Source organism: Maylandia zebra, linkage group LG7 (genome assembly GCF_041146795.1).
Source record: "Maylandia zebra isolate NMK-2024a linkage group LG7, Mzebra_GT3a, whole genome shotgun sequence".
Lineage (NCBI taxonomy): Eukaryota > Metazoa > Chordata > Actinopteri > Cichliformes > Cichlidae > Maylandia > Maylandia zebra.
In genome coordinates this window covers 59,635,770-59,779,948 of record NC_135173.1, presented here as the reverse complement: position 1 = coordinate 59,779,948, position 144,179 = coordinate 59,635,770, and the positions used below count along the sequence as shown (strand labels likewise).

At 39.7% G+C, this 144,179-nt stretch overlaps 4 protein-coding genes and 1 long non-coding RNA gene across 8 annotated transcripts in view; 1 reads left to right on the top strand and 4 right to left on the bottom strand.

Moving 5' to 3' along the window:
* Window positions 1-25,248, bottom strand: part of LOC101484179 (neuritin) — a 116,944-nt gene extending 91,696 nt beyond the window's left edge. The window contains exon 1 of the long non-coding RNA XR_001342056.3: window positions 24,760-25,248. This is a non-coding gene — a long non-coding RNA (neuritin). The remainder of the gene's footprint in view (window positions 1-24,759) is intronic.
* An 814-nt stretch (window positions 25,249-26,062) lies between these two features.
* On the bottom strand, window positions 26,063-55,919 carry edc4 (enhancer of mRNA decapping 4). The gene is made up of 30 exons (XM_004564606.6): window positions 55,678-55,919; window positions 53,984-54,143; window positions 53,759-53,870; window positions 53,183-53,282; window positions 51,688-51,874; window positions 51,321-51,468; window positions 50,907-51,011; window positions 50,630-50,742; window positions 50,429-50,512; window positions 50,203-50,298; window positions 49,432-49,531; window positions 48,945-49,125; window positions 48,730-48,796; window positions 47,907-47,998; window positions 47,476-47,660; window positions 46,279-46,358; window positions 45,771-45,900; window positions 45,383-45,678; window positions 44,236-44,466; window positions 43,900-44,001; window positions 43,288-43,431; window positions 42,104-42,140; window positions 41,734-41,881; window positions 41,327-41,482; window positions 39,825-39,940; window positions 39,531-39,696; window positions 38,056-38,242; window positions 37,146-37,365; window positions 36,094-36,257; window positions 26,063-28,462 (listed from the first exon to the last, which is right to left on the bottom strand). The coding sequence occupies exons 1-30, from the start codon at window positions 55,763-55,765 to the stop codon at window positions 28,279-28,281; spliced, it is 4,179 nt and encodes a 1,392-aa protein (XP_004564663.1). The 5' UTR covers window positions 55,766-55,919; the 3' UTR covers window positions 26,063-28,278.
* Window positions 55,920-56,726: 807 nt separating this feature from the next.
* nutf2 (nuclear transport factor 2) lies at window positions 56,727-64,798 on the bottom strand. 3 transcript variants are annotated; one of them, XM_004564607.3, is made up of 5 exons: window positions 64,712-64,798; window positions 63,473-63,594; window positions 61,414-61,485; window positions 61,004-61,102; window positions 56,727-57,591 (listed from the first exon to the last, which is right to left on the bottom strand). In XM_004564607.3, exons 2-5 carry the CDS (start codon window positions 63,569-63,571, stop codon window positions 57,478-57,480), a joined length of 384 nt encoding a protein of 127 aa, XP_004564664.1. In that variant the 5' UTR covers window positions 63,572-63,594; window positions 64,712-64,798; the 3' UTR covers window positions 56,727-57,477. The 3 variants fall into 3 exon arrangements, with proteins under 3 accessions (XP_004564664.1, XP_004564665.1, XP_076742929.1); XM_004564608.5 differs by lacking the exon at window positions 64,712-64,798 and adding an exon at window positions 64,490-64,584; XM_076886814.1 differs by lacking the exon at window positions 56,727-57,591 and adding an exon at window positions 60,200-60,697.
* Window positions 64,799-72,570: 7,772 nt separating this feature from the next.
* tsnaxip1 (translin-associated factor X interacting protein 1) lies at window positions 72,571-77,344 on the bottom strand. Of its 2 annotated transcripts, none has more exons than XM_014410957.3 (10): window positions 76,962-77,344; window positions 76,722-76,830; window positions 76,399-76,536; window positions 76,206-76,299; window positions 75,108-75,304; window positions 74,660-74,801; window positions 73,683-73,846; window positions 73,483-73,596; window positions 73,095-73,204; window positions 72,571-72,782 (listed from the first exon to the last, which is right to left on the bottom strand). In XM_014410957.3, exons 1-10 carry the CDS (start codon window positions 77,015-77,017, stop codon window positions 72,683-72,685), a joined length of 1,224 nt encoding a protein of 407 aa, XP_014266443.2. In that variant the 5' UTR covers window positions 77,018-77,344; the 3' UTR covers window positions 72,571-72,682. The 2 variants fall into 2 exon arrangements, with proteins under 2 accessions (XP_014266443.2, XP_023009770.1); XM_023154002.2 differs by having other exon boundaries at window positions 76,722-76,803; window positions 76,962-77,194.
* A 282-nt stretch (window positions 77,345-77,626) lies between these two features.
* Window positions 77,627-121,109, top strand: ranbp10 (RAN binding protein 10). Its single transcript, XM_004564610.5, has 15 exons — window positions 77,627-78,012; window positions 87,841-87,952; window positions 94,761-94,813; window positions 107,282-107,449; window positions 107,573-107,595; window positions 109,808-109,992; window positions 110,895-111,007; window positions 111,191-111,299; window positions 111,438-111,586; window positions 111,675-111,885; window positions 113,149-113,288; window positions 113,443-113,591; window positions 114,749-114,860; window positions 116,700-116,841; window positions 117,165-121,109. Exons 1-14 carry the CDS (start codon window positions 77,814-77,816, stop codon window positions 116,828-116,830), a joined length of 1,854 nt encoding a protein of 617 aa, XP_004564667.1. The 5' UTR covers window positions 77,627-77,813; the 3' UTR covers window positions 116,831-116,841; window positions 117,165-121,109.
* The last annotated feature ends 23,070 nt before the right edge of the window (window positions 121,110-144,179 follow it).

Below are 144,179 nucleotides of genomic sequence, written 5' to 3'. Positions count from 1 at the left end.
CACAATCAGACCTTATCGCAGTTTAAATTCTCTCCTAACTGCAACTTTGTTCATAATTGTAATTCACTATCAGTTATGTCCACCAATATCAAATGCTTGAACCACAACATCAGGGGAGTGAAGGGATGCAATTGTCCTGAACTATTCGGTACATCACATTCAGTTCGGTGAGACTTTTGTTCAGTGCAGACTGTGATTTAAACTATTACTGTCAAATTTTATTTTTCTACAGTCCGAGGTTAGGTGTCACTCGTACTATGGACAAAAGTTTGTCTATTCCTGCAGGTCTGTGAAGCACTTTAGCAGCTCTTAACTAATTAAGATTGAACAACCCACAAAATTTGCAGGAACAGAGAGCAATTTGGGGGTAATAAGCCGTGATGTACAACAAACAAACACTGCTTCATTAATTTAAACTATTTATCAAGTGACAAATTAACGTTTATACTAGGTGCATTTACGGTCAGTCAACAGCCTGATGTTTTACTAACCAATACAGATACAAAAGGAAGTTTTACTGGAGTTTGGCTTCATCAGGTAGCCAAAAACATGATTCAGTCAAAGCTAAGGTTGCTGTGACTGGCTAATGAGTGTCCCATTAACCTTGACTGATTAATAGGGATCTATTTTACTATACAAGGTGAAAATTAAAAGGTAAAATTATTTGTTTTTTTTTAATGAATCTTAGATGTTAATTACTAATCTAATAACTGGGCATACCTACATCCCAATGTTGCAATTTATATTTTACTTTTTGTGCAGGAGAGTTGCACTTTGAGTTGTTTCCCTCTTAAGCCTCATCTTTCTAAACAGAATAAGCTAAATAGTGCACAGAGCTCCATGTTGCCTTGTTCGCCTTTATCATAGCTAATAAACCCAAACAGTTCATTTCTAACCAGTTTTACGGAGTTCACTTTTAATAAGGACAGCTGTCATTTTTAACATCTGACTGAGCTCAGCAGTTGGCTATCGTGGCTCAGTCAGCATCATGTCATCATATCAGTTTAACAGAAAGAGGAGTTTCTGTATTTTTCTTATACTAATGAAAACCATCAGGATTTCCAAATATATCAGTATATAAGCCTATTGTGAAACTGCTTAAGTGGACTCTACAGCTAACCTCTCCATTTACCAGCTATACATGGATAATGTCTTACATTACTATCCATGTAGTTGAATTACGGTCCAAAGTTATGCTTAATGGAGTGGCCACTTTGTCTTGCTGAGAGCTCTTCTATCCTAAAAAGAAACTCAAGTGCTTATTTTATCTGAATATTCATCTTAATTAAATTAGAATTTCATTTTAAAATTACACTGAATTACAGACGCACCTTGCTAACAAAACAAAGTGCATTTATGTTTGCTAATAACCTCCAAGCTCAACTCATTTTTCTCAATGATGATGTATCCTAATTTAACAGATTATAGCTCACGCCACAGCGACAATGTGGTACAGCGTGCCACAAGTTATCCACTTTTCCCTTCAGGCCAAGCACTTAACCCTGCAACCTCCCTTTAGGGGAACAGAGCTGTTCAATGCAATGGCAGCTACAGATGGGTCAATGGAGTGACTGCAGTTTGCTATGGAAATGAACTGACCTACAAGAATGTGAATGCCCCGTTATAGACACACAGACAACTGATGTTCATGGACCTGCAGCAGAGGCCACTGGCCACCAGTTGGTGCATTATTCAGCTTAAAAGCTTGTTAAAGAGAGCTCACAACGGTGCTGTGATGAAACATTGATGAGTAAAAAACAGTTTAGTTTGCTGGTGTTATGTAAAGTGATAAAGCAGCGGTCGGGTGATGGCATGTAAAGACAGGGAGAGGAAGGGAAGAGAGTTAAGATGGCATTACTGGATAGACTCAGGACAAACACACCAACACGGAGCAGAAGAAATACGTGTGAAAGTGGGGGAAAAAACAGCAGAAAAGGACGGAGATGATGAGAAAACCAGAGAATGAAAGAGCTGGAGGAGCAGAAGCAAAGCTAGTACACATAAAGAGAGCAAGAGAGAGAGACCTCTGATGAATTAACGAAGTTTTCCCTGAGGCGGATGCCAACATCTCCATATGAGACCCAAGATACAACCTCTTCAGACCAAACACAACTCAGCAGAACGCAGGGTATGACAGTAGAGACCAGACCAGCATGCTAAAATATACCACAATGGGCTGGCAAAGTAGTTCATCAAGAAGTACTCTCTTCAGCAAAATGCTCCTCAATGATTAAAACTACAAACCACTCTCTTAGAGCACCTTTGATTTCTATTTTGACAACAATGCCAAGCTAAATACAAAATATTAGAGGCTCTGGAGAGACTTCCTGAGCAGGAGAGGTTGTGTTTTTCTCATTGCTCTGACCTAAAGTGATAAGATCTGGCCACATTTGGGGCTTTTGTCTTAAGCTCAAAAGTTTGTGTGGAAAAAGAAAACCTGCTGCATAGATATAACTAAAATCTTGTTGTCCAAGCTTAGCTTTAGATAAAGAAAGTCGTTATGTAGTAATTGAAACAGTAAACAGAAAAGGAGATAAAACAACTGAAAGAAGCAGACGGAGACTTTAAAAACAGGATACCACGACAAACTGGTGGTATTTCTTTACCTGGGAAAAAGTTTGTATGCCCATTGTCAGCTTCTTACTTTTATTCATGGAGTTTTCTAGAGTAGCTTCATATGAGTCACAATTCTTATTTATCTTAAATGAGGCCTTGATGTAGCTCCTCAGTTCATCTACTGTTTGAAATAAGTCATTTTAGCTGTATTGCCCTTCTTTTAAAACAACTTTCTTCTGATTGGCTGTCCCTCATAGAGCAGGTGGGTGGTCCTTTTATGTTTATTTTTTAAATAGACTGACATCACATAGAGGCAAGAGTAGAAAAAATAGACACAGACTACAGTCGCATACTTTAAATACTTTGGCCATGATAAAAAAAAAAATATATAAATATATATAAATATACACCCAGCATGCCCCTGCGGGCGGTTTATCCTTCAAGCTCGGGTCCTCTACCAGAGTCCTGGGAGCTTGAGGGTCTTGCGCAGTATCTTAGCTGTTCCCAGAACTGCGCTCTTCTGGACAGAGATCTTCGATGTTATTCCCGGGATCTGCTGGAGCCACTCGCCTAGCTTGGGAGTCACCGCACCTAGTGCTCCGATTACCACTGGGACCACTGTTACCTTCACCCTCCACATCCTCTCGAGCTCTTCTCTGAGCCCTTGGTATTTCTCCAGCTTCTCATGTTCCTTCTTCCTGATATTGCTGTCATTCGGAACCGCTACATCGATCACTACGGCCGTCTTCTTCTGTTTGTCTACCACCACTATGTCCGGTTGGTTAGCCACTGCCATTTTGTCAGTCTGTATCTGGAAGTCCCACAGGATCGATCTATCTATCTATCTATATAAAACACCCAGCACGCCCCTGCGGGCGGTTTATCCTTCAAGCTCGGGTCCTCTACCAGAGGCCTGGGAGCTTGAGGGTCCTGCGCAGTATCTTAGCTGTTCCCAGGACTGCGCTCTTCTGGACAGAGATCTCCGATGTTATTCCCGGGATCTGCTGGAGCCACTCACCTAGCTTGGGAGTCACCGCACCTAGTGCTCTGATTACCACGGGGACCACCATTACCTTCACCCTCCACATCCTCTCGAGCTCTTCTCTGAGCCCTTGGTATTTCTCCAGCTTCTCGTGTTCCTTCTACCTGATATTGCTGTCATTCGGAACCGCTATATGTATGTATGTATGTATGTATGTATGTATGTATGTATGTATGTATATATATATATATATATATATATATATTAGGGGTGCAACGATACACAAAATTCACGGTTCGGTTCGGTTCGATACTTTGGTGTCACGGTTCGATATTTTTTCGATACAAAAAAATGTTCATGCATTTTTAATTTGTCATTTATTAAAATTATAAATATATATTTTAACTCAAAAGTACAGTTTTTAAATTTAACCCTAACCCTTGTGCGTGTTTTTTATTTTGACAGCGAATGCGCACCTGCGGACCACTTATGTGCAGCCCTGGTTATTTAGCTCGTCATATTGCAGCCACAGAAATTATTTTGTCCATGAAACCATAAAGCTGCACTTTCTTTTTGCCTTATAGTCTGATTTGTCATAACTTCTCCGTTTTGTGGTAAGCTTTTCTTTGGCTGTCACTTCTTCACCCTGACCTGTCTTATTTGGCTCAGCAGAACTGAAATGCTTTTACACACTCACTCACATAAGCTCAGCGATTCTCTGCGCGATCAACCTCTCACATGTTTAAGCTTGCTGCGGGAGATTTCACTTGTCATGTTTGCATAGTAAGCTAACGATTAATAAGACGATGTCAGAGGAATTGGTGCACAAATTATCATCACTCACAGATCAGTGCTGTCGCTCTCTATACACAGTTCGCACGATTGCAAAGTGAAAGCAAAAAAACGAGCGCAAATTCAAACGCGATTTCAATATGTCACATATTGACAGTGGCTCACCGATGCCAATGACATAATTACCCAGCTACATTTCTGAAAGAATGCAAAAGCATTGACATATATTTTTCCTACAATAGCCCGACGGGCAGGGCAGAGATAGATTTTGGTAGCCCGACTGAAAAAATCGCTAGCTCCGGGACGTCGGGCTAGCGATATTGCGAGCCCTGTATCTGATTGAGGAATCACTCATCTTTGGAAAAGAGAGTTTATTACAGAGAAATGGCTCTTTCCAAAATAAAAGCTATACTATCCGCTTCTTCTGGGCTATATTCTCAGCAGCATAAGGAGAATCATGTGCTAACAGCTGTCTAAATGACTCGGCTAAAGTTAGTAGCATGCTTGTTGTTTTTGTCTTTGCACTAGGATGATGTCGGCGTAAATGTGCAGTCATATTCGTTGTGTTCCCACTAGTGCTTTCAGGTTAATCTCGTTGAAATGACCTTAACGCCACAACACGGCAAATCTCCGTTAACGAGCTACCGCCGATCGCTCTGTGCATGGGGCTAGACGGCCAACACGTTAACGAGCTAACTGCGCTAACACACTAGTTCACACCAATGTAATTGAGCATTGCATGGCACATCCAACATACTGTTTTACTTTAGTCCATGACTCGCTTACCTTCAGGGTCATACGTCACATGAAAACCAAAATAATTCCAAACGCCAGATCTGAATGAGGGTGGGGGAGGTGCCCTGTGCTCTTCCTTCTGACTATGCTGTCTGTGTTGAGCGCTCAGTGGATCTGCGCTGGACAGTGCAGCCTAGGCGGAGTAGTCGAACACAGATTCACTGAGCGCTCAACACAGACAGCATCGTCAGAAGGAAAATTGATAAAATAAATTACAAATGTTGTATTGTTCGATACATATGCGTACCGAACCGAAAGCACTGTATCGAACGGTTCAATATCGATACGAATATCGTTGCACCCCTAATATATATATATATATATATATATATATATATATACACACATACATACATACATACATACATATATATAGCACAAAAAGGAATGTTAGTTATCTTAGTTATCTTAAACAATTTCTGAAATTCATGCTGAAATGAAGTGACGCAAAACTCTGTCAGAAACCAATTCGTAAATTGGTGCAACGCATAATGAGAAATTCTCACGATCACTGTTATTATTGGTCAAATTGCTTGCATTCCTTCTCTCCTCCATCCTCCACTTCCTCCCTCTCCATCTTTGCAAAGTCAGAGGAAACAAATCGTGCAGTATCATTGATCCGGCAGCTTACACATGCACACATATGCAAAGGAAAACGCAGCCACCCTCTCGCACACACACACACACACACACACACACACACACACACACACACACACACACACACACACACACACACACACACATCTCTGCACCTTGTGAAGAAGACAAAGTGGGAGGTATATTGTGGTGGACGGAACCACTGACCCTCTTGTTGAGTTAATGAGCTTTTATTGACTCCAGCACCTGGAGCTGCTGCTGTAACTTATCACTGTTAGCGCCCCGCTCCCCAGATGCACAGCACACAGGGGAGCGTGCATACACAAAAGCAAGCAAACACACATACGATCTGTTTGCGGAAAGATCCACTGAGCCACAGAAACACACACTCACACACACACACTGTCAGCTTGCAGCCTGTACTCTTGCAGAGTCTCCTGGGATTCAGAAGTAGACAAACTCACAAACAGGTTTTCATGGTTTGTGCCTTAAATGGGTGACGTGGTCAGACATGACATGTGTAATTGCACCTGCCCACCGCCTTGAGTTGGTTCCCCTCCCAGTCCATAACCATTACAGCTGCTGTCAAACCCATAAGACAATAGTGAGCATGATACACTGCAGTCACTCAACCTAAATGCAGAAACACCCTTTAGAAAACGGCAACTATAAAATTATGCGGTGCAGTTTTGGATGTTCTGGTGAAAGAATTTGACTTCCCGCTACCTAATCCTACTTTTAAGACAACCTCAATCACTGTACTATACTCAATTAAACTATCAAACCAAGAGAAAGAAAGAAATTTTAAGACTGTTTCATGAGATTGCATAACCAGAACTCTGCACAACCCACTCGTGCACTTAAATTGTTAAGAGACAATAGATAAAATTCAAAATTTAGATGACCTAGATTAAAAGACTTGATAATGCTGTCAAGCTGTGTCACAAATGTGAAGGAGTTGGTGAAAAAGTAATCTTTTACTTTGAGTTAATGCATGAATTTTCATGCCTTTTTTGTTTGTTTGTTTGTTTTGTTTCCTGGCAGTCACTGTAATTTTTTAAACTAATGCATTTCAACAGTTTTTATGTTTAGGCCGTAGCTTAAACTTTGTCCAGAGTCTATAGAAGGGTTACCAATTACCCTGCAGCCAAATAGATAGGCTTGGAAGTTAACATATAATAAAAATGAAACAAATTGTTGGACAGATGAGAAATCATGCGATTTATCATTCTTAACTTGTTAGATGTGTAGATACTCACCACACATGGTTTTAGAGAAAATCTCTGGGAACTTGAACATCGATAATCCTAAAAATAAAGCATCCAATCTTCATATGGTTCATACGTATCAACCCTTTCTTCTAACACTCTTTTTTAGTTTCTCTGTGTATCTCTGATCTGCTCTCTCTATTTTGATGTTTTTTTAGCATTCTTTTTTTTTTCAGCGTTTTTTCCCCATTATTACCTGTTGCTGTTCATCATTGTTTTGGTTTTGTCTTATCAACATGGCGGTGACTACCCAAAATATATTGCAGTTCCCGAGCTCTACTTTTGAGTGTTGATTTCGTTACTGTTCCAGTCTTGCAGATGTTTCCCCATCTTTGCCTCCCTCTGCCGTAACTATATGTCCCACTGTCTGTTGTCAAGTTTGTTCAGGGTTAATCTTGTCTCAGTGTGAATTATTTGTCTTTTTACATATTTAAAATAGTTACAAATTTAATTAAAACTATTTTGAATATTTTTCCCATGTCCTGTTTTTATTTTTGTGTCCTGTCTTTGTCAGATTACTTTTGCTTGTGCCTCTTTCCTGTTCTTCTTACCTGTTTCTCAGTATTTGCTCCTCATTTTTTTCCGAATCGTAATTCTTTGTTCATCAGCTAAATAAAAGCTCATTTTCTGCTTAGTTCACCTTCCTCTGTGTCCTGCACTTGGGCCCTGTCAACACCAGCCAACCCCGACAATATGGCTTTAAAATTTAATGTCCAAGTTGAAATGCTGATTATGATGTTTTCAGTAGCAGGTAAGGACGAACACAGTCATAACTGCCATAATGCACCATCGACTGAATTATTAATCTTTCAGTCTCTATTTTACATTTGTCAAATTAAATGGACATTTAAACTTTATTTGCTTTTTATTTAAGTTTAAATGATCCGTTCTACTAAGAGTCAGTTGACATCTTCAGCTGACACATATAAATCCCTAATTTCAGTCTTCCTGTCCCTGTTGTTGTGTTTATGTTTACAATTACCGAATGCACGAGTAAATTGCACAACTCTAAATAGTTTTGTTTCGATTCTGTTAGTGCGTCTGTGATTCTAATGTGACAACCTGGAATTGTACTGATAAATATGTTAGCATTCATTTACATGTATATGTAGTTGTGTGCATGTGTAAATATTAGCCATGTAACAGTCCCCAAACCATTTAAAAATGGTTGCCACTTATTTTAAAACAGGTAAAAACAGTGGCCATAATTCTTACTGTAAAAGCAGTGAGGAAAGTTAAATAACACAAATATCAGTAACTCTGATCTGTTTACTTTTAAAGATGACCTATTATGGTAATTCCCACCTTCATGCTTTTATTCATAGGCTCTAGCAGTGTAGCTTTGCATGATTCAAAGGTCAAAATAATCATTGTTATCTCATACTGGGCCTTGCTGGAGTTCATGAAATAAGCTGTTATAGCTCCTTTCCGCTCCCTTTAAGCAACCTTTCTTCTGATTGGCTACCTACAAAGGATTTCAAATGGGTGGGGCTTCTATGCTCCAAGTAAGAGTTCTGTGCCTGAGACGACCAACTTAGGGATATCCCCTCTCACTGACATCATGCAGGGTCAAGAGTTTAAAAAAGCATTTAGACTGAAGTTTAAGCTTTCAGACGGATTACTTTAACACAAGCTGGGATTTTTGTTTAAAATTTTAGTGGTCGTCATTTGATACACAATTCAAGAGTCGCTCAGCAAAAGCTAAACTGATATAGTTCCTGGTTATAGCCATTAATGGATGAGCAGCTAAAATCTGTAGGTTGATTACATTAAATGGTGTTTAAATGATCTTTTCTAAGGTTTCAAAGCTACACCTACTAGTTCTTGAAGTTGTTCTGCAGGTACATTCACATCAACTTGGGATCACAGCTTTATGCTAGTGATGATGCATAACATCCTTTCATTGCTGGAATAAAGCAGTTATTGACTAAGCAATGACTTATAAAAAGGTCAATGAAAAAGACGACGACTATCATCTAGATTCAAGACGCTTTTGTTTTTAAAACTTTATGGTATGGCACCCACAAACCTACCAGAGCCCGTCAGCCTCCTCCTATCTACTCCCAGGCCATTAAGATCCTCTGATAAGTTCCCTCAGGGTCCTCCGCTCAATCTTTCACTTATCAGTTCTTCTCCTTTTCTCTGTGTTTTTAAATGGAAAAGCAACTTTTTCATCTGCTTTTTAGTGATGATTTTATAGTTAAACTACTTGTGAATTCTCTCACTTCTACAGGCTATTTTGTTCTTTTGCTCTTACTATTATTGTATGCATTGTGTGGTATTCGCTTTTGACCTTGTTCTACCCACGTGGCATGTAAAACCTGGACTTTAGCTCGGCCTGCTTTGACTGTATGTACATGCAGCCAGCCTGAGTGTTTCACAAGTTTTTATGAGGTGAATGAGTCTCTGTTTATATAAAAACCAAGTACATTGTTCCTCTGATTTTCCTTTTTTCAGTAAATTTATGTCAGCTTCACACCCAATGTCTGACACTGTTCATTGTTAACATTATGTCAGCAACAATTAAATATTAGTATAATACAGGAATGTACAGACATACAAGCAACAATTAGTAATTACGTTTGTTGTTTTCTCCTGCTGTATAAGAATGCAGACATTCCTAAAAGGACTTATAAGAGGGTTTGACTTTAATAGACTGAAACATCAGGGGGTAAGTAGGCTGGTGGTGGCACAAACACACCAAACTTCCCATCAGGAGATCAGAGTCTCTTCTGGGGACTTGATAAAAATTTAATTAATGTTTTTTTTGCCTTTTACTTGTAGTTTGGTTAAGTTTAGGCAGAAAAAAATCCCTGGTGGGGTCCAAATATTAAACATTTATTAGAAATCCCCATTTTCCTGGTTATCAGTGTGCAGCGTTAAACCCAGTCAAAATGTTATGACACCAGTTCATATTTCATATGTATCTTATTACACAGCCATGTGATGTCCAGCTTTAAAATCTAAGTATGAGCTATAGTAGCTTGTACAAATGATCTGTTGACGTTTTTTTCCCCAGGGAGGACAGCCTCCATGCTGTTCGATTCCAGCCAGGCACCCACACCCACGCTTCCTGCCTTAGCCACATGTTGTAACCACCTTTATCGTGTCCAAAATGTTGTGTGTGAACGATCAGCATTCAGGAAAAAGTGAACATTAAGCGAGAGCTGAAATCTTTTGGAAGAAGTTCAGATGTGCAGAGGATACTGTACTGCTTCTGAGGACAAGAAGTTGAAAAGGTGAAGAGAAAATACTACATACAAAAGACCACTACATAAACTGTGCCAGACTAAAGCATATTTCAAAGACTGTTTTGAATGAAATATAAAAGAAAATGGTTGAGAACCAAAGCATCATAGGTTTAGGTTATGTTAGGGTAACAAGTTATTAAATACCCAACACTGAGACAGCTATATATTTCTAAATGTCTGTGTAGGATGATTCACTTGTCGACAAGCAGACAGACAGATGTATTTTCCTCAACCTTCAAAACTTTGATTTTCTTTTGTTTGAAATTCTGATCGGCTTGCTTTTCGCTTCCCTTCGCCTGTGTCAGGTTCATCTTGACTGGTTTCTAAAGGAGTCTGCGGTCAATTCTTTTCTTTCTCTATCTCAAAGCCTCAAAGCCCTTGGCCCCGCAAACACACACCTGAGCTCTGTCCACTTCACCTCCGTCCCACAGACACGCAGGCGTTCATGACCTCCCACATCATGAAGACCCTGGAAAGGCTCATCCTGGACCAGCTGCGACCCATAGTAAGACCACACCTGGATCCCCTTCAGTTCGCTTATCAGCCTCGTCTCGGAACTGAGGACGCCATCATCTACCTGCTCAATCGTGTCTACACCCATCTGGACCAGCCGGCGAGCACTGTGAGGGTCATGTTTTTTGACTTTTCCAGTGCTTTCAACACCATCAGGCCGACCCTCCTGGGTGATAAGTTAGCAGCGATGCAGGTGGATGCTTCTCTGGTGTCCTGGATTGTTGATTACCTGACAGGAAGACCACAATATGTACGTCTCCCACAGTGTGTGTCTGACAAGGTGATTAGCAACACAGGGGCACCACAGGGGACTGTCCTCTCCCCCTTCCTCTTCACCCTCTACACCACAGACTTCAGCCACTGCACAGAGACCTGCCATCTTCAGAAGTTTTCTGATGACTCTGCGGTGGTTGGATGCATCAGCAGGGATGATGAGACAGAGTACCGGGCTGTGGTCGACTCCTTTGTCACGTGGTGTGAGCAGAATCATCTGCAGCTCAACGTGGCAAAGACCAAGGAACTGATCGTGGACTTCAGGAAGACCAGGAAACACTTGACCCCTGTTTCAATCCAGGGGGACAGTGTTGACATTGTGGAGGACTATAAATACCTTGGAGTACACATTGACAATAAACTGGACTGGGCTAAAAACACCACAGCACTTTACAGGAAGGGCCAGAGTCGTCTCTATTTTTTGAGGCGACTGAGGTCCTTCAACATCTGCCAGAAAATGCTGAGGATTTTCTATGAGTCTGTGGTGGCCAGTGCGATCCTCTATGCTGTTGCATGCTGGGGGAGCAGGCTGAGGGTCGCAGATGCCAACAGACTTAATAAACTAATCCGTAAGGCCAGCAATGTTGTGGGGATGGAGCTGGACTCCCTCAAGGTGGTGTCGGAGAGGCGGATGCTGTCCAAGATAAAGACAATGTTGGATAACACCTCCCACCCACTCCATGACATGTTGGTCAGTCACAGGAGCTCGTTCAGTGAGAGACTGAGATTACCGAAAAGCACCACTGAACGACACAGGAAATCATTCCTGCCTGTGGCCATCTCCCTGTACAACGCATCCACTTAACACACTGTTTGCTGCTACAGCTACACATGTTTCTTTTCCAAATATTTATTTATAAGTGACTTATGTATGTATGTATGTATGTATGTATGTATATATATGTATATATTGTACTATTCTTAGTTAGCGTATTGTCTGTCTTGTCTTAATGTTGGTTTAAAATGGAGCACTGTAACAAAAAATAATTTCCCCCAGGGATCAATAAAGTATTCTGATTCTGATTCTGATTCTGATTCTCTTATCTGCAGCACCATGCAGACACTCAAAACACGGCAAGCTTCAAACTAACAAAACTGTTCAGAAACCTGCAAAAGACTTGCTGAATGTAAATCAGAAATATTCACTTTAGATATTAATTTGACTTAATACATGTAAATTATTACATGTAAATAATCCTAATTGGGATTTTGTATAACAGAATGCATCCTACAAAAGGTCACTAATGAGCAAAGTACTGAGCATAGGATTTCGGACCGCTGCTGCAGAGGTCTGTCACAGAAGCTTTTTACATCAGCAGCTGACTGCAGTATTGCTGTGTAATGTCCTCCCCATCAGGGATTAGATGAGAACATTATCAATCTAAAGATGCTACATAATCTGGCCATTTATTACACTAACAGGCTTTATCACATTTTCAGCCCATTCAGGGGGATGCCTGATTACATTTTGACTAATGACAATATCATCAGTCACTTCGCGCCTCCTTGTCTCTGTTTACACTGCTAATGTGCCCATGTCAAAGAAGTCTTCCTTTGAACCTGTGGGAAAAAGATTTTCTCTGTACACATTTTCTCCTTCCATTTCTGTCTTTCTGTTTCTCCCTGTGCTGGCTTTTAGTCAAAGTTTCCAGAGTTGGAGAGCTTTTGCAGGACCTCTTTTGTTGGCTTCAGATCATATTAAATTGAATTGTCCGGAGGCTGCGGTCAGTGATCCATGATGGTTCGCCTTTTTCTGACAGGCTTGATAAATACAGGTCCTGATCTCTCTGTGCCTCTCAATTCCTCTATCCTCCTCCTTCTCTCTCTACTTGTCCTCTGCCTCTCACCTCCATAATACTTCTCTTACTTTACTCTTGTATTGTGTTTCTGTAAACTGCATTGCAATTTTTACCTCTGCTTCTTTCTCAGTGAGAGCCAAGTCTCTCTGCACCTCTTCCCAGAGGACTTGTGTATTTGAGTGTGTGTAGACGTGTTTTGCTATCTTTGTGAGGACCACCATAAGTTTTTTGACATTGCCAGAGAGGACGTTTCGGCTGGTTCTAACTTTCTCACATAACGTCAAGGGGCTATTCGAAGCCTCGATTTTAGGGTTAAGTATATAATAATGGTTTATGCAAGGGTTGGTGTAACTCACTTGTGTGTAAGCATTGTGGGACTCCCCTGTTGTGTGTTAGCATGTTAGTTTTGACAGCAGATTTTGATTTTGATGAACTTTTAGTCATAATTTAGGGATCCAAATTTGTTTAGGTTTAGTCGATTAAATATCATCAGATTATCATAGAGTGAGTCTAAAGTTGAGTCATTCGGTAAAAATATTAAGTGTAAAAGTTTCCCATGTTTTTGAGTGCGAGTTGCTCCACATGCTTTATAAACTCAAGTGTGAAATGCGTCCATATGTCCACTCGTCTCATTCATACCAAGTGTTGACATTTGGTCACGTTTTCAGGATAAGCAAGGCAAGGCAAGGCAAGTTTATTTGTATAGCACAATTCAACAACAAGGTGATTCAAAGTGCTTTACAGAGACATTAGAAACAAGAACAAATAAAAAGCATGATTTAAAATTGATTAAAACAAGCAAATAAACTAACTAACTAATTAACTAACAAACAAACAAACAAAACAGTATATAAAATCAAAACAGATAAAATCAGAACAGTAGATAAAATCAGTAGTTAAATGTAAGTTTTGAAATTTAAGCTTAAAAGTGTGGATTTGGTGCTTTATTCAAATGCAGCTGAGAATAGGTGAGTCTTCAACCTGGATTTAAATAAACTGAGTGTTTCAGCTGATCTGAGGCTTTCTGGGAGTTTGTTCCAGATATAAGGAGCATAAAAGCTGAATGCAGCTTCTCCGTGTCTGGTTCTGACTCTAGGAACTGATAAAAGACCAGATCCAGATGACCTGAGGGATCTGGAAGGTTCATCCTGGGTCAGGAGGTCATTGATGTATTTTGGTCCTAAACCATTCAGAGCTTTATAGACCAGCATCAGAACTTTAAAGTCTATCCTCTGACGGACAGGCAGCCAGTGTAAAGACCTCAGAGCTGGACTGATGTGGTCCACTTTTTTGGTCTTAGTGAGGACTCGAGCAGCAGAGTTCTGAATGAGCTGTAGTTGTCTGACTGATTTTTTAGGTAGACCTGTAAAGATGCTGTTACAGTAATCAAGCCTACTAAAGATGAATGCATGGACTAGTTTTTCCAGGTCCTGTTGAGACATCAGATCTTTTATCCTTGAAATATTCTTGAGGTGATAGTAAGCTGACTTTGTTATCGTCTTAATGTGTTTTTCTAAGTTTAGGTCTGCATCCATCACTACACCCAAATTTCTCGCCTGGTTTGTGGTTTTTAGATGTATAGATTGAAGTTTTCTGGTGACCTGTAATCGTTTTTCTTTGGCGCCAAAGACTATTACCTCAGTTTTGTTTTTGTTTAGCTGGAGAAAATTGTGGCACAATTTCCTCAATGCATTTACCAAGAGCCTGTACAGGGCCTCGGTCTCCTGGTGACATTGTGATATATATTTGTGTGTCATCTGCCTAGCTGTGATAGTTTATTTTGTTGTTGTTTATAATCTGTGCCAGTGGGAGCATGTAGATGTTAAACAGAAGGGGTCCCAAGATGGAACCTTGGGGAACTCCACATGTGATACTTGTCTGCTCAGATGTGAAGTTACCTATTGATACAAAGTATTTCCTGTTTTCTAAGTATGTTTTGAACCAGTTTAGTACAGTTCCTGAAAGACCTGTCCAGTTCTCCAGTCGTTTGAGTAATATGTTGTGGTCAACTGTATCAAATGCTGCACTGAGATTAGGGCTGAACGATTATGGAAAATAATCTAATTGCGATTTTTTTGCCCCAATATTGCGATTGCGATGCGATATGCGATTATTTTTTAAGGTCTTTGTCTTCTGTATTATTAAACAAAGACAAGCAATACATCATATAGTATGGCCAATACTATATTACATTAATTTTAAACTGTTCTTTCCTGGAAGACAGACCTCTGTTATGATGACATGAGGTGATGCATGAATTGATGACTGACATTTTTATTTAACTTCTTCAATCACAACAGTATATTTGAACATACACAATAGTTTATTTTTAGCTTACAAACATCTGAGCATAAAGTGCTGACAAGGAACCCTGGTGTAAACATTAAAATGAAAGTCAGTACAATGTGCAGATTGCAGAAATATACATAAAAAAAAATCAGTGGCTTTACCACACTCAGTTTTTCGACATCTGTGAACTACTAGACAGTCATTCAATTAAAAAATAATATTAAATAAATAAAACTAATAAATAAAAAATACACACATCTTACTGATCTCTGCAGTCAGTAACATTACACATAAAGTGCAAACATAATAGCAATTGTATAAACACACACACAAACACGCCTTTAAAGTTTAAAGGCGTGAAATTGGACGGTCTAGCCTTCTGATTAGCGTCACCGCTGTCTCGGTGGAGTTTAATAAACTCGGCCGTCTGCTTCTTGCTATCTAAAATATAACCAGACACTGGCGTAAATTCTCGACTGTCTCATACTTCTGTTTAATAAGTTTTCTGTTTGACGTTTAGTCAGCTGTGTGAAAACCAAGGAGGAACCCACCCGGGGGATTAATAAAGTTTTATTTTATCTAATCTAATAACTTTAATCTCAGCCAAACCGATTTACTCACGAACAAACAAAACACTGAAAAAAGCCCAACAATAACATTTTTAGGTTGTCTAAGTGACTTATATATTACGTTTAACCCGAGCAGCGAAACTCCGCGGTGATCTGAAAATGATGTGCCGGGAGTTGTGCCGTTCTCGGCCGCATCAGTAACCCTCGAGCTCCCGGCTAGCTGTCGAGCTGGTGGGTAGCAGACGCCTCTGAAAACGTCGAAGCACTTTTGCAAATATGGGATATCTTGATAAACCGAGCAGATATTTGATGTTTACACAACTACTTTCTCGCCTGAAAATATGTTAAAAGTTTATTTTGTGACCCAGAAAGATTAGTATGAGTAATTTTAAAACTTAGTAGCGGCCGCCATTGCTGGAAACTGGAGTTTGGCTGGGCCGCGCTATGAATTCTGGGATATGGTAGTAATTTGGACAGCCTTCGGCGCGTCGCTGTGACGTAATCGGTCTACAAATGCGGCCTCAGGAGGATGCAGCCCATGAATTGTATAATATAATCGCAGTATAATCGCAGCCTTTGCGGTTAGAAAATTGCACTTGATCATGTCGCGATATTATCGCAAATGCGATATATCGTTCAGCCCTAACTGAGATCCAGTAAAACTAGGACTGACATTTTTCCGCTGTCTGTATTCAGACATATGTCATTAAACACTTTGGTCAGAGCGGTTTCAGTGCTGTGGTTCTGTCTAAAACCTGACTGGAAGGCATCGTAGCAGTTATTCTGTGTTAAGAAGTAATTGAGCTGTTGAGAAACTGCTTTTTCAATGATCTTACTTAAAAATGGGAGATTTGAGATCGGCCTGTAGTTGTTCATTTGTGTCTTGTCAAGATTGTCCTTTTTCAGTATAGGTTTGATTACAGCAGTTTTTAGTGATTCTGGAAACACACCTGATAATAAAGAAAAGTTGATGATCTGTAACAGGTCTGACTCTAAAGTCTTTGAGACCTTTTTGAAAAAACTTGTTGGCAGGACATCTAAACAGCAGGAGGAGGAGTTCAGTTGACCTAAGATGTCCTCCAGGTCTTTGCTGTTAATCGGTTGAAACTGTTTCATGGTGTTTAAACAGTTTTTTGGTGGACACAGTACATATCCTGGATCTGCTGTTGATGTACCAATTGCTTGTCTAATTTTGTCTGTGAAGAATTTGGCAAAGTCATTGCAGGCCATGGTTGAATGAAGTTCAGCTGCCACTGGCACAGGAGGGTTTGTTAGCCTGTCAACTGTAGAAAATAAGACCCGAGCATTATGGCTGTTTTTAGTGATGATGTCAGAGAAGTAGGACCTCCTTGCATTCCTCAGTTGTAAATTATAATTGTGAAGTTTCTCTTTATAAATGTCATAATGAACCTGGAGGTTTGTTTTTCTCCATCTGCGCTCAGCTTTCCTACACTGTCTTTTTTCATTTTTCACCAGTGTGGAGTTTCTCCATGGAGACTTTTTCCTTCCAGAGATAACCTTCACCTTAATGGGAGCAATAGTGTCCATTACATTTAACATGTTAGCATTGAAGCTATTGACGAGCTCATTGAGTACAGGAACAAGCAAGGAGTACAGGAACGAATTATACCATTTGCAAAGAAAATGTAAAAAATTAAATGTCTAACTTTACTGCACAAAGAGATTACGTCTGATTGGATCTCGTCTGTCCAGAATATTGTCAGCTAGTTTTTTTCCGTTGATGAAAACATCATAGATTTTGTCATCATGTATTAGTTTTTATTCAATTTTCATCACAAAAAAAACTTTTTTTTAATCAATCATTAAAATTGAAGGGTGTGTGTGTGTGTGTGTGTGTGTGTGTGTGTGTGTGTGTGTGTGTGTGTGTGTGTGTGTGTGTGTGGATGCACACTACAGGATAAAAAAAGAAGCTCCACTGACCTTGGACACCCATTGTTCTCCTCTTTCTCTCTGTGTGGGTACCTGTGTGACTCGTGTGAGAGCGTTAATTTGTTAACACAGTCACACTTTGGGGATCAGCTTGCCTTTTGGAACAAAAAGTCCTTATAAGACAAAGTTTAAGCTCAAGCAGAATCATCAAGGCTGTACAAAATGCCTTTATGTTCAATATTATCTCCTCCAGTTGAAGCCAAGATGAGTCGCACATCAAATCTGATTGGAGGACATAGCTTTTGTTGACAACATGATTGGTATGTTAGTGGTAGGAATGATAGTTTGTGCACACTATTACATACAGAGTGCATTAAAAGTGGAAACCATTAAAAAAATAAAAAAGTATTTACTTAAAAAACACAAAAAATGGAAATCGCACTCCCTAATATAATGAGCCCAACAACAAGCCATAGATAAAATGAACTCAAAATTATTAAGTCTCTATAAGACCTATTGGCTGATTACTTACAGAATTTTTATAAAACAACCACAAGCATAAGGATTAGAAAAGTGGCATTACAATGGGAAAAATACAATAATATACAATAAGAAATATGAATGAATATAAATTTCATGAGAAAACTTGATTTTGGAGTTAGCACTCATGGCTCATTATTGCAGTTTGGTACTTGCTTCAGTCTCATGTGGTAACAGCCACTTAAAAGCTGAAATTTCTGTGTGTGGTGGTTATGGGTAAGGTCTCCATGAAACAAATATAAGGCTAACAAAAGCTCAAACATATGCTATCAGATTAAAAACTTCAGTTTTAGCTGCCACATATCAGCACGCATGCGTTGCACACTTGGACAAATGACACTTCCAGGCGTGCATGAGTTCAGAATCGTTCTCTTTACTTGCTCATTTGAAACTGCAAATACAAAACACAAGCACTTCAGTTCAACGTAGCTGCACTCTGCAGGCTATCTGTGCAGTAGAACACACAGGACCCCAAAGCTGCCTGATTCAGTGCCTGCATGAGCACCACCCGTGGGAATCATCATTCATCAGAATATCCTAGCTGGATTGCCAGTGAGCACAGTATGTGTCAGAAATAGTAATAAAGAACTGAATTCATAACGTAACAATGATAAGAACGCATGAAATTATGGAGGGGGGGGGGGGGCAATATCTATTACAATACTTCCATCTGCGTCCACCCATTACATGAGTCCCACACATGACCACAGTCAGAGTGGGGGATGAATTTCAATTGAGTGATTACAATAAGGAATAGTTACTCCTTTGTAGTTTGGATGTGTGTGTGAGTGAGTGTGCTTGAGCACGATGCAATACAGCTCTTACAAACCGTATGTATGTGTGTGACCATGAATATTCATGCTCAGGCATATTTGGGGATAAGGAGAAAGGAGTCATGCTTGGCTGGTACTTCATTACTTGGATTTGTTAGAGAAACTCACACAAATGCACAAAGCTTGTTTAAATGGTCTTAATCCAATTCTTGTAGGGAGTACACACAAACTTTCACTTTTTGGCTACACAAACACCCTCACACCTACACCAACAACCCACCTGGTGAAGATCACAAAGGACACAAATGCTTGCGTGCTTGTGTGTGCGTGTCTTTTTGTGTTCCGCGTGTTTGCTATAGACTTTGGACAGATTAAGTGCTTGTGAATTATTTAGTTGCGTTACTTGTGATTTACAGTATGGTGGCAGTGGCGGAGGGAAGGGAGGGTGGGTGTATGGACCAAACCTGCGTCAGTGTCATAATAATCAGCTTTGGAGGTGCGTGAATGTTTGAGAGAGCCTAACCCAGGTGGCAGATTCACCTCACCTGGCCGGATTAATTTTTAAGCTTGTTTTCCTTCTCTTGCTGTTTCTCTCTCTCTGATTGGTCATTTTCTTTTTTGGTTACATAACATAAACTTACTTCTTAGTTAGAGCTTTTGTGTGTTCAAGCTCCAATTTGGGATGACGTAGATAGGAACTGGTAAATGAACTGGTTCCGGGTCACACCCATTCATACAAGCACTTTTGTCCATGCTTACTAACATTTTCACACATTCACACTGCATTCTTGCGACTAGTTGCGTAGTGCCGAACAAGACTGTCTGAGTTCTTTGTGTTCACACACTTATTCAGTTCCCATTTAATAAATCAACATTAGTTTTGTAGCAACAACTTTCCAGTGTTCTTCTATAAGGATGTAAGGATATATACACAACACACACTGATAAAGTGATTCTGCCTGTTCAGTGCTGTGAAGATTTTGGGTTACAGCTTTCTCCAGAGGTGCTTAAACAACATGAGTGAGTTACTAAAGTCATTTGTCACAAGAAACCTGGCAAAGGAAAAAGTGAATAGAAACATCTCTTGAGAAAAATAACAGTTAAAACATTTTTTAAATTGTGGTTTGAAGGTTAAAACTTGATATTAGTTAAAGTTAGTATTATGTTTTAGTTAAAATAGTTAAACTTGCGGGTAACAATCAAGGAAATGTCCATGAATGTCCTCACAAAGACAGCCAAACAAGCATGCCCAGGTGAGCTGGTAGCAGTCAGTGTAGGGGGAAGGTTAGAAACAAATGACATCAGATTTAACACTGCATTTACTCATCAGTAGTCAATGTGGGAAGTGAGAGGTGGATGGAATGGATGGTTTTGGATGTAGAGTAAGACCAAAAAATGGACTGACATACATATTTCTCAAATTATGAGAAAGAAGATACAAGAGGACAAGCTAGCCACACATCCCTGAATATGTCCATTCCAGAGGCCTCAATGTAAGTAAATGAAAGCAATAGTTTCTGTGATGTTTCTTTGCTTTTGATCTTATGAGACCAAATCAAACAGTGGGGTACATGATGTATATTTTAAAACTTCTGAAAAAAAATTCTAGAAATGGCTTTGCTTTGATTTGAAAAATGTGACGCAGGATTCTTGGGATCAGATTTATCAATATTGGTGAATCCCTAATGCGAAAGGACAGAGAGAGGATGGAGGAATGGTTGGGGTGGGGGGAGGGTGATTAAAGAAGCAGGAAGGGTAGACACGAGAGATAGAGCAAGCCTGAAATTTAAAAAAAAAAAAAAAAAGAAGAAGAAGAGATTGGGGGGACAGCATAGAGATCAAAATGACTGCGAAGACATGCAAGGCGGAAACGGAGAAGTGAGGTTTGCTAGAAGTAAGGAGTGAATGAAGAGAAGGATGAAGGAAATGGGGCTATGAAGGAAGGAAGGACGAATGGCAGGCACCGGCAATTTTTCAAGATACTTTTAAATGTATTTTAATGAGGAATATTCCACTTCATGTGTCAGTACTGCAGTGACAAAAAACAGAAAATGCTCGAGTCGACCCACCAAGAGGGAACTTGGAGAGTGAGGGAGCGAGTTAAGAAGTGTTTCCAGAGGAGAACAATTAAAAGCCAAATATAATCTCCCTCTTGCCTATGGACAGCTTTTAATGTGAATATTGGAGCGCTGATGACGCAGAGAGGAGCTCTGCACCCAGGGGAAACCTCTCCCCCTCTCTGGTCCTGACTTTTGAAGCTTTCTGAGTGCAGACAAACAGAAGACACTGTGTGCATTCTAACAATGCTGTTTATCGTATTAAAGCTGACTCCTTCTACTTGTTTTGAGATGAGGTTTTACCTGTTCACGCTCTTACCAAAACTTCTCGTTGGCACTTTCAATCACAACAGTAAATTGTAGGTGTGCTAAAGACACGCTAACTGGCACATTAAATAAACTGTAAGAAAAATTAGGGAGCAGGTTTTGTGTGTGTTCTGAAATAAAAGGAAAGGTAAGCCTTTTTTCAGACTTGAAGCTGAGTAAATGTACACCTGTATTTCATTGCAACACATCTTGAAGGACCAGGATACTTACGAAGAAGAATACTTGACCCTGTAAAGCCAGAACTATTAAATATTTGCTAGAAAGTTTATTTCTTTTTAAACTGGAGTGCTTATTGACAATTTTTGAAAGAAGAAATAAAATATTAAGTATAATTTTTGCTACATCTGACATTTTTGTGGTGTATGTACTGTATATGAAAGATGTACATAGTCACTGTGAAGTCCAGTTTAGCATTTCACATGTGTCCTGCAAGGTCACTGGCCATTCTGTAGCAACCTGTCTATCAGAAGTTGGGGCCCACTCTAACTAATAATACCACTTTATCCTCCTTTTTTATTCTTTTGGTGACTATAATTTACAATATGAACATCATATTATAGTAAATAAAACATGAAACCAGTAACTGACTCATCAGGAATGTGTTTGTTGACGTCATAGAACAAAATGAGCTGTCATTTCCTGATAAACTGTACAGACTTCTTTTTGCTCCTAGAGAGGTTGCCCCCTGCTGGGCATTAAACAGAATGCATTGTCTACAGACATCTTCAATATACAGTCTATGAAAGTCCATTTGCATTAGGAGTTGTAACAGTGTTTAGTTGATTTGTACATGTCACAGTAGCATGAGCATGAACATTGCGTTCATGCTCATGCTACTGTGACTCAGTGTTTCCTAGCAGAAAAACTGAAGTGTAATGAAATGATCGTTGTTATACGTCCATATCTTTAAAAACGTGGCTTCATACTCACATTTTTTCTTCTCTTATGTATTACAATGATCTAAATCAGGTATTACATCACTGCACTTTTTTCTGACTGGCATTATAGCATCTTATCAGCACCTTGTTATGAGCCAGTACCCTGGTTAGGCTGTCTCTACAGTTGTAAAGATGTTTTGCTGTTTCCTGTAGCTACAAAGCAACTAAATATCTTGTTGCCTACATATGGCTGAATGTAATTAAGAAAAACAGTAATTTTTGCCTCTTGTCGAGCTGTTTGGGCACACTTGTTGCAATATTATGGAGCTGCTATGCACTTTATTTGTCATTAAAGCAGATGGGACGGAACTAAACACTGTTTTTCCATTTCTTAGTGAGATCATGATTTGAGTGAGGATACTCTAAACTGAAAACACATGGACACAAGCAGTGACCAAGGCTTAAAAAAATAATTCAGCACACATTTTGGCATGTGATTGCAGTAGTTAATGCAGATAATAAAAGCTTTTGTACAACTTCAGGTATTTGTTTCAGAAACTTCTGTACTATTTTGTATCCACAGCTTTCAGATATTTCAGTTATCATCACATAGCTTCTAGATACACGTCAGAATCTCTTGATCCAGACATAGAAAAGTGCCAGTGCTTGAAGTACACTGCAATCCAGTGTTGCTGCCAGTCAAAGCCTTTTTGTGTCTACATTTGGCTATCAAAGCTTGCCGTATTTCGTGTGAAAAATATTAGTATAAATGTTGTGAAACTCTCCCGGCAGAGGCTTCCTGGAGACACTGAGAAGACTTTCTACACCGGTGGATGACACAGCACCGTGGGCTGTGTAAAGGTGCACAACAAACTAAAAATACCATGCAGGTTAGATAAAACCCTGTAGATTGTTAGGTTGCTACAATATGTGTAATGTTCATGCAAAAACATATTTCAAAAATAGTTTGCAACATAATTGGTTGCATGTGTAAGACAGTGTGAGTCAAAGGTGCCGGGCCTGGAAGCTCTGCTCATAGATAATGCAATTGCAAGTATAAAAAAAAAATCCTACCATATAAATATATAATGAGCTGATTCTGTCCCCTTGTAGTAACATGAATGAGCTGTGACACACACTGAGTGACTGCGGAGGCAGTTTGACAGACAGCAGCAGCAGCAACATAGAAGTAATTCCTGGTCAGGTAAGCTAGTATGCAGGGCTGAATGGAGTCTCCAGAGACTCCACTGAGCAGAGTAAGGGGACAGATGGGATTCATTTATCATTTATCCCCATCGGTGGGACTTTTTTTGTCCCTTTTACCCCACTGTGTTACACTCCCACGGGAACCTCATCCCATCCGCCTCCTGGTCTTTATTTTTCTCTGACATCAGCAGCAGCGTGAGATGATCAAGGCTGATAAAGATGATGACGATGATCATAAGTTTGCAAAAAGAGAAGGTGTGTGCACATCGAGAGCTATATTTAGATCAACAGTGTCTGAATTATAGCTCCTAAAAACGTTTTATTGTTGGACTGAAAAGAGGAAGCGGACTGACTCAGTTCTGTGGTCCACACAACAAAACACATATACAGAACGTGTATTCAGAATAGGTGAATGAAATTTTGCTCTCACAACAAAAATCTAACTATTAATTATTTTTCTGAAAGAGGAAAAAGAGAAGCAGCATTTATATTTAGTCCAAGCCAGACATTTATAAAAGAGCTTTAAAAATCGCTGATGAAGCTGACCTTCTGTAGTCCATTAAAACATTTTAGAGCTTTAATTCAAAGACATCACTTTTGCCCCCCTTTAAAGGGATAATCCACCTATTTTCCCAATCAGGGTTTGAAAACAGCTGTAATATGTCTTTTTACAAACTGTGGATTGTAATTTATTAAATATACATGACAAGTAATGCTGAATAAAAGATAGCATATGTTGCATCAAGGACAATTCTGTTTTACCAATCTTTGCAATTTCCTTAACAAATTCTAGTATAGCCGCTTTGAATTAATATTTTCCCAATTAATGTACTTAAAAGTCTTTGCACATGTCTCACTTTACAACATGGGAACTATTATTTATCTTAAATATCTACCGTTGCATTACTTTACAAGTAACCCGATTGAGCTAAGGGGACTAAATGGGTGGAAAGAAATGGAGAGATGCACCCAGACCTCACTCATTGCACGATGTGAGTTTGCGTAACGAACCCTTATCCAGCTGTGGGAAAAATACTCTCACTAAGCAGCACTAATTCAAGCTTTCGGCTGCGAGCTCTCTCTGAGCAGATCGCTCCCGCAGCTGCAGCACATGCTCTGCTGGATGCTCGAGATGAGCGAGTTAAGGCTACGGGACCCCCTCATTTAAGATCAGACACGAGGCATACAGAGAACTCTAACAGCTTAACATCTACATACATCCACATCACCTAAGATCATTAATCTAAAGCTCTAAAAAGTCAGGACGTGTGCCGTCCTGTTACGCACAGAGTCTCGAATCCCCTCTCGAATTACTCAAAATTCTCCCAAATGCAATGCTCAAGTTTTTACACTGTTCGCGCACACAAGTTGCGACATAGTCACTTAAATTTCAGTACTCACTCAGAAGCAGAGCAACAGGCAAGAAGAGCAAGCACGCAGAGTTCATCAGAGATGTCATGCTGACCCCACAGTTCGTCCTCCGACCTCACAAGTTTCAAGTTTGCACCGGAAATTCCAAAGTTTTCCTTTGTTTTATCTTTTAGTTTTTCAAAGAAAAGAAGAGTCCCGATGTCGCTCCCCCGCTGCCGGTCAAAGTGTTCTCCTCCCGTCCTCGTTGCAGCTCTGTACTCCAGCGAGCATCCACGGCGCGCTCATCCGCTGCGCTGAAGGGGAGGGCGCGTCCGTGTAAAAGAGGGGGAGGAGGAGGAAGGTCTACAGCAGAGTCCCCGATGAGGTGCAAGGATGCTCTGAATTATCAGCACAAGGCGTTTAAAATGACCAAGGAACCACTACCAACTTCTTTCTATACACTTTACTTCAGTGGTTTCCAACATAGGGGGCTGGAGCTCTCTAGGAGGCCAGGAGACAAATGTGAAGGGCCAAGATTAGTGAAGGAGGGAAAGAAAGTTTAAATTCCTGGTTTGGTGTGTTTCTTTAGACAGATTATCTGCTTAAAAGTTCTTTAAATTGAAAGAAAAAAGAAGTGTCACTGCAATATTAAAGCCAGTGATCAGTAATCTGAAAAACGTCCCAGCAATCGATGTGATATATTATTATTATTAGACAGCTGTAGGTTGGTTCCCAGCCAAAGGGGGGTTGTATCCTCAGAAGCTGAGGAACTGTGAGATGATTAATGATTTCCAACTCTTTACTTTGTAAAGTAATGCACAATTTTGTCTTCATGAGGCTCGTGATTTAACAGAACAATCTAGTAAGGGAAGGATGTTTGTTCTAGTGCAGAGGTGGGCAACTCCAGGCCTCGAGGGCCGGTGTCCTGCAGGTTTTAGATCTCACCCTGGGTCAACACACCTAAATCAAATGATTAGTTCATTGCCAGGCCTCTGGAGAACTACTGAATCAGCTGTGTTGGATCAAGGACACATCTAAAACCTGCAGGACACCGTCCCTCGAGGCCTGGAGTTGCCCACCCCTGTTCTAGCGGTACAGCAAAAACTCATGGAAAACGGTCACATGTTTTTGTACAGGTTTATGAGCCAAAACCCATGAAGTCTTTTATCCCAGGTTCTTTTTTTTTTTTCCTACTAAACTTTCACATTAAAGTGACAAAAAACTGAAACATTCTCATTTAAAATCCCTCAACAGTAATTTAATGGTTGCTGCTAACTTTTGTTGGAGGTCCATCACTATATATCTGCTATAGGAAGTAGCCTGACCTTCCCACAGACACACCAAGACACCTGAATTTGAACACGTTTTGTTTTTTTTATTCCAAAATGTTTGGGGTAAAACAAACCGTAAAAGATACAACATAATTAACCAAGCAGAGGGAAATGAACACAATGGAAAGAGAAAAAAAAAATCCACATTAACTTCTGTTCTGTTTCTCATGCAGAGCTCCCAGTGAACTGCTAAGTAGTCAAAATTCTTTCTTCTTCAAACACTGAAATGAGAGTTCAAATGTCCGTACTGATCACCTGCCTCCGGACAAATGTTTGCAAAGAAAACATACAGCTTCTCCTCCGCTGTGGTGCCTGAGCCTTCCCACATATTTCAGTGACATAAATGATTGTAAAACTTAGATGGATCAGGGGTGTGTGTGTGTGTGTGTGTGTGTGTGTGCGCGCACGCGCAAGTTATCATCCAAAACAGGTAAATTACAGTAAGGCACTTTGCTAGTCAAACCCAACAGATTCTGAACAAACACTTGAAATGAACTGAACTTTTATTTTACAATCAGCAATTCAGTGCAGCCACCCAGTCATGAAACAATGAGGTGTGTGAATGGGATCTACACAAAATATTATACACTTTGAACTCAGTGTAAATGTGAACAAATGGTGCGCTTACAATCTAAAGGCGGGCTTTTCATTGATACTGAAAGAGCAGGAATGACTTCTGGATTCAAAGCCTAAATTTCAAGCAGGATGGATGTCCAAGTGCTGCCTCCTAGAGCCTAAGAGAAGTCACTGCACATTGAGTTTACAAGCAATATTTGCAATTGCCAGGTAAAACAACAGGATCTGTAACATTTAATGTTTACCAAGGTTCCTTTTTTTTCCAATTATTAAGCTACTTTGACAAGTTTTAACGCAAGTATACCGGTACATGGCTTACAAATACTAAATGTTTATATAAAAAAGGGAAGAAAAAAACATGGGGAGAAGTCTGTGGACAGAGCTGTACATGTGGACGGCTGCCGGCTTCAATATTGAGCTCCAAACATTTCAGGTTTTGAAGGGGAATTCTTTACAGCCTGGAAGACCTCTGCAAACATTTCTTACACTCAATGTATCCTTCAGAAAATCCTCTTTAGAGTGATTTCTAAAACCAAAGCAGATGAAAAAGTCATGAGTAAATTGCATTATTGTCTATCAAAAAGGTTTATAGTGTTGATTCTCTTCAAAGATCTAGTCTGGCAAGGGCCAAACAAATAGGAGACCTATTTCTTAATAGGTTGGAGACCTATTAAGAAACAGCTCATAGGAAATATGCCACCAACGAAGAAAAAGAAAATTGGCTTTGGGTGGTACATATTCTTTTGGTTGCCAGGATTAGCTTCAAAAAGAAAAAAAAGAAAAGAAAGAAAAAGCAAAGAAAAACTGAACTAAGGGAGGATAATCCTACGACTACCAAATTCCAGGCTTTAGCAGAAGGATGCTGGTCTGTGTGGAAGAAAGTAACAATGTGTACAAGCCTGCTGTTTGCTCTTAAGGCCAAAATAGAAGGCGACATTTTGAGGCAAAGCATGTTTTCTTTCTGTTGCTCAGAAGTAGCCCCCTGCATCAAAACTTGTTCAGCATCCCAAAACATGCCTGGCAGGTAGCTTAGAGGAAACAGCACAACAAAAGGAACAGCCCCGTCTGGCCTCACATGGACCACTCGGCTGGACATTCTTCAAGTCTTATGCACGTCTGGATGATGTAAAATCAAACTGTGTCAGGTTGTTTGTATGTTTTTTTCTCATTCTTGTTTTTTCAGTTGTTGTTGTTAAGGGGGATGAAAGAATCTCAGCGCTCTCTTGCTGTCATGGCTGAGACAGTCTTGATGGAAGAGACGACCACCAGGTCTCTTGGGTCAATAAAGCAGCTGTAACAAAGGTCTGGATGTAGCTACAGTGAACTTAAGAGTCTCTGAACATAAATCAACAGTAAGCTTTCACCCCAGACCATTATTGTCTTGAAGAAAACAACAAAAAGAAAAAAGAACCAAAAAACTGAGAAACTAAAAACTGTCCATTTCTTGACTTGACACTTCACTGGTGCAGAAAAGGGGGAAGGAGGAGAAATGAAACAAGGAGAGACGCATCCTGATCAGGATCCAAGAAACTGGAGAAGCTGTCCTTGGTACTTTCTCCTCTGAAACACTACCAGGGGGGGGAAACAACAACAAAAAAACGGTGGACATATGATCGGTATCAAGAGGAAAACCACTCTTTGGCAGCAGCCTTTAAACCGACAACTAGTGGTTGACGAGTCCCTGTAGCATCATCATCAGGCGCCGCGCCCTCTTGCTGAGCGGGCTGTGGGGGTCCTGCTGCAGGAAGGCAAAGAGCTTTGGTCTGACCTGGGCCAGCACGGACGACATGTGGTCTCTGGTCAGGGGGTCGCTGTGGTCCAGATTCATTACCGCATCCTCCAGGTAGCTAAAATGGAGGGAAAGAGAAAGAGGTCAGATAACAATGAACACCTACAGAGGCAATGGCAGGCTCAAGGAAAAGAAAGCGTTTGTGGTCATTTGGTGGAAAAAAAATTGGAAAATTTAAAGGTTTGCATATACAACCTGAAACTTCATTCCATCAGCAGTAAGTTATTAACATATAAAAGCACCAGAAGGACAATTTGCACAAATGACAATTTTGGGGCTTTTGAGTAGGGATGCCAAAATCATTTAACATTGAGGGCCACATACAGCCAACCTTGATGTTAAGTGGGCCAGACCAGTGAAAATGCATTTTCTGACAATGTAAAACATGTTTAACTGCACATTTAATCCCTGAGATAGCTTAATATAAGACAAAGTAGTACAATTTAAATGGCACATCTGAGTATTTTTCTACATGATTAATGTGTAAAATTACAGAGGGTTCTGGTAGCTCACAACCCAGATTGTCCCATATTTATAAAACAGTTTTTGTTGATTATTGTTGTTTTTAAAACTGAAATTTCTATAGTAGACACTAAAGTAATGACAGTAAAACTTTTCTGTCATTTAATTGTCATCTATTACTTATTTATTTTGGTGTAGTATGCATGGCCGTGAGAGAGGTCTTTAGTAGCACGAAAAGCTACAAAACGTGTAAAAACAAAAAAAATACTATTAAAAGTAAAAACAAATGTATGCCCTCTTCCACATTTTGTAAAGCTGTCCAGTGGGCCAGATTGGAGTCTTTAATGGGCCAATTCTGGCCCCCGGGCCTTATGTCTGACACCCCTGCTTCAGAAGGAGAGCAAGCCGAGTTCTCATTTTGCTTTCAAAGTTTGAATGTCAAGCCTGTGAACATTGTGCTTTCATCAAACTGCCCAGCAGAAATCAGCATCACCTGCCTCCTGTCCTCTCGCTCGGGATGCACTACACTTAACTCCTGAATTAATTGTAAGAGTCAGACATCTGGTGGTGAGAGTGTCCAGCTGTACAGTGGAAATGACCATTCATCACAGTGTCCGGAGTGCTACCTGATCCCAGTCTAACATTAGAGCTGTTCCCATGTTGCCAGTTGGTCTCCTGCCAGAGCCCCACAACACACACTGCAGGTCTATCAAATCCCCCTCAGCACTGCCAGCACACTGTTTAAAGGGGCTTTTAATGTCACTGCACATATCAGCACAGATACCATATGTCTCTCTGAAAGTTAATGTCTTGCCGAAGTTAATTTGGCTGTAACTGCATTTTGTCAAACACCTCAAAACCACATATTTAATTGTTTTTCCACGCTGCCTCAATTGTTCTCGTATTCATTTGTGCAACAGTGTGTACTTCACAGCTAGCTAATGATGCAGCTAAGAGCACAGATTTTGTGCATAATGACACCCTCTGTAGTCCCAACAATCCTAGCTGTGCTTTGGGAATCTTTTATGAGCTTCTTCTGAAATACTTCTAATCACAAGTCCTGAAAACGAAGCCTGAAGACAGCTCTGTGGTATCTTTACCCGGATGTGAACTACAATTTACTCCACATATACTGTGTACTTAACAGTCTGATTTATTTTTGCTCATGAGTGAAAGCTTTCCTTCATAATTAAAGTTAGCCAGCAGTTAACACCAGAAACAATGGTGTTAACTGCTTATAATCTATTTTTTTTTTAAATTTAAAATAAAACTCAGAGCTATGATTTTCTCAGTCTTAATAAGGTTTCTATAGTGCACTCTTCTCTGCTGATGGCACACAAAGGTCCACATTAGCAGCTGTAGTGTAAACTGAGAAACAAACAGATGATGTGGACACAGCACGATGCTGTAAAGGGACTCAGAGACAAAGAGGTTTTCAGGGAGAAATGGGTATGAGAGGACAAGCTCTTCTCAGAAGAGAGGGGCACAGTGAGAGTGCTTTCTGATGTCGGGCTATCCATGAATATTCTAAATGATAAAAATCACAAAGGGAACAAAAAATCAGCTATTTGACTGTAAAAACTATAATTCAGTTGCGAGGAGGGGAAAAAAGCAGCACTACTGGGTCCTGTCTTGCTCTGAGCTGCACCAAAAGCTGAGTTTCTACCAAAAAAAAAAAAAAGTTGCCAGGGGCATTGAAAGAGGATAATCCACCTCTGATACTTTATGCTGTGTGGCACAGTGGGGAAAGCTGCGTCTCTCTCACTGCTTCAGACAAGATACAATACCACGTGTACAGGGAGAGAGCTGAAGGATTTATCCTACTAAATTTGCAGAATATACAGATATCAGGTGAAAAAGTGCAAGTAAAGTCTGTTAAGTCTTAATAGAATATAATAGAATATAATATATATTCTATTCTTAACCTAATTGATTCACTAACTTTGTGATGTGCAATTATCCAAACCTTTGCCTATAGAAGCAGTTGCAGAATGAGCTTTTTGGTCATATCTGCCTTTCATCTTCTTATATGACAAACTGAAACAAGAAAAATCAAAAAGAGGACCAAAAAAAAAACAAAACAAAAAGTACAAAACTGAACTACATGGGGGGGGGGGGGGGGGGGGGAAGATACAAGGACGCAGCAAGAACAGAACAATAGAGTGCATCCAAAAACTGCGATGCTATTCATGGGATCATCGGCGTTCCCAGGATAGCCATGCAGCAGGGCTACAGACGGAGCCGGGTGATGGGGTCAGCACTTTAGCACCGTTTAGCACGTGGGAGATGGGGAGTAATGAACATACAAAACAGATTAGATGGGCAGCAAAAGTTTAGACAAAGACAAGCTTTATTACTGACTGAGGGGAGCATAAGAGCCGGCGTGTGTGGGAGAGAAGACATCGCATGCAATTCAAAAGTTATAATTAAGACGTTATGTGATGACATAAACCTGCACAGTTCACGGGTTTTTGATTAAAATCTATGACGTTTTCCAAAATTACAAGTTATGCCTGCTGTATCACAGGACAGGTCTTACATCAAACTACAATGGTGTGAGACAATAATGAAATTATGATATCCTGCAATGAAGAGTAAGAGTGCTCAAACTGTGCATTGTCTTTAAAGTGGAGACAGTGCATGGATTTTTAGTATTCAAACATCACAGGATTTTTTATTCACTTTTATTTAGTGAATGTCTCCTTTTAGTTAAACTTCATGCTACTTAATGGTTATTCAGAATTTAGACTTAGCATTCCAAAACTGGAGCTACCTCCACACAGCAAGGCCAAGTAATGTTTGGGAGTTATGATAAAAATGTGCATTTAATGTAGTGTGCATATCCCATGCTATTAAAAATGTGTCTGTTGTTATTGAGGTTTATATCAATAAGTAAGCTGGATAAATTTTATAACTGATAACTTAAAAAGAAGGGGTAGGATTAAATAAGTGTTTCCTTGTTCTCACTCCTTTTGGATACGTAAACTAAATCAGATTCAGTGGAGCACTGTAGTGTATTTTGCTTTATTTTTATATGCTTTACTATTTTTTCCTAAATGACTATGTATATTATGTACTTGATCAAAATAAATAGGAAAAACAAAGATTTTTTAAAGTTTTTCAGCACTACAGATGTTGGAAAAATGCAAGAATAATAAAGCTATATTTAAAGTGGTCAAAGGAGCTTGCAAAGAAAAGCGTCTGGACTTCTTTAAATTACTTGAAGACGTTTCACCTCTCATCCGAGAAGCTTCTTCAGTTCTAAGGTCAAATGGTGGAGAGTCCCAGATATAAACCTAGTGGGAGTAACCCCCCACAGAGGGACAAAAGGACCCTCTAATCGCCTGAGCCAAGGTGTGAAACTGGGTGTGGGTCCCAATCAGCCAGAGTTTCGGGTGAGTTCATTGTGAAACCTGGCCCCACCTTATCATGCGAATTCCTGAGATCAGATGGCCCAGGATGTGAGTGGGCGTTAAGGCGTCTGGGGAGGCATCTCAAAACTGGATTATAGATGGCAGAGAGTTGGTGTCGTAAACCACCGCCTCTGTTCAAAGATGGTCGCTCACAGTGGACATAGATGGCTTCTTTCACTCCTCTTTCAAACCATCTGTCCCTCTCTGTCCAAAATGTGAACATTGGCATCCTTGAAAGAGTGTCCTTTATCCTTAAGATGCAGATGGACTGCTGTGTTGTGCCATGCGCTTGTGAAGTGGCTGTTTGGTCTCTCCAATGTAGAGGTCTGGGCATTCCTTGATGTACTGTATCGCATACACCACATTGTTAAGTCTGTGTTTTGGCGTTTTGTCTTTCGGGTGAACCAATTTTTGTCTGAGCGTGTTGCTGGGTCTGAAATACACTGGGATGTCATGCTTGGAGAAAACTCCTGAGTTTTTCTGATACACCGGCTACATAGGGGATGACAATGTTGTTGCGTCTGTCCTTCTTATCCTCCCTCGCTGGTGTCTGGTCTTCTTTTCTGTGCCTCTTTGCTGACTTTAAGAACGCCCATTTAGGATAGCCGCACGTTTTGAGTGCTTCCTTTACATGTGTGTGTTCCTTCTTTTTTCCTTCAGGCTTAGAGAGAACATGTTCTGCCCGGTGGTGTAGGGTCCTGATTACCCCAAGTTTGTGTTCCAGAGGGTGATGGGAGTCAAAGAGGAGGTACTGGTCCGTGTGTGTGAGCTTCCGGTAAACTTCAATGTTGATCGACTACAAGAAGACAGCTCCTTGGAGGACAGGACCAACTTCACACCCAATCAGATTTGCACACTGTTAGACCTCTGCCTCACCACTACATATTTCAAATACAACGAGGGTTTCTACAGACAAAAACATGGCTGTGCCATGGGCTCCCCCGTGTCACCTATTGTAGCCAACCTTTACATGGAGGAAGTGGAAAGAAAGGCTCTTGGCTTTTTCAAAGGAAGAGTACCCAGCCACTGGTACAGATATGTAGACGACACCTGGGTCAAAATCAAAACACAAGAAGTGGAATCCTTCACTGCGCACATTAACGCTGTGGATAAAAACATCAAGTTCACCAGGGAAGACACAAAGGACAACTGTTTGCCTTTCCTGGACTGCGCCATGCACATTGAAGAGAATGGCAACCTCAACATCGAAGTTTACCGGAAGCTCACACACACGGCCCAGTACCTCCTCTTTGACTCCCACCACCCTCTGGAACACAAACTTGGAGTAATTAGGACCCTACACCACCGGGCAGAACATGTTCCCTCTAAGCCTGAAGGGAAAAAGAAGGAACACACACATGTAAAGGAAGCACTTAAAACGTGCGGCTATCCTAAATGGGCGTTCTTAAAGTCAGCAAAGAGGCACAGAAAAGAAGACCAGACACCAGCGAGGGAGGATAAGAAGGACAGACGCAACAACATTGTCATCCCCTATGTAGCCGGTGTATCAGAAAAACTCAGGAGAGTTTTCTCCAAGCATGACATCCCGGTGCATTTCAGACCAAGCAACACGCTCAGACAAAAACTGGTTCACCCGAAAGACAAAACGCCAAAACACAGACTTAACAATGTGGTGTATGCGGTACAGTGCAGCAAGGAATGCCCAGACCTCTACATTGGAGAGACCAAACAGCCACTTCACAAGCGCATGGCACAACACAGCAGTCCATCTGCATCTTAAGGATAAAGGACACTCTTTCGAGGATGCCAATGTTCACATTTTGGACAGAGAGGACAGATGGTTTGAAAGAGGAGTGAAAGAAGCCATCTATGTCCACTGTGAGCGACCATCTTTGAACAGAGGCGGTGGTTTACGACACCAACTCTCTGCCATCTATAATCCAGTTTTGAGATGCCTCCCCAGACGCCTTAACGCCCACTCACATCCTGGGCCATCTGATCTCAGGAATTCGCATGATAAGGTGGGGCCAGGTTTCACAATGAACTCACCCGAAACTCTGGCTGATTGGGACCCACACCCAGTTTCACACCTTGGCTCAGGCGATTAGAGGATCATCAGGGGGTCCTTTTGTCCCTCTGTGGGGGGTTACTCCCACTAGGTTTATATCTGGGACTCTCCACCATTTGACCTTAGAACTGAAGAAGCTTCTCGGATGAGAGGCGAAACGTCTTCAAGTAATTTAAAGAAGTCCAGACGCCTTTCTTTGCAAGCTCCTTTGACTACGATGACCTGGATGACTGAGAACCTTCACAGACATATATTTAAAGTGCAAATAATAGCACAACATTCCTGAGAATTTATGAATCATATTTAGTCATCTTTATGTTTAGGAACGAGTGGACTTGAGAACAAGGCTCAGTGCTTCTGATAGAGGTAGCAAACCCAAGGTTAACCTTCAGCTTGAGTTTCCTTCGTCATCATTTTTCAATTACTGGAGGGTAGCTTCACATTAGACGCCTAAATCTAATAAAAATAAACCGGAAGGCACACCTTAAAGTTATATAAGATGCTAGATTTGACATTTTACCTTGCTGATCTGGCCTGAGGTCTTCTTTTTTTCCCCTTTTCTTTTAAGTTTCAGTGATGTCAAAGAGAATTCATGTGGCTAGGTCAGGGGTGGGCAATTCCAGGCCTCGAGGGCCGGTGTCCTGCAGGGTTTTAGATCTCACCTTGGGTCAACACACCTGAATCACATGATTAGTTCATTACCAGGACTCTGGAGAACTTCAGGACATGTTGAGGAGCTAATTTAGCCATTTAAATCAGCTGTGTTGGTTCAAGGACACATCTAAAACCTGCAGTGACACCGGCCCACGAGGCCTGGAGTTGCCCACCCCTGGGCTAGATGCTGCACCGATTCTTTTTGATGGAGAGATCATTAGTCCAGAAGTTCAACAACTGGTTGAAACTTACATTTGTCCCATTTTTACTTCTGCTTTTCATAACCGGAGACAAAGTGCTTCCTTATTCATCTTATGTTACTGTTAATTACAAATAAACATTTATGAATCTGGAAAAAATACAGCCTTGATCAGTTGCCAGTTACATAAAGCTAAATTTTCTAACTGACAATACACAAATCTCTCTGCTACTGAAGCATCTGCCTCCTTCAGAGATACTGTAGTCATGCTGAGCCTGGTCCTGTGTACTGTAGCATGCAGCCCTGAGCACTGCTGAGTTTACCTATTCTTAGGCTGAAAGTGATTACCCTGATATTCCTAATAACCCAGAATAAATAAAGACTCTTAACATGTATTGTGATTGCCAGTTCAGAAAAACAAGAGCAACTAGTGGAAAAAAGTTTGGTATAATACCACCTGCTGTACTTTATATGATCCACCAACCTGTCTGCCCAGAAACAACAGGCCAATGGGGATGCCACAACATCTACCCAGAGACCTTTGTGTTACACCTGAAACTGAAATGTTAAGGTCTGTTCTGAGCAAGCATGAAAGCAAATCATTTTTTTCAGTGTAGTTTTATTCACTTCCAATTTTTTGTTTAATGGTTCAGCCTTTGTTCAGTCATTATGACATTAGTCTAATCCCAAACCCAAACACAGAGAAGACTCACATCCACTAAAATCTGTGAACGGTCATATCTCACTGAACAACTACAGTGTAAGCCCAACTGTGTCTACCGTCTTCTGGCTTTCTGTGTCTGTTTACATATTACATGCAAATTAATGAAAAAGGATGTGTTCTCTTTGACTCCAGAAAAAAAAAGAAAGAAAGAAAAGCCTACTGTAAATCTGTACCTAGCTGCCAAAAATGACAACCTTTGTTTACTCACCTGATTTTGAGCTCAGAGCGAGTTGTGAGGTTGGAAGAAAGCTGCTGGATGAGAGAAAGCAGCACGGGCTGGCTTAGAGGGCAGGGGTGTTGTCCGAACACCTGCTGAGAGTCGATGGTCTCACACACATACAAGACCAAATTCAGATCAGTCGCTGACAGAGCCTGTAGAGTAAACCAAGACGGGGGGTTACCAATTTAACCACTTATATAAATATTTGCACCTGAATTTAAGTTTAAGTATCTCTTTCCATACAATAAGCCTCTTAAGGAAAGGTGCACTCCATCAACAAGCAAGTTATTAATGCAGCATTTCAGTGTCAGTCCCATCCTGACTTTGAAAGCTGGATTGAGAATAGGTAACAATGGGCCGATCAATTCAATTCTATGTCGTCTGTGAAGGTTCTCAATCATCCAGGTCATCGTCGTCTGCGCCTGGACTTCTTTAAGTTTCAATTCTACGTCATTTTCCGTTTCCAAAACATGAGATCCTCAAAAGTTGTGAGCAAGAGATCTAACATAATATGAAGGAAGCCAACAATCAAGGCTGAGCAGTTTGGAGGTACTTTGCATCAGCTACACCAAATGAGATGGCATGACCAAGCTCAGACAAAGCTTTCCATGCTAAAATTTAATATTAATTCCAACCACAAAACTACTAGATGTGTTTATAACACAAAATCTTTTAAACATTGCAGAAAATTAGTAATTTTAACTAGCATGTAAGCTTAGACGGGGTAGTTTTTCAGCTTAAAAGTAGAGGGGCAACGTGTTTTACCACAATTCAAAGCATTTTCACATACAAAGTCACTTAGGAGTAAATACAAGCATAATGAATGCCTGCAGCACAACTAATGCACTGGTGGGGTTTGCAAGTGGGACTGTGGAGTAGTTGCAGGATAATGGCTTTCTCGGCCCTGGTGGACATACATGCATATGAGAGTTATAGTGAGTTGTTGCCTGCATTAATTAGTAGTTGGAAAACACAGCTCAGCTGCAGAGGAAGCTGCAGTGCAACCTTTAAGCCTGGTTACATCAGTGTGTGCGTGTTACCTGCTGGAAAGCCTGATTGAGTTGGCCCTGCTGGAGGAGCTGCAGGATGTTCGTCTGCTGTGTCTGGTAGTCTAAATGTGCTGTGGGAACTGGTGTGCTGGCCGCCGACCTCATTGCCTGCATGATGCTGGAGGTGACCACTGCCTGCTGCTCCTTCATCGCTAGGCTCACCTCACCTTTGACAATCCGCTGCACATGGCTAAGAATAGACTCCTGCAAGCTGAGCAGGGAAAAGAAGGACAGTTATCCTCCAAGTTGCATGAATCTTAAACAAATACGCTGCAGTCTATTTTTGCGCTTTGGGGAAAATCCTTGCCCTTAACCTACAAGATATTGGCTTAAAAACTGACTCTGCACAGTTTGGCGTTGTCATTTCCTTTTCAAGAGTTTTAGTGGGCCAGCTATTTTCTCTCTGCTCTGCTCCTGACAATCTATAAACTCTAGAGGCCTTGAAATTAATTGCAGGGGGAACAAGAGACCTGATCGAATTGATGTTCTTACATTAGCCCCAGGATTAAGCTTTGCTTGTTTTTACTCTCCAATCTATTACACACTTGCTCAATATGCAGTAAGTAAAGCCATAGTGGTACATAGGTATTTGCTGGTATGCGTAGCTGAAGTTCAAAATGTCCACTTGGTATGTAAGTCAACGCTGCAAGATCAATAAATGTGAACAACATCACTCAACAACAGGACTGTTTTAAATACTGATTTGCAAGACCATATTTTTTTAATGCTGTAACGGAAGTAAAAGAATAATCAAGTGTTAAGTGACAAACTAGAAAAGTAAAAGGTAAAGTAAACAGTTTTGGGAAGATTCATTTACTTTTTTTATGTGGGAAAAAAGTTTCACTTTTCTAGTAACACACGGCTCACACAGTGGTAAACAAGGAACAGCTCAGTTACATACTTTCCCACCATCATCTGGATCTGATGCTGGACTTCAGCCCGGACGTTAGCTGTGATGTTGTTGCCCAGCTGATCAGTGGAGCTCTGGAAGTTGTCGATCATCTGCTGGAGCTGGCCAATCATGGGGTCTCGTGTATCCTGGTCTCTCTGCTTTCTGTTCTTCATATGAGTCTCAAGCTGCTGGATGTCTACAAAGATGAAAGTCAAGAACAAAATCTCTCATCACGCAAGAAAACACATCTTAAATACTGTCACAACTCTAGTGAGCAACATTTTTCATAATGATATGAAATGAGTCAGTGCAACATGAAAAGGCTCTCTTACTTGCTTCCACTGGCTCATTTTATTTGGAGCTAGTTTGCCGAGATGCAAGTGTTGTGTGCAGATGTGACCCTACATGTGACTGCTAGAATGACTAGTGCAGGAGGATTACAGCATTATGTATCAATAATTATTATACATTTGATGTTATTGCACCATTTTAAGCGAGTAACATTTGGGCATTAAAACACTGCTGAAGGCAGATAACACAGCAGTGCAGATGTTAGTACAGCAATCACAAAAAGCGCATCAATTGCCACTTTCACAGTTACGACAGCCTGGTAACTATTTGAGGCAGACCCACTTTTTCCCCCCACTTGTAGTTCTCAGAAGTCTCTTTCTGGCATGGAGTAGGTATACTTTCTCAGGATAGGTAGAGATGTTAACATTTGGGAAACATGTTTATTAATATTAGCTTTAAATGGAGGAAAACCATGTGCAAATTCAAGTGAACAGTGAAGTACAGAATTTTATTTTCTTACTGAGTTAACTAGCCACTGGTGAGCTATGAAATCACTTATGAGTTTCTATTAGCAGTATGAATTGGTGGGGGGGGGGGGGGGGGGGGGGGGGGGAGGCTGGAAGGTTATGTAGTTACCTGGGGACCTTACAGCAGTTACTTAACAGGTAGTCCCCAGAACTGCTTGCCACCAAAGCAGGTAATATTTACAAAGCAAACCTTGGATTAATTTTAAATTAGAGGAGCGGAACTGTGGCCTCTCACATTATAAATTTAAAAAAGATCAGGTTGCGGCTTCCAAGAGTGGGCGTGAGCACAATCTCAGAATAAGCAGACTGCTTTTCAGCACATCAGCGGACTGGCTGGGTCTGTAAAGGCATCAGTACAAAAGTTGTCCCTGAGATCTTTCAGTGAGACACTTACTTAATTAGAGTTCCACATACAGCTCCTTATTTCAGAGCTAGACACTGAGAACATTCAATATGAAGAAAGCAATAATGCTAAGTATCCAAATAAGGTCATCAGCCATTGTAAGCCATCGGGATGCCTTTAAGAGAGCGTCCAGAAACTTTTAAAGCAACTGTACATCTAATGTTTTAGTGCACCTAGACAACATGTCCTGCAGTGGATCATTACATAGCTTGATATTTGTATGGTGTTTTGTACAAGTTTATCATCGTCCTTCATTTCCTTACATTCTTGTGTGCCTTGTTTGAAGCTGTCGTTGATTTGCTGAAACATGGACTGGCAGCCTCTTTCAAAAACAGGAAGCACAATGCTCTGGAAGGCATCTTTATATGCTGCCTGGATGGGGCCCTGCATCGCCTCTGCTGCTGCTCGACCAATCGCATCCGTTGTGTTCTGGTGAACAAGAGGCAGGGAGAATAGGTTGATGTAGAAAATAAACAGTAAATAATCCTAAAAGGCCCATCCTGCATAGCAGTGAGGAAAAAAATACAGACAAGTGGTAAAGTAAGGCAGTCACCTACCTTCGATTTCACCACTTTGCCAACATTGTCCTTCAGGGTGACCTCCACAGCAGTCAGTTTAGCAGCAATTGTGTTGTTCAGCTGGCCTGTCACTGGCTCCAAAGTCTTAGAGATTGCTAGAGAGGGGAAAAGACAGATTAGCAGGAACCCCTCTATAATTAGGCATGTGATCGAGGCTGGAGGCAAAGAAAGACAGGAACATCTCATCCTCGAATACGAGGGCAGGAGAGGCGAGGCAGGAACACATCTCTCAAGAGACTGCTTAATTTTAGTGTCTCAGTCCAACACACCTCAGCTGCCTTTGCTATATTTAACATTACTTATGCCTCAAGATGATCTCAAGCATTAAATAACACAGTAATTTATTGATGTACAACCTGGTGTGCACTTAGAGCTTGGCTTTTTTGTCAGAGCTGGAAAAAAAACAAACAAAATGCAGCTTCACAGAAATTGTAGCCTTTGTTAATAACTGCTATATCCATATTTATATTCATCAGTGATTTGTAGTGTTAACCTCATGATATTTGGTTATTAGCAAGGAAAAATACGAGCTATTCTGTTCATAAACCATTTGCTCTTCTTTGATCAAAATGCCAATAGATCAAAAAAGGTGAAAGTAAATAAATTTTAAGTTCTTAAAACTTTAAGCTTACAAGACAACTAAGCTGAACCACAACATTTGTGCAACTTAGATTATACACACTGCGGAAAAAACACCTTAAATATTATTAAATATACCTACAATAAACATTTGTATATCAATAACAGAAAGACTTGATAAGAGACCCCAGAGGGTGGGACAGGGGTTTAACTAAGTTTGCAGCATTTGCAGACTGGACATGTTTTAGTACATAAAGATCTTCCTGCTCCTCAACTTACAAACATTAAAATGGCTCAATACCACCATCATCTGGAAAGAGAAGTGACTGATCTAACGATTGCCTGGTGAATCTATTTAGTCTGACTCAGACTGTATTATCGGTTTTCAATGTTGCTGTTAGAGACAATTGTAGGTCTAAGGAGGTTGAGGGGGAAAAGGGTCTGGACTTCTTTAATTTCTTGAAGACGCTTCCCTTCTCACCCGAGAAGCTTCCTTAGTTCTAAGAGCAATTGGTGGAGAGTCCCACATGGACCAATTGCTCTTGCAACTGAACAAGCTTCTCAGATGCGAAGTTAAACATCTTCAGAAAATCCAGATGATTTTCCTTCCAAGCTCCTTAGACTACAATGACCTGGATGTCTAAGACCCTTCACAGACATAATTGGTATACAACAATAATTAACATCCCATTTGAACAGACATCTGACACTTAAAAGTAAACATCTGTACAATTCAAAAGAAATGAAAAACATGAAAAAAAAATCATGAGAAACACCTTAAAAATGTGTTATCAATACAATTCATTTCCTTTATGTGACCTTTTTAAATGTATGAATCTCAGTGATGCTTAGCAGTGAATAGCACCCATCATGCTCTGGGAGTGTGTTTGGTGTTTTCTTACTTTGTGGGACTGTTTTCTTCATTTCGTCCCGAAGCACTTTGTCCATTCTGTTGGTCAGAGCTGAGCTGAGGGCATGGCTGAGATGCTGGCTGAGTTGTTCCTGAAGCTGCTGCTGATGATTCTGACTCTCTGCCAGAACTCGCTCAAGTCTGCGGTCTGAGGTGAAGACAGGTCAAGGCTCACAAGAATATGATTGTAACCGGCTCATTGCTAAAAATGCAAGCATCCTGTAATGATAACGATTTCAAAGATGTGGCTAAAAGACATTTAAATCTTTGCACAGTCACAGCTGTTCACTGAGCCTTTGGTATAAATTTTTTCTCAAAACATTTATTTTGGAAACATAATTTAAAAAAAAACCCCAAAAAAACCCAATCATGAGTGAGTGAGAGATTACTGAAGGATACGTTCTTGCTCCTGGTGATTTGTCAGGACATGTTCCACCTGAGCCATAATGGAGCTCTGCATGGTTTCAATCTGTCCCCGCAGTTCAGTTAACTCCCTCTGCTGGCTACGCAACAGCATCATCAACTCGTCCTGTACTTCTGCATTAAACTTTTAAAGATGAGGAGAAAAGCTGAATTAAAAGAATCCAAGAATGAGAAACCAAAGAGCTGCTGAAACAAACAACATGTTATCAAATAGTAATAATTTACAAGACATTATCAGTAACAATCAACTTTCTAAAATTAAAAATAAAATAATGCACTTACTGCACATAAAGGCATGACACATCTAACCAACATAAAAAAGGAAATTTTTCTTTTAGGAATTTACCTGACCAGAATCCATTTGCCTGGACTGTGATGACTCACTGTAAACATGAGAAACAATGTTTAACTAAGTACTCAATACTACTTATAGCACACTTAATACTACATTAATGCATAAAAATCAATTTGTTTCATTTACCTAAACTCCTTATTTTCTGACGTTTATTAGTTTTAAGAACTTTATTATAAAATAATATTTGGCTTAAATTAAATGCAATAATGCTAAAGAAGACAAATAACTCAATCCTGCTACTTGATGTAGACATGAAAAAAAGCATCAGTCTACCTGTAATTCAGTGTGAGTAATCACTTTCTTTTGCTAGTCAACACCCTATAAAATGCTCATACACTGGTCAAGTCTAGACCAATGTAGACGCAAGACATGCAGGAAAAAAAAAAAAGGGTACACTTTGCAGCTACACGATCGGGCATGACGTGTAGCTGCCAAAAGTTTGATCTGTTGTCCCCCAATACCACATTTTGACTGGCTCTGGTTTACTAATTCAACATTTGAGTCCCTCACTAAAAAGTGTGGCCTAAAGAAATGTGCTGATCTATGAAAACATCCTTACCAAAACCCCAAAATGAATGTAAGTCATAACTCAATTAACAGCAACAGCTTTAATAGTTTCTGGGATAAAAAAAGGGAATACACAGACTACAAGATCATGTCTACAAATTTTAGTAGTCCACTGAATTTTACTATGTTTACTTAAGTGAGGGAGTTAGATAAACTGTATTCAAAAATTTTCTGGCTCTCTTGTGACATATGTGACGCAGATGTAAATATGTGTGCGTGTGAAATTTAGCTTTAAACCCTGTTGATCTGTGCTCTGAATCTGTACGGTTTTTAAGATATATGGAGATTATTTTTAGATTAATGCTTCCAAACTGATGATTCTGTTAAAGCCATTAGCTGACTACAGATGTGTGAAAGGTGTTCATAGTGAGACTAAACCCATTAGTCCTCTGATTTGATGCTGGGATGATTGAGCCATTTCCTATTTCCATATATACCTCATGAAGGTCGAACAAAGTGTTTTAATTTCACCAAACTATGATCAAAAAGCAAGATAGTTTGCAGCGGCGCCATCTAATTACTTACTAATCTAAGGGTTCTCTTCGTTGTTTTCCTTTTTATTAGTTTCTGAAAACAGCAACATCTTGATGCTCAAAGTATAAACAAACCTGTCGTCTTTCTTGATCTTTCTCTTTGGCTTTGGCGATCCTCGTGGTGAGGTTTTCCAATCATTCACCGGTAGTCTATGTGAAGATCGAGAACCACAGTTTCCAGAGGATGATGCCAGACTGGCCACCTCATCATCAGGGTCACTGAGTCATACACAACACAGAAATGTAGACAGTAAGTCAGCTGCTGTAGCCTCTAAAGCAGAGTTTAGACCAGGGGTGGGCAATCTCAGTCCACGAGGGCCGGTGTCCCTGCAGGTTTTAGATGTGTCCTCGAACCAACACAGCTGATTTAAATGGCTAAATTAGCTCATCAACATGTCCTGAAGTTCTCCAGAGTCCTGGTAACGAACTAATCATGTGATTCAGGTGTGTTGACCCAAGGTGAGATCTAAAACCTACAGGGACACCGGCCCTCGTGGACTGAGATTGCCCACCCCTGGTTTAGACCACTTGTTGTGGAATCAGCTGAAAAAAAAGTCAATAAAATCAAACCATTGCTGCGCCTTGAATGTGCAGCGCTTTATCATGAGTTTGTTGCTCATGATAAAGTCCATTCTATTGCCTGTTTCATTTGCATAAACAAATAGATGGTGGGTTAATGTATGTTACCTCTGCTCGGCTCCAGCGTCCTGACTGTCATTCTGTGGCAGGTGATATGAGCGTCGATGGTAAGGTGAGCTCAAGTGTCTGTCCTGTGACTCCTCTCTTGAACTGCAGCAGGCATATGAGACAAACACACCAATACTTAAATTAATAAAAAAATAAATAAAAATCTTCACAATGCCATTTTCATTGCAACATAGCATGACAACCTGATGTGTACGTGAAACTACCTGAACAAAAACCAGGGGTTCTGAATGTTTTATACACAGAGAAATCAAAACAGGCTTGTGAAATGTTTCACACAGGATGGGGGTTCAAGTATTTATATGTTAGATTACACACCAGTCAACAAGTCCGTTGTCCCTGAGACTGTTCCTGGTTTCTCTGGTGATATCTGGAGCAGCTGGCCATGGTGTGTGGCTAACGTTGCCATCTGAGGACCCTCCTCCTATCACAGGATTTTCCTGTGATAGCGCATTCTCAAGCAGAGATGGTGTGTGACTCAGTCTGGACTCAGACTCTGCTGCCCCACCCACAGGCCCTTCTGCACCTCCAAGTTCAAGGGCCAACAAGCTGTAACACAATATATATTGGCTTATGTAATTTAGAGAGCATTTCTGGACTGGGAAAATAAAATATAAAGCCAACACAAATGTACATACATTAAAACAAGAAAGTGAAATGAAACTGTAGAATCAGAATCAACAGTAATTATGGTTATGTAAGGTTATGGAATAAGCAAGCTGTCAAACTGGTGACATGTACAATGTTTTCCCATTACAAACACATTACCATTTCCCATATCGCTTGCACAGTGATCTTAACTTTGACATTATTACCATTGAAACAAAAAGAAAGAGCTGAGGTTGCGTTGCACAAATGATAACACTTAAGTGGATTCAAAATAGTTTTAAATGTTTCCACAACTTTTTGTTGTCTCTGTATCATTACAACATCCACACAGCTCTGACTCCACTGACATATAACCAAAGCTAATCTAACATTACGCACATTAGCCAATCAATGTCCTAACTAAAACATTTCTTATAGTATAATAAATGCCATCAAAAAATAAAAGCAGGGTTGCACAGATGCAGGCAGTGCAGAAACATCCCCCTGCAGCCAACGACAGAACAGTTAGCATCTGCTGCAGGGAGTTATCAAGAGCAGCCCTAGTGAGGAAATAGAACTGGTCAGGGGCTGCTTATATCTGAATTTGATGTCACAAATGGCTGCAAACATGAGTGGCTCATTGAGAGAAATTGTAGGATTCATGTGGAAAAGAAAATATACAAGGAGATTGTCTTTTCTCACACCCTGTGCTCTAAAACAGTGAGGAAGATGGTTTTACATAATGTGCTACTACCCTAATCAAATGGAGTAGTAAACGTAAAAAGTGTCAAACTTTAGTTTAAGTGGATCATAAAATCTCAACACTATTATTTCTGCATGCTTTTTAATACTCCTAATCGCTTTTTAATTTACATACCCGCTGTTGCTGGCTGAGCGTGGTGAGGTTAACAAGTGCAGTGCAGAGGCGGCAGAGGCCATGCTGTCTGTCTGGAGGGCAGAAAGAGGCAAGGGATCCAAGCTGGACACTAGTCCACGCTGAAGCTGCAGGGTCTGAGAGGCGATCTCTGGCATGTCCTGGGACATGGCTGTGGATGCTGAGGAGATGACGTCAGGGGAGCGGGCTCTAGTTGGAGATGCCAAAGGTGGCAGGAGTGGAGGATCTAGAACCTGAGAGCTGTCGAGTACCAGAGGACCACTAGGGGTTGCCAAAGCCTGGATATGGAGAATAAGAGTTTATTAAAATAAGTCATGTCATGAAGAAAAGGGCAAGGTTAGTTGAAGTAGGAGAGTGGTTTAGATCATACCTGCAGGCTCTCGAGTCCGGGAAGTAGCACAGTGGAAGCAGCTCTTGGGCTGCTGGTGGAGGCAGAGAGTGGCAGCCCAGTACTGCTGTTGTCAGCCCTGTTAGGACTCTGACTTGCATCCTCCATAGCTCTGAAAAACAAGCATACATATTCCCAAATGTAACCAAAACCAAAACAGTAGGGAATTATTTGTATTCAGCTGTTAGAGATAAATGGAGTCTTTAAAGTAAACAAAAGATAACAGAGGCTTATTTTTTATAATTAACAACTGGAGATAGAAAACAACCCAAAATCATTTGTCTTCATCCCTGGCTTATTTGAAATAAGTACAAATCTAAAAACTCCACATCCTGGTAAACATAATCTGTAAGAACAGCATTCACCAACCCAAACTGCATGTTATAAGGACACAGATGATAAAATATCATTTGTGATATCATCTTCACACTTTCATATACTAAAATTTTCCGTTTTCAAATGAATATATAGAGAATTCTTAATTCCATACCTGTTTGTTGAGTCAGAGTTGCTGCTTATAGCTGTCACAATGGTCAGACTGCTGGCACTGCTCCCCGGAGATGCTGGTACCTGAAAGGATGACAAAAAGATGATCTTCAGGCAGAAAATATGATAGAAGGTTTGGATAATCACTGTTCAGTGTTTATAAATCGGTTTAACTGAAGCGCATTGCAGATAAGTTGGGTGTTTCACATCTGAACCCCATTCGCAATGATTATATTTATCCAATATTTTATTGACTTTATTCAACTGGGACTGTAGAAGGCTGGGAGACGGTGGAGGGGTGTCCCTTGACTGGGTAACTGGTCCATCAAGGGGCTAACACAGTGTAACATTCAAACCTACAGCTAATTTGGACTCACCAGTTAACCCAACATGCATATCTTGAGACTATGGAAGAAAACCAGAGCATCCATAAAAGCAAAGAGCTAATAAGGAACAATTTGTCCTTTTGTATGTTATCAGCTTTTCTTTCAGTGCATAACTAGTCCTATTTAGTTTGCACTAGTGTGTATTAACAGGGTGTTGAGTGCTGTTGCCAACTATAGATCAATATGTGGGCGAAGGTGCTATTCACCGTGTGACAAATCAAAAGAAGACACATGGTGTTCATTTGCTGAAGCTGTAACGGTTTTGGTCGTTCTGTAAACTTCAGAAATTTTTTAGACTCATCAATTTTCTTCTCATCAATCTACACAGAATATTCATAAAGAATGAACAAATACAAGCTTTTTTAATACAAATTAACATAACTAATCTATATTACAAAACTTGCAATTAATATCCAATGCCCAAAGATGGTTATCAATTGTCTTTGAGATGGTTCCTCAAACTGACTGGAACCCACTGGTACCTAACTACATTCAACACCTATGAGTTTAAAACTTATAGCTCACAGAACCAAGCTGTGTGGTTGAGAACAAAGGTGTGTCAGGGCAAAGACTCAAGAAGATTTGCTGTTGTCATTGCTGCCAAAGGTGCTTTAATCAATTATGAAGTGAAAGGTTTTAATAGATTTCACTTCATAAAAACGAACTGAAAGGTATTAATTTGCAATAATACTTTTGCAAATGTAATACTTAAACATTTTTTGTATCTTGTGGAGTATTAGGTCTAGTTAGATGAGGTAAAAAGAATGGAAAAGGTTTGAAAACTTTCTGACTACAGCGTAAGGATAAGTTCATACTGAAGTGCTCGGTGTCATGAAGGCATCAGGAGTCATCAGCTTGGGCATCACTCCGCTGCCGGTGCCTGAATTTGACAGGAAGTCTGAGGGAGCAGGAAGTGATGGGATCTTCCTTAGATCAGTCTGTGAGCCACTTCCTGAATCCTTGTCAGAGCTTTGATCAGTGAGATGATCTGAAAACCCAGCTGGAGACATAAAAAGTGAAATTACTTCCATTTTGTGGCAGAATTTGATCTAAAATAAATAATTTTTAAATGATGTATAAGCAGATATAAATAAATTTGATTTCAAAACTAAAGTAAATTATTTATGAGAGAAGACTAGAGGTGGACCAAATGTGGAGTAATCATACAAGTTGCCTTATTTTCATTGAATTCGTCCCTCTCAGCATAAATACTAAATCCTGTCAGTTAAAGAAACTGCTATCTTACCCAGACCATCCTGAGAATCTGAATGAGGAAGGAAGGCCGCAGAGTTGGAACCAGCATTGGGCTGAAACCAAATCTGAACATCCTGCAAACTCCTGCAAACATATAAATGTAGAGACATTAAACAAAATTACTAATAATTACTGATACTGCCATATCATACCATGTGTAAAATGAGCAGCAAGCTGCCTCTGCATTGACGACTATAGTATCTTTACTCCAAATAGAAAATGGCACACTTGTCAGTCTTTCATTTGGGTTGACTGCTTTCAGAGGGTGGATGGGTACAGAGAGACGTGGTATACAGCACTGTTTTAACAAAGAACAATTACATGCTATATGTCCTGTCCTTCTACAGAAGCTTTCCAGTACAGTAGATTTTTCCACAGCACCGACCCAGTGTTGGAAAGAAATGTCAGCTCCAACACAAGAGACTGACACTAGTCACCAAGTACACAATAAGTGTGCACATCTGCAAGCAATTCCATGGAAATATACGGAGCTTGCTGACTGGATGAAAGGCTCCTTTACAGAAGAAATCCAATAAACTTGGCTGACAGCAGAATTATGAATATGTTAAACTGAGCGTGGTTGCCCATTCTATTCTATTTTCAAGAAAAAAATATTACAACACAACAATATTAGTGAGTCCTATAAGAAAGTTAATCACTGGTGTGTACTAGGAAAAAAAGCACATTTTGGTCATTCAGTGTGCATATAACTGACCGCCTGTAAACCAAGATGTCCTGTTAAAGCGTTAAGTTAAAGTGACACAATCTTAACACTTTTCACCAAAAAAAAAAAGGAAGAAAAGAAGAAAACTCACTTGGTGTGGACACAGTAGAGTTTAATCTGGATTCCAGATTTGGACTCTGTGGGTCCTTGAGGGCCCTCTGGAAAAGATACACATGAAAAACATGTGGCATTAATGAGGAACAAACATATTTAATTTCAACTTTGAAGATGGCTTAAAGCACAAAAAAAAAAAACAATTCCAATGTGTGTGTGCACATGTCTATGCACATGCATGTGTCTATGTACCTGTTGTCATGCTTTCACTCTCCTCCTCAGCAGGAAGGACCTCAGTGTGCCGCAATCGACACTGGGTAACATCACGTACCCCAAAGCTGAGCACAGGGTGGGTCAGCAGGAACTCTGACACAGCTGTGAAATTTGCCTTTCCTTTCTCCAAGTCCTGTCGCAGCTCCATCACATATAAAACCTGCAACATCAGCCAAGTATGAAACTAAGCTTAGGAGGAAGTGGTAACATGGGTAGCCAAGAAAGTGGCATTATTCAGGGACTTTCACAAACAGAGCAGGTTTCCTTGTACACTTGATGCGTGGTCTTTGATCAGTGTGTCTAGAAAGGTAGTTAATTCAGGATTTGTATCTTTTGTATTGATGAAGTGTGCCAATTAATTTACACAAAGTGATAGAAAAGTGAGCACTTTAAAAAGGGGGTTGCACAATATGATTTCTCACAATGATTACTTGCTTAAAACCTATTTTAAAACATTTGTGCTAACCTTCCTTTGCACATCAGTGAGGATCAGATACTCAGCAGAGAGGTCCAGGCTGGCCTTGAGGCTTGGCAGAGTCGATGAGTTTAATGGATCAGGGGAGAACCTTTAAGAGAAAAGTACTGTGAAATTAGTATCTTTGTATGCTGTCCTTAAACAAATGGTTTCAGCTAAAATATCAACAACAGTCATCACCAAATGTCTTCAGTACAAGAATCATTTTACTTTGGGACTAGTAAAAACCCCTTTTGTGGGCCTTTCCTGGGAGACATTTTTTTGCTTTTACAGAGCATTACTGTTAGACCAGGTTTGTACACCAAGGCCAACCAGCCAGATACTGGTTTGGAATAATGTTTCCCTTAAGACGTGAGCTTTTTTTTGACCATGTCCTGATTTCTTTAAGGTGTACTGGAGGTGTGCTGAGGTACTGAGGGTGCAAGCAGGAAAAAAAAAAAAAAAAGAGAACTCACAGCTGTTCACGTTACATTTACTAACTATTCTTATACATGCTTTCTGCCATCCCATGCTACATTTATAATAACGGTTGAGAAAAATATAAAATGACTAAAAAATAATTAGTGCTTTCAGCGTTAATTTTGTTAAAATGACGTTAACGACATAACTGCATTAACGCAGCAAATCTCCGTTAGCGAGTTAATGCGGCTCCCCCCGTGCGAGGGGCTGCGCGGCACTAACGCGTTAACGAGCTAACATTAACATCATTTTAACAAAATTAACGCTGGCAGCACTAAAAAATGTATTTCAAATAATAGACACCTGATGGTTTGTAAACAGGTCCAGGAAACAGTGCACCACATCTTCAACTCCTGGTTTTGGTCAGCTCCAGTTATCAGAAATCGCCAGAAAGGAACCCTGTAATGAAAAGTAAAAGGGGACAGAATTGTCAATGAGAAGAAAAAAGACATAGAGATGCACTTGAATAAAAACCCACCAGGACAGCCTGTGATAAATTTGCACTTTGAGTTTGTGTGTGCAGACTCACTCGGGATCCTGCCTCTTGTGGTTGTCACAGAAAAGAAGACAGGAGAGAGGACGTCCTCCATGAGGCCGCAATTCATGAAGACATCTATTTTTAAGGAAAAATGCAAAAGTGAATAAAGGGCAGAGGTGGGAAAACCACATAGAAGAAAAGGAAAAAACAAAGTGGTAAACCATTTAAGAATTAATTAATTGGTTTGCTTACCTGGGTTTGTCTTGCCCGCCTTCTATGTATATCTGCCAGAACTTGATGTATCCATCATGGCTGGCTGTGGCTAACACGGTTCCATCTGGAGAGAGTGCGCCTTCACTGACTCTCTGGATAAACCAAAATTAAACAATGTTCATAGTCAATAATGCAACAATTCTCAGGAAACGTGAGACCTTAAGTACATTAGTTCCAGACATTTTGTTGTACAAACCAAGACAATGAAATGTGTCATGTTTATTTCAGAGTTTTTCATATGAAAATGAAGTCCCACCTGGGTATGCCCCTTGACTGCGATGAGGCCCTCCTTTACTTCTGTGGCATCAACAGGCCAGCTGCTGTTGTTGGCTCTCAAGGCCTCCAGATCCCATACCTCAGCCTAGAAAAGGGGAAACAGTAAAATTAGAGATGAAACATTTCTGCTTTTTCTGCAAGTGTTTTGTGTTTTAGCTGAGACACAGGATTGTATTGCTCTGTCAGCTAAAAATCAGTGAATGAACAACGACATCATTATTCCTCTGTGGGCAACATCACACTACTTTTTAATGTATGTAAATCTATATATATTTATCAAATTTATAACAATGTCCTAGTGTAGGCAACTGAGTACTCAAAGTTTTATTCTATTTCAAAGTTCATTGGCTTTTCATCCAGCTCAGACAAACATATCTGTGTCAAACATTTATACCCTGTCTTCATGTAGAAGAGCCAAAGTTTGACTGGCATCATCCTGGTTCTCCTCATTGTCATCCTGGATGAATGGACACCAGATGAGGCGACGATGGGAATTCAGTGGAGTGTTTTCTGGCCGTCGGATATGAACTACTATCTGATCTCTATATAAAACATGGGTTAAGGAAAATGGGAGACAAGAATAGTTTTGGAATTCTTTCTGTAACTGTGACAAAAGCAGAGGTGAAGATCAGTGTAGTCTTTAACTTGCTAGTTTAGAAGCAAACAGAGGTAACTAGGTAGTGAAGATACAGCCTTCATTGGCAGTATCCACACACACACAGACACACACACGCATTCAGTTTCTCCTACATTCAGGATACAGTATCTTGTTGGCAGTGTAGGTGAGCTGCCAGACCATCAGGTTGCCCGCTTCATCTACACAACCTAACAGAGATGAATCAAGGTGGGCGAAAGCCAGATCTGTGACGGCCCCGGTGAATCCCTTCAGTAAGGAACGCTCACCAAACTCCAAACTGAGGACACGAACCATAGCATGATTGTTGGCTCCTGAGGGGAAAAAAATGCCCAAAGATAAACCAAGGAGCCTTTGTTATTATAGCATTGAATACACAGCAAATCCATTGAACAATGTTGTAAACAACCATAGTATAAATAAAAGTTTAATAAGTGGTATGAGCAACATTTTCAGCCCTTTAAAGTAATGGACTACAATGCATAGTAATTCTGGTGGAACATATGAAACAGCTCAACTGAGCCTTGAGATCAGACCGTTCATAGTTTCCCATTATGCACTTACAGAACGTAACTGCCTTTATGCAGCAACATGAATTATCAAAGAGCTGATTAGCTAAAACAAAATTTATTTTTTTTAAAATGACACAGAAAAGGAGAAGAATTGTTTTTTCTGCACAGCAAAGGACATCCTTAGATCTGTCAGACCAGGGAGGGGAAAAAAATTTATCTTTAGTCTTTATGCTGTGAAAAATTTCTAAATTGTGTGTGCACACCACTCCCAGAAAAACCAAGAGTAGATTGGAAAGCAAAAAGAAAAACATGCAAGAAACAACATCGGGGATCAGCAACAGAGACCAATTACTTTAACCAGACCACAACCAGATCACTGTCAAGCAGTGTGGGTACAGGGGAGACTGATGCTGAGGAAACCATTTATAAGGACAAACAATTTGGCAGCTAAAATTAAATTTTAAAATGAACATGCACAGAAGGATTTTTGAAGATTTCAAGTGCATACTCCTTCATAGTAGACCTTTACGCCTTCATAGGAATAAAGGTAGGTCTGTTCAGTCAAACCAGACAGAATATCAGATTGCTCTGAAAGTAAAGTTTAATATTCTGTCTGAAGTACAGTCTGAAGTATACAGAAGGATTTTGAATGCAAACTTATAAAGAAATCACACGAAATGTTCAACCTCCAACCAAAGAATATCTTGTGAAGACTTCACAGAGCGCTTCAAAAAATCCAATCAAAGAGCAACTTTGGGATTCATTACTTCAAAATGAGCTTGGATACTAAATTAAAAGCTCTGCAACCTGGAACAAAGAAGAAACGTGTGTGTGTGTGTGTGTAATATATACATTATCATTATTTATATTTATTTTATTTATTTATTTTTTTTTTTTTTGGGGGGGGGGGGGGGGGACTGCGCATACAGTGCTTTAAATTGGGTCTGTATTCTAAAGCCACATACTGTTGTATATCACAATGTATATCACAATGTTATATCCTAAATGTCTGTGGTAGAAGCTCGTGTTGGATTATTATACCCCTCTTGAGTTTAAAGATGATTATGATGATTAACTTTTAGGAGCTGAAGCCACTCAAAAACACTGTACCTCTGATGGCGTAGGCCAGGAAGGCATTGGACACAGCTATCAGTCTGCCGTAATAATACTTGTGCTCCCAGTCGTACTTAGCAACAGGCTGAATCTTCACCTGAAAGAATCACAAAAAAAACATTGAAAACAGATGAGTAACCTCTGAACAAAGTTAATAAGGAATTAAAAACTGACAAGGCAAAGAACCTCAAAAGCTGAAGAAAGTCTAAATGATGCTTTAGATGATCTGTGTTTTTATAACTGTACAATTCCATTTTCCATCATATCATTTTCTCAAATTATGTGAAAACCATATCATTTGATAATGATATGACATTTTATGAAATGTTATAAAAAGAGAATAGGAGACTATAGTGCTCATAAAAATTAGTTCAGATATCTTTAGATAAATACTGTAGCTTATCACTTGTAAAAAAGAAAAAACAAAAAAAACAAAACACCATGTTGAGTCATCACAGATACAGGCTCAGATAAAAATAACAGCCACAGTCAGAAGTACTGACTGTCTCCAAATTTCTCATTTGTTCTCTTCACCAGAGCTGCCAGGTTGTAGCTGATGATTTGGTTTCTTACCTTGTTGCTGCCTCGAGCCTTGCTGTTGATGCTAGAGTCTTGGCTTGCCACAATCTCCACATTGTTAGAAGTAATTGGAATACAGGTAGAGCCATCATCACCAGAAAGGCAGCTGAAATTGCAGCACATTGATTCAGTTAAAAAAATAAAACAAAACAAACAAACAAAAAACTCAAAAGTCCTTATAAATATGACACCACTAAGCAGGTTAAATGAGAAACTCACATTATCTGAATCTCCTGAGCACTGCTGAGATCTGTGGAGATGGGTCTTGTCGATTCTGACATGGTTGACCGGTCAGTGCTCCCCAGAAGGCCTGTTCCCAATAGCCCATTCAGCTCTCCATTAAAAGATGGCTTTCTACCACTTTCACTTGAATTTCCATCTGAGAAAGACAATGAAAGTAGGAGATCCAGCAGCTGCAAAGAGCTTGTGTTTGTTCTGGGTCTTCCTTACCAGCTTACTTTTGACTCATCTCAGAGCCTGACACAATCATGTCACTGATGCACAATTGTACAGTGATTTTAGACTTTGCAACAAAACAATGAGTCACATGCAGTCTCATAGTGATACACACAATATTCATTACAACGTGTAGGACAATATTTTTTTAACCTATATTTTCAATGGCGATCTATTAGGCTCATTTCCAGCACATATTTTTCTGAGGATTTAAGGCACTCTAAAATTATGCTTATTTATCTTATACAGAGCCTTGATGCAGACCCTCACTTTATTTGTCTGAGAAAAAGGCTGTTTAAGAAACCTTCCCCTCATTTTAAGGCAATGTTCTTATGATTGGCAGCTCCTCTCAAACAGAAGAATTAACAGCAGGCAAATGGGGTTTGTGTGCTCACAACAAGACGTGTGTCTGATATTACCATATTAAAAATATCCATTCCTACTGACATCATACAAAGCCTAAAGCAGGCAAAACTTTCCACATGTAGATTAAACTGAGTCTTAGTAAAGAAAAGTTAAACCAAAAGAAATGTTTAATCTAGGACTGGATTTAAAGCATCCCTGGGAAACAGAGCCTAAAGTTTTAGACAAACAAAGAATTCAGGTCGTAGTATGTTATGTATTTAATACTTCTGATTCTCCACGGTTTATAAGCATTTACTAATGAAAAAGGCAGCAAAGTAAAGAGACGTTAAGGCGTAATATATGCTCCTTTTCCATTCTGGTGTTACTTCAAAGTGTGCCGAAACGGTCAACAAGTAGTGTACTGGTCTGAGAGTCCAATTTCTACACCTACCCCCAACATAAAATACTATGACGTAAAGATAATTAAGGCTAACACAGGTGCAAGATACTGAGTTCCTAAAATCAGCATGTCTTCTTCACACTACATGATAAAGTTGCCATGCAATACATCGCAAGTGAGACAAACAAACACACGTGAATTGGTGTTCCCAAATTAGTAAAGTAAGTCCACCCTTCTGCGCAGTTTGTGGGGGCTTGTTCACACCAGTTAAATGCCTCACATTAATTAAGGACAAAGGTATAACCACTTTTATGGCTTCGAAGTAAAAACAGCAAGTTAATTTCTACTAGACGAAATATTTACCTAAGACACGCTTTTTTACACCAAAAAACAGATACACACATACGCTAAGCTCCTAACCGAGCTAACACTGAGGATGATAAAATACTTTACGACGCAGTTAGCACTCCAACATTACGACGACCCGATACACTTTCGCGGCTCCGCGGAAATTAGTGTTAAAACAGATTCAGTGTGATTCAACTGTGTTTTCACGCAAAAGCTGCAGTTGACCCTGACTTCGTTTCAACACAACTAAGCGACACACATCACGCTGGCTAAGTTATTTATTTAGCTAGCCAGCTAACTAGCATTCAACTAGCTTCTGCGGCCTAAACCAGCGCAGGCGCTTTCGCTCACGGCCCCCACTTACCGGTGCTGTTCCCGGGGCGGTCGAGCTTGAGGATGTCCCGAAGATGCTGGGTTGCACCCTCGATGTCTATATTAGTATTGGACGCCATGGGTGAGGGAAAGGGGAGCTCGGGTTTGTTCAGGGGGAAAGGATGAATTTTGTTTCCTGCGATGCTGCTGTCACTGTTCACCCCGAGCAACCGTCTAAACTTCCGTTTCGTCCGCGCAATGGATTCCGACTTGTCATTGTGTCAGGTCAATGGTTCCCACCTCGAACGCTACTGACGTTCATTTTTTCCACGAGAAGACACCAGTCACTAACTTTGTTAGATATTTGAGTTGAATTATTATTATTGTCCTTATGAATTTTTTGTTAGTTTTATCAACGGCGTCGTACATGTCTCCTTTTAGCAGCTGTTTTTGGTTTGGTTTTGTGTTGTGACATAACGCTTTTGATCATATCAGACCAGCAGGCGGCAGCTAATAAAACCTTTATGGTCCCTAAATGTCAAAATGAGCAATAAATGTATGCATGACATTGTGAGAATGACTGAAAGAGGGTTTCTCACTGAGGCTCTCTGGTGTTACAGAATCTGTCTCTTTAACTCAGGGTGTACTAAACATCATAATCTCACAATGAGACATTTCCTCAGATGACCGATAATTTCAAATTATATCTATAATTTCGTTGGGCTGGTCTTAAAACGAACCAGGGTCGTGCTAAATTTGTTTTTTACAATTCCTAGTGTTGTTTTTAAACATCCTTCCAAATTTAACTGAATTTTGCTAGTTTGGTTAATTGGTTATTTCTTGGTAGTAAAAACATACCGTCATTTAGACTGTGCAGACTTTAAATACATGGTTTGAAATGTGAATTTACACTGAAACGACATGGTCCCCTTTTAAAAACAAAGTCATAAAATGATGGACACTGAGCATCTAGCTGACCTTCTATTAATCATCTAAACAAGAAAAAAAAACAGCCTAAGGACAAAACTAATATTAACATTTACGAAAAGTTTATAATTAAAGAGGCACCACAGCATGATATGGAAAGACAAGGTCACACCATTAAGAAAAAAAGTCCAGGTTTTATTGTGTATCGTGGCTGTAGTCCATGTTTAACTGCCAGATGTGTGTGAAAGAGAGAGAAGAGAGAGAGAAAATAAGCGGGGTCAGAGCAAAACACAGCAATGTCAACCTTTGTCATCCATGAGCAAATGAATCATGGCAAAGTTAACAGTTGTGTAAAGGAAGATAAAACTCTATTTAACACACTAAGGCGAGCTAATGTAAACACACAAGTGGCATCTAAAAACAAATATGTGAAAAGGAAACTGAAGAAGCCATCTTTGAACCTGAACATGGGACTACAAACCAGTCAACAACAGTGCTAACAGAACTGAGTTGACAGCAGTGGAGTCAACAGTAGAGTAGAATGGGTTAGAGTAGAGTAAAGAGGCGAGCAGAGCGGAGTTAATGGCATCGGTCAGCTGTTTGTCCTTCGGGTGGCTTGAGTATTGTAATGAGGGGGTTCCCAGCATCATGCAGATCAGCAGAGTGGCAGACAGGGGCGTTTGATTGGTCAGCCGGCTCTCAGCAAAGAAACACGTTGCAGTTCTACAGGCTGGGCTGGTCTGAAAACCCGTCTGGATGAGGTTCAGTGATTGACATCTAGAATCTGGTGTTTGCTTGTTTGTCAACACAGGCGTGAATGAAACAGCCGGGAGGGAGGGATGAGTGCTCTCTCTTCTCCTCCCTCCATACTTCACACAGTGACCTTCACTATGGCTGCCCCTGCCCGCCAAAGTGGAGACGCAGGTTAACCGAAATTGTGAATGGCCAGCCTGAACATGTCATTGGTGCACACCCATGCATCGTTAATGTTCTTCAGGATGAAACTCTGATGGAAACCCATAATGGGGTCTTCATCTGCCTGCAAACACACACACAGATGTCAAAGCTGTTATTGATTGAGGCTAGTTCATCAAAGGTACACATTTAGAGTAAAGAACACCTGCTACAACAAAATTATACTGTTATTCGTATTGGTTTTTATTGAACTGGATGCCTCCGTTTCATACTGTCAGACACAGCAGAAATAGAATAGAATAGAATTCAACTTTATTGTCATTGCACATGCACAGGTACAGGGCAACGAAATGCAGTTTGCATCCATCTAGAAGTGCTTTAGTGATATAGATATATTACAATATATATTAGCAATAGTATAGATATGTAAGTATATTACAGAAATACACCAATGGAACAGTAAAATCGGTACAGTGTATGGTGATCAGTAAATACTCCTACAAATATCACTTTAAGAAACATTTTTGAGTAGGTAGAAACGATTTTTCAGAATGTAAACAGAGACTCTGTTCACAGGAAAGCTAGCTTTGCCTTAAAAATTTCAACAGTTCTTTCTAGTGTGGTGTGTACCCAGTCATCTAGATACTTGTTACTGACTAATGAGGCCAACAGAAATACCAGTCATCAAAATTATTGTGATTTTAATAATCTATAGCCACAGTTAACATCTGGGTCTAGGATATGTCAGAAGTGTACATCTATTCACGTCTCTCTCCATTTCATATGCATGTCTGTGTCAAAGTAACCTGCCATATAATCACTCGCCTGAAGCAATGCAGGTATGCATACCCGCAAAAGAAGGCTGCCGGTGCTAGCACTGCTAACATTAACCACACTTTGCAAACTATCCTAAAAATCTATTTTTGTATTTTTTACCATGAGGTATAAAGTGTGAACTATGGAAAGTTTAAATCTCGAATGGAACCATAAGCCTTCCCCCTTGCTGATCATTGCTTCCTGATCCAAGCAGATTTAAAGAAATGTAAATGCCTTAAATGTATTTAAAGAATAGACAACCTGTTGTTGCCTTTCTAGGCTTTGTTGTTTGTGTGACTGGTATTTTACCAAGTTAAACCAGACTATTGTCATACAGCAACTGAGATAAAGTCAGTGTGTTTTGTTCATTTTTCGCTAGTGGAGTCAAGAGGCCTGTACCTCAAGCAGTTTTCCAGGTAATATCAGGGTTAACCCTGGATTTCTTTGTACAGTGAGGGCTGTAAACTCCTTACCAGTGTATATCACCATACTATGTCCAAACATTCTGAAAAATCAGTTCTCCTAAAAGCAGTGTCACCATGCTGGAAGATTTCACAGACCTCAATGAGTAGATAGGAGAGTTAAAAAAATTTTATTAATCTTTTTTAAAATGGCATCTAAAGTTAATCTTTTCTTGATAAGCCTAAGTAATGAATTTTAGGTTAGACCCAACTTTATTCTTTGATCTTTTTTGTGACCTGTAAGCAATTTTAAAACTAGTTTATTGCTCCATAAGCATTAATATATGATCTACACCTATATGCATTTGATGACCTTATATCAAATTTACACATAGATTAAGCCTACATTTGAATTCAATTTCTGTTTTTCCTATATAATTTTTTACTCTGACTGTTCCGTTTATAGAATACAAACTGCCCTTTAAAATATTAATTTAATTAAATACTCAATTATGATCCATCAGATCATCCCATGTCTTAATAATAAAGTTGTAATATTGATGGGTTTGGTAATTTGCACAGGGTGTATTTTTGTCATCATTCTTTCATGGCTTCAAATAACAAACAATAACAAAACTTTATTAATATATCTGCAGTCTTCCAGTTTTATTGACTAAAGCACTTAAAGCTCATACATTGATTCTTCCTCTTTAACGCTAAACTACTGTACAGTGCTTTTCCTCTCAAAGCACTGTTTTGCTGTTACTTTCAGTCTGTGATATGTATTTAACCTCTTCATATTTTTCCCCATATTATATTTTATTTTATTTATTTATTTATTTTTAAATCAGACACTCTGCTGTCAGTACACTTAATCCATAATTGTGTCTGATCAAATGCTGCCAACACCATCCTATTCAAGTAATTACAGTCTAAATTGGTAAACACTGTGTTAATAGCCCAGCTTTCTGTGATCAGTCATCCTTACTGCCATTGTTAGGGTAAGTGAATCCAGATAACACAAAGATACCCTGGGCGTGTAGATATGCTAAATACAGCTTAAAAATAAGAAAAATTACCAAATTTCCCATCACCCGAAGAACTGAAAATCCTATAAAATACTTTAGATCAAAGTGTCCCCACAGAAGTAGAACCACCCTGCTGTTTCCTAGTGGGGCTAATGTGGCTAACATAATTATTAACTTTGATCTCTCACTCACTCTCTCACTCACTCTCTCACTCACACACACACACACACACACACACACACACACACACACACACACACACACACTCTGAGGAAAAATTAAATGTTGAGGGAGGACTATAAATTGAGCACAAATTGTGCAAGGAGTGATTTATAACCAGCAGAGAGGTACTGGGTGTGTATTTCTGAGTTTATGTGGTTTTATGCGCTTCAGTGCCAGTAAACTTAGCTGGCTTTCTGTTAGCCATGTGCATTGGTTTGCTTCTGTCCTACATCCGACACTCATTTTAACACAGCTGAACTCACAGTAAATTTTTTCTCATTTAAAAATATCTGTTATTGTTGTCGGACAACAGAAAAACTAAAACACAGACACTGACATGCACTGTTAAAGACTGAGCTCTTTAGGGAGTAAATTAGTTATACTAGAGGCATATATCATGGCTAAAACAAACAAACAAAAATCAGAATTGTATTTTGGACCAAAACTTGAAATATACATTTAGGGGACATCTGGAACTATATTAATATTTCTTGAAGTGGCCTTTATAATCTGAACTGAATGCGGTAAATGGTTTCAAATTACTCTTAGGGATACTATATGTAATATTTGTATGGACAATGTTTCACTTCAACAATTAAATATTCCTCAATTTTTACTTTTCTGAGCGCTTTCTTACTTTTAGACTTATCGACAAGTCTCATTTCTTCTCCTTAAGAAAAAGAAGAGAGAGAAAAAAAAAGATCCGTAGTTTGAACCCAGTTCAGCTGAAGAGAATGAAGAAAACTGACTGGGGTACCACCAACTGCCAACATGATGGGAACAAAAAGTCAGTTGAAAGTTACGTTATCATTTACTGGATTAACATTTTTGCCTAAAAAGTGCTTCAAATCCAGTTTCTACATTAAACACACACACGCTCACACACTAAAATCTTTCTCATCATGTTCAACCTATAAATTGTAGTTTTAAATTAAGAAGCACTGATCAGATCCTGGAAGAATAAGGGAAACAACCTCATTTACTGTATAGCTCAATGTGTGACAATTTAGCTGTAAAACAGTGAATCCTGTCACGCTCCATTCAATGACATCATGATAGTGCTACTTACTTTAAGCTGTCCTACAACCATACTCAAGATGCAGCTGTCTGGAGTTGGCTGATGGTCCTGCGCCGTTATACTATGCGCTATTTTCTGAAATGGGAGACTCTGGTCCAAACAGATAATGAAAATACACAAGAGAAAGATTAATACAGGTATATCAGGCAGTGAAAACATTTACTTAAGATGTGTCTGAAGTATTCCAAACTATTTTGATATAAATGTTACATATAGAGATTTGATAATCACTACAGCTGTGTACATTAGCCATCTTCTTTTAATGATCACATATCACAGTTTAACCTGGTTTCTAGTGTGCATGAGCTTACACTGCCACTACACATCTCACTTAAGCCACTAACCACCTGTTGCATGCATGTGACCTCTGTATAAGACAATAGGTTAGCAAATGTACTCACAGCGAGTTTCTCGACAATTGCTCTTTTTCCCTGGTACTGCTGTCCTTCCCACGTAAGGCATGATGCATCGATCTGTGTAGACAGTGGGAAAGAGTGATCAGCACAAAAGTGGAAGAGGATGTAATGTGCAGATGAAAACCCACATCATGACTCAGCAGATTCCTTAAACATCATCAATTAGACACTGACATGTACAGTTTAAAATCACAGATTGTTACAACCAACGTAATTATTTTGTCAGGGTTTTTGGGCTGCGTTGATGTTAAAAAGTGCCTTATGTAAATGCTTTGATTCATAAAACGGAACCTGCACAATCATTTTAATAAGTAGGTTTGTTTAATGACTTTTCCTTTTTGAGACCTTTTTTTCCCCAAATCAGGAATGTGAACACAGCACATAGAAAAAGACTCATTTTCCTACTCATTAAATCACTCATAGAATGAGTGCCCTGAGGGCCATATAATGACACAGGGCTAAAGCTAGGGGTTACTCAATGTTCTGATTATTGAATAATACCTGTACAATGTATAGACAAGACTGCTTATTTTTGTTTCAAGACAGATTTTATTATATACAAACCAATTTCATCATAAAAATAAAAACATTTTCAACAGAAGTTCCACACATTTGAAAAGATGGAGTCAAAGAACACAAAATGTGACAGTTTCTGTCAACTAAACTAAGAACTTATTGACAAGCTGTTTACCTTTGTGCTTTTGGCAGCACTTTGTAATTATATAATCACAAGTTCTCAACTATAGAGGGAAAAAAAATTCAATCCAAAGATCCATGGCTTGCAAATGTGCATGGTATGTGCGAGTGAAAACAACATGCTTCCAAATAATAATCATCATGACCACAAGCATCATCACGACGTCAGGAGTAAGTCTGACAATGCAAGGCTGATGTCTAGACCTGCTCGATTATCAAAATCCAGATATATTCTGGTCAATATTGGACAATTATTCACTGGCTCTAGAAACTTTTACACCTTTATGTTTTAAAATGCTTCCTAACAGTGAATTCCCTTAAACTGGAAATGTATTTCATGTGTGCATATTAAAAAAAAGTGAACTAAACAAAACATGCTACTACGTAGACAGGAGGGATTTGGGGTAAAAATCAACACAAAAACGAAGGACTTTTTAGAAAACACTATTCTTTTCATTAACCATGTTTTCTGAATCAGTCTTGTCGCATTGTTTAGAACTAAATGACAGCAAAACTGAGGCTATTTTATTCAGCCCCCCCAGCCCCACAAACATCTTCATTGAGTTACTTGTTCATTTATCCAGATATGTCGATGCTGTCATTAAAAATCTTGGTGCTTTAATTTCCTTAACTTTTAACAATCAAATCAGGAATTCTGTCAAAAGCTGCTTGACAACATTCACCAACTGAGAACCATCACTAAACGAAAACTAGTTTTGTATCTAAAGAACTAAAGCGTTATCCATGCCTTTATCACCTCTCAGCTGGACTACTGCAATTCCCTGTGTGTAGGATTGCCCAATTGCACTTTCTTTCATTTACAGATGGTTCAAAGCGCAGCTGCTCATCTCATAAGAGTGAGCAAAGCTGTTTTAGCTAAGCTGCCCTGGCAACCTGCAAAGTTTTAAATATATTTAAACATTATTTGTTTTAAAGCCCTCTGTGGATTAGCTCAACAAATATATTACAGATCTTTTAACTCCACATCACGTCACTGAGGTCATCATCACAATAACTTCTCTTGGTGTCCTTTTCTCACATAAAAACTAAAAACGACCAAAACTTTGCAAATATTGCCCCTGGGCTCTCGAACTGTCTGCCACTTCTATTTATTTATTTTTTAACTGTTGTCTGACATATTTCTCAATTATAATTTTTAATATGTTCCCTGTCTGTTATGCAAGCTGTGTTTGTAATTGTAAAACACTTTAAAATGTTCCATATACATAAAGTGACCTGACTGGACAATACCTAAATCATTAGGATTATAAACTCAAAATTAAGGAAAGTGAGATTATTACAGCAAAAGTTTACTCATAAACACCTACATAAGACAAGTCCAACTCACATATATAGATCCCAGTTGTGATCTGTCAGAGTCAAACATCTGATAGTAGTGCTGCACAAAGCTGGATCCTATCTGCTCCCACAAAGGCTGGTCCACCATCCTGAATCACCCTGCAACTCACACTGAGCGTGTGGGAGAGAGCGAATCAGACAAACGTAATGAGATAAGAAAAGGGGCAATTCATAGAAAAAACAACAACAACAGCACCACCACCAGCAGCAGCCTCCCACTTATATCAAAACTAATTTATAGTCACCAGATGTCAACATAAGCTTCAGATTTCTGAAAAAACTCTTGGACAGCCCTCACTACCATAATTCAAGACAGTATTCTGGGATGTTTTATAGAATCAAGCTCTTAAAGCAGCAAACAGTACAATAAACTGTACAGTACACACATTGTTTTGAGTTCTGTTTTTTTTTGTTTTTTGTTTTTTAAAGAAAAATATGTTTTTAACTAAAGACTCCAAAAAAAAATAGCATATAGATCCCATTTCATTGAGAAAAATAAATGTTAAAATTACTTAACTGAATAAGCCAAAGTATATTTTACTGCAACGGATCCCTCCGCTCGGGTGACACTGACAGCCCAAGTCATGTGCTCCCACATAACGATACACGGCTGCTACTGGAACAATCCGAGTGCTCTGCACATTAGCAGTAGACTGCGAGCAGCATACCCCGAATTGCGACCACACATAAGTTGTTCAGGGCCCCCGTAAATATAGTCAGAAGTAAAGGGGGATTGAGGAAATATGAGCAAGTAACGTTAATGTACGGAAAAGCTAATTTTTAACTACTTAACTCTAGCTAACTAGCTGCTGCTAGCTTGTGTCATGTTTGCTAATGTTGACTCAGCCTGTGCTAGCACAGACAGTTCACATACGTAGCATGTCTCCTCGCCAGCCAATGTTAGGCGTCAGATAAATTATATTTCCAGGCGTTAGCTGATCGGCCAGCTGGTAGTGGCCTGTTCACCAGTTGCTAAAAATACCCCGTCTGCTTTGAGTGTTCATACCTCTTGCGGGCCCGCGCGTACAGCTCTGGAACACCGAAGCAGCTACTCTACATAGGCGTGTCCACCGTTAGCCCCAAACCGGCCAATAGCAACCGATTTAACAACTTATACCGCCTCGGGCTTTTTCGAATGTCAGATTAAACTAGTGCTTTTTGTTTTCGAGCATGTTTCCATTCACTATTTTGTAAGCGGGCACCATAAAAACTAGTAATAAAAACTTACCTCTTACGCCGAGGCCGGCTGCACGATCGCACAGTGCAATGTCTGCTCCGCTACGAGGGTACGTACAAAAAGCCGTAAAAGGCCCGATGCATTATGGGGATTGTAGTATGCTCAATTTTCTTGTCTGTCGCCTTTTACATAATACAGCCACATTCTGATATTATGGAACGCCAGGACTGCCATAATGAATTAATTAAATACACCATTAAATAATTAATTAAATGTGTCAATAATTAATTAAAATTGGAATTAATTAATTAAATAAATAGTTATGACACATGTAATTAATTAATTATTGACACATTTAATTAATTATTTATGTATTTCACATTTTAATTAATTATTGACACATTTAATTAATTAATTATTGACATATTTAATTAATTATTTATGTATTTCATATTTTAATTAATTATTGACACATTTAATTAATTATTGACACATTTAATTAATTATTTAATGATATATTTATTTATTTCATTTTGGCAGTCCTGGCGCCTGGCTCTCGTCATGAAATAATTTTATCTGTCAGCCTCACCCATCAAACTCAGGGGGCGGGGTTAACGCTGCCCATGCAGCTTCTCTAACATTTGATTGGTTGCCGTGCAAAGTAAGTCAAAACAGGTCGATCCTAGATAATCGATTGCTTGTGTAGACTTGGGGCAGCCAGTTATCCCAGAATGCAGATCAAATCACAGGCAGCAATGGTGGTGGTGTAGTTTTAAAATACCCCGTTTTTCTGTCACCAGCTACACTTTTAACAGTGTTTTAGCCGCGAATGTCGCGCCGTATGTCTGGTCAGGTTGTCAACATAGAACATGCTTGCAAAAGTGCTCAGATGTTTTCAGAGATTTCACTAGCTCTGCTAACAGTTAGCATGCAGAGCGCACCGAGGGGGTACATTAACCGGTTTGTTTACATATTCCACTCTCCGTGTTCCACATGTTGCATTCGCAGATTCTCATTTTCACCGAACGATCGTCTCTTTCCGCCTGGTCTTGTGTCTCTGTGCTTCTGTAACATAAAGAACGAGCTGACATTTTTCTCACGAAACCAGCGATCAGCTTAGCAGACCCTCAGTTTACCTGCATGCATCCTCCTCCTCATCTGTCAGCTGTTTAACACCTGCTGCTAATTCAAGAAACACGCCTAGTTACCTGGTGATAGTCACAGTTTAACTGGGCAGCCGGTGCTCGATATAACGCAATGTCAGCGCATTTTTCTGCACAAGATAAGTAAATATAGTATTTTCCCCGAGCGCAGAGCTGCTGGAGCTTGTTTCCTTACAGAGCACTTTATAGGCGAACAGCTTCATCAGCGGCTGATGTCCAATCACCGGCACACAGCTTTGAAACCTCAGCTGAGTTTTAGCTCTCAGTGGTTAAACGCTGGACTTCATTCACTCAGGTTCTGTCTGTCGGGTCACGTTTACTTCGCTGTTTTATTTACAACTGAGCAAATCGGTTTGGCTGAGGTTAAAGTTACGTTTCATAACTGCATAGTTTCACAGACGTTTAATGGTTCACTGGCACATGTGTTAGACTGAACTATCATCTAAATATCATCTGTTTTTTAATAGTTATTCAACTGTATTCTAAGCACCAGCTGTCTGTTAGAATGTGATTTTTTTTCTCTCTCTGTTGGCAGAGGTATAAAAATGCGCAGGAAAATCTGACGTGCATGGCAAACTTCACCGACGATATTTAGGGAGGAATAAACACACATCAAACATAAATGAACCATTTGTCTGTCTCCATAATTGAGAGCATTTTCTCTTCTTATGTCAACACTCTCTCTCTCTCTCTCTCTCTTTTTTTTTTTTTTTTTTTTTGCTTTTTCGGTCATGTTATGTTTACCTGTCAAAGGCTTGTTACAAACTATGAAACACATTGTGCAGACTTCTGGATGTTAGAAGAAAACTAATACTGCTCATGAATGAGACTAAAGGCAGGAAGGTGTCCTTTAAAACTAAACATGTTAATAGGACCTCCCTATTTATATCATAGTTTATGATATAGCACGTGTATTTCAGTAATAGCCTGCTGAGGCCACTACGTGCTGGCCTCATATCAAATGTGAAGGCAGACTGAGTCTATGTTTGACGTTTGTTTATATCTAATCTTCCTTTTCAAACATTTAAACAGCAGCGAGTCTGCAGCTGAGGGAATACAAATTCAAATTGTCGGAACAGGTTTGCTCGTTTCTTGGATTCATTTGGTGATTTATTAAATGTATAACTGTTATTCTAATCTGCTGCTGAGTCTCTTACACTTTTCTTTATGCTGTATATTTTCACGTCTCTGGAATAGTTGGCAGTTAGATAGTCAGCTGGGAAACTTTGTGTTAACTCATGGAGCTGAGGATATCGTGGATATGCTGACCTCGCTGCGTGGTGTACAGAGCGAGGTCAGCATGATTAATATTCACAATAAAAATATTAGCCGAACATCATGAAGTCTGTATGTGTTTCATAGTGTCGAACAACCTTTGTACAGTTAAAGCCAGCAGTTACTACATGACGGAAACACCAACGTTATCTCTTTTATGTGTTTATACACAGGTCACGCTGATTACTGAACAAAAACCCAAAGATCAGATGTTAAACAGATTTATTTGCTCTCTCTCCTCCTTAAACATGTTTTTAATGTTAGTTATAATTCAGAATTGGCGACTGAAACACGTAGGACACATAAGAACATCAGGAAATAAAACACCGATAAATATAACCTCAGTAAAAGAACTCAGCGGGGGTTACTACAGCTGTGTACCGGGGCCTGCGTTTTGTCGGTGGGATTGCTTGCGAGGCGAGCGGGTCTATCCCACGCTTTGCCGTGAGACTGGGACGACATCTCCGAAATCATCGAAACACTTTTGCAAAGAGGCTGTATCTTGACAAACCGACCAGACACATGAAGATTAAACCACTACATTCTCGGCTAAAAAAATATTAAAACGGTATTTGGTAACACACAAACAGGGTTTTTCAAAGCTCAGTTCTGTTAGCTTCCACATGCCGGTTGTTGTGTGCTAGAAACAATGGCCACCAGGCCAAAGCAATGGTTTTGACTCGATCAGCGTTAACCCCGCCCCCTGAGTTTGATGGGTGAGGCTGACAGATAAAATTATTTCATGATGAGAGCCAGGCGTCAAGACTGCCAAAATGAAATAAATAAATATATCATTAAATAATTAATTAAATGTGTCAATAATTAATTAAAATGTGAAATACATAAATAATTAATTAAATATGTCAATAATTAATTAATTAAATGTGTCAATAATTAATTAAAATGTGAAATACATAAATAATTAATTAAATGTGTCAATAATTAATTAATTACATATATCATAACTATTTATTTAATTAATTAATTCCAATTTTAATTAATTATTGCCACATTTAATTAATTATTTAATGGTGTATTTAATTAATTCATTATGGCAGTCCTGGCGTTCCATATGATACATACTATATTCAGAAGTGTGTCATGTCATTTATGATTGTGTAAACTGCTTGCTTTTATGTTGCTTTTATTATTCTACTGTGTACAGTGTCTTTGAGTGTTCTGAAAGGCGCTTTCAAATAAAATGTATTATGATTATTATTATAATAATAATAATAGATACTTTATTGATCCCCATGGGGAAATTACTTGTTTTTCTCTGCATTTGACCCATTCACTCAGTGAAGCAGTGGGCAGCCCACTAAGCAGGCGCCCGGGGAGCAGTGTGTAGGGACGGTACCTTGCTCAGGGGTACCTCAGGGTAGCCGTTAAGTGGATTCGAACCGCCGACCTTCCGATCATGGGGCGACCACTTTACCTACTGAGCTATCCCTGCCCCCATTATTATGTCCAAATCACACGTTTTGATGATTTCTGAAGTGAAAAAAACAAGAAAAACCCATGGAGTAAGAGACAATAAAAATGGTAAGTCAAAAATGGTTTTATTTTATTTGATGTACAAAGATTAAATGTGCTACAGTCACGACTGTCCAGCAAGAACACTTACATTACATTACATTTGCTTTTAAAATTACATCAAATTGCAGCACAAAACAGATTTAGTCATTTGTAACTTGTGCCTTCATTGTTCTCTTAGGTTAGGTTGCTGAGTCCACCAGACTGAGAAAAAAGGCATAAGCAAGGCTTTTTACCCAAACACGATTTATTTCTGCAGTCAACAGCAGTAAAGGCCACCGCAAATAGATTCACAAACCGACACACCCTGGTTTGGTAAAAACATCAATTCAATTCAAAATTTATTTGTATAGCACATTTAAAAACAACAGAGTTGACCAAAGTGCTTCACAATCGGTTAAAAACAAGTGTTTTTAACCGATTGTGATAGAGAAACAAATATAAATAAATTAGAAACAAATACAGGTAAATAAGAAGACAGTGAATTAACAATAAAAACATAAAACAGGCCTGATGGTACTCATACTGAACTTGAATTAAAAGCCAAAGTAAAAAAGTGAGTTTTAAGATGCGATTTAAAAGACTGGATAGACGAAGTACGAATCTCCTCTGGCAGATTATTCCAGAGTCTGGGTGCTGCTACTGCGAAGGCCCGATCTCTATGCTTCAATTGAGACCTTGGTTGTGCTAAGAGCATCTGGCTAGAAGATCTCAGTGCTCTTTGGGAGTCATACATGTTGAGGAGTTCGTTGAAATAACTAGGCGTCATATTATTTAAAACTTTAAAAGTAAGTACACGAATCTTAAAATCAATATGATATTTTACAGGGAGCCAGTATAAATTTGCTAAAACTGGAGTGATGTGTTCCTACATTCTAACACCTGTTAAAAGACGTGCAGCAGCATTTTGGACTAACTGCAAGCGATGAAGAGGTGAGTGTTGAAGACCCAAATAGAGAGAATTGCAGTAGTCCAGTCTAGAGGTGATGAAGGCATGAATAAGTGTTTCTAGGTCTCTTAGGAAGATAAGGCTTAGCTTTGGCAATTTCACGTAACTGATAAAAACTTGTTTTCACAACTGTGGACACTTGCTTCTCTAATTTAGAGGAGCTATCTAAAAAACACTCTGAGATTCCTTACAGTGTGAGAAAGATGAGAAGCAAGAGGACTGAGGGTATCAGTTAACTTGTTCAAAGGGGCATGAGTTCCAAAAACCATAACTTCAGTCATATTTTCATTTAGTGTAAGAAAATTCTGTGTTAACCAGTCTTTAACATCATGTAAACAGTTAAGCAAAGGCTGCAGTGGGACAAAGACACCCAGTTTCAAAGGGAAGTAAATTTGGATGTCATGAGCATAACAATGAAAGGGAATGTTGTATTTCCTAAAAATAGATCCCAAAGGCAGCATGTATAAGGAGAACAGAGTTGGACCCAAAACAGACCCCTGTGGCACACCACAACACATAGGGGCGGAGGAAGAGGAGTATTGCCCAATTTTAATAGAAAATGACCTCTCCGATAAATATGATTTAAAACAAGATAAAACCGTGCCTTTTAGACCAACTACGTGTTCAACTGTGTCAAAGGCGGCAGTCAAATCTAAAAGGAGTAAAACAACAGAGCAACCTTAGTCTACAGTTAAAAGAAGATCATTAAAAACTCGTAAAAGCGCAGTCTCAGTACTGTGACGAGATTTAAAACCAGACTGGAACACTTCACAAATGCCACGAGTGTGTAAAAAGGTCTGAAGTTGCTTGAAAACAACTTTTTCCAAAATTTTGGACATAAAAGACAGTTTAGAAATTGGCCTGAAGTTAGAAAGCACATTTGGATCAAGATTTTTCTTCTTAATAATGGGTTGCACAACAGCATGTTTGAAAACAGCTGGTACACAACCTGATGACACTGAAGTATTTAAAATAAAATACCAGGCCCAATGACATGAAGAGTTTCTTTAAGGAGGAGAGAAGGAAGAATATCTTGTGGGGAATTAGACTGTCTTAAGTGATCAAGTACTTCCTTCAATGCAGAAAAGGTTAAAAACTGCTGAAAAACAACCGAGGTGGATCTAGGTCTAACACTTTTTTCCATTTTTTCTCTGCACATCGGCGTTTGCGTCTGAGAGCGCAGGTGGTTTCATTCAGCCAAGCGGGTGGTTTTATCAGACCTACATTGCACAAAATAGGTTTCGATAATTAAATAAAATATACTAATTTGTTTGAGTTTTATTCAATATAAAGGGTTACTGTCAGTTGCCAGTTCTTGGATTCCTTATATTTGTACAGTCAATCAAAAGGCATTTAAATGCACACTTGATGAATACCACTGACACAGAAATAAATAAATGTATTTTCCTACTATTTTAGTTAATTTCTATAGTTAGCATCTATCTATCTATCTATCTATCTATCTATCTATCTATCTATCTATCTATCTATCTATCTATCTATCTATCTATCTATCTATCTATCTACTGACTTATTTTTACAAATGAAGTGCAGCTTATATGGGTTGTGAACTTTCTTAGAATAAATCCTTGAGATTATATAATAACCCAGTTAATATCAGGTCATTAGGGAATCTTTTATTGAGCCTTAGGTTGCAAAGCATTTTTTAACAGTCAAAGAAATTTTCAAACATGCTATCAGCATTTGAAATATAAAACTGGCAGAGAAAGGTGCTTATCTGGGGTGGACATATTACCATTAGCAGCACATTAACTTATCTCTTTCTGCAGAGCATGGGCTACAACGTCACTGAGCCTCACCGCTTTCCTTGTTTTGGTCCTGCAAGAAATTAAGTTTACTACATGTGTTGCTATCTACTCTCAAGCTATAAGTAACACATGTTTAAATACTTAAATTCTCCCATTATTAGGCTACACAAAACTGCCTGATTACATCAACCCCAAGGTGCTGAGGACCTGTGCTAGCCAGCTGCCTGTGATCCTGAGTCACATTTACAGCCAAAGTTTGAAACAGGAGATGATATCAGTGTTAGGGAAAACATCCTGTCTAGTTCCTGTACCAAAAACCTCAACACTATTAAGAATTTAAAGCCTACTGACCACTTGCCATTACATCATATTTAATGAAGATTGTCGAGAGATAAGTACTGTCCAACATGAAAACATCTCGTGACCCTCTGCAGTTCGCATACAGAAGCTACCAGAAATATTAACAAACATGTCCACCATCTCCTGGATTAATGATTACCTGATACATGTAGACAAACTGCAATTTGGGAGACTGGACGGTACAGTACAGGAGCTCCAAAGGGAACTGTGTCATCTCCATTTGTGCTCACCTTGTACACCTGAGGCTTTCAGTACAATTGTGGTCAATGCAATCTACAGAAATACTCTGACAATTCTGAGGTTGTTGGTTGTATTAGTTGTGGGTGGGAAGAGGAGCACAGAGCACTACTGGGTGACTGGACTGGCCTGGGAGGATTCATCTGCTTCCAAATGTGAATAAGACCAGAGCGACTGTGATCAACTTCAGAGGAAAGAGGACAACTGACCCATGTCTATCCTGGGATAGGATGCTGATGTGGTGGAGGAGTACAAATACAGAGGCATCCATATCAACAACAGGTTGAACTGGAAGACCAACACAGAAGCTGTATCCAAAAAGAGGATGAGCAAGCTCTACTTCCTAATGAAGAGAGCAAAATGAGAGTAAAATCATGGGGATTTTCCATCAGCCAGTTGTAGTGAGCACAATGTACTTTGCTGTGGTGTGCTGGAGAAGAAGCGTCAGAGCTGGTGACTTGGATGTTGTAAATGAATGTATTTTTTTAAGCAGGCTTCTGTAATACAGAATAAATACGATACGAGTATTTCACTCACTGTTAGGAAAGTGGTTTTAAGATTTGATGGTACATTTTCCACTGAATTGTCAAGGAACTGAAGGTAAAGCTTGAAAACTCACAGGTGGTCTCAGTGGCCACAATTTTTAATATTTAATTCAGCATCTTCACAATTTTGATCACATGTTGTGAATTACATCAAGGCTCAAACTTGAGACCCCAGCCACTAAACGCAGGCTCTAAGAGGAGATGGGATCACCACTGTTGCCTGCTTCACCTTGAGATGAGGCCAAACGTGGATCCGTTTCCTCTCCAAAATATGTTGTCCTCTGGGCCTCCCTATACATATGAACACACACATATATACACATGGCTCTCATTTGACAAAGTAAAACAGAACCAGACAGAAAATTACTCATAACCTTCAAGGCTTATCTGAACTGATGGTATAAGGCTAGGCAGTAGTGTATGCTGCACATATTTTAAAGCCCCTTGAGGCAAAATTATGACTTTATGCAGTATAAATAAAACTGACTGTGTGTGTGTGTGTGTGTGTGTGTGTGTGTGTGTGTGTGTGTGTGTGTGTGTGTGTGTGTGTGTGTGTGTGTGTGTGTGTGTGTGTGTGTTTCAATGTATATCTATTTTTATCACCTAGACTCATGGACAGGGAACATGTTGCTCTCAGGGGCATCAGAGGTGACTGGTTCCTCTTGTTGCTGGGACTGAATGTGGCTTTGCTGCTGGGACCCACTCTCATCAGTCTGAAAAACATTTTGGTGGCAATGTTGGTCGTTACTTTTGCTGAGAAGATTGATCCAACTTTCATATTTGTCAGTTTACGATGACATTTGTCAAGCTGTCTCTATTGCTGGAATAGCAGTATCGAGCTTCTGGACCCTAATTTATTCATATTTAGGCTCTTTATCAGCTTTATCAGGTGACATTTATTAGATTAGAGACAGATAGTGACACACACATTACATTTATTAGAATATTCATAAAATTGAAAATCTGTTCAAGTTCTACATACGTAAAGTACCTGGACAGAGGTTGAGACGTGTGTCTTGGCCTGCATGCTGCCTCGTTTGTGGAGTTCCAGCAGTGTGTCATACTCACTCTTTAACTGATCAAAGTCATCCTGGAGTGTCTTCAACTTCACAATAAAAAGAAAAAAAAGTCACCAAAGACTGTTGAGATGTTAAGTCATGAAGTCTATATATAGTATCCAGCATGAGATACCTGAAGCTCGGTCCGTTGGTGTTTCTGTTCAAGGGCGTCCCAGTCACACTGGGGCACAACACCCCAGTACTCTGCGTTCATTCTGTTCAGTTCCTCCTGGGCTTTCCTCAGGTCTTCTCGACACACCTTTAGAGCGAGCTGCAGTTCCACAGGATCCTTCCAATCTAAATGGAAACACATGTAAGAGCATGACACACTTCCCTATAGACATTTATATTTTATAAACATAAAAACATATGTTTTGCTGAGCTCTAGAGGTTACTGTACTTGGGTTTTTCAAATATAGATAATGTTGGGCCTTTTCCATCAAAGAGGTTTTCAAACTTTTTCTGGCATGCCCCACACCAGAAGCTGATCACACGCTACCATCTTTTATCAATTATTTAATAATAATAATACAAAAAGTTGGAAAGTAGTGAAATAAAACTCAAACGAACAGAATTTGCAAACTACTTCTGCAATTTTTTCAATCTCAAAAATAATCTTTTTTATGGAGTTTAACTTTAACTTTCAAATGCAAAATATGGAGTTTAACACAGTTACTTACAGAGTTATTCTCCATTACTACTATAGTTACAGAGAGTCTCTAGTGAGTCACTGGAAATGTTTCCTAAGGAATACCATCCAATAAAGATACTGACAGTTTCAACGTTTAAACAAATTATTATTTTCAGTATCACTTAAAGGGTATCAATTGTTTTTCCTTTAATTCCATCGTACATATATTGTTGCTATGGTGACTCCTCATATTAACCTTCAAATCATTTGGTCAGCGTGTGAGAAAGTAATCCCTTTGATAAATAAAATAAAATTAATTAATTAATTAATCCCAATAAAGAATATGTTATATTGTCTTAAAACCATACATGTTTATTTTGGGAAGAAATCACATCTAAATTCACATTTTAAAAAAAAGGACCTTAAGTTATTTTCAGTTCACTGTTAACTAGTTAAAGATGTAATAGATGTTGTTATACCTGTACTTTTGTCTGCAGAACGCTGCTCCTTCACACTACTTCTTGTCATGTCATTGAGCTGCCAAATCAGCAGCCTGCGAGCATCACGCTCCTCCCGGTACTGCAGATACTGGTCAGACAGTTCTGACTGCAGATGATCCACCTTAAGAGGAACAACAGGCAATGGGGTGACTGATACAATAATTGATGGATGCATTTCCTTTATGCGCAGGGTTGTGTGTATGCTTTCATGCCCTTAAGCTTTTATGCTTTCATAAAAGCTTTCATGGCCTTAAAAGTCACATGTCTTGATGCATTCTCAATCATCCAGATAAATAAATCTCCAAAAGTTGATTCTGTTCATCTAGACGTAGCGTTTTCAGTGGGAGAAACGTTTTGTCACTCATCCAAGTGACTAAAAGTCACATGATTAATTAAACAAAAATAAAATTAAAAGTATGCCATTTACCACTGACTGCACTGTCTTCTCTCTCTTTCTCATGGCTTCAATCTCCTCCTTTAGCTTCTGCTTCTCCATTTTCAAGGCAGCAATCTCAGCCTGCTCCTCTGCCCAGCGAGCTTGAATCTTTCTGTCACATTCCTCTGTCACCAGCCTCAGATGGGACTGCAGTGGTTCCAGCTTTTTGATTTGTTCTCCCTGATGAACTGAAAAGATGTATACAATGCATGCATTACAACAAATAATCAACTCCCTGATATAAAGTCTTTATACAAAGAAAAGCTAACCTCTACAAACTTCATCTTTTTACTGAATAGACAATTAGTTTTAACTAGGTGAGAATAACATGTTGAAACCAACTCTTTCTATGCTACAATAGAACTTATCATTTTACTGCCTACACAAACTGCTAGGACCTTTTAGAAGGCTATTGGAATCTAGTGGAATCCTTTCCACTAATTTTATTAACTTCTTAACCCAGATTTACTCTCACAAATGCTGAGTTGAATCCTTAACAAACAACAAAGAAAAGTGTATGACTATGTATAGGATGATTTAGAAGAAAACACTCAAAAGTGAATGGCAAAGAGACAGAATAGTACCTGGAGAAGACTCAAAATTATTAATATAGTTACTGAATATTAAAGTCACAAAGTTTTGAGAAATTAATTCAGAATAATACATTTTTTTACAAAGAAATATATTGCCTTACTTTGCAAGGCTGGATGGAACCACGCTGGTTGCTGTGTATTATGACTGCAAGAAAGGGCTAATCAAATTATATTTTTCTGTCTCTAAAGAGATATCTACATTGTTGTTACTATTATACACCCTCTCTTTGCATGTGCATTTGAACCAATAAATTTAGTTTGATGTAAGACATTTACCACTTAGATGTGAGAGAATATTGATATTTATGTATTGTAAATATAAAACTTTAATTTATTTAATTCTATACCCAAAGGTTTTATTTTTCTGTTTTTCCCAAAAACGTTGAGGGACGCCATTTCTAATCTGCTTCAAAACCTTGTCAAATCTGTTATAAATTGTTTTTTTAAATAGCATTTTTATAAAATCTATACAAATCAGACTAGCTTTCTCACTGACCAAAGGTGTTTTCATATTCCTTTTTAATGGCAGACAGAAGGGGTTGGTAAGTTTTGAAGGCAGTGATGAAACATTCAAATGCATTGCGGTAGACCTGTAGGCAAAGTAGAGTAAGATTGTAAGTACTTAGACTGCAGCAAGAAAATACGTATATATCTTCTAAACATAAATACAATCAACAAAAACATTTCACCTGAAGTTTCAGCTCCTGAAATTTTGGCTCATGTGGGTCGATAGTATGAAGCTCCTTGCTCACATAGTTCTCCAGCTGCATCAGAAGTTGTGGCTTTCTGTTTGGGCCTGCATAAAAGTAACTGCCTCCTGTCCAGCACTACATGATTGGTCACACAAAAGCACACACAGTACTGTGAAAGGAACTTTCCTGTGACACTGAAAGATAAAGTTTATAAAGATGCCATGAAGTTCTTAGATGATCTTTATACCAATTAAAAGACTTTAGATGTTGGCAGGACAAAGTCAGATTGCTGTTTGTGTAATGTTACCTGATTTACGTACCTTTCTCGTTGCACATGGTTGGACAGATACACCACCAGCACTTTCCTCTTCATGTCCTTCCTCTGATGTCTGGGCTGTGTAACTTTGTAGATTGTATTCATATGTAAGTCTAATATGCAAACAACAAAGTCAGTCTGCCTTAAACGTACTTTAAATAAGCTTTGAAATACAAATGTATTTATACATAAAAACAAACGTAGCATGATTTTTGGTGTAAATGGAAGTCATTTCATCACTTGCCTTGTTTTTTGTGACGGTGTTAGAGGTGGAAATTTTATATCTTTGTTTGGTGACATTTATAGCTTTGATATAAGGGGTAGACAATAACAAACACTTAGCCCGTTTGAAACTGTTGTATTTCGTCAGTTTAACTCGATGAGATCGGCTTTAGCGTCGCACAGCACAACATTTGAAGCAGGGTTTCCATGGTAACGACGACTGACTACGCAACAAGACCCCACGTAGTTGCCCGGTGTGCGCCTAACTAATTTTCAAAATGGCAATGATTTTATCTGCTCAACTCAATCATTAACTTTGATATATAATAACTAATATATGGTAACGTGTTTTATAAAGGCTATTTCACATATCTGCTATATTAATTACAATATAATAAAACTTAGTAAACAACACAGTGTTTTTATGAACAGGCACATATTTCGCCGAGGAAATAACACTGCTATTAATACTGTAAAAATACCCTTTAACTTACAAATAAATACAAGTTTTACCATGTAAAGTTCAAATTTAAATTATATAACGTTCTGAAAACGTGTGTAAGTTTAACAGACGAAAACTACATTTCCTAGCCCCTATCTCACTGGAAGGCCCTAAACCCGTCTAACAGTAGTGGAACTCTGTAGTCATTTCTAGTGACATTAGCATAAAAGCGAGCGTGCAGCTGAACTACAGTACCCATACGACACTATTTCAGCCTACAGTACATTCTGCTGCTTATCCGGGGATGTCACACCGCTGCTATTTTCTCCCCTCAGTCCCTCTCACTCTCAGCCTACAGCTCCAGCGGACTGACACTGGGCTTTGGATAGAAAGAAACGAACAATAAGATACAAAAACAGGAGGCCAAAAAAAATGACAGAGCTCGGAGCGGGAAGCCTGCCGCTGGGAGATCCTGCTTTTAATTACCAGGAGCACGAGCTTAACGAGAGGCTGAAGCGGCTTTACCCGGCTGTAAACGAGGAAGAGACCCCTTTACCCCGATCCTGGAGCCCCAAGGATAAATACAGCTACATTGGGCTGTCACAGAACAACCTACGGGTCCATTACAAAGGTTAGAGACCTGCCTCATCACTGATGGGCCTAAGTGTGTAGTCAAAACAGCAGTTCAAATCTGTCTGTGTTGTTGCCGAAGGGGGGGGGGGGGTCTCTCTCTCTCTCTCTCTCTCTCTCTCTCACACACACACACACACACATACACACTCAGTATGCGATTATGTTGACTGTGTATGTGCGTGTGCAGTCCTGGTAAATCTAGTCTGAGCTGCCTCTCCTGTCCTGTAACCTTGCTTTGTTTCACGAATGAGCAGAGGAATGCCCAGATGGGTGACAGTGAACTCGCTAACCCTGGCCATCGGTCTCATTACCGTCACACTGAAATCTTCAATATCATGGCTCTTCTTTGTTTATTTACTGTTTATGACGTTACTGCTTTGGAGTAAACTCACTGCATCTGACGTTCTCCTCGCTTTGTACTGGAAGGGGACACTGGTAGCAGTAACGACGCATAGTTTATTGGCAAACCCCTGTCTAACTTACGGGAGCTTGCTAACAGAAAGCTGTTAACCAAACACATTACTTAGCCTTGTGGCTAACTAGCTAACGTTAGCCAACTTAGCTGTTCCTAATATTGAATTGAGGACAGTAGGTTCCGAGGTGGACACCAACAGAACTTGTTGTTTTCCAGTGCAGTATCAGTTGAAATATTAACGCTGTACAGTGCTATAGCAAACAGGATAAAATGGCATTGTGTTTCTCATGTGATTTCAGAGCAGTGTTCTAGAAGTCTTTTCCAATCATTTTCCCGTCCACCTCCATTCAGATCTGCGTGCCCCGAGCCTAACAACAGTTTCAGGTCCAGTTTCTAGCAGGCAACAGAGGTGCTGCCGTGAGAGGAAGGCCTCTGCGCATTACATTAGGCCAAAATGCACCGTTCTGGTAATAAATCCGGAGTATCGACGGGCTCTGGCATTTTAACGTTAACAGCAACCAGACGGTTCAGTCAGTCTTTCATTCAGATGGATAAAAGCTGACAGCAGGGCTTTTAGCCGTCTCAATTTAGCAACCACCTATATCAAAACAAGGTGACATCCGTGTGACGGCTTCTGTGCTGTTCAGACAAACCTCCCCCCCCCCCACACACACACACACACACACACACACACACACACACACACACACCAAAACAGGAAAACACTGCAAGACTTTAATCACACACTGTGAAAAATCCCAATTGATAGGCTCCTTTGGGCCCCGTGTAGAAGGTGAGAGGATACAGGCAAGATGTGTAATTCAAAATTAAGGTTGTGTAATCCATTTTGTGAGGTTGATGGAGTGGTGGTCCTACAGTTTGGAAATAGCAGGGAGGGCCTCTTATTTGTAGACTCGGGCCTAATGCCAGATACAACCGCAGATCATTTAATGCATAATTGATCAGGTCCCTGCTGATGAGCAGTTGAATATGAGCTTCCATTCAGTTTATCTGTTATGTTGAGAATGTTGATTTACCTTTTGCTATAATCAGTGCTGTTAAGATAATTGTATTCTAGTCTAGAATTACCTAACAGCTCTGGCACTGGCTCAAAGTGGTGTATTGCTGAGGATGAGGGGGGGGGGGGGGGGGGGGTTCTTGTTGAGGTTATGTTGGACATTGAGTCATTATGTTTATGAAAGGTGCACAGATTCAGTGACACTGCACTATTGTTAAGGCATGACATATAAATAGGTTTGTTCTGGAGTGTGTGAGATATTTTTTTTCTGCTCCTGGTTGTTCCTGCTCTGTTCCCTCACCCTTGTGGTTTGGATGCTATTTTGACCAGCGTGCCAATTTTCTCTGTTCAAGGCCATGCAGTGTCTACCTAGTCCTGCTGCGCACTGACAGAGATTAATCCTCGCAGCCTCAGCAGCAAGATAGATACTTAAACAAACTTAATGACTTTGTACCAATAAATGCAGCAAATGGTGTTAATTTTTACACCTCTGCAGATGCAAAGATAATTTTATCATTAACTTAGAAATAAAGAGAGGGTTACAGTTGCATAGTAGGAATACATAGTAGGAATAAATCTAATGTTCTGTAACACACCCTATAGCGTTTTCTTTGCACTTTTACACACATAATAAATTCAGCTGCACCCTGATGAAAGACCAAGCTGTTGACTAAGGATTTTGTTGGAATACTAATTGTTTTGCTGTAGATTTATGTTTTATGACTTACAGTAATCACAATGTCAGTGTACCAAGCAAACTTTTAACTGAGCAAAACTTTTCGCAAGCAAATAGTTTCAAAAAAGTCAACTAATCATTTCTTTGACCTTTGAGAGAAGCACTTTAATATATACTGTGAATAACCATAACAAGACTGACGTGGAACTAAAGGAATAGTACGGGATTTCAAATTCACATACTTTACGAAATTTAGTTGAGCAAAAGGAAAGCATTTATCTAAATAGGATCATGATTTTTATTAGGGTTTCATTTATTTCAAACTGCAATCCATTTGTTTGAGCCATGTTGAAATTAAAGTGCACAAATAGAGAAACCTACAGGCTGCACTAGATGCTGCTGCGGAATAGTCGCAACTAAGGCCTCAGTCATTCTCTGTTGTGTACAGACACCAAAAGCTGGAGTAGTAATTGCTGTTATACGTCTTTGAAATCAGATGATAATGACATTTACGTCACTTAGACCCCAGCGTACCTCCCCATTATTACATAAATGAACTGTGGTGTATCACATCTTTGGTAAGCTAAGTTCAGTTCCTCTAGCCACACCCAAGCCTGATTACTGCCACACCCATTTTCAATCAAGAAATCACTTAAATGGGACCTGCCTGACAAAGTGGAGTAGACCAAAATATCCTCAAAGGCCAGACATCATGCCACGATCCAAGGAAATTCAGGAACAAATGAGAAACAAAGTAATTAAGATCTATCAGTCTGGAAAAGGCTATAAACCCATTTCTAAAGCTTTAGATGTCCAACGTACCACAGTGAGAGCCATTATCCAAAAATGGTGAAAACATGAAACCGTGGTGAACCTTCGCAGGAGTGGCCAGCCGACCAAAATTACCCCAAGAGTGCAAGATCGACTTATTCAAGAGGTCACAAAAGAACCCAGAACAACATGCAAAGAACTGCAGGCCTCACTTGCCTCAGTTAAGGTCAGCGTTCACGACTCCACATTAAGGAAAGTGACTGGGCAAACATGGTCTGCATGGCGGGGTTCCAAGATGAAAACCACTGCTGAGCAAAAGGAACAAAAAGGCTCGTCTCAGTTTAGCCAGAAAACATTTTGAAGATCCCCAAGACATTTAGGAAAATTTGTGGACTGATGAGAAAAAACTTAAACTTTTTGGAAGTTGTGTGTCCCATTGCATCTAGTGTAAAAGTAACAGCATTTCTGAAAAGGAACATCATACCACCAGTAAAACAGGGTGGTGGTAGTGTGATGGTCTGGAGCTGTTTTGCTGCCTCAGGACCTGGAAGACTTACCGTGGTAAACTGAACCATGAATTCTGTTGTCTGCCAAAACATCCTGAAAGAGAATATCTGGCCATCTGTGTGACCTCAACCTGAAGCACACTTGGGTTTTGGAAGAGGTCAGTGATCCAAAACACTCCAAGTCCACCTCTAAATGGCTTAAGAAAAACAAAATGAAGGCTTTGGAGTGGCCTAGTCAAAGTCCTGACCTGAATCTGATTGAGATGTTGTGGCATGATCTTAAAAAGGCGGTTTATCATGGGAAACCCTCCAATGTGGCTGAATTAAGACAATTCTGCAAAGATGAGTGGGCCAAAATTCCTCCACAGTGCTGTAAAAGACTCCTTGGCCATTATTGCAAACACTTGATTGCAGTTTTTGCTGCTAAGTGTTATTAGGTTTAGAGGGCAATAACTTTTTCAAACTATTGTACACGAACAGGTGTGTGGCAACTACACCCATATGGAAAAGAAATAGAAAGAACTTATAAAAGACTTGCATAAGATGTGGCCTACTTCATATAGTGAATCATATAAGGCTTATATGATTTACTCATGAAAGTGGACACTTTCTCATTACTTTCATATATTGTTTTAGTAAGTATCCAAAACGTACAAGTTTCATTTATACAATTTTTCAAGGGATCTTATGTCTGGTTTCACTCTTGTATGCTTTTCATACAAGTTTCACATAAGACAGATGCAAACCTTATAAGATTTATATACATCTTTTCCATATGGGCATTCTTCCTTGAGCTTATTCCATAGTCACTCCTCACCACCCTGGTGTTATCCAGAGCCTCAAAAGCCTAAGATGACATTACTGTTTATAGTTTGGTTGTCTGCATAGGTGGATTTGTGCAGATTTTTGTGGAGGCATACACCCTGCATACTTTACTAGACAAAGGCCCTGAGTCCACTGTACAAGGACCTAATTGCTCATAATTGTCCGAAGAGCTGCTCCTACAGGACAACTTGAACTAGCAAAGTCTATTAAACACAGTGCAATTTTAGTGGAAAATCACAAGGAAAGTTACTGGAAGATACAGAAGGTAGAAATCTTAGATAAGAGTTCATTAAGGATACACTTCGCCGTCATTTTCAGAGGTTATTTGTTATTGCACTGTACATTTGTGCAGTGAGTCTACTAAAGGGTCTACTAAAGGTTTTATATTGTTTGGTTTATATATTTGGTTTATATTGTATTTGATCTGCATACTCAGGTATTTAAATACTTTTGACATATTTTGAACTGACACTTTTAAAGACAAATTTGTTGGTATTTTCAGAAAGACCTAATGGTTTGTTTTTTACATTTTGATTTAACTTTCGCTAATGCTGATTTTCTGATTCAACTCAGAGGTTGAAAATTTTCAATTGTCTTCTTACGACAGGTGACATGTAAATATTTACAGCACTGTTTAGTTATAAAATGAGCATAATAGCCTGCCAAGCATCATTATGTTACATGTTTCAGAACCTATATTATGCTAACTTTTGTTGCCATCACGATGAAGTCATGGTAATTGGAATTGGCCGAAGTGGTCCAAAATGAGTGCCATCATAATTTTTTTGAAATTTCCAAATGCACCATGAAAATTGGGACAGCTATGCTGCCCAAACTCTATGTATGACAGAGTTGGAGTTGGCTCTGGCTCAGGAGGTTTAGCAGGTTGAATAGCTGGCTTGTTGCCTCCTTTTACTCGTTGATGTATATTTCATTGAAGATCTCGGAATGCCGGCTGCTACCAGCCAGGAAGCCAAACACATTTATGGTAAATCTGCTTTGTCAGTGTGTGCTAGAAATTGTGCCACAAACCAATTTAAACTCTAATATTGTTTAGTTTTGGTTTATTGCCTAAGAAAGAAAGGTGTAAATTCTCTAACTGTAACAAAAGTAAAGTGAGTAAAGGAAATGTCATTTAGTCACCATCTAAACTTGGTTAAAAATGGATAGAAGATGTGTAATAAGACATACGGTAACTGAAAATAAGTGTGTATATATATATCACGATATGTGGTATTTTTTTTTATACTTTTGGTCATTATGCTTCAGTATGAAGTTGCATCTATATTGAAACTAGACACCTGTTGCTTTCAAACTAGAATTATTGTGATTTGAAAAAGTCTGAGTAAGTTCAATCCAGTGGTTCAGTAGCTTGTAGAACAACAATACCTTAAAGAATTGTTTCCTGTTTTAGTTCATTCTCTAATATCTAATATCAATTTCTAATATGTACAACACAAATGAATGCTCCAGACCAGCAAACTGCCAAAACATCTGCTTTCATAAAGATGTTCATGCTTAACGATTAGTTAAACCAGTTCATTTGAATAGCAGCACTTGGCTGCTACTTGATCTCCTAGTTCTTAGGGACCGTCAAGGTTGTACTTGGTTTTTCTGTAGAGTCATAACTGCCTGTTCTGGCCTTACTTTGGAGCTTTATATGACTGGAATACCACAGTCATGCTACTTTTTTAAAAATTTCTTTAGCATAAATACAATTGTGAGATACAGAACTCAATTGTTAGGCTATAAACAAACTACACATCAATTGCATGACGTTCATATAAACACTACTAAGAACGTGTTTTTAGCGTGATCAGTTGGTGCTGAATTTCCCTGAAGTCTCTAGCCTTATTTAGCCATTTATGTGCTAACACATGTTCATGTAATACCTTCAGTTTACTTCTGTGTTTTAAGAAAAAAATGTGAAAATATTTAAAGCATCTCGTTATCATATTTGCAGCATCTAAACAAAAATCTGATCCAGAAAATGGAACCAGAAATGAAAAATCCTGTCTCATTTATGAATTTTTAAGACTCATTCCTGCAGCACACTAGGAAGGACGTGATCTAGATACAGGCTAAAATTTAGTTAGTTTCCTTCTCTGCTCATGCTCAGCTTCTCCACCAAGTTTTGTTAACTTTGACCTGCATAATCCCGCTGACAGAAAGGTAGATAAATCGCAATGAGAACATACCTCTGCCTCAGCTCTTATCTAGGCAGAAGACACATAATTAAAGTTCAGAGATTAATGTTTTCAAAGGTCACGTGGCCCTAACCTTTGTGCTGCATTCATGTATTGTCAGTAGAATGGTAACAATGTTGTTATCTCATAGTATATTTGTAGTATATTGCTAACTTAAGACAAACAGGTTATAGCATCTTTAATTTGAGATTTTATTTAACTTTAACTGTATGAGATTTTATCAGCATTCCCATCAGATGGGAAATAAAGTAACTTAAAAATCCTTAATATCACTGACTTGGAAAAATACCATTTCCAGATTTCCATTTATTATTAACTAGGCCATCATATCTCTTAGAGGCCACAGTGATGAAGTGCTGCTGTGTAGCATAATCTGCCTCAGGGAGACCAAAACAGAAGATACAAACCTTTTAGCACAAGTTCCAGGTGTATCTCTGCACACAAACAAGTAATATGTAGCCTTGTGCTGTATGGCCACATGCCCAAAGTGTTATATTCACTTTTGTTTTGACTGAAGTATTTTCTTAGTTTAGACACATTTGATAACCAATGTATTAGTCTATACCAGTCCAAAAAAATTTAGTTATTTTTTAGTAAGTTAAATAAAAGATGTAATCAAAGAGTCTGAACAGGAAAGCAGCTCTGAATTCATGTTTTTAATACCTAGCAAGGTCTGTAGCTTAGTAGTATCATAACTGAGTATATGGTGGCGGTGTTGTCAGCTAGGGTCTAATATAAATGGCATTAATTCCCTCATGAAGTCATATAAGAATTTTTGTACTTCCTCATACTATAAATAAATCCTCAAATGTTATTATGATGTTGACATAGTGATATGGACTCTGCTTCTTTTGACACTGTGAGGCATTTAGCAACGTGTTGCTTTGGTCTTTGTTGTGCTTGCTATTATTGAACAGATAGATTTTGCACTTTGCCTCTGCTAGTGGTCAAAAATACACCCTGGAGGCAGACTGCTGATATTCTAGTAAGCAATTAAGGCCACACAGTGCTGTGGGTGAAGAGGAACAGGACATTAACAGTTGCTCCTTGAACTCTTGTGGAAAGGTTTAAAGTCGCACAAGAGCAGAAATGTCTAATACTGCCAGGGCTTTAATATTAAATCACATGGCCTTTCATTCAAACTTTACAACACTGTTACACTCTAAGTTTCTTATCTAATACAAATAAAAAACCACAACGGCCTAATCAGCATGAATCAGCATGAATGCAGAATTATAAACCAGACATTTTGGTTAACGGTAGTAACCATCTCACATACCCATTTATGTAGTCCCAAAGAGACCTGCTGGCCTACTGAGGTCTAAAATTAGACTACTGGCTGACACACACACAAACACACACAGACACGCACAGGCACGCCAGTCACATGTGTAAACATGATAGAACATGCATAGTGGATTTGTGGGTCAAAAAAGATGCAAAAATGAGTGTTAGCGAATGTCCTGTCACTTTGTGCTTCCTAAAAAACACTAATGGGCTAGCATATGTGGATATTTTATATAGTGTTAATGTAATTCAGACTCTAACATGCTTTAGTTCATTATTAATTAAGGCACTGTGATCTTTTAATAGTGTCATAGTTGCACCCTTATTAAAAAAATATAAAACAAATATCATTAAAAGAGTTAGGATCACAGTTAAAGAGGTGTTGTTACTGTAAACCTATACAAGTGATGCTATACTAAGAGTATTTTACAGAGTATTTTTTGAAAAAATGAAAACACATCGAGCCAGTATATTTCTAACTTCCTGTTCTACTCTATAGTATGTATAACTTTATTTTAGTGACCACACTTAAGTCCCCCTCACACACAACAAACAGCAACAGCCTCAAGGTGTCTGCTGACAGCCAGCTGCTTCGTTTAAGGTTACAGCATGTCTACATTTCATGCACACACAGAGCTCTCAGTGACTTGTTATGTGTGGTGACAGGTGAGCTCAGTCAATGGTGCGATTACATGTAACAGAAAGAGATGCACATGCTTACTGTAGAGGCTAGATTGCAGTTATACAACAGTACTGAACATATTAGTCTCTCTCTCTCATGACCCGAGGGATTGCATAAGCAGCCATCTGAATATAGAATGACAGACAGTAATATGTGTTGTGCTCAAATCTAATTGGTCCAGACAAAATACATGAGCCCTGTGACCTCATTGTCTACATCTTTACCAGACTGTGTTAAATCAATGTCCTGTATAACCTATTCATAGAAAAGTCACCTTAACAAAAAGATGAATGTTATTTGAGAAATCCACGCGTATCTGAGCCTAATCTGAGCCTCACTGATCACTCAGCCTTGTGGTGCAAGCCCAACACAGCCTTGTGGAAATGTAGGGGGAATAAATAAGAAAACTGATGGCAGTTAGGTTAGTTATCAAACCTACAGCTGTTTCTGTTGCCATATTCAGATTAGATGAGCTTCTTCTGAAAAGCTGCCTTTGGTCTTCATCAAACATGTCTGCCGTTACTCTGGCCACACCACTCTATCTTTTGTCTGTTCAGAGCACATTATTGCAAAAGACCTGGGGCCAGATGCAGAAAGCTCTGTTTATATTACCAACCAAAACTGTGTGTATACACTAAGGCAGATATGCGCATACACATTCTTTTTTTTTTTGTCATATTTATAGAGATGTGCCTATGCATTATCCAGTCCTCCTTCCACAGAAAAAAACCCCTTAATAAAAAGACGTTGAAAAGACATTGAAGAAAGCTTTGATGTCTGAAGAATGCTGAGATTAGGTTAAAAAGTTGAAGGTGAAAAGTCAGCTTCTGAGGCTGTTCAAAAGACATTTACAAAAAGACATCCTTTTACATCTAAATCCTTTAAAAGGTTTAAAAGTTATAAAGGGCGCTCTACTTCCACAGTGCCTCGGACAATCTACTGATTTGGTCACAAAAATAAACATAATTTGGTCAACTTTTAACAGGCCACGTTTCAACCAAATGTAGATGTAAACCAGTGTCTTTTTAAAGGCAATTTAGTCCATGGGCAATGTCCATGGATACCTGGTGTTTGGGGGTGGCCTTTTGTACACTTCTACCTAGTTATTTATCTACATTTGAAAACGTCATTTGCACTACTAGTTACTAGACTATATGTTAAGTTTAACATCTAGTCTAAGTTAAGTTTATTTGTCAGTGTGTTTGTCTCTAAATGTCAGGTTCTACTTTTTATGTGTTTTTTTTTTTTCTTTTGACCAGATAGCAAATTTATGACTAATTAAACTATGTAAATACTAAGAATCCAGGTCAGTGCCATATCATGAGACTTTGGTAGACAATCAGGAGTCAAATGCAAGCCCAGTGTTTCTTTGTTTTTAAAGTCCTTTTGTATTAGGCTACCATGTTCTTCATGTACACCTTGTATTTCTCTTTTATCAGGTCATGGAAAGAACCACAAAGATGCAGCATCAGTGCGAGCCACACACCCAATCCCTGCTGCCTGTGGGATCTACTACTTTGAAGTCAAGATTGTCAGCAAAGGTCGAGATGGGTAAGCAGATGCAACTTTTAAAACCTTAGAGTTGGTGCCCTATGTTACCATGGTAACCTGACTTAGCGCCCCCCCTCGGGTCATTCATAACATGTTCAGTGTGCCCACGCAAAAATAAAATTGCAGTAACTTTGTGTATTTCCTGTTAGTTTTTATTATATTCTGACTTTGAAGCTTAGGTCCATGAGTCACTGCACTGGCTGTTTTCTGAGGATATTATCAGAGGAGTAGGGTTTTATATATGTGTGTATATGTAAAACCCTGCCTCTTATTGTTTCATTTTAAAGAAAAAAATAGCCAACTTTAATAACTTGAAATAAATTACATGAATTCGATTTTTAATTAACATTTAAACATTTAATTTGATGGTTATAAAAATAGTATTTTTTATGACAATCATTTGTAGCACTGGTGCAAAATTTGTCGGTAACAATGTCTTTGTTCCTTTTTGTCAGTTTTTTGCATTTACACCTGTTAACTTGGTTGTGCAAAGTTTTTTCCACCTTGAGTCTGTATCAAAACAGCAGTCTTTATATCAATTATCGTATTACTGTCCAAATCCTTTGTCACGACAGAGAGAGTTACATCAGTGGAAAATTTTGGGGTGTTTTTGTTCATCTGCTGTACCAGTGAAAATGGTAGCCAGCCTTAAAAGTACAGTTTTAGTAATCATCACTGTCATCTAATGTGAGGGACTACACCTGAAAATTGTAGATCTGTATGCTTATAGTCAAGATATTCTTCTTAGTTGCCCTAGAATTACAATAATTGGGTGTCATTTCCAGAATTAGGAAATATGGAACGTTTTGAGCCCAGACTGCCTCTTCATCATGGCCCTGTGGGAATTGATTATTTAATCAGAACGCACACACACACACACACACACACACACACACACACACACACACACACAAGCCTGTTCAGCTATCTTAGTGAGGACCTTCATTGACATAATGGTTTCCCTAGCACCTTACCCTAACCATTAAAAATGAATGCCTAACCCTTACCCTAACCATAACCTAATTGTAACCCTGACACTAAAACCACATTTTGAGCCTCAAAAAGGCCTTCAAACTTGTGAGGACCGGTGAGTGTGTCCTCACAAGTGACTGTTGGTTCTCACAAGTATAGTAGAATGCAGATTTCGGTCCTCACAAAGATAGCTAGACAGGAACACACACACACACAGTTTCAAATTGATACATTTTTTTTAAAAGTACTAAGAGAAGTCTATTTCACCAAGCGTATCCTCCTAGATAAACTGGGTCTGGAATTGTTTGCTTCATTTTGGCAGCTAGAATAGGTAACGTTGTGCACTGTTGCTGAAAAAGTTGCCACATGGAATTTAACAGCAAGAAAGTTCCTCCAGTTTAGTTCTGTTATTACAGGACTCTTTGGAAGGACCTGAATGGCAAATTTACTTCTACATTATAAAACAGTCAAAGATGAACTCCATATGTAAATGAATATGCAAAGATCTTTATTGTCAAATGAGGCCATACCGCACAAAAGAGAGTCATTGCCTTTCAGCTAATTCAGTGATTGCTGAGGTTGCTGATGAGTAAGTGTTAGGTTAGTCTCTGCAATTATTTTGCCATGTGGTTAAATGTCTGGCTTTCAGATTCTCTTTTGTGACTTGATTGGAGCTGAAATACCTCTCCATTTAAAAAATTCAAATTGCACAGTAAACATTCCCTATTTCCAGTTAAACAGCTAGACATACAAAAGAAGTGATGCAAAATATGTTTGTATGGCTTTCATTTTTAGGCAGCTAGAAGCTGCATGATGTGTCGTGGAATGCCACGGGAATAACATGTACTCTGTGTATACATTTCAAGTTACACCCATAAGCTAATAAGTCGTTTTGAAACTTAAAAATAAGCTCACATCTCGGGTCTCAGACAGTACTGAGAAAAAGCCATAAATTCAAGAATTTGAATTCATTAAAATTTCGTAGAGATATCTTGATTGTAATTTTCTTCTCCAAGTCCAGATTCGTATTAGTGTAATCTGAAAATACTCATTTTTATGATTCTAGTTTTCTTTGTGAGAACTGACAGCATATACAAACTTTTCTTCAATGCGATTTCCAGAATAAAAGAAATTATTGAACTTTCCATGCAGTAAGTGTAATAAGTTACATTATCTTCTCTCACTGAGGCAACTTTGAAATATAAAGTGCTCTAACACTGGAAAGGGGATCAGATAATTAACTGAAAATGAGTTGCTGCTTATTTTACCAGATAACAGGATACTGGCTCTTTTACCTTTTTCACTCACTTTAATAATTTTAGTACCTTGACCCTTTGACTGCTAAGATGTGGATAGCTTTAGCTTGTTTTGTTGTTGTTGTTTTCCACACTGGTACCCTAGGGACTCTACTTTGGCAGATTTTGTGTCTTCATTGACAGTAAAGAGCCTTCATGCTAACAATATGTTAGCATGTGGCTGTAAGTGTGCATGACTATTTGTCTTGAGAAATCAGAGGGTCACCTCCTGATCACTGATATGAGCCAATTCCAGTCCCTGGGCAGTTGATTGGTGTATCTCTACAGTTTTGTTGGGCTGCAGCCTATAAGTCGATGATTTGACTCATCAACTGGATCAAAGTTTTTGTTTACAACTTTTTAAATCAATCTAAACTGGTTTAAGCAGAAATCACATGGACTTCAATGCTCTTTAATCCGTCAGTTTGAATGAGGTGGCGTCATGTGTAGCAGAACTAAGCTGTGGATCTGTAGCTTTGGGTTGCTTCAAGCTGCTTACACTGAAACTAAATAGAATTCCAACTTTTTATTCACTGCCGTAGATGTAGATGAATTAAATCACTTTTACTGAAATGCTCTAGTGTAGCAGTTAGCCAATTGAATGACATAATGAAAATATTCTGAGAGAGTTCCGTGGTTTGTTTTGCAATTCACCATGAAAAGTCAGAGAATTTGGTGTTACAGTGACTCTTTAGCCTGTTGCATTTCATGTTTTTTCTTTATTTTTATGACTATTTACTAGGGCTGGGCGATATGACCCAAAATTCATATCTCGATATTTTTTAGCTGGATGGCGATATAAGATATATATCTCTATTTTTTTTTTTAAGCCATAAAGTAAGAACAAAAAGAGTTCTTAGTCAAAGCTGTGTCCCAGATGTCACACAGGCACTTTTATTAACATACAGCACAGATGTACATGAAAAATTACTCAAAATTAAATTATGAGCATTTATTAAATAATAATGCTCCATAAATAAAAGAAAACAATTTTGTTTTTGTGCTAAACAAAGAGCTCACAATTGTGCAGTCAAAATGTAAACTAAAAGACGCTGAGCGTAATAACAAAGACAGACAGATTTCACAGCTGCTCTGTTCCCGAGTTTTACTGTGTGACTGATAGCCTGGAGTTTGAAATCCACTTCATAACCACGTCTCTTACAGGTGCCATTTATGGTCCTTATACACACACAATACGGTAATATTACGTTGAAGCACAGTACGTATCACTCCGCGAAGCTCCTCGGTAGCCGTAATGCGCCGACAATCTATCAAGCGGTGCAGCTCCGTAGCTTACCAAAGTCGTACTCAAACATTTTTGACAGATTGCTGAGCGCCGTGTACCACATAAAATCGGTTCGCGGCCATCAAGCACAACCAGAATTCATACATAAGGCGCGCTATCAACTTTTGAGAGAATGAAAGGATTTTAGGGTTAGCGCGGTTAGCTCGTTAGCACGTTGACGCCGTCCAGCCCCACGCATAGGGCGATGCGCAGTAACTCGTTAACGGAGATTTGCCATGTCCATCTTGTCGCTGCCTGCACGTGAAGTGATGGGGGAGGAGGGGGAGTTGTCTTCAGTGAAGGCGAGGCAGAGTAACGTTGCGTAGAGACAAAAGTGGACGAAAGACAGGCAAACTTGCGGCTCCACAACTATAATTATAACGTAACATAGACTATATCGATATAAAGGATATTGTCACATCTTATATCTCGTATAAAATTATATCGATATGTTTTAAAAACTCGATATATCGCCCAGCTCTACTATTTACATTGTACTATTTACATTGTAGATTATAATGTAGTAAACAAAAAAACAACAACAACTCAATGTGAAATAACTCAAAGCATGTTTGATATTGTAGAGTCTTCTAAGTAGCGATCCTTTGCTTTGATTGCTGTTTTGCACACTCTTGGCATTTTGTTGATGAGCTTCATAAGGTAGTCAGCTGAAATGGTTTTCCAACAGTCTTGAAGGAGTTCCCAGAGATGCTGAGTATTTATTGACCCCTTTGCCTTCACTCCATCTCATCCCAAACTATCAGAGCACAAAGATCTGATTTGTACAGTCTCCTCTGAACAGTTGATGTAGAGATGAGTCTGCTACTCGAACTCTGTGTGGAAATTATCTGGGCTCTAATCTAAGGTGTTGTTAACTTGCGATTTCTGAGGCTGGTGACTCTGATGAATTTATCCTCAGCAGCAGAGGTGACTCTTGGTCTTCCTTTCCTGGGATGGTCCTCATGTGAGCCAATTTCGTCGTAGCGCTTTTTGGTTTTTGTGACTGCACTTGGGCACACGTTTGTTTTTTAGCAATTTTCCAAACTGACAGACCTTCAGTTCTTAAAGTAATAATGGCCTGTGGTTTCTGTTTTTTTAAATACCTTATTTTTGGCCTTTTTCAGCTTTATTGTACAGAACAGTGAAGAGTGATGGGAAAGCAGAGGGAGAGAGAGAAAGGGGAAGACCTGTGGTAAAGGGCCGCGGGTCGGACTCGAACCCGGGCCAGATGCTTTCCGCCATGCAGCACCGCTCATCCCTGTGAGCTGAACTGGCACCTGTCCTTTACTTAGCTGATTGGTTGTTGCCATAAAATGTATTGTAACAGTTGTCAGATAGGTTGGTACATAGCTGACAACCCTGACTTCTGCACAACACAACTGATGGTCCCAAGCCCATTATTATGAAATTCCACAAAGAAACCTTGTCAAGGCACACCTGTGAAGTGAAACCATTTCAGGCATAACTGCATCATGAAGCTCATTGAGAAAAGGCCATGGGTTTGCAGTGCAGTCAACAAAGCAAAGGGTGGCTACTGCCAGAAATCTAAAATATAACACATTTATTATCATTTTTTTTCATATATTTGACTGGTAGTCTATGTATACTCAAAAAAAATTTATTATCATAAATATCATTAAAAGTTGTTGTGGGTCATTTAATTAAAAAAAATAATATTGCGCATATTTTATAGCATGAATATTGCAGTGAACCGTTGGTACCATGCCTAGAGTGGCAAGCTATACCACTGCAGAAACTTAAGGCTAACCTATTTTGCATGAACATAAAATTGAACACTAATAATTAAATGAAAGAAGTGAAGAATATCTGTCAGAGGTAAAGGAAAAAGCATTGGTAAAATAAGTATAAATAGAGCCACCGTAAAAGACTACTTTGTGTTATTTGAGTTGCTTCAATGGCTTAGTCACTGGTTTCATCATCACTGGTTATTACAGAACCTTCCTTAGCCATATCCTAGTGGAATTATTAAACTCTCTTTGGAAAAAGCTTTTTTGGTTTAAAAAAAAAGTGCTGCTGACTTTGTGCAGATTGGCCACATTAATCTAGAAAGCAGAGAGAGGATTAATTAACATGGACACTCAACTGGTTTAATTTGACTGAAAAATGATTGTAGAGCACTGACTAAGAATAATCTTGTTTTTATTTGGATTTCTCTCTTCAGATGTTTTATTTGTTGTAGGCCGCTGTGCTGCTGCAAATTTGATTAAAATTTATGTCTACGTATTTCTTTTTCATTATTATTTCATTACTGTGTGAGTCATATTAATAGATTTGCATGTTAGCCCTAGCGGCTGTGTGTGTGTGTGTGTGTGTGTGTGTGTGTGTGTGTGTGTGTGTGTGTGTGTGTGTGTGTGTGTGTGTCTGTGTGAGAGAGAGAGAGAGAGAGAGTGCATCAGTCTTTTTGTTCATAGCTTTGGTGATGAAATATTTCTGCATCTGTTGGATGGAGTGTCAAAGTTCTGTGCAGATATTTTTGTTCTCATCTTTTGAAGATGAAACCCGCTGATGTATTCCTTTAGTCTTTTTCATTATTTATTCCAACGCTAGATAAGTCAGATCAATGCAGACATAAGTGAGAGCTTAATAACTTTGGTGATCTTTTAATTTTTTATATTGTGCCAGCATCAGGTGCATTTTAAGTTTACCTGCTATTATTGTTGAGCACAAAAGCTTGCTATGACAAAGTCCAGCATCACAGAGATGCTAGCATGTCTAGCTGTGTTCACACAGCCCTGAGTTTTTGTAGACTTGACTGATGTGTCTTTTACTCCTCTTACTTTGTAAATGTAACTTATTTGAAAAGCATGGAACATTTGAATAAGACCAACCACGTGGCCCAAAGCAGCCATTTATTACTGATGTTTATGTTATTACTACTTTGTAATATGCCAAATGCATTCAAGTGGCAATAATGCTGACTTGTTCAAATGAGTAAAAAGATTTTTTGCTGTCCTTTTAAGCCGGTCTACATGAAAATGATGCAGACCAACTGCTTATCCTTGTTTGCCACTTTGGATGTTTCAGCTCATGGACTCAGTAAATCACAATGACTAGTCAGAAGAATCTGAAGACACTCTACTCCTGCCAACCCCCATGAATATATGAGCATCAGCTCAGAATTTGCAAAGCTAGCTGGATTAAAGATGTGAGAAGAAGCTGATCCGAGTGTTTAAATGTGCTGGACGCTCAGTAATGACATGTAAATCTAATTTTTTTTGTCTCTTGTTATGTGCAGATACATGGGCATTGGCCTGTCTGCTCAGGGAGTCAACATGAACAGACTGCCTGGTGAGTACAACTTGAATAATGTCATTGTATTATAACCAGTAGGAGGCTGAAAAGAGAGACCTTTTTTTTTTTAGATATATTGATGAATATATTATAGTCAAGGTAGCACAGTGGTGCAGTGGCTAGCAAGAAGATGCAAGGTTTGAATATCCTGCTCTGAAATTGTCTTTATTTCAAAGGCATGAATGTTAGGTTGATTGATTGATGAGTCTAAATTGGCAGAAGATGTAGTGGTGTGTGTGTGGCTGTCTGTCTCTTTACTTTAGCGATGGACCAACAACCTGTCCAGAGTGTACTCTGCTTTTCACCTTGAGACGGCTGGGATGTGTCCCAGCTAAGATGCATAACCAGTTAGGAAAATGGATGGATGAATGTTATAGTGGGCGTATAGCTGTCAGAATATCTAATGAAAAGATGGTAGGCCTACAATTTGGCGTCTGTGTTAGAAGTAGTTAGCAAAATAGGGATTCCCTAGTTTATTCAACAACTCATGGTATGGCAAGAGCGTCATCATGCCATTGTTCACCAACAACATTGGCTTGCTGATCTGATGCCAGCATTTCTGCCACTTAGCAGTCAGAGTGGACGGGTGCTTTGGCTGGCTGGGAAGATGAACATCCTGCGTCACTCTTTTTTTTTTTTTTTGTTCCATTTTGATTACACACAGCACAGTACACTCAATACAATGAAGCAGCTACAGAGGGGCTTTCCAAAACCTTGAACCTTTCTAATTACTTACTGGCGAACAGCCTTAACCCACAGCCCTTACAGGCTTAGATTACAATCAAAGACTAACACTGTTTACTTTAGCCTTGTTTCTATTTTCTCATGTATATTGCAAACCCTGGTAAAGAGTTCATTATTAGGAAATTGAGATATTTTTAGAGTTAAAGTAGCAGTGGAGATAATGTGGATGCATGTGTGGAGGGAATATACTAAAGGTGGATGAAAGGGATGAAGAAGAAATTGATTTTTGAGGATAAATCAGAAGCTGGAAAAGTACCAACATTTCTGAGATGCAGGAATGAAAACAGGTGGAGATGATGATGCTCAGGGTTTCTGCCGTAATTAGATGCAGTTTGTCTGACGGCTGCAGTAGAGAACATGTCAGGACATGTTAATGAGCTGTCATACAGATCAGTAACATGTCAGGACATGTTACTGAGCTGTCATACAGATCAGTGACAGATGACGTGGACTTATTGCACCCTCGTGGTGATCCACCTATTACTTTGTAATGACAGATTGCTCGGTTTGTATTTTATGTAGAGTTTATTTTTGGTCCAGAGCCTTAGCCAACACCCAGTGAAATTACTACTATATGCAAAGATTTCAATGACTGGGTTTTGTGTCAATCTAAGGGTGTCCTCATAGGCAGTTTCACCTTACATCATGTATTATGGGGCTTTCAGATAATAAAGAAACTGCAGTGATTGGACCCTTTTTAAAAACATTAAAAAAAACAATTGTACCCATCTTGCATTTGGTTTAGCTCAGTTACCTCTCAGTTAAATCTAGTTCTTCAAGCATAGACAGTACCATTGTACTCATGGCAAACACAGAAATCCCCCCCGCTGGTTACTCAGAAGAATGCAGGTTTAAAGCATTTGCATGTTGGCTTCACTTTTTCGACACAGAAGATAGGTAGATGGCCATAGTTTGCATGGAACATGCCGACTTGTCTGGCCAACTACCTGCCAAGCCGCAGTGGAAGTTTAAAAAGTGCAATGCAAACCAGAAACAGAGAATGCTTACCTTCAGAGTAAAAGTTGTGCCTTACCACTGCAACCAACACATTCCAAAATGTACAGCTTTTACTTTGAAAGTGAATGGTTACCCCAACCACAAGAAGGCTTTCATTGATTGATAGCCAGCAACTTCCAGTAGCCACTTGCCAACCAGTTAGTGAATACACATTTTTCTCTACTTTGAATGCTGAGCTCATAAACTGGTCTCTAGGCCTGTGTGACTGGAGCCTATTCTGTCTGTGACTTCAGTGCAGTGGTTATATTGTTACGGTGATGACATGTCACGTAATGTACATTTCTGGTCAGCCCACAATGAAAATCATCATTACTCACTGAATTTTCCACCAGTTTTCACCTAGCTTAGTATTTATTTCTATCGAGAAGAATTCGATTCCTACAATAAAGATGAATAAAGTTGTGGAGAATTACACTTGCAGCTTTAATGAAATCAGTTGTTTATAAAAATCTCCTACTCAACAAATCAGTTGTCTTACACTTCTGCTAACTTTGTTTACTTGTGTGAACAGCTCAGACAGCGGTCACTTCTATAATTCCGAGAACAAAGGTGCTGCTATAAAGATTTGATAAGAAACAAGCCTTTGTCTGCTAACACATAAACATTTTATTGTCTAAATGCTGTACATAGACAGTAGGCAATGCATTCATATGGGAGGTCAACATATCAGTTTTATTCCTTGTCCTCCACTTTTCCACTGATTATTTTGTATTGTTTTGTTTTATCTGGACGTGTGTTAATGGTCCAGCAACCTCGGGTGACACGGGGAAACATAGTGGCCACTTAGCTGCCGATAACCTCACTTAAGCCCCTTCCCTCTCCCCAACCAGTGAGAACATGTATGTGCTTCCACCAATCATATCCTGTGGTTTTCAGGGCCCGTGTGGGGCTATTTGCTTATTGAATGGTTAAGATCTGTGCGGTGGCTGAGGTTTGTGGAATGCTGTGGAGGCTGGTGGCAGCCAGTTCAGCAGAGTCTAGATGCACACATACACAAAGATCCCTCATTCTCCTCTCTTCTTGATTCGCATGTGTTAGACGTCACACAAAGGCCCGGAACAATGTGGAAAAGCGTTGCATGGATGGATGCTTTTTTCACAACTGGTTACAGATCAGTTATGAAAGTATCTTTTGTAACTAGGATTTTACTACAGATGGTGTGTAGCCCTGGTACACAGATTACTGATGATTGCCTTAACTCGGACTAACTCGGCGTATTTGTGTGCCAGTGTGTGTTTGTCCCAAACTGTGGAGATTTATCTCTGTGTGTCCTGGGCTTCGCTGATTGCATCTCTCAGTGTTTATGTTTGTTCCCACTCATCTGTGCATCTGTGCACACTTTCACAGCATGCTGCACATGTTGTGTGTGTGCTGGTGAAGTGTATAATGTTCTATATGTGCTGTGAGTATATGTATGGTGATTGTGAAGGTGTCTTTGTGCAAAGATGTGTTTCTGTTATTTTAATTTTGAATGGAGATAATATTAGACATTCCGGTTATTATAATGCAATAGAACTGAGCCCACGAACTGCAGCATCCAAAATGATCAAACTGCTAAATTAACACTTATTTGTCAAATACTGAATATGACATCCTTAAGCAAGGTTGTTGTATTTAACTTTTCTAGTTTTTGCTAGTAATGGCAAAAAACACCCGAATCAGACCTGCGAAATTGAAAATCTTGCACTCAGAAATTCTTCTTGAGTTAAAGCGCTGAAGTGTTATATAAGTTCCCTGTGAGGTGGAATTACCATCATAAATCATAAGATTCAAAACTAAGTTTTGAAAGCTATGGTCTTGAAATTGCTATGCTGAATAGCACACTTTCCTGGTTTCATTTATCCTGTTAAAACTCTGTCTGATGGGGTGACCTGATGGTTGATTGTCTAGGGCACACACCACTTTCTAAAAAATGCTCTCAGCAACTGACTCTCTGCTCAACCTTTGCTGCATGACTTTGCCCTGTCTGCTTTACAAAAAACACTTTTCTAGTCTGTCTCTGCTGGATCTCTTTAATGAAAGGCAAAGTGCTAAAAAAAATATCTTAAAAAAAGAAAACCTGTCAGATGTACCAGAGTTCAAAGCTGAAACTGAAGATTCAAGCATCTCTGAAAAGTCTGTTAAAAGAGCGAGTATTTCATGCTTGTAAAGTTTCAGATCTTTGAAGATGCATCTTTATAGAACTGCAAATATTCTAAGTTAGGGATTTTCTATTTTCAGAGGAGAGAAATTTTAACCAGGGCCAGAGGAAAAGCCCAAGAAAGTTAATAAATATATGTTTGTCAATTGGTTTCTTCTTTTTTTTTTTTTAAAAAAATTCTTAACTGCTCAGAAATGAAAGTAAAACCAGTGTTGTGTAGGTATTACTTGTGTCCTCACTGCCGGCAGGAGCTACCTTGGGTCATGTGGTTCTGTGGTTTTCTTTACATCACAACTGTGGATGTTCATTTTTTATGGGATCTGGAACTACACATAAATCATATTATTTTCCTGTTTTGATGTAAAATATAAATTTTTATAAAATTATTGGATTTGAAATAAATTTTGTGAAAGGTGAGTTCAGATTTTACTCGAGTAAGTAAAAAAACTGGGGCACTGTGTAAAATGTTAATAAACACAGAATACAGTAATATGCATGATAGAAGATTAAACTTGCGTGTTAAAAAAATTATATCAAATGTTTAATGATACCAACACATCCTTAAAAACTTAGGACGGGGCTTTGTTTTCCACTGGGTAGCATCCCCTCTCCTTTTAACAACAGTCCGTACACATTAACTGAGGATCAGCTGCTGGACTGAAGTAGAGCTGGGCGATAGAACGATAACGATATGTATCGCGATATAACTTTTACTCGATAGAGAAATTAAGCTATTGCGATAGACCTCGCCGCTCTTGTCCTCAAAAAAAAAAAAAAAAAAAAAAAAAAGGTCAGCCAATCCAAATTAAGTAGCGCAGAGCCGAACCAATCACAGCCGCAGCGTCACGTCGCGTGACTTGTTACATACAGCACAAGTGCCAAGCCGCACGTGTGTTTGTTTGGGAAGCAGCCAGCGTGTAATGGAGCCAGCGCATAATGGAGGAAATGAGTGTGCCGACTAGAAAAATCAACCGAGCGTGACCGAAGAGAAAACAGATGATGGTTCCAATGCCGGAGAGATTGTCGAACGGAAGAGCCAGAGAAGCTCCGTAGTGTGAAGGTATTTCGGCTATTTCAAGTCTGACAAAAAACAGAGTAGCGTGCACTGTAAATTGTGCCGAAAGCAAGTCTGGAAATACAATAAACTGGTGCATGCGTCACACTGTGCGCCACGTTATTGTTTCGGTGAAATGAATTTCTACAATACTGTTAATTCTACTCTCTGCAGTGTTTAAATGCTTACATATACACACAGTTACTGTCCCTCCACACTTACGACTCGGTTCTGCTTCTATGCCCCAGCTTTGTTTACTTTTTCCCACCGAGGCTTCTAGACTTCTGATTGGCCAACATTTTGGTACGGTTAGGAATCTAGCGCCACCTGCTGCTTTGGCATGTTCATAGCAGCGTTTTCCTTCATTTCTCCCTTTAAGTGTGGACGGGATTATTTTTTAAAACGAAAACGGAAAATCTCCGTTTTCAAAAATACCCGTGTACGTGTGGACGTAGCCTCAGTCTCTGACTGGAAGCGCTAATTCGTCATTCGGCTTTTGTCAGACTAAAGTAACTGTTAAAACTGTTTGAAAAGCTCAGCTATACAACAAGGAGAGATTGAGAATTTCCTTTTAGTTCTCAGTTTATTTGATATTGACAAAAGTTAGTCAGTTTTGTCTGTTCTTCTGTAAAACAAACTAAGATTTATTTTTAGAATTAATATTTTGTTTCTAAGTGGAATTGACAGTTTAGTCTGTTTCGTTTGTTCTATTTTGAAACTTAAACGCTTTAGCGGCTGCCTTTTGTGTAGTTTGCAATATTTGCCTTTATTTATCTGAAAAAGTCTCATGTTCCTTAAGTACATCTACCCTGTTGAACTTATTATGGGAAATAAATATTTAAATAAAAACAAGCTGCTGATTATTTCACATTTTACTTGTGAGCAACGGCACATTTAAATCTTACAAATATAGTTATTTGGCTTATATCGTGATAGATATCGTTATCGCCTGAAATGAAAAAAACATATCGTGATATGAAAAAATCTCATATCGCCCAGCTCTAGACTGAAGATATGGACTATAAACAAGCCAATTTTTCACCTGGACTCTTCTACTATGAATCCAGTATGTGGCTTAGCATGGTCTTGCTGAATTATGAAATACCTTTCCTAAAAAAGACACATTTTTAGATGGGAGCGCATGTTTCTTTAAAACCTGTATATATCTTTCAGCATTAATGTCTTTCCACATGTGCAAGCTGCCAATTCCATAGTCAGTAATGCATTTCGTCACAGTCAGATATAAGTTTTGACCTTAGTGCTGGTAACAAGTTGGATGGTCATTTTTCTATTTAATCAGAAAACATGGCATTCATGTTGCTGCCGTCATTTTCAAAACAACCTAATTTTTTCATGAAATAATAACAGATCTCTGTTTAATTTTTCAGATGTGTTATAGGTTTATGAGATCTGCAATTTACTGCATTCTTTTTATTTACATCTTACACAGCATCCCTTTTTTTTATGGTTATACATCAAAAATGTAATAAAGTACTGTCCTTGTGTATGTGTTTGTGCGTCCTGTGATAGTACAATGTTCTCCACTGCTGACCTCTGTGCCTGATCCTGCTGTGGAGGCCTGCCCATTTCATTAGCATGTTGGAGCAGCGAGCCTGGCTTTAGAGGCAATATCCCTGTCAGCAGATTAATCTAATACCTCACCGCGCGCGCGCGCGCGCACACACACACACACACACACACACACACACACACACACACACACACACACACACACGTGTATATACACTTATGCACAAAAAACACATGGAGGGACAGAGGACAATATGTGTTGTGTAAGTTGAAAGAAATGCCCCAATGCACAGGATACAGATACAAAGATGCATGTCCAGCTGAGCCTAGTACTTTATGACATGCTCACAGATACACATGTGCACATACAAGTACGCATCTAATATCTCGGCTCACCCATGACCTACTTTTCCTAACCCTGCTTTGCTTTTTGGCAACAACATGTAAGCTGCAAGTGAGGAGAAACACAACAGAGCTGAAGCTGAACACAGTCCAGTTCAGGTCACTTTCAGGGTGCTCAGTTCACGGTGAGCCATTCATGCAAAACTTAAGGTTTCATTGAGTTAAAGTCAAGGTCTGATTTTGTGAAGTTTACCGATTTCCCTTGTGCTATAGAAGAATACTTCCATATAACTTTAGATCAAATCTGTGCAATTAACCAGACAGCTGATATGAATTCACTCGGGCAAAGAGGCGAAGATCTATGTAACTTTCTCACTCAGACAGTATGAGACTGCATTTTAGCTTTGGAAGAGATACAGGAATTAATAACAGATCGATACTAGTATCATTTTATTTGTCTTAGACAGGCAGGATAATACAGACATGTCATCCTATATGGTCGTTTTACATCCTCTCAAAGAGCGGTATAGAATTATTTAGGTTAAACTGTACTTTATGGTGGTTGCATCTTGCAGTCTGTAGCACTCCATACTGTGCCAAGCTGTGTGTAAAGCTTATACCTTTATTTTGAAGGGTCATACGGGTTGTTATTGCCTTGGATTATTGGCTTTGCTGGTCCCACTTTTGTCAGTTATACTGTACCACTTTATTTTATTGGTGTTTACTTGTGTAATGATTCCAAACAACACGTAAAACATAAAAACAAGAACATTTTTAATAGGAATGTACTGAAGCACATTTTCAGCAAGTTGTCCGGTAGCACACTGGGTTAACTAGTGCAGAGCTTCCCAAATTGTGGGGCCCTCCCCCTAGGGGGGGTGCAGAGCCATTGCGGGGGGGCGTGGTATGAAAAGGGGAAAACAAAAACGCTTGGACACTGCTAGCACGAGGCGCCCACTCAAACGCAAAGCAGGAGATGAAGCATCGTTGAATATGTTTCCAAACCAACTTCATTCGAAGCCAAAGACTAGAAAATATGGTGAAGCATATCTTCCCTTTGGTTTCACCTGCACAAGTGCCGAGGTAGGTCTCCCCTGCAGAATTGTGTTTCCCTTCGTGGGGCGCACGCGCTGGGCTCTGCACATCACGGACAAACAGTATCCCACATTCTTGATTTTTAGTTCACACACACTTGTTGTAATGACTAATTACTCCTGTCATTTTGGAGATGTTAGCTCTTTATACAGTAAAGTTACAGCTAGAGCTGGGCGATAGAACGATAACGATATGTATCGTGATATAACTTTTACTCGATAGAGAAATTAAACTATCGCGATAGACTTCGCCGCTCTTGTCCTCTTAAAAAAAAAAAAAAAAAAAAAGGTCAGCCAATCCAAATTAAGTAGCACAGAGCCGAACCAATCACAGCCGCAGCGTCACGTCGCGTGACTTGTTACGTACAGCACAAGTGCCAAGCCGCACGTGTGTTTGTTTGGGAGCAGCCAGCGGGTAATGGAGCCAGCGCGTAATGGAGGAAATGAGTGTGCCGACTAGAAAAATCAACCGAGCGTGACCGAAGAGAAAACAGATGATGGTTCCAACGCCGGAGAGATTGTCGAACGGAAGAGCCATAGAAGTTCCGTAGTGTGAAGGTATTTCGGCTATTTCAAGTCTGACAAAAAACAGTGTAGCGTGCACTGTAAATTGTGCCGAAAGCAAGTCTGGAAATACAATAAACTGGTGCATGCGTCACACTGTGCGCCACGTTATTGTTTCGGTGAAATGAATTTCTACAATACTGTTACTGTTAATTCTACTCTCTGCAGTGTTTAAATGCTTACATATACACAGTTACTGTCCCTCCACACATACGACTCGGTTCTGCTTCTATGCCCCAGCTTTGTTTACTTTTTCCCACCGAGGCTTCTAGACTTCTGATTGGCCAACATTTCTGCACGGTTAGGAATCTAGCGCCACCTGCTGCTTTGGCATGTTCATAGCAGCATTTTCCTTCATTTCTGCCTTTATGTGTGGACGGGATTATTTTTTAAAACGAAAATGGAAAATCTCAGTTTTCAAAAATACCCGTGTACGCGTGTACGTAGCCTCAGTCTCTGACTGGAAGCGCTAATTCGTCATTCGGCTTTTGTCAGACTAAAGTAACTGTTAAAACTGTTTGAAAAGCTCAGCTATACAACAAGGAGAGATTGAGAATTTCCTTTTAGTTCTCAGTTTATTTGATATTGACAAAAGTTAGTCAGTTTTGTCTGTTCTTCTGTAAAACAAACTAAGATTTATTTTTAGAATTAATATTTTGTTTCTAAGTGGAATTGACAATTTAGTCTGTTTCGTTTGTTCTATTTTGAAACTTAAACGCTTTAGCGGCTGCCTTTTGTGTAGTTTATAATATTTGCCTTTATTTATCTGAAAAAGTCTCATGTTCCTTAAGTACATCTACCCTGTTGAACTTATTATGGGAAATAAATATTTAAATAAAAACAAGCTGCTGATTATTTCACATTTTACTTGTGAGCAACGGCACATTTAAATCTTACAAATATAGTTATTTGGCTTATATCGTGATAGATATCGTTATCGCCTGAAATGAAAAAAACATATCGTGATATGAAAAAATCTCATATCGCCCAGCTCTAGTTACAGCAGATACAAATAACATCAGGTCGTTCCTGCCACGATTTGTTCCCTTGGTTCAAATCACGGACAAACAGTATCCCACAGTTGTTTATGTTTTTGAACCCATTTTGCACAGAGAGGCATTTTGTGAAAAATGTATTGATAGCAATGTTGAATATTATTACACAGGGAAAAAAACAACTGCAGGTAAAATAATTACACCGTGATGCCTCTGCCTTTCTAAATGGAGGTACAGTAACAGAAACAGCTGTGTTTTCAAAAATACCCGTGTAGGTGTGGACGTAGCGTAAAAGAGTTAGTAGTTTATTTTATTACTACCTGTAATTTATTGCAGGTTACTTGTATTTGCTTAATTGTTTACTAAATGTTTGAGGGGGAAGGCGAACATTTTTCTTGTAAAACAAAGGGGGACCACGCAAAAAAGTTTGGGAACCACTGAACTAGTGCAAGTTTATCATCTAATAATTCTTATTGAATAGTTAGTACAGCTGATAACTGATGTGCATTGACAACATCATCCATGGTAGGATCAATTGCACTCTTAAAAATTTCCCTCAAAAGGGGAAACTCATCAAAGCAATCTTCTAATAAATAAAGTCATACAACCGTAGTTACTACCTTCATACCACATCTGTGAAGCATCTGTTTTTATGTTTATTTTTCAAAATAGAAGTGCTGATCTCCAACGTCTTCATTCTGAATTGTGGACTGGGCTGTGCCACTTCTCTTTCTATTATCCTGGTTGTGAATGAAGTAGAACAAACCACTGTATGAAATCTTCAGGTTTTCTTGGGCAATTTCCTATAGGGAATACCCATCATTTCTTAAAACATGTCTGATTGATTTAAGCAAAAAGCTGCTTTTTTAGGAGAATTTTAAGACTGTAATCAGACTCAAATTGTAGTTTTATCATGAAAAACTTGCATTAAGTTATTTTAACTGCAAGAACTTTGCTGGTAAAGTGGGATCCACGGTGTGTTAGAGACAAATGGGAAAGAGTATTTTTGAACAGGGCAGCTGTAGCAAGACAGGAACTAAATGGAGTGTCTTAGAAAGATGCAAGTCATAACACAGGTGCTTTAATACTAGTTGTAGATATTCACGCTGGAGGCTGTTTTGAGAAAAGTGAATGTTTGACAATTACAAAATAAACAGATGACATATGGGTAGCGTTAACATTGATAATAGGTTATGAAATACCCAAGAACCCTGTGGTGCTATATTTGGCTACACACAAGAGCTGAGGTTGCAACAGAAGAGGCAGACTTGAGCAAAGTGGGAGTAACTGTCTGGACATTACTGATGAAATAAATGATGTGGAAAGACACACAAAAAAGTGGACTCCCTAGAAAAATCCATTGCAATTGCAATTTAAAAACTATTACATGTGTAATAGTAATAATAGTTTTTAATAAAGGTTTCTGTAAAGTGTCCTTCACATATACTTTTTAGTGTTTCTTCTTGAATATTCCGAAAAACTGTGGAATATAGACTTACAGAAGTCTATGAGGTCAGCTGTAGACACACTAAAACATTTGGTTGCATGCCTGGGGTACTGGATCCTCCCAAGTGATCCCACGATGAGCCTAGAAGGCATAAGATGTGTCTTTTTGTGGTCCATAACAATGTATGTCAGCAACTGCTAGTCAATTTTAGTTGAAACCATCTTGTACTTAATATTTGATTCAGGATTGTCTTTTTCATTCTGTTATTTGGCACTATTATTTTTAGTGTGGTTACATTAGCCTCAACTGTAAATGCACTACTAATTAGCAAATGTTAGGTTTCTAATTCAGAAGCCTAAGATGCTAAATGTTTATAAATGTAGTTTGAAGCTTGTGGACATAGCTATAACTGTTGATGCTGTGTCACAAGAACATATTGCTTAATCCGAAGGGCTCTCAAGTCCAAATGAATCAGTTAATTGGAATGTGACCAACTGGTATTTTATTTCACTGGAAACATTATTTCACAATGGTAAAACAAGAGTGTATAAGAGGGATTAGGGATCAGTCATGCCTGTGTTTTCATACCACAACAAGCTGTATTGACTGTCTCCCCCATCCCTAGGACTCAAGTAGATGGCTTTTCTTTGTAAGTTTCTTAGCATGTTATTAGGAAATTTCTTGGGATGCACTGATACATGGGTCAAATATCAGTAATGGCTGATATTAGCCTTATTGACTGATATCAGCGTATAAGATTGTATTTACCGATAACAAAGGCAGATACATATCTGTTGTGTTAAATTTTCAGACTTTGTTGACTTGATACAAAGGATAAAAAAAAAAATCTTTAAAAATAAAGATAACATCGGTTTCAGCTTTGGCTGTTGTTTAAGCACCGTTATCAGCCTGGAATTTAACACTCTGCTTATCTGTAGAAATTCCAGATCTGTAAAAACTTGAAAAATATCAACAAATATAGAATTTATTGCACTGTATGCTAAGTTCTTACTCATTTGCCTTAATAAGCTACCAGTGACTCACCTTTGTTGTATACACATGCATCACTACCAGCAGGAACAAGAAATTGGTTTATGTAATTAGTACATCATGAGATCTTCCTCTCTTCCCCTGGTGCCCTTTAGTCTTCTGGTGCAGCCTCCTGTGCTGCTGTTCCTGTTGGCAGTGACTCACCAGTTTCTTTACACAGACAAAGTCCTCCTGCTGGCCATCCGGGAGGACGGCCTGCAGACTCAGAAAGTGTCAGTTTTTATGAGCCGCCTTGTAGGCAGCGGCAGTCAGATGGGAAAATTTGAGTTGCTGAAGTCAATGAGTAACTGTCTTCCTTCCTGTTAGCAGTGACCTCAAGCAAGCCACTTCACCCCAGCTGCTTATACTTTTCATACTGAGCTGCTCCCAATTTATGCGTGCAGCAGTAAGACTGTGTGTTTGTCACCGAGGTTTTGATTACTGACACGTTTTTCACATGGTTCAAGTATGAGATGCAAGAACTAATCCTAATCCTTGTCCTATTTTAGGATGGGACAAGCACTCATACGGTTACCATGGAGATGACGGACACTCCTTCTGCTCCTCCGGGACCGGCCAACCATACGGGCCGACATTCACCACGGGTGATGTAATTGGCTGCTGCGTCAACCTCATTAACAACACTTGCTTTTACACCAAAAATGGCATCAGTTTAGGTTGGTGTACATGTTAAGATCCTTTTATTTTAAATTAATTGATAGAATGTCATTTAGCATCAACTGGAACCAATGTGTGTGTACGTTCTTAACTCTAACTGGGTTTGTCTTTCTGTCCTTTAGGTGTTGCCTTCACAGACCTCCCCGTAAGTATTCATTATAGCCATGTTTTCCCATCATAACCCTTCAGCACTTTCCTTTTATTAATAAGCCCAATTTTAATAATTTTTGTTTCGTGTAAGTGATATCAACTGTGCAGCTGCCCATCTAATTGCAGTTTATTTTGCCATTTGGGGTCAGAAACCCTTTCTGTGTTTTTGGATCCAGTGGCTGATATGACTGGAATGTTTCAAAAAGGAAAGATTGGTTTAAACTAGACTACAGTCTCCACAGTTCAAAGTAGCTGTACATGCAGAAACCAAACAGGATCTAACCCAAGCAGCCTTCATCTGAGTGCTGATGTTAGTTTCATATCCTGTTAGTGGGTTGTTTTTTTTGTTTTTTGCAAAAACCAACAAACAGCTGTTTGTCCAGTGACTCTTGTCTATTATGGAACCCGAGGTATTCCATAACAAAAGTGCTTTTGATGACATTTGATTTTGGGACAACCCAAAATCAAGTTTATGTATTTTTACCCATGTAGATCGTTTTGGTGTGGGTTACTCAGTTAGCAAGTTTTTAATTTTGTAAAACAAATTTGCACTTTGTGGTCTTTAATGCACAAAAATACATTTGGGGAACTCTGCATTAATATGTCTTTTCAAAAACTGTGACCAAGTTACATCAAAAGTCCACAGACTTTGTTTTGAGCAGTTTCATGTAAGAACTATTTCGATTGTTTACAGCCACTAAAATACAGACGTGTGCAGCTAGTTAGCATTAAAGCTCCGCCTAAGAGAGACACCATCAGTGTTTCTATCCTGTCACAATTTAACTGCCATGAACAGCTCATCACACATCACAGAGTTGGTGGGTATACACCCAATTCCAAAACAGATGGGACGCAGTGTAAAATGCAAATAAATATGAAATGCAGTAAATTGAAAATCATATAAACCCATATTTTATTCACAACACAACACTTAAAACATGTGAAATGTTTAAATTGACAAAATGCACCATTTTGAATTAGATGGTAGCAACACCTCTCAAAAAGTTTGACATGGCCATGTTCCACTGCGTGGCATCCCTTCTTCTTTTAGCAACAGTCTGAAAACTGAGGAGGAATATTGTCCCAATCTTGTCTGATGTAGCATTCAGGGTGCTGGATCTTCTGTGTTGATTTTTTTTTATTCACCAAATGTCACCAAAAAGTTGATTCTGTTCATCTGGACGTAGCGTTTTGTGGGAGAAACGTTTCGTCACTCATCCAAGTGACGTCTTCAGTCTCAGCTGACTGCAGGTTTCCCCAGTCTTATAAACAACCTCCCAGCGCATTGTTCCTTCAGTGGGCTGGTTTCAGTCATTATGCAAATGTACTGTTTATAAGATTGAGGAAACCTGCAGTCAGCTGAGACTGAAGACGTCACTTGGATGAGTGACGAAACGTTTCTCCCACAAAACGCTACGTCCAGATGAACAGAATCAACTTTACTTTCCTGGATAATTGAGAATGCATCAAGACGCAATTCACCAAACGTGTTCAGTTTTTGAACTAAAGACAGGCCACTATAGAGTTTCAACACTGCCCCTTGCGCACAAAGATTTCACCAGATTTCCTCAATTTTTTGATATATTGTCAGTCTTTGGAATTTTACATTGAGGAATATTATTCTGAAAATGTTCCATAATTTGTTCAAACAGTTTTGATGCTCATTTTATACCCAGTCGTGTTACTGACTTCTTGCCAATTAATCAAATTATTTGGAGCTTTTTATTTTTAGTACTACTAAAAATAAAGTACTACTACCCTTTGTTGTCCCATCCCAACTTTTTTATAACATGTTGCTGCCATCAAATTCAAAATTAGTTAGGTTTTTTTTGTTTTTTTTTTGAAATAATGAAACGTCTGCCTTTAAACATTTTATATGTTTTCTATTTTCTATTGTGAATAAAATATGGGTGTATGAGATTTGCAAATCATTGAATTTTGTTGCACAGCATCCCAAACCTTTTAAATTTGTGGTGGTACTCTGACCCGATTGTTGGAAATCATCACTGTTAGTATGATCACCAACAACTGTATAAGTGTAGATATGCTATAAAATAGGGGAAAATATGATAAATTCCCCTTCAGGCTTTGTTTTTTGAAGCGTTTGATGCAGCGCTGTAATGTATTCATTTTTTTTAAATAATATGTAAATATTATTGTGGCTTAGTGCCAAATCAGTTCTGTTTACTATTTTACGTTTCTACCAGCCCAACCTGTACCCCACTGTGGGGCTTCAGACCCCCGGTGAGATCGTAGACGCCAACTTTGGCCAGCAGCCATTTGTCTTCGACATTGAGGACTACATGAGCGAATGGCGGGCCAAGATCCACGGCATGATCGCTCGCTTTCCCATAGGCGAGCGGCTGGGGGAGTGGCAGGCCGTCCTACAGAAGTAAGATTCAGCTCCAACACCTTCTCACACACACACACACACACACACACACACACACCATAATACTTTATCTCAAAGCCATAAAAATGACAGCAGCAATGTTGTGCAGGATGGTGGTAGAAAAAATATTGGAAAAATACCAGTAGCATATCTACAGTGGAGGAGGACCAGTGGATAAAAACATATTGTAATATTTCCTTTCAAGAGAGCTCGTCTCTCTGGAGCCATTAGCACTTTTAATGATATCATGTAATATTTCCCCTCAGCTGAGTTCATATTTAACAGGAAGTACCCAGAAAGATGTTTTCTTCTTGAAAACAAAATAAAATGTTTCTTATTCTGACAATGAATAACGAATCAGCCCACTAAGTTTTGTGTGTGCATATCTTATTTCTTTAACCATAGAGCTCCACTGTTATTCTAAAACTGTTAAATACACACCACGGAGCCACACTGATATCACTGAATATTTCTTTGGCATGTCATCCTACGTACATTCTCCTTCTTCTGCAAAAAAAAATCCCACTAGAGAAACAATCTCTAAAACACTTTTTTCCCCTGTTTTATTGATATTTGTTAAAAGCAATGCTGGCCGGCGGTTTCATTATATTTCTAAACCTGTATGAAACAGTGAAAATACTACATGTGTGTATAAATATTTATCTTGACTCTGGACAGATGTTTTCAAGCTGTATGCCACAGTCACAAAGTTCTAAAGACACCTAAACCATTCTGTCCATATTCACATTGCCTTTCTTGGTGTAAACGTCGTACAGATGAAATATTTCTAATTTGATATTTTCAGAGAAAGATAAATGTGATATAAAAATCTTAAAGTTAGTGAGGAGGAATCAGAAGGAAGATTTTTTTTATTTTGTATTATATACCTTGTTTTTTCCTAGTATGGTTTCCAGCTACTTGGTGCACCATGGGTACTGTGCCACTGCAACAGCCTTTGCCAGAGCTACAGAGACCATGATACAAGAGGACCAGACATCTATAAAGAACAGACAGAGTGAGTGCACACAGCAGTGTGTGCTCAAAGGGAATCATTAGATTTTTCTCTATTATATTAGAGGGTGTGGGGTGTTACTTGTCTCTGTTGATGTATTGGCCTCTTTCAAATGTTTGTTTTGAAAGCTTGAATTCTCCAGATGTTGAGTATATTGTAAAAACCATTCTGCTTTTCATCTAATAGGAATACAGAAGCTAGTGCTGGCAGGGCGGGTTGGTGAGGCCATAGAAGCAACTCAGCAGCTTTATCCCGGTCTGTTAGAACGCAACCCCAATCTACTATTCATGTTGAAGTAAGTCTGCTGTATAGGGTGGGTTCAAAGGCAAGCATGAATTTGCCGCCACAGCTATTATGGACATAAAATCTGCTTGATATTTAAATGGCTTATTGTCCGGTGAATACCAGTAACACTGATTAAACTGGCCTCTAGGTGTCGCCAGTTTGTGGAGATGGTGAACGGTACAGACAGTGAGGTTCGCTGCTTGACAATTCGCTCCCCAAAGTCCCAGGACAGTTACCCCGGCTCACCGTGCCTCAGCCCCCACCACGGAGCCAGCAACACACACCTGCACACCGGAGGTACATCACACAAACAGGACTGGCTTTCCCTCTACCTTTAAGTTTATTTATAGGTCTTTGTTTCCTCTCCTACTTTACTCACTACCAGGTTCAGACAGCCCCACCTGTAGTAACGGGGTGACTCCCCCGAACAAGTCAAAGAGCCACAGCAGCAGCGGCAGCATCAAATACCCCAGCGCATCCTCCTCTGCCTCTTCCTCCTCCTCCTCCTCCCCTTCATCCATCAACTACTCTGAGTCCAATTCCTCCGATTCCACCAAGAGCCAGCCGCACAGTGCCAACAGCACCCAGGAAACCAGGTGAGAAGCCCTGACAGCTTGTTTTACAGCTGATACGTGTAGACCTGGAGTCTGTACTGTGGTGCAAGTTGAGCATGCCTAGGATATCTTTCCCTCATCTCATTTCACTTACCCTAACTTTTGGAATCCAGCTAAGTGGTTATCAACTCGATAATTCAGGGATACCAAATCTAGCTGCAAGTCTACTTACATGCAAGTCAAAGTCAAACACTTTAAGTGCTTTGACTTGAAAAACATGATATTAATTTAAGCACATTTAAATCCAAGAAAGGAAGGAGGCAAGAATGTGCGTTTATAGCCTCATCAGTATCACGGCTCTGTCATTAGGAAACAGGAAGATTGGACTGTAATTACAGCTGTGTATTCCATTAAATTAACTTGTTGCTGGGGCACCCAACAGCTTGCTTGTTAAGGCTGTCATTACACCTTAAAAAACTTAATGTGCTATTTAAATGAACAGTGGCTTGTAAAGCACTATCAGTCTTATTCTTTCAGCTACAACCCTTTAAACGGTCTGAGAGCAAGTACAGAACAAATATAAAAGCATAATTCAAACCATTAGGTAAGCTTACTTGCAAATGTTATATAAGGTCAACAAGTAAAAGGCTTAGCCGCCCTGTTTGATGACTGCAGCGCTTGCAGGAAAATTAAATCGCTTGCAGCCAGGAGGAGGAAAAATGGCTAAGAATCTATATTTCTTATTAATGTTCATCAGAGAAACACAGACATTAGAAAATCTCTAGAAAGTATAGACTATGTGCATAACATTGTCTGGGGGATCATCTTGGAATGGTGATGTTATTTTCTAGAGATTAACTGGTCAGTATGCACTTGTTTAGAGTTGTTGTTCTTGAATGTAACCTAATCTGAAGCGGGTTAGGTGTGCAGCTGGATTAAAAATGGCAATGATAAGAAGTGAACCAACCCAAACCCAAGGTTAAACCAAAACATTGAGGTGATGCAGGTTGTATTATGTTTGCTGACAGTTGTTCGTTCAGTGATGGCAGGGGATGTTTCCCTTCATTATTTAATTTTAGGCATAAATATAAGAGATAGATAACATAAGCTAATAAAGGTGTTAATGGGTGCAGAATATTTGTTCAGATGCTCCAAATGCGGTGTTTGGCACGGGGGGGGTGTTAGTAAAGATCGCATGTTTTCTAAATAGTTCATTATTGTGATACTACCCAGGCCTAAAATGTTCCTTAATATTGTCTTTTACACTCTGTGTGTGTGTGTGTGTGTGTGTGTGTGTGAGAGCAGTGACAGTGAGATGGAGATCGAAGCAGAGCACTACACCAACGGCGTTGTTGAGGGCTCCTCGGCGCGGATCATGAACGGAACATACAAACATGAAGAAATCCTTCAGCCAGACGACAACAGCATTGGCAATGGAGTCACAGGTACACGAAGAATACACACGTGCACTCAGTCACACTCCTGAAAATGTCTTGGTCTTTATACTGCTTCTAGCCTTTATATTTCCTCTTGCTTTAGACTTGATCCACCTTTCTTTAGGATGTTTTTACAGTGCGTTTGTGTGTGTTTCTCCACCAGATGAGGTTTGTAGTCACAGCAGACAGCTTTGTGGTGGGAACCAAGCAGCCACAGAGAGGATGATCCAGTTTGGACGGGAGCTGCAGGCGCTCAACGAACAGCTGTGTCAGGAGTACGGCAAGAATACCACACACAAGAAAATGTTACAGGTACACACACATTCCACTGCACATGGGCTCGAGCTCAACAAACAGCTACAATGCCAAAAAACAGATGTGATGCAAGGAGTGGGCTGAGGAGATTTGTTTCTGCTGGCACCAGTTAAAGTCCTGGTTATAGTATTCTGTGCACGCTGCAGAAATTGGACGGACTTATGATTTATAATGTGCTGTTGTAAAACAGATAAAGTCAAAGTTATTTCTGACAAGCAGTAGTTTCCAATGTACAGGAAGATCCTAAATCAGTCTTTATTTGCAGGGCACTTCATCTTTACAGTTTAAAGTGTTTTACAGGTGACTGACAAGAATTTAAGGAAACACAAATAAAAATGGTGAAAAAGTAAATAAAAAACATTTAATTAAAAAGACCAGAGTAAACCATTTATCTCTGGATTTTTTTTGATATGTGAAACTTCTTCAGGTTTTTTTTTTTTTTTTTTGAGTTTTAAAACAAACATTTTTCCAGTATCATTTGATCATTTTGTATTGATATTATCATACATACCCCTCTTTTTAAAACTTCAAAAGAGGGTTATGCATGTATTGAAATGATGTGCTGGGACACTGTTTTGGCATTCTCATTTTTGTCCACCAGGGGGCAGAAATGTAGGCCTATATACCATTAAATACCCACTTGCATACTCAGCAGGCAACATTATCATGTCATCACCCTCATTAAAGTAAGAATACTTAGAATAGCATTATTAGTTGTTTGTATTATTTATATTATGATCACTCATTAGGTTATCCACGTTTTAGTGTTTGTGGACTGGTGAATATTGGAAACAAAAAATGAAAAGAGCCTGGTTAGGATAGATTAAGGCGCTTGTTCTCTTTTTGTCTAACTCTAAGTGTTATAGTAGTTTTCTGTCGGTATAATAGGATAAAGACATGACAGGAAAGACTATGAAATGAGTAAACGCAGGACAGTAGCTCTTATGACTTGTCTTCATAATTTATACTGGCCAAACAGTTGTGTCTCGTTAGCTGGTGCCCAGAATGTTAATGAATACTTTGTAGCTTTAGGGCTATTAAGGAAATCCAAAGCTGGAGAGTGTTCTGCACTGCAGGGATTCAGCTGTGTTGTATTCACAAAGGATCTGTGTGTGTGTTTGTGTGTGTGCGTCTCTCGCTGTGTCTCTGTGTAGGATGCATTCAGCCTGCTAGCGTACTCAGATCCCTGGAACTGCCCCGTGGGCCAGCAGTTAGACCCTACGCAGAGAGAGTCACTCTGCTCTGCCCTCAACAGCGCCATACTGGGTAAAGAGCAAAGCACAAACATATTCTGTGGGTTCCGCTCATACATACAAAACTGTGCAAAGAAAAGACAAATATGACTTTCTGTCTTCTTCACCTTAACGATGATAATATCAGAGCTCTGAAGGGGCCAGTGCTGGTATTTAGACCCCTAAGTAAATTGCCCCGACAACATAGTAAACTATTCATTCTCTCTTGAAAATGTACGAATATGCCTCCAAGTTCTAACATTTGACAAGCTTTAAACTGTACACTTTTAAGCTTTCCTACTTTGGAGAAATACAAGAATGTTTTTATATTTAATACATTTTATAAAGTAGGTTTTCTTTTATTCAACAAATAATATGTTTAGCTCCTGCAGAATTACTTTTAATGTTTGATTTACATGATGGAGAAGACTTTTACACAGTACCGTATGTGCTCAAACTTTTTAAGAGAATGCCTTCATTCTGGTTTTGCCTTTGATTAAAAGCCAAAAATGTTTACCTCTAAATCAAGGAAAGCAGCAACAGATGGTATTATAAAGTCTCGTGGCCATCTAATTAATTTGATGTTACAAAGATTGCTTTTTGTCTTTTTCTTTTTTCTTTTTTACAAGAATTAAATCAACACACACAGTGATTTTTGCTAGATGACATTGTTTTGTTGCAGCAGTTCCATATGCAACTCCAACAAGATCAACAGAATAAGGATTTTCAGTTGAATATAAGAATAGAAATCCAAAAAAAATGTCCTTTGTCTTTATAGAATATTGTTATCAAACACCATTCAAAGCCAAGAACAGAGGTTTATGGCTAGAAACCTTTCAATAGACAGATTGCAGTATGGCAAGATTTTCAGGGTTTGCTTGACATCTTGAATACACATAAAGTGGAAGCGAGCACTGTTTTTATTAAAGATAAATGAAAAGGGTTAAAGAAAGTTGTTTTTAAAAATTATAAAAGATATTATGCTAAAACATTAGCATGTTAGCTAAATGAGTAAATGTAAACAAACCAGATTGTGTGGTGGTTCCTATCTTTAACAGAGCTCAGCATTTATACAAGCATTCAGTGAATCAAAAGGACATGTGGTTAAGAAAGTCAGCACTTAATTCCCTTAATGTTCACGTATTAGAACAGTGTGTATCGCTTGTACCAAGGTTATTATGCTCAAAGCTAGGTGTAAAAAAACATTTTAATTAACTAAATTAAAAAATAGAAATTAGACTTTTGAAAAAATAAATAAATAAATAAATAAAACTAACTGAAATGATATTTTGAACCTGGAAAACGAACTAAAATGAAATGAAAATATAGAAGAAATACCCTGAAACACCTTCAGAAAGTTCTGTTTTTATTGTAATACCTGTACAGATTTTCCTTTAAAACTAAAACTAACACTGAAACTAATAGAAACTAAACTAAACAAACAATAAAAACTAACCCACAACAAGAAAATTCACTCTGGAAACAAACTGAAATAAAACCAAAAATAAAAACCAACTTGAAAGGGGTAAACTATAATAACTTTGTTATGTTCACATATTCTGCTTTTTATTTCCTTGCTTTTAGCCATAGGTAGCAAATTTACTAAAAAACAAATAAAAAATCAATCAATCCTGACATTATTAATATTTTCACTGGATTTTCCCCCAAGGCATACAAAGGTTCATATTAATATGAATATTGAGCTGTCATTTTCTGCCACCAGTAAGAAATGTTGCCTTTCACAAACAGCTGTAATATCTGTTAAAAATGAGATGAGATGATCAGTGCAAACCTAAACTATCTCAAGCCAAGCAGAAAGGAGCAAGAATATTTGATTACTTTCTTTGTGATTCTTTGTGTTTTTCTTCATCAGAGTCTCAAAATCTGCCTAAACAGCCTCCGCTGATGCTAGCGCTCGGTCAGGCCACGGAGTGTGTTCAGCTCATGGCCCGAGTCCGGTCTGGTTCCTGCTCCTTCGCCAGAGTAGACAACTTTTTGCACTAGCCCAGGTCCAGGTGTGTAAATTCATATTTAGGAGTAATCATCCTTATGTGAGGTGGACATTGTAAATAAGCTTAGCCTATAAATCCTGTAATTATCTGAGGTCTGAAACGGGGCACTGAATGTGACTCATAGTAAGGTTTGCATGGTGACTGGCATGTTTGTCTTAAAGGTATGGATGGAGGACAACCTTCATCTCCATCTGTTATTGTCTTTAATTACAGCTAATGTGCACACATGCCTCAAATGGGGGGGGAAAAAAAGGATAAAATGCTCTCCCGCTGTATTTCTATCAATCATGCTACATTCATTTCATTACCCCACATCTCTCCCACAGGTTATTGTTAAGTAGCACTGAGAGAAGACATGTCCAGCAGGTAGTTGTCATGGCAACGGAGGAAGAAGCGTTGGTGCATTTGGCTGTCCATCAGACCGAGCCAGCAGCACAGGCAAGAGAGGCAGAGGAGAGAGAGAGAAAAGAAAGGTTCCTTTTTATTTAGTATTATAAAATAAATAAATGTGTGACACTATTTAAAGATAATTATTATTCTGTTCATCTAGCCTTTTTTTTCTTTTGTTTTTTAGTTCTTTTGTGTCAGTTTGTTGTGCTCATCCTGGAACAAAGAAATTGTAAACCTCCTTCTGATTCTTCCCTTCTGTTTTAACGGGTGGATTTCTTCTCCCTGCTGTCAGTATTGATGTTCTTGTTTACCATATCACAGACCACAATACCCAAAAGCTGGTTTCCACAGTCATCGTGACGCCTATAGGCCTTTTTTTTTTCTCAATTAGACACGGCGGATCTTGAAATACAAAAGGGTTCAAACTCGTCATGAAAATTATTCCAGAAAGTCAAAGAAAATCAAAATTCACTGGACAAAGCTTCCAAGTCATACTCTAATATGTCTGTGCGAGCTAGCAATTTTTTACCCAAAGAATAGGAGACTTCCTTAAAACTTTACCCATGTAAAAGAAAAAAAACATAATTGAAGGTCCTCTGTAGCTGCGAACGCTGCCGGGAGAGAGGGTGATGACAAGAGACTACAGTGGAATATTGGAGGTGTTGGAGCCTTGATTTTACCGTAACAACCACAACGTCGACCAATCAGCGATGTGGTTGCAGGTGGCAGAGCTCGGCAAGAGCTGCACCGAAAACATCCGCCTTCAGGACCAAGTCTTACACTATTTTAATGGCCACCTTGATGCAAGTATTGAGGAAGTCAGTATCAAACTCAGCTTAACAAGCGCTGTGTGTGTGTGTGTGTGTGTGTGTGTGTGTGTGTGTGTGTGTGTGTGTGTGTGTGTGTGTGTGTGTGTGTGTGTGTGTGTGTGTGTGTGTGTGTGTGTGTGTGTGTGTGTGTTCAGGGCACTCCCCCTGAGATTTAATTACTGCTGCCCTTTTTTCCTTCGCCATCCTCCACAGCCTGACCTGCTGTGTGCATGTGCTGTTGCAAACACTGTTTCAGAAAAAAAGGAAAACCATCTTCCGAACACACGTGTAGTTTTTTAGGGAGCACTGTGTGATCTTTCGTTTTGATTTTAAAGATTGTGAAAACCAGTTCTGGTTGTTGGGAAAGTTTCTCTCTTTTTGCCTTACACAGAGCCCTTTAGGTTTGTAAAACAAATTAGTCCCAGAGTTCTTTTCAATATGTACAATAACATGATGGTAAAACAGTCATTTTACCCTTCAGGCTAGCTGCTGGCCACAATGAGATTTACATGCAAGTAAAGACAGTGCTCAGGTCCGCTACTTCCTGTTTTGGTGTCAGGTTATACCTGCCAACAGTCCTGTTTTTACAATATTTCCCTCATACTTAAAGCTGCATAATAAGTTTGCTTTTTTTGTCCGAGTATTCTTAGCTGTCTCTCAATTACTATCTACATGCAGTCCACATACTACACATATTATCAGCCAAAACAGATTCAAGGCGTGTCTTTGCAACAGCTCCCTGCAGAGGCAGGATTCCTGTGTTAGCTGTTGCTCCTTTAATGCTTTACCCGTCAACAAAGACGAGAGCACCACTTTAAAACACGCTTAAAGAATAACAACCAGGATGTGTGTGACAGGTAAATGCAGTCAATATTAGTGCAGTAGTACAAACACTGCAGATTGAAATAGAACATTAGGGTAAGAAGTTTCGTAGGGCAGCAAGCCATGATCCGAGGTAGACGGTGGTAGATGTCATACAGTGCATGACATCAACAAATCTCTGGGTGTTCGAGACCAAAATGCTGGCAGGTATGAGTCAGATCAGTACGAACAGAAGTACAAAATACCGCTTCCAGACACTTCTCACTTGGCTTGATATTCAAAGTAATTAAGAAGATATTACGACTTTAAATTACTCAGTTTTACACGGTCAGTTCACAGTTTTCATGTCAGCTTCGGCACCCTTAGACCTTTTTCCACAGCAGAGACTCTGGGTTATTATGAGATAAACACAGATATAATTTGTAAGAAAACAAATGAAACCACTCAGACAAGGCTCCATTTTTATGTGTAATAGAACTGAGCCATCATTAAAACTTGGTCCAAAAGTAACTTTTCTCATGACAACTTAAAATATCTGCTTGGACGAAAAAGGCCTGTTAGGCTTCACTAATATCATCAAGTAAGTTTTGGTTAGTGCTTTAGCTAGTTTTTTACTAACTAGCTGTACCTCACCACCTACATGTTAGAGAAGCCATCTTTATTTTGTCTGCTAAGGACTTTGTTTGAAACTACGCAGCTAAAACACAAACTAATTCACTAACTGGTGGCTGACAAGGTTGATTCTTTTGAATCAGCCAATCATTTTGCTGCTCCTCAACACACTGTACAGTAACTAGCCTTTGTTTTAGCAAGACCACATGCTACCTGGCTACATTGCTAGCGGGCTCAGCTGCTTTTAAGCTCACATAGCCGAATAGTACAAAACGTTATTTCTAAAATATTTCTTAAATGTTTGCAAAAACAAAAAAGACCAAAAAGCCACTGTGTTCCTTTCTGTAACACACATGAGCTAACGTGTTAGCAGGCCTGGTTGAAGTTCAGTCGTTTATGCTTTAATGGCTCTTTTTTGGCTTCATTTTTATTTTACAGGAGCCACACTTGAGTTAGAATATATTTGGAGGTAACACTGATATTTTTTCCGTTCTTTAGTATTTGGAAAAGCTAAAATGGAAATCTTGAAGGGATTTCACAGGAACTATTAAACATGTGGATTCAAAGCTTTTTGTTTTCATCAACTCAACTTTCTCAGGTTGATACTGTTTCTACACAACAAAAATGGCAGCCAGTCACAATAGAATAAAACATTAATTGAGTAACTAACCCGTTAATTACTTTCACAATGTTAGCTCTGTAAAGTTGGCTCACGCTGCAGCATTATTCACTTCATTTTTCCCGTGTGTCGGAAGCATTAAGTTTAACTACCACCCCAGTCACATGTGTTTCATTATTTGGTTTTAATGATAAACATGTTTTCCTCTGTAAACATATGAAATGATTTCTTTTCTACAAAGTGGACGGATAATGTGTGACTGACGAAACGTTGTCTCTGTCTGCTTTGTCGTGACCTGGCGAGCGGCGTGCTGATCCACCCTGAAGTGTGTATTTCTATTCATAAGAGATTTTCCGTCTAGGTTATGTGGTCATATCTTTTTAGCTGGTGTTTTGTTTTTGTTTTTCTAAACACCTTCTGCTAATGTAGGATTTATTCTAATAACTACACATACAGACACACCCACAGCATCTGCCTCTGCAGCTGTACAGGACTTCTGTTACACACTATTGAAAGAGAAACCTCTGTTACACACCTGTAGGGGGGGAAAAAAAAATCTTGCTGCTGTCCTGTTGTTTTTGGACTTGGGCTGCATCTCAGCGGTGTTACCACACAGCTTTCCCCCATTATCCCCATTATCCAGCCACTGACATGCTCAGTGACCGTTAGAAGGAAAGGAGATGCGAGCAGTTGTAGAAACGAGCCCGAGGCCTCCGAGGCTTCCCGAGAGGCCGGAGAAACTGATTTAGGCGCCGCAGCTGTGCACAGTTGACTTCTATCATGATTTTGGTTTCAGATTTTCACTTTTGAGTTTTAGGAAAAAAATAAAAATGTTTTAAAAATGTGAAATGAGTTACCCTCTACTTAGCATGACTTGTAAAACCTTTAAAACAATATAAAAAAAAAGGAAAAATGATAATTACAAAAAAAACTATGTACTGGAACTATGTTAAAAAAAAGAAATGTTTTCTGTTTAATTTTGACAGAATTATTTTTATTAAAATACATCCATAAGCATATGATCGGTGTCCCGTTTTTATTTGGTGTAATTTCTTTTTTTCTCAGGATTTGAGTTCGTTTGTGAGTGAGAGGCAATGACAGCTGTAAACACTTGTACAAAACATTAATGTTAGTAGAGTATAATCTAAAAATTTAGACACATCTGCTTATTTCACTATTGTTATCTTATAAATAATAAACTCACCAAATACTTCATTAGTTAAACCTATTCAACTGCACTTTATAGCACTTTAATCAACCAACCCAATGGCTTCTTTGTGTCTTCCTACAGCAAAGGTAGGAGAGGGGCTGGTTGTATTAAGAGATTTGATTGGGCAATCCAGTGTCAGCATGAAAATGAACCAATGGACTGCTGTCAGGGGCTCTTCAGACTGGCTCATTGGCCCAAAAGTGCATCGGCCTACGGGGGAAAATCCCCGGTACGCCAGATTATCAGTCCAGGCCTGACCTCAGTGCATTTAGGCATGTAGGCATAGTCATGCCTTGTTAATGGCTGTAAACAATGTATGCTAAAAAGCATCTATGGACTCACAACATGTGGACTGCTAAGCAGATGAGCTACAGAAGCAGAAGAATTTTCATGGTCTCACCCAAACTGAAGCCAGAAGATTGGTAAAAATGTTGTGATGAGTCTCAGGTTTAACATTGAGATGGTGGGGTCATAAACACAAAAGTGTGTACCCATCTGTTTTCAGCCTGATGGTGTAATGCTATGGGGGATATTTTCTTGCCATATTTTGAGCTCCTTAATACTAACTGAGCATTTCTAAATGCCAGCCTACCTGCCACTGTGACTGCAGGGTCTTCATTTTGTTTTTCAGTCTGGCCTCTTTGACTTGTGATTAGAGCAACTACCTCTTCTAAGCAGTGTCGGCTTCAGCTACTTCAGGCTCTGAAGCAATGACCATTGCACAGCTCAAAGAGTAAGAGTCTTGTTTATCTCCCGGTGTAGATAATTTGACTTCATCTATTTCATTGCACTGGTAAGGTCAGCTTATTATCTTCCTGATTATGTGAATATATGCTGTGATCTTTACATAGAGCTACATCGCCCTCTCCTGGTTCTGCTCACAGTTGGACACCATAAAGCGCGCACCATGCTTGACTTTCAGTCTCAGTGTTTTACACTAAAACTCACTAAATGCATTTCTTTGGTTTTAGGTTTCCATATTTAATGAAGAGCACTGCAGAGGATGGATTCATTCAAATGGGGTGCAAGTCAGACTACAACACCTCTCATGAAACTCTTCAAACTATGTTACCATGAATTTGTTTAGACTCATCTGGAGTTTGTTTTTTTGATCAAGTCATTTATAGCCTTTCACATTCTTTGGCTCTCATTATAATGACTTGGATTCGTATAACGCCTTTCAGGAAACCAAAGGTGAAGGAGGTTGGACAGGTACTGAGGTGCCCGGGCATTGAGGGATTTATAAGTCAGATGATGATGTTAATGATGTGTGACTTGACCAGGAGCCAATGGAGATTTATGAGGGTGGGGGTGATATGTTGCCAGAGAGTGTGTTAGAAGCCTGGCAGCTGAGTTGTGGACATACTGGAGCCTGTCCAGGGCTTTGCTGGGGATCCCAAACAGGACCCCACTGCAGTAATCCAGCTGTGTGGTAACAAAGGCATGGATGAGGGGCTCTGCTATGGAGTCAGTGAGCAATGACCGAAATTAAGAGATGTTCATTAAGTGCAAAAAAAAAACACTGCTTTAGTGACAGATTTGAGCCTGGGATTAAAGTGTGGAGTCTAGATCGAAACCCAAGTTGCGAAATTCTGGGGATGGTGAGATGGTGCAACAGTCTTTCAAAGTAGGGCCCTGAGGGCCACAGCCAAGAGCTCTGTTTTATTACTGTTGATCTTGAGTAGGTTAGATGACCTATATGTTTTAACTTAATGCAGAAAGTTGACAAGTGATTGGGGAGGAAACTAGGTGGAGGGTTTTGTACTGATATAAAGTTGTGTGTTGTCAGCATAAGAATCATCAATGGATCAGAAGGGTTCCAAGAACAGGGCCTTGAGGCACATTGTGGCTAACTCTCAGTGCTGTGGTGTGTTCTGAAACCAGACTGAAATGGTTCATATGTCCACCTTATGGTTGGACATATGTTGATTGAGTTGGGTGGCTGCTTTCCAAGATTTTGCTAAAGAACAAAGGTTGGAGATCAGTCAGTAATTTTTAAGGTCATCAGGGTCCAGACCTGGCTTCTTGAGGATGGGAGTGACTGAGGCACTTTTAATGTTGGAAGGCACCAATCCTGCTTCCAGGAAAGAGTTGATGTCAACTATAAGGGAGCATAGAGCAGGTAGACTCAGTGGTGTCTGCACTGGGTCCAAAGTACAGGTGGAGGGAATATCATAATACTGCCAAAACGTCTTCTCTGTGTACCATAATATATATAAATGTATGATTAAAGATTAAGTGGTTCCAAATAAGCAGTAAATATTCAAGATATTCCACCATGTCACTGTATTTAAGGAGAATATCTCTGATTGCACGGAGAAATATTTTTTGCTTTGAAATAGCCCCTGTGTTTGGAGAAAAACTTCAGCCTTGACATTATTCAAAGTTATGGCTCAGTAATATCTACTGTACCTCATTTTCCTTTATGTGTAAAAATATGTGAGTTAGACGATGGATTTCATAAACTTCTGGTCATTCCCTATAAAGTGCCGAAGCTCTAGGATAAGATGGTCCAGTGGTTCAAAGAAACTCTTAGAAGGCAATACTGAGTTCCTCTGCCTTCAGCTACCATATGGTTCATGATTGAAGGGATTTCACAGGATCTCATGATTTCTATTTTAAACTTGGAAAACATAATTTTAAGCTAGTAAACATTAAAGACCTTGAATATATGTTCCCTCTGGATGACTACTTGGTTTCCTATCATACAAACCAGCATTTATGGCAAATATGTGGTGGTACAAGCAGTCTGCAGATATTTTTTTTTATAATTGGGTCACATTGTTTTACAGTCTTTGAACAGCAGAGGGCAGGAGAAGGCTGGGAATGCTTTATGCATAATCAGATCAGCACATATTTTACTCAGTTCATGCAGTAGCCCTTTTAAATGAAAACAAAGACAGTTGCAGGTAAGGTGTTTGATTTTATGTTCTCCTGTGGAAGATATTTTTCATAATCACAAGAGGCATACGTTTTAACCCAGACTACCTACAGTATGCGTCATAGCTGGCTTAAAGCACCAAAAACAAAGAAAGAAACAACAACATATAAAAAGGTAAGTGTAGTGCTCATTAATGCTCATCAATATGGTCAAAATAATCATTATATGGAGTAAAAATGTCACTTAGATTCCTGAGGGGTGAAACACACCTGATGTGTTGTTCCAGCGTGACTAAATGTTTTTTTGTAACGAGCCAGTCTGTGTACTCTGAAGCTGGAGAGCCAGTGAAACAGGGTTGGGTCTCAAAATATTCAACTAAGCTTTAAAACCAACCAAACTTTTAACTTTTTTCTATCAGTATTTCATCTCTTCTCACCACATGTTGATTTAGATGATTGTGCATTGAGGCTTTTAAATCTACAAGAATTGAATACAAATAAAAAAAATTTCAGTAGCTGTTAGGTCAAGGCTGGTTAAGGAGTGGGTGCATTTGGTTCTCTCTTGTAAAGAGTAGTGTCCTTGCAGCAGAACAGAATAGAAATATGTAAAGAAGTGTAAATTTTGTTTTGGTACACTTCACCTTTCTAACCCCACTGATCTGTTTCGCTGCAGGTTTTATGTGCAAAAAAAATTGTTTGAAATCTGTATAAAGTGATGCACGAAACAACACGTAATGAATAGTAGAAACAAAGTGAAATGAGTACTGAGTGCCGTGAATGGGATTTTGCCAGCCTTGAAGCTGCCTAAGGGGAAATAAAGAGGTCTAAAAAGTGGATGCTGAGGGGTTAAAAAAGAAGCAGTAAACAATAAATGCCTCATCAGAGCACTCCCACGTGTGCGGCTCTCAGAAGCCCCTAGAAGTACGACTCCTGCTTGAGTGACACAGAAATGCATGTTGGTCATCGGGAGGTCAGAGGTTCAAACACATGCTTGAAAATTTCACTCACGGCGCTGTTAAATACCCTTTCTTGTGCAGATCGAGAGCTGAGCCTGTAATTACGAGCGAGGTGAGAGTGGTTCGGCTGTTTCTGGCTGCGCTGCCGCCCGTGAATTTCCAACATCATATATTAGACCCTGGAGGCCTGCAGGCATCCTCGCAACACCGCAAGACCTCTGGCCTTCAGAATTGAAGACACGTTAGTCACCATGGCAACGTGCTATGGCGTTCTCAAAGGGGGTGTAAATATCACAACACCCACTCCTATTGCCTAGTCACTGTAATGCATATTCATAGTCACATGAAGTGATTAAGGATGTGTTTTATTAGTCCATCCATCCATCCATCCATCCTTTTTGGCTTGACTAAATAGTAATTACTCTGAGGCCAGTCGAAGGATGCAGCCCCCGCCTGCTCTCAGCTAGATTGTAATGGGTTCATAAGCACTGCTGATTGAATTGATTGCCACAGTTGGAGTCTGGCTGAGATGTACAATGGGGTGGAATATGCAGAGCGCGGAACATTAATCAGCTCACACCAAAGGGCTCCAGGCTCTCATTTTATTTCAGGTACAGGTGAAAATGTACACATGGCAGTACAAATCATGTACAAGAAGTGTCGGCACAGAAACATGACTTTTTCTCTGCTCTGCGAGTGCGCAGGAAACACTTTAATGCTGGGAGCAAAGTTTTTACCTCAACATTTTATTTAATCTGCAGTTTTCCCAACGAGGACAACAAAGAGGCGAGTTCAGGAACTGTAAATGTTTACAGTACTTACCTTACAAGAAAACAGGTGGAGATTTGAGGCAGATGACACCTGGAGAGCAAAAAGTATTTTGCTTGAAGTTTTCAAGTAAATATAACTGAAAGTTTTAGGTGTTTGCAAACATCCCCAAATTCAGTCAGTGACCACAATGGTGAGGCCAAAGTGAACAATCAATAAGTGACACGTGGGAGACTACTAAAATACCACAGGACTGCATCACAAGGCCATAATAAAATCTGAACAGCAAAGACTCAAATTTTTACTTGCTCCAAAATAAAATGTTTCACTAGAAATGAACTAAGGGTCTAAAACACGTCTGAACCAGTTTAAAAATAAATAAATAAATCTCAGCTGCAACTGCAGCAAATTAAATCCAAAAGCAGCAATTCTACACCAAATTAACCGTGGCAGTGGTAGACATCTATTGTTGAATGCACTCTGCAAAATTCTTCAAATGGCAGCAGAACTTTTAGCAAATATTTGACAAACAGTTCAGTTCAGAGGAGAATACAGGAAAAAAAATGTACACACATCCTCAGACACATGATTTTTCATTACATTAAATGATTACAGTCTTTTCCAGACCGGAACCACAGTGCTTTTAATCTCAAACACAGAGAAAGGTATAATGCAAAAGTGGGACATGCAGGAGCTTCATATGCCCATCATCCACCCCAACCATCTCCCACTGATCCCAGTGCTGGTGTGCATAATCCAGGTGTGTATTGTATATACTGACAAGGCATTCTCAACATTACCAACAGCAAACCTGAAGTGTAGCTTTCCATATGAATCAGCAACGTGGATTCACATTTCAAAGAGAAAAACATCCAGGGGCTGACTGGAAATTAGAAGGAAAGATGTCCAGGTGTGGAATACCGAGGTAGACTGTGACTCTGTTGTCAAAAACATGAATTTACAACAACAAAATCACTAGTCTTCCACAGCATACTACACTGTCGTGATGTTTAATCTGTGTAAAAAGAGGAGTTATTACGAACACATTTACAGTGAAGAGGAATGATCATATTCTATCTAAAGAGCAGAAGTTACCGCTCACAGTTCAGCAAATGACATGAATATGTCACACAAGCTAATCACACACTTGTGTGACTGACTTAGATGTGTTTGCACTTTATTTCACTGCATTCATTACATAAATCAACATTCTTTTATTCCTTCTTCACACATGGTGTAAACATCCAGGAACATCAAGGCACTTGGGATCTGTTCATGTTGATGCAAACAGGAAAAGAAAAGAAAAAACGTACTCTGGGAGAGATGAAGCAGCCTTGATGAATTAATTTAGGGGAGCATCCCCGCTGGCCTGTGAGCTGCTAGGATAATAATGCACCGATAACTACTGTACAGCACACATGCAATTCACACAGAAACACAAGTCTCACCGTGGATGTTTCTCCGTGGATCCCTCTTTGCTGAGCGGCTGTTTTAATAACAGAAGAGGAAAAGGACACTAGTTTAATCTCCTGGTATTGGATCTGTAAAGCTCTGCCAATAAAGCTGGATCTCTGCGGGATGAGGATGAGGGAAGCAAGAGGAGGGAAAAAAGGTAAGGTCAAGGAAGGAGGGAAGGAAAGGAAAGTTAACTTAGGCAAGGAAAGCAAGGTAAAAGTAAAAAAGAAACAGGATATGAAAGCAAAGAAAAGAGGAAATTAAAGGAAAGGGGAAACGGGGTGGTAAGAAGGAGGGAGAAAAAAAAGAAATAGGAGAGGAATGAAAAAGGAGGAATAAAGGGATGGGATAATCATAAGAGAAGGAAAAAGAAAGGGAAGTAGGTAAGAAATTGGGACAGTTGTTGAAAAGAAAGGACATGGAAGGAAAGGAAGAAGGAAAGGAAACTGAAGACGTGAACATCACTGGAAAAGACAAAAGGAGATAAACGGAAAAAAGGGGAAATTAAAGGAAAAGGAAAGAATGACAAAGCATAAGAAAGGAGGTAAAAGATGCAAAAATGACAAAATGGAACAAAAATAAGAAGCAAGAAGCAGAAAAAAATTGGATAAAATGATTAAGGAAAGTAAAAGATTTGGGAGAGAAGACGAGGAGAGGGGGGAAGGGGAGAAAGTAAAAGAAACGAGAAAATGAGAGCATAGGAAATTAAGGAAAAAGGAGAATGAGAGGAGCTGTGGAGGGGAGGAAAGGAAATGAAAAAGAAGAAGGGATAAGTGGAGAGGAAGGAGGAAAAAAAAAGCAAAGTGTAGATGAGTGTGAATAAAGCAGCGAGATAACTGTTTACAGCGGTTGTCTGCAATTCGAACCAAACAGCGCAACGCGGTTTGTGGGTGCAGGTTGTGTTGTGAATGACAAATATCCTGTAAATGAATGATAATGGCTTGTTTAGATGTAGCCCGCCTACAGCGGCTCTGCTCCATCCTATTTCCTGTTAATATCGCTGGCTTCGGCCGTGCTGACCTCTCTGCCGTTCTTTCTATTTCTATTAATCTTTAATGGCGGGTAAACGGTCCCGCGCCACACGCTGACCGCCGTGGCTTTCCCTCCTCATTACCGTCCCAGAGGAGAAACAGGATCCAAGCAGAATCCGTGGCTTCTCTGAACTGCACTGGGGATGTGGAGCTTCTGTGATGTCTATATTGTTTCGCCACCATTTGTTTTGTGCGTTCCAACCCTCGACGAATTGCACTTCTTTAATTACAACCTCAAGTGGTCAAGACCACTTTTCTAATGACGGCCATCTTGCCCAGACTGATGGTTTTAATGCAATGGACATGCTGAGGAGCAGGAGACAGCAGCGAAGCAATAAAGAGCAATTTTGAGTGGTTCCCCCTTTTTTTTCCTGATATATTTATATATCTTTTTACATTGTGTGTCAGGTCAGTTCACCTAGAGAACACACACACACACACACTGTTGCCCTGGTTGCTGAGCTTAACAAAGGTCTGTGACACAGTGACATTTGGAAGTAGATGAAATGACCGGCAGGGTCGGGGAGTGCTGTGTGCTGTGCTCCATGTTTTACTGCTCAGGCATAAGAGCTCTTAAGACCTGAAAAGAACACACACACACACACACACACACACACACACACACACACACACACACACACACACACACACACACACCTCTTTAGGACCTCAATACCTGCTTCAATACCTTTCTATTCACATCCCTGCTCTCTGGGTGCTCTGCTCCGCGGAGCCTTTCAGGGTCCTCGTAGGGGCCGGGGCACTACAGGATCCAATCAAACCTCAGTCTAAAGCCCATTAAGGAGCAGGACCAGAGGCTGTTGAGCTGTTAAATGTATAATTTAAAAGTCTTATATTACCAAAGCTGGAGGAAAAAAATTTCATATCTCATAGAGGCACCTTTTTCTCCAGGAATTAAGTAACACATTCTTATTTTGCTCATGACATGCATGATTGATGTCTGAAATCACGGCATAGGATAAATGGTTTTCACCGGTTTGCATAAGAAAATGGGTTTCGCAACCTTAAAAACACCATTGTAAAATCACAGTTTTCACAAGAACGTGAAAAAAAGAAGAAGAACTCCCTACGTTCCTTTCTTAATTCTTAAATTGATTTTCACATCCTGATTATTACCTGGCTGAAGCTTTAGTGTTCCTTTGCATCGTGCCGTTCCTCTTTGCCTCTCCATGGTTCTCTTGCACAGCCCTCTTAGAGTCAACACACTGCACAAAAAGACCAAAACCAATATTGTCTCTGCAGCGAAAGCCTCATATAAGCTATTCCTCGAGGCCCATTGAGCTCCACTGTTGCCCAGAAACTATCAAAGACACATTGTTGCACTTGTTATCATGAAAATTGGCTTTTTCTTTTTAAACCTGTTAATCAGTGGCTGAAAATAGCCCCCACAAAGACGGGGTTTAAACATACGGCACTCACCAAACCCTAATGGGCTTTAGTGGTTAGTGCTATAGACCTGAAGGCCAAGTTTAAAAATAAAAAACAACCTTGTTGTTGACACTATGAAAACTCCCTTAAGGATTTAAGGATGTGCAATATTGTGATTTTGGTTCCTGAGTGATGACAGTAGGTGAGAATTCAGCTTCTCCTTTCTGCATGGCCTCATTTTGCTGACAGATGCAAATGTGAAATGTAAACAGCACTTTTCCTGACACTTTGATACCCAAACGATGACACAATGCAGCAAAAGTGGCACTTTACAGCTTGTCATAATGTGCAGAAATGGTCTTGCAAAGCTGGAAAACAGACCTACTAAGGTTCAATTCTAGACTGATTGGACAGTTCATCGATTTTTCGGTCACAACCAACGTCTGCACTAGCGTCACATCATAACACTAGCAAGGCATCAGGAATCTGAGCAGGAAGCTGCCATGCATCTGAAGAAATGTGTTAGTTTTTGAATACCTCAGTGACCTGATGGTTCCTCTCTTCTGAGACTGTAAAGAGTCTTCGTCTGGATCTGGGATTTCTGGGATTTCTGTTGAACTAAACTGGTCACATAGTCACTACTGATTCAGTTCCCTGGTTACGCTGCTTTTATTTTAACAATTTGTGTTCTCTCTAAAAAGCCTTCAGCTGCCACGTTTCTGGACCAATAAATTACCGAGTTGGGGAGGGGCTCACGATTATGTTTCACAAAATCTGAAGCTTTATCATTAAATGTTTATTTTGGATAGCGGTAGCATTGAATGGAAGCAGCACGCTCGATCGCCTAGACCACTTTAAACAAATGAAGCCTTGAGTATTTTTATTTGTTCCTATCGCATGAATGTTTTACTTCTTTCATGCATGTGTAGCTGTGAGATACAAATTTTGAAAATTCATTTTATTGTTCTTAGTTGTATTTTTAGAATAAAGTATTCTGCCTAAATAATAAAGAACAATACAATATGAATATAAATCCTACATTTTAGAGCAAAAATGAAAACATCTTAACTGGCCTGGCCAAATTTCAACAATAATATTAGTGAGAGACATTTGGACAGCCAAAATAATGTCTGCATCAAGTTATATCCACAATTACACTGTCCATGTACAAAGACAGTACGTGTATAACCTACGTTAATTAAAAATATAATGTAGATCTGGGGAAATAAATAGAAAACTAGTCCCCTTTTCTGACCTTGCTTTCCTCTAAATATTTTCTCCACACTCCCTAACTTTGCCGTTTTCTTCGCCGCTGCAGCTCTAGATGTAAATCTTGATCATCTCACGTTGAACTTGTAGCCTCCACATTTCATCACAACGTGTCTGTAGTTTTCTGCCGTTTCTCTCTTCACAATGCCCTCATCAGCGACTGCTGTCAGAGCCAACAATGCCCAGAGTGACAGCTGCCTTCGCTGGCCCGCACCGCCACCAAGTTTAAGTTACAGGAGCTATTGATTCTCTATGGGGCGCTGGCTGCCTGGGTTAGCACACACAATGCCGGAGCAACAATGTGGCTGCATTGTCCAGGTCACAGTGCTGAGCAGGAGACTGACAGCGTACAGCGAGCTATGAGTTCATTAGACCAGCACTGCTCCCCTTTCCCTCTCTCTCCCTCTGCCCTTCTCGGTACTCATTAACGTCCACTATGAGCCACTGAGTTACAGGTATTAGTCGAGGAACACTGAAGATCGCCACACAAGGGCACGCTGCCTGGTTAAACCCATGAACGCACACACTCAGAGAATGACACATTAGGTATTAGCTCCACGTCCAGCCTGCTTCTAATTTTCACATTAAAAAAGCATATTAAGAAATAATGGGCTCCCCATAGTTCACATAACTTACTGGCTCTAGTTATCTCAGTCTCTCAGTCTTTCTAGAGGACTTAGGTCACTGCGTGTACTAAGACTTGAACGGATGAAAAGCTCGGAGGGTGAGAGTTTGGGACTATTATTCTCCAAGCCCTGGTCCAACAATTATGGGCAGCCTGCTGAATAGTTCTATGTCATTAGAGCAGGCTAAATTATGCTATCCACTTTGGGATGAAGGTCCTTTCACTCAGAGCCAAAGAGAGAAATAACTGGGAGAAGACAGTAGTGTTCACAATGAAGCTGACAGAGTGTTCAAGGACAGCAGGCTTTCATTTCTCTTCTGGTAATGTTCTATATTAGACTAATGTTCAATTAGGTTGTCAAGGCCTGTTAGTGAAATGTAATTCTTATACAGTGCAGGAAAAAAAAAGCCTTTTATCATATTCCATCATATCGGACATGAATAATTTCCCTTTACATGTATGGTAAGCTAATCAAATCATTAACCATTCGCTCATGATGATGAATTCAAATAGGTTACGGTTTCATGAGAGGGAAACAGAGCTGCTGTAGTGCCCAAGAGTTTATTTTAATTCGTGCCGCCACTTCACATGGACAAGGCTCTTAATGTGGCGATATCGCAGTGGCCGTGTGCATGCTTGGAGAAAAACTTTTAAAAAAACATGCATGGCTTGAAATGTAACGCAAAATTAAAGCTCAGGCTTAAGTGATATTTACTGCAGGGATGTTCTTTTGGATTGCATTGCTGTTATTGTGCACACACACATGTGCAGTGTGTACATACATATATATATATATATATATATATATATATATATATATATATATATATATATATATATATATATATACATATATATATATATATAAGCAGATTTGTCTGCTTTCAGCTCACTCTGCTGCAATCTGCAGCAAACAAACGCATAATCAATCACAAACCTTCTTTTAAATTCCTGTTTTGTTTTGTTTTTTAAATTGATCCAAAAGCAGCAACAAAAATATTTTGTTTTGTTGGCCAAAACATTAGGCGTCTTATTATTTTTTATTTCTAGCTTTGTTGCTTTTCTTTATTGGACTGAAATGTACAAAAATAAATACAAAAATGCTGCAAATAGTCAACTGTATTTGGGTATTAGGAATGAAAGAAGCAAACGGCATCAGTGGGCAATAATTTGCTGGTTTTCTGGTGTCCTCGGGCTCAGGTTGGACTCTCTCGTGGTAATACAGGACATTATGTCTGGTTGGCGGAGCCTTGACGCTCGTTATATCTAACTGCCAAGGCTCGACTCATAAACCCAAATGCCACGGGGGCAAACGTGGCAGAAATAAACTCCAGTTGACTGGTTACATTTTGTGGTGGCAGTAAAAAAAGCACAGCCTTCACCAAACGGACAAAACAGATTTGTGTCCTTTGTTCCACACGCTTGAGCTTCTCCAGGTTTAAGGGTCAGATAGATTTTATTCAGATGATTGCACGAAAGAAGAAATTATAGCACCTGCTCACCATCTTTTTTCCTTTTAACTTCCCTTTCTACTACTGCTTCACTCATTTTTCTGTCTTTTATCTCCCATTTGCCTCTTTTCCCTGTCCTCTCCTTTTCTGTCCTCTCCTTTTCACTTTTCCTTCCCTTTCTCCCACCACTTGTCTTTTTCATTTTCTCTCTTCTTCTTTCTTTTTGACTGTCCATTCTTACCTTCCTGTATCTGCTGCTCTTCTCCTTTTGTGCTCCCACTACCTTCGTTCTCCTACTTTGTTTAATTTTATTTCCTCCTCTCTCCTGTTTTTCCTTCAATTCAATTTCCTCTTCCGATTTCATTCTTGTCTTTCCTCTCATCTTCTGTCCTTTCACTCTGATCCCCCCCTTTCCCCTTCCTTTGCATGATCTCCTTTCCTTCCATCTCCTCCTCACCTCCTTTGTTCTTTCTCTTCTTTTGCCTTCATTTTTTCTACCTTCTCTCCTTTTTCTTCGCACTCCTCTTCTCATTGCATCCCTCCTCCTGCTCCTCTCACCTCATCCACAGTTCCTGTCCTCCCACCTCCTGCTCCACCTGCTCGTATCGATTTTGTGTTAGTGAATTTGGAGCCACGGGGAGCTCGGGAGGGGGGAGGATGGATATTGGCCACTGAGCGGAAGTGAGCAGAGGCGGACGTGGCTACTTCCTACGCAGCGCGATGGTCATTTCATCACCTGGGTCATTTGTCCACACCACCGACACCACCTCTCCCTTGTCTTTTCTCTTTTTTTTTTTCTACCCTGCTTTTTTGCCTTTCTCTCATTTCCTGCCAAGCGTCAGGATGTCTCTAAATACCACACAGGGCTGCAGACAGAAAGATGACAGACGATCGAGGGTCGCTGTGGGCTGATCATTAGCAGTGCCCTGTGGTTGACTTCAATTAGCCTGCTGAGGCACTGAGCTGCAGCCGAGCACAGTGAGAACATGCAGTCAGGTGGGCTTCACACTTCTCAGATTTACAGTTAGGTTTAAGTTCTAGCACCCCAGAGGCTCATGCAGAGCAGCTGTAAATTAGACACAAAAGTTTGATTTTGCTGCCTTCAGCTCAGGAGTCTGCCTGCTCTCTGCAACGGGAACGTGTACTTGAAAATGAGTGTTGAAACGCATTTTTAAAGCCTGATACTGGCACTAACAGTAATTAAGCTTCAGTCAGTCAATCACTGTCTTTCGTTCGGGTGATGTGAAGCTTCAGATAATACTGATTGACCCTGCAGACTCTCTCTACATATTTTGACTGCTATTTTGTAAAAACTAAGGCAGGCAAAATGTCACTGAGCATGGTGACAGTTGATGAGGAGGAGGTGGGGAGACGGAGGGATCTGTGGAGTGGGTAAAATGGCATGATGGAGAAACACAGACAAGAAATGGAGACAGAAATATAAAAAAAAAACACGTAAAAAAAACCCCAAGAAGAGCGTGTGCAGGCGGGGAGGGCCGATCTGCTGTAACAGACAACTGTGGGATTATCGACAACACAGACACCAGACAATGATTGTTGGTGATGTATGTGTGTCTGTGCAGGGAGGGGGGGCAATTATGTATTACCCCCCCCCCCCCCCCTCCCCTCCATGCATTCCCCTCTCCCTCTCTTTCTCTCTACCCCCTACGGCGGCCCTGATGGGACACAGCCTTTCATTTGATCATTGCGGTAATTGGTGTATGTGAGGGGGAGTTACATGTGCTCAGCTCCCCCTCTGCGTCTGTCAGAGAATTAGAAAATGGAATTCTCTGAAGAGCGCCGTGCGTCTGCCGTCCTCGTCCAAGATGACACATTTTCATTATTCGCTCGGTGACAGAACAGATTTCTCTGTCCGTTGTCCACCGGCATACATTATGATTTGCAATTCTGAAGATAATTTATATAGAGAGATAAATTTTGCCAAAGAACATTTAAACAAATGAATGTTAAATTAGCAGGTTCAGCAATTAGGTCTCTCTCTTCTTTTTTGTGCTTCAGGTAATTCTCATCTCTTTGCAAATGAAAACAGTGTTTAAATTGGTTTACAATTAATCAGCCCTATAGGACAGACAGAAACGTGAATGCATCAGTTCAGGCTACATCTCCTGTTTCATGGCAATCGCAGCGAACGACGATTAGAATGTAGAAGCTCATTTTTATTTCGTTGGCTAAGTTTTAGGTTTACGTTCTTGTCTTTACTTTGCTATATTTAAAATTTGTTATTTAAACTGTAAGATCTTTCCTCTAGTTAATTATAATAATTCACATCAGAGTGGCTATAAAATCACCTCATCCCCAAGGAGATCGCACTTACCACTGACTATAAAATACAGCATCAAATAGCTTTCTAAAGTATTATGAGCTAAACTGTATTTGTGAAAAGAATATTGGACATATAAATATATATGTAACCCTTTGGCAGGCTATTCAAGAGTGAATGAAAGACTGTGTGATCTGCAGTCATGGCTGGAGAAATGCTGAGGGGGAGAACAGAGGAAAAACAGCCAGACCACTGACCTCTCACCGAGGGAGCATCCTGTACACCGTGGCCTGAGATGGGGGCTCGCCGCAGGGGAAGAAGCAGCCAGAGACGTGGGGGCGGCGTGCAGGTGGCTTGAGGGGGAGGCTGGTTGTTGCTGGAAAAGCAGCAGGGAAGGTGAGGTGGAGAGGCGAGGGGAGCTTTGAGAGCCGAGGTTATTGGGTTAGTGGAAGGACCGCGAATGGAAAGAACGGGGGAGATGCACGGAAAGGAGGTAGGGAGGAGGAGAGGATGAGGGGTGCCTTGTTGAGGAGAGGAGATCTGAGGGAAGTGCTGTAAGAGAGGTGCAAGAGAGGGGAGAGAAAAGGGGGGAGTGAGAGCAAGAGAAAGAAAAGGTGTTATGTGGGGATTAAAGCTCAAATGAGCGACATATGGAAAAGGTGAAGCACACGTGGGAGGAAAGCGGCGCAAGAGAAGAGGACCGAGAGAAATCCGGCTTTTAAAAAAAGACTGCGTGTTGTTCCGCGCTTCACTTAAGTCTCCCTCATTCACCTGGCACCAAACTTAATGATGGCATAAACAGACAAAATCAAAATCAACTGCAGGTGTAAATGCCCCCGAGGTGAGTTCAGATCCAGTCTGCCTGCAGTAATTGTGTACACACACAGAAACTCACAAAGAGGTGGGGGGGCAGCTCAGACTGCAAGCCACTTGTCAATTGGATTTATGAGGATACTTGTAGACTCAACAGCTGACTGAACAAGACCATGTGCTTCCTGTCAATACTAATTATCTCGTGAATATTATCGGAGGAAGCGAAGCGCGAAGCAAACTGTGAGAGACCCGAAGTTGATGATGATTTTAATATCAGGAATAGCTTTACTCTTGTGTGTTAATGCTAAGTGGAGAGGAAGAAAGGGATTTTTTTTTCTTTTTGGGGGGAGGGAGGGTGGGGTGGGGGCTTATGTTTGGCCTTTTAATGTTTATTAGATTGCGGAGGAGATGTGAAGGGGAATATCGACAGCAGGATTCCTCCAGAGGATGCAAAGCTAAAGTAGGTGCTGGAGGATGGAGATGTCGGGAGTAGGATGAATAGGAGGACAGGTGTTGCATGTGGAGGAGGGTGGAGGTGGAAAACAGCGGGGCTTAGGGTGAAAGGGCGGCGGTGGTAGTCTGCACGGGGGGGCAGAGAAGGGGAGGTGGACATAGCAGGGCGCCCAAGTCAAAACGCCCTCGCTGAGTTCACAGCGTGACACAGTTATTTGTTTTTTTGTAGTTTTCCTCAAATCTTCTGCGTCCCCCCAACCCTAAAGACACATCTGTATTAAAGCTGCACGAGGAAGCGTTCACATCTGCAGCTTTAATACAGATGTGTACTAACTGAAGTCAGGTTTCACACCTAAGGTGGAATTTTGCTCCTAAAGTCCTAAACCTAAGTTCAACATTTATAACAATGATATTTAGAATAATTTATGGCTCAAAAAATGTTTAAATAAGGGAACACTTGAACTCAGCCTTCAACAGATTGATGATTTTAGTTTTCACTGACCATTACATCATTTATTTATTACATTTTATTTATTTTATGAGCAGTATATTTAAAATTACTCTCACATTGCTGCTTGGACTGCTACCTCTGCAACCTGGAGCCAAATAAGAGGCACAAAATGGATGGATGTATGGACGGATGGCTGATCTAATAAGATTGCATGTTTAAAGTGGGAAGGGCTTAGTTGGAAAAGAGTGATGTCATGTATTTCTGTGCACCAATCAGCATCAAACAATACTATTGTTGGGTTTTTTCCTTCTCCTTTCCAGATTAATTAAATGTGTCCAAATGTTTCCTTTAGCTCTTTATAAATAATACTAATATGATGCAATCAGGGTTGTTACAACCTGCCTTTCAAACTCAGTAAATTGGCATCATGGGAACAGGGTTGACTAACAGAAGTCAGGACAATCTTCACCTTTTTCATGAAAGTGCAAGACTGAATTTCCTCAAACATTCATTGATGGATTTTAAACTTTAACCTAAGCACCAGGTCCTGCAGGAGCAGCTCCATGAAGTGAAGACAGACAAAAAACCAAAAAACTCTCAGAAGAATCGAACCTCACACCGTTTCTCACAAGGACACCGAGTGCACGCGCGCGCACACACACACACACACACACACACACACACACACACACACACACACACACACACACACACACACACACACACACACACACCACGACAATGTTTTTGCGCTCATGCTGGTTTTCGCCAGAGGTGACAAGCACCTGTATGTTGCATGCAACAAAGGTTCCTAGCAACCGTCGTCGAGGAGACACATAGTCAGGATGCACACCTGTTTGATCTGCCGGGACCCTCTGTGATAAGTGGCCCTGGTAACCATGGCGACCGGGACATGGGATGGATCCACGTGGTGCTATTGAATGGCCTTGGATTATAAACACACACATACATACAGGCGCACATACAAACTTGAGAAATACATGCTTGAAGAAGTGCGCCGCGTGTGCACACACGCACACGCACAGTCAGGAATAAACAAAAAAAACACACTGTGAAAAAAATGACGTAAAAACAACACAAAATCACACAGTCCAATTAAAGTCGTACACCTAACGAGGCAGTAGGGGCATGTCGGGTTTCGCACCTGCACGAAGACTCGTAACAGACTTCACACATGGAGGAGCGTGCAAAAAAAATAGAAAAGGTTGCACGCTCAGAAAATAAACAGCGATACATGTAGCTGAATCCAAACAGCTCAGAGGAACAATACAATGCAACGTGTAGGGAGAAACAAGGCGGCAGATGGCCGATATGCTGACGGTTACTCACAGTGTGCAGGTGGACGAGGAAGCGTTTTGCCTCTCGCTAAAGAGCTCTGCAGTGACCTTGGAGTGAAAAAAATGTGAATTGTTAACGGCAGTAGTCATTCACAGAGAAAAGAGATGCAGAGATCTGCACAGCTAAATACATAATTAGAAGAATGCTGTTGCATTTTCCTGTAGACCAAGAGGCGGGATGAGAACACGAGCATTTAAATGCAATCTAACATGAACAACGATCTCCTATACGAGCTCTCGCCTTTAAAATCCTGTCTGATACACAGCGATATGAATGGTTCCCAATTAAGACATATGCAACTCCAAGTGCTGCTGTGCTCCACACTTCTGCACATATACCCACACGCAGGTCTGAAGCAGGAAAATGCAAATGCATTACCAACCTGTGTCGTTGGCATGCACCAGTCTCTGCACAGATTAACATTAACGTTGAATTAAATTGCACATGAATCAGATAATAATTCTACACGGATGTGGTTGTGTTGCATTTGCAATGCAAGATAACAGGTGCATGAATTTTTCTGTCCATGAACACGAAAGTTAATTATATTTTCCCCCTCGCCCTGCTATCCTGAAAATACTTCCTTATCACGCAGAAAAAAAACTATTTGAAATTAAATATAATTTCAAGGCACGTGGATGTGTCTCTCGGTTATATTTCCCCCCCAAATTAAGCTTTTATATTTGGAGTCATGCTTTTGCTGGACCGATGGAGTTCACCCTCACCCTGACAACACACCGAAGCAGCTCCTGTCTTCAACCTTTCTGTTTTTCAAGCACGATCCTTTATTTGCATTAACCTGTGTTTTCCTTTCTGCTGGCAGTCCTTTGTTAAGTGCTATTGAAATAAATCCTTTCATATTGCAGTGCAGCGGGGCGAGCCTGACAAGTCTGTTGTAGTCTGTCAGAGAACAGCTTCGTCTTTTCATTCCATGAGCCGGTCCTCACTCTCAACCTCACACCACGAGGAGCTCTAAACTATTTGCATGTCTCAAGAAGGAAAAAGATTTAACCGATCAAGTCATTAGACGACAAAAATGGTCTCATTCTGCCTTTTTATAAGAAAGGAGACACAGATGAGGATCAAATGTCACTCTACACAAACTGACTTTATCCAGTTTGATCTGCATTAACATAAAAAAGACGATGGGTAAACAGTCTCCTGCTCGTTAGCCCCATTTTGATACTCCAGTCTCATTTTTGCTTGCTGCATCTCGTGCTATTTCCTACCCAACCAGTCATAATTATGATGCACCATCTGTCAGCGCAGGATTCCCTTAATTTATTCACCTTTTTTAGCTGGATTTACTGTTTTTAAGGCCAACTGTTGCCAAGAAGAGAGCAAAATCACCTGAAAAAGTTAGTCAGTTAGCATGTGTCAAATTTCTGAGACATTCTGTACTTGTGAATTGTTTTTAATTATTTCCCAAGTGAAAAATAATTTTGTAGGCCAATACAGTGGGAGAGTGTAATCATGGGATCTCTGTTCCTCCCCACAGATTGCAATGAGATTTAAACTTCCTGGGCTATTTTGGCTTGTTTATTAAGCAGTAAAGGGTAGTTAAGCTGTGCCCACGTCATGCAGGAGTCAAGGCAGTGCTGGAGAGATTCCCATATTCACAACTTGTGTCACTGGAAAACAGTTGCTCATTAATACAACTATTTTAATTAAAAAAAACAATGAAAAACAATACAAAAAAACAACAAGAACGACAAAAGAAAAACCCACTACATAAGCAACAGAACATTAGCTGCCAACACATTTCCAGGGCATTAGTTGTTTTGCCTAACGATGACACAAAGGCCACACCAAGACTGGAGGATCTCCGTCTTTTAAAGAGTCCACACCTTACGTGGGTTAAAGCGGGTCAAATGTGTCTGAAAGTTATGAGCCTAGCATGAGAAATGTCCCAGCAAATGCTGTTTAGGTCTGGTTTGGCCAAAATGTCACAGCACACCTGATATCTGGTCCAAATGAAGTGGAAATTTGGCTGAATTGAAGCAGCCAGGCTCACCCCGAGTCGACACTGAAAGGCAGTGTGGACCAGAAAAAGCATTACAGTCTATCAGGGTTAGCAGGGATAGCTTTAATAACAGCACAGACATTCTTTTTGTATTAAAAGTGAGAAAACTTGTGGTTGGGAACAAAAATATAGTGACTGACAGTTAAACGCAGGTTACTACAAGTAAGTTTTGAACTTGTTTAATGTGATACATGTAATTAGCTGGTTAAGTCATCAGAATGACAGGAGCCATTTACTTTCTACCAAAATACAAATGAAACATATACATAATAAATACTTTGGGGCAATAATCAAGGTAATCTTATTTTAAACAATAACTGTACTTTCTTCTGCCTCGTTCCTCCATATGACATCCAAAAACTGCCACGTGGTGTATCCTACCAAAATTTTCTGTGGCTTGATGGGGTGTTCATGTAAATTTTCCTCAGTGGGAACAAATTTTTAACAGATTAATCCAACACTATATGTGGGCAGCTTGTTGGTAGCTCTACTTTACATCTACAGACGTTCTGGATGAGGTCTGCTTTATCTTTGGGTTTAAATAAAGATAAAAGCTGCACACCAGTAACGCCAGTAAACTGGAGGGTTAGAGAAGGCAGGTTAGCCTGTTTAACACACAACTATTTACCCCTCAGGCTAGCTACAGAGCTGCTGTTAATCTCACCTAGGCACCAATGTCTTTTTGATGCTTTAGGAGGAGGGATACATTGTTTTGACTGGCAGTCAGTGAGAAGCAGCACCTGCGACTGTGGGTAACTGCACTTTATTTCAGTTTATAACAGAGTAGGTTTACTGCAGGAGTGAACTACTGAGCGTCCCTTTAAGAGGGAGTCTCGTGTTAATGCAATGAAGCGATTTCCGACAGTCAGACAGTGTGACTGTCAGTCTTCAGAGAGCAGTGGCATAAATTTAAAATTAAATGCTTTGACAAGCTGTGTGAAGTTTATCATTTAAATAGATGCCAACAATTTTATTAATGGACATGTTTTTAAAAACCCAGATAATGCCAATAAATCCTAAAACCTTATCTCCAGAAAACAAGATGGAGATGTTTTTGATTATATATGTCTGTCTTGCCAAAGATCTGTAGCAGCACTGACAGAGAGATTAAAATGCAATCATGAAAAAAAGCAAAAAAACATCCTGGCCGTGTGTTTACCGTGTCAGTAAATCGCTTCACAAACACGCTTTATGAGCCTGTTGCTTCAGGACTCCCGCTTCTTCCCTCCATCTACATAATTTTCCTCTTTTCTCTTCCATCCTCAAGCGACCCTGCCACCTTCACCTCGCTCACTTTCCTTCTCTCTCCTCTCCTCCAGCAAATGAAAAGGGCACATCAAACAATGGATTTAGGCTGTTCCCTAAGTAGATGAGGGGAAGGGAAACAACAGCGGAGGATGAACAAACAAAGCCGGCTGGGGGGTTAGAGGGGAGGTGTAGCAAAGACAGGAGTGAGCAGCAGGTGTAGAAAGACAGGATGGTGGCGGATGTGGAGACTAGTAAAAAATCGGATATTTTTAGATACAATGTCCCATTGTTCCCAATCTATACAAATAGCTTACTTATGCTGTGTGTTAATTATACTTTTCAATTTTGTAGTTTTTCTTAGCATTTTCACATTTATTTTAAATACACTATTTAATAAATTGTTAGAAAAAAGACAAAAATCTTAGCCTAACAACTTCCTCTTTATACTCAAAGATTCTTTTGAATCCTGTTGTTGTTGCTGAAACTACCCAGTGTCCTCACAGACCACCAGGGACACGCAGGCAAATCATGTGCGCATTGCTTCGCTCTCATCACAGGTAGCCAAGCAGTCTAGCAGCGCTCATATATTTCTCACTACCGAGGCAGCATTAAAGAGGAGCCACACAAGACCAGAACAGAGGCACAGGAACACCTTGTTTTCACGGCTTTCCGTGGAGCCTTTTTGAAGTCTCTCTGAAAGAGATCTGAAGCTGTAATAACTTTCCCGGAGAGGACGGAGAATCAATTCAGATCCGGCCTCAACTGCGGTGGAACTGATGCAATGCCAGCCACTTTAGCTGAAGAGAGAAGCGAAGAAGCAACAGGAGGGAGAGGGAGGGAGGAGAGGACAGGCAGCGAGGCGAGGTTAGAGAGAGGCGCAGGGAAGACGAGGAGGAGGAGCAGAAGGTGCAGGGTGGAGAGCGGGGGAGCAATGGCAGAGAGTCTCCCACCAGCGCTGTCACTACCACACGCTTGGCTGCTGCTGCCGCTGATTGTGATTGCTGTTCAAACAAGGCCGGCAGCTGCCACAAACATCTCCTGTTTAATACGACACACATGTACTCTCACCTATGGACACACACAGATGCTGCTCGCGTGGCGCTTTGTGCTTTCCCACTTTATGGCTCTCTGTTATCTTTTTTTTCTTTTTTTTGCCCCTGTTCCCTGATAAGACCTGCTGTGATTGCCCTCTGCTCTGTATAAAGTACGACGGCTCAATCACTTATCAAATCAAGATGTCCCCTCGCTCGCCGCCGTGATGAAATGCCTCAAATATCAGACACTTTCTTCTGTTTAGCCCTCAAATAAGTAGCCTTCTAACCTGCTTTTGAATCCAGAAGAAGTTGATCAACATGAAATTGCTGCATTTTGATTACTGATTAAGTCTTTTTTAAGAAAAAAAAAAAAAAGAAGCAAAGATGTCAAGCGTTTGATTTGAGCTGAAATTTTAAGGGTTTTAAATTCTTGATTGGACAAATGAAGACTTTTGAAGACATCCCCGCTTCATCAAGACAGAATAAAGAGCACAAGATGAGGCCTCTTTCCAATCAGTATGCTGCCCATCTCCGCACACATCACGAAAGCAGTGAAAAGCAACAGTTTGTCTAAAACACACCCTCTGCCACAGAGAGAGGGAGCTCTGTTTATTTAAAATCAAACACCGCTGCCTCCAGTTCTGAGACAATCTGCTAAAGCTGATAATGACTCAGGGCAAAAAAAAGGGGATTAGTTATAAATTCAGAGCGCGTTCACTGAATAGCATATAATTCAGACGTGCGCTTTTTGCTTTTTATTCCTTACCCTCCACAGAAAGCAAAGACAATTGCCACATCAAAAAACTCTCCCTCTCTCTCCTTTGCTCATTCCTGCTGTTTCCCCCTGTGTGTCTGTCTGTGTCACCCTCTCTCTCTCTCTCTCTCACACACACACACACACACACACACACACACACACACACACACTCTCCTCCACAGCAGCAGTTATACATTATGGAGTGGTAACCAGGCAGCATCTAATTGCAATAATTGGAAGAATGTACCAAGCGGCCTGTTTGAACACCTGTTAGCACTGAATTTCTCTCATGGCTACAGATTGTATGTGCTGTGTCACACCATTTGGTGCCGACGTGTGTGTGCATGTGTGCGTGTGTATGTGTGGGGGTGTACGTATGGAGATTGTGAGTCGCCCAACATGCACTCATGCAGAAGAGAGTGGGGGGTAAGTCACAATAGGAAATCCTGGCTGCACTCCAGGTTCCATTTTGACACCTCAGACCCTGCCAGAAGGAGGCTGCCTGTCACTGACACATCCCGAGGCGAATCACCCAGAATAATTTGGGACTTTGACAAAAACGAATAATATGCATGATACATCTTGGCCTTCACACTTCTCATGCTGTCATCACTAGACTCCTCTGGGGTTTTTTCT

What these genes read in the sequence shown, in the direction of transcription:
- edc4 (XM_004564606.6), bottom strand. Translation starts at nt 55,765, where the DNA reads ATGGCGTCCAATACTAATATAGACATCGAGGGTGCAACCCAGCATCTT. An exon ending in AGGCTCGAGGCAGCAACAAG is followed by an intron (nt 53,283 to 53,758) that starts GTAAGAAACCAA and finishes TGATTCTTTCAG; the next exon opens with GTGAAGATTCAGCCTGTTGC. An exon ending in CGCTCAGCCAGCAACAGCGG is followed by an intron (nt 44,467 to 45,382) that starts GTATGTAAATTA and finishes ATTGTGTTACAG; the next exon opens with CTTGTTGGCCCTTGAACTTG.
- ranbp10 (XM_004564610.5), top strand. Translation starts at nt 77,814, where the DNA reads ATGACAGAGCTCGGAGCGGGAAGCCTGCCGCTGGGAGATCCTGCTTTT. An exon ending in TGGCAGGCCGTCCTACAGAA is followed by an intron (nt 109,993 to 110,894) that starts GTAAGATTCAGC and finishes GTTTTTTCCTAG; the next exon opens with TATGGTTTCCAGCTACTTGG. An exon ending in CACACAAGAAAATGTTACAG is followed by an intron (nt 113,592 to 114,748) that starts GTACACACACAT and finishes GTCTCTGTGTAG; the next exon opens with GATGCATTCAGCCTGCTAGC.
- nutf2 (XM_004564607.3), bottom strand. Translation starts at nt 63,571, where the DNA reads ATGGTGGACCAGCCTTTGTGGGAGCAGATAGGATCCAGCTTTGTGCAG. An exon ending in CACAACTGGGATCTATATAT is followed by an intron (nt 61,486 to 63,472) that starts GTGAGTTGGACT and finishes CTGTCTACACAG; the next exon opens with ATCGATGCATCATGCCTTAC. An exon ending in CAATTGTCGAGAAACTCGCT is followed by an intron (nt 61,103 to 61,413) that starts GTGAGTACATTT and finishes TGTTTGGACCAG; the next exon opens with AGTCTCCCATTTCAGAAAAT.
- tsnaxip1 (XM_014410957.3), bottom strand. Translation starts at nt 77,017, where the DNA reads ATGTCACCAAACAAAGATATAAAATTTCCACCTCTAACACCGTCACAA. An exon ending in TTCTGCAGACAAAAGTACAG is followed by an intron (nt 73,847 to 74,659) that starts GTATAACAACAT and finishes GTTTCCATTTAG; the next exon opens with ATTGGAAGGATCCTGTGGAA. An exon ending in TTCCCTGTCCATGAGTCTAG is followed by an intron (nt 72,783 to 73,094) that starts GTGATAAAAATA and finishes TCATATGTATAG; the next exon opens with GGAGGCCCAGAGGACAACAT.